This window comes from Erinaceus europaeus, chromosome 15 (genome assembly GCF_950295315.1).
Source record: "Erinaceus europaeus chromosome 15, mEriEur2.1, whole genome shotgun sequence".
NCBI lineage: Eukaryota > Metazoa > Chordata > Mammalia > Eulipotyphla > Erinaceidae > Erinaceus > Erinaceus europaeus.
In genome coordinates, this window is record NC_080176.1 from 5,868,301 (window position 1) to 5,970,741 (window position 102,441).

Here is a 102,441-nt window from a genome sequence, read left to right on the forward strand (position 1 = left end):
GGCGGCCATTCTGTAGCGCCTAGGGCCCTCTGCCCACCCTCGAGCACCACGAACGCGCAGCTGCTCGCTTGACTCGGAAAACCCAAGGTCCCAGCTCACCAGAAGACCCATCAGGGTAGCCAGTCTTAAGCAATGGGTTGAGGACGAGAGCCGTGAAGCACTGTCACACCCTTCTCACCAGATAAACTTCCAAAGGAAAACCCCAAATAGACTAGGAAACCTCTCCCCCGGTGGAAGGTGGAAGGGACCGAGCATGTGGAAGAAGGCACACAGGCAGAGAGCATGACTGCAAAGTTTAATTCAACAACTACACCCACATCTGCCTCCTAAAAAGCCAACTCCTGTGAGACGCGAAAATAAACAAATGTTCCTATAAAATCACTGCTGATGTCCAGCACCCGTTGGCTGGTTGCTACAGCTCCAGGAGAGAGTTGGCACCAGACATGTTTTAAGGCGCGACAGACGGACGGGGCGTGTATCTGCAGCAGGGCTCAAACATTCCCCTGCCTTCCCCGCACCCGCAGGCGCCCCCAGAATGGAGGATGCCGGCCCAGCACAAGCCTCCCCGGGCTCCTGAGAGGCCTCCCCCAGCTAACAGACCACTGGCTCCCATGGCAGGACTGTGGTTCCAGCTCATCTTTCACTCACTCCCCACCCCAGGAATCACTGCCAGTGGAGGACAGAACCAGAAAGCGTTTCAAGTGGCTGAGGGGAGGTCGAGGCCACAGAGGCCGCCCGCGTCACGGCTCATCTTACCAACCCAACCCAATTTGGAGCAGACAAATCATTGCTCTGTACGTTGCAAAAAGTTTCAAGTGTGTTTGGTCCTAACCAGCTGACCATACTTTGGACACTCCTTATGGGGGGAAAAATGCCCTGAACCCCAAGCTTCCTGACCTGAGCTGCAAGCCACCAGCCACTGGGAGGAAACAGGTAAAGCTGGCCAGGCACAAGCAACCCTAGGGAAAGGGTCTTTGGCTGAAAAAGCCCCAGGCTGCCACCCCTGACTCCATGAGCTGTGGAGCCTGGAGGGTGGTCTTGGAGGCACTTCGGTGGTTAGGCCAGTGTCACTGAGGGGTTGTTTTCCTAATCTTTAATAGTGACGAGGAGTCTCTATTATGCCAACAGCTCTACCACCCAGGCCTCCTGAGTCCAATGCCACGGGGCAGAACAGGAGCCTGTGTGCCAGACTTCTCATCTGGAAAATGTGGGATCAGCCAGGGGAGACTTTCTATGACTCAATCTCTTAGCTAAGGGGATTAATCTCTAAGTGTCTCTTGAAGCTGTGACTGGCCCAGAGGAAGGATGGCCTGAGCAGCTGACTCCTGGGGGTGGGTGTGTCTGTGTGTATGTCAGAACCCCACCAGAATTGCTTTTGCAAAGCTGGCACTTCAGAGAAGCTCTTAAGATTTTATGAAAGGATTCAAGTCCTTAAGTTTCAGGCAGAGGACTTAATAATCGAGCTATTAAAGCTGCTAAGTCTTACAGAAGTCCCTAGCCTGGAGAGAAGTGAACAGGGTGGAGAGCAGAGAGCTGGACTTCAGGCAGGTAAGAAGAGGGAGTAAGTCATAGACAACAACCTGTGAGGAAGGGGGAGTTCTGCATGAGAGCTGGTCGCGGCTGTGATGGTAGGTGGGCGCCAGGCACCTCAGAGGGCACAAACTTCAGACTGACTGAGAAAGCCTTTGTGGTTTGCTGACGGCTGCTGAGATGAAGCAGGCAGTGTGCCAGGGCTGCAGTGACCAGGCTGGGCCTTAGCAGCAGTGTCAGGAACGAAGCATGAAGGCAGAGGCATTAGGTCAGAGGGACGAGGTGATGTATCACCCTGGGCACTAGTGTTTGGCCTGTGCCTCATTCCTCCAGCCCAGCGCCCCGAAGGATACTTAGGTTTGCCGTGTGTGTGTCCCTGATGCCCTGTGAATGGGGAGATAGACAGGAAGACACCCCCCCCCAGTCCCAGAGTCCTTTGCACACGTGGAGTTGAGGACGAGCATAGATGCTGGGGGTCCCATCGGCCTGTGGACGGCCAGGAGTGGAGCACCTGCCTGGGCCAAGGGCTGGAGAGACCCTCTCCTGGCGCTGCAGCTCTGGGTGCAGGAGGCTGAGAGCGGGAAGTCCTGTCGGGTGGGGGTGTGGGCGGCCGAGGCTCAGTAGAAGGAGAGGCTGGACTTGCCGCCGGGCGGGTTCAGGACCTTGTTGTGTGAGCGCGGCCGTGGCCCCAGCCGGGGCTCATGACGGTCCACATCAGGTGGGGCCACATCTCTGGAGCCTCCCTTCTCGGCCGGCCCTTCTCCAGGCACGGTACTCGGTGTAGCTGTGGAGAAAGACAGGATGTGAGAGCCACTGGGCTCTAAGTCAAAGCAGCAGGGAAGGAGGGAGGGCTGCTGGCAGGTGACACACAGAGCCGCTGTTTCTGTGCTTCGTAGCCTGCACGCTAGGGCTCCTGCCACCCTAACTAGAAAGGTGTCTAAAAGGAAGGCTGAACTCACAGGCCAGGCTTCCTGCAGGCCCAATAAGGACGGGTCCCCCTGAGGGACAGGGTGGCTCAGAGGCAGAACCAGAGGAGCTGGGAGTGGGAGTCTCACAGTGACTCCTCCAGAGGACAGAGGACACCCCCGCCCCACCCCCTTGGTCTTTCTCCCTTCCTTTCTTTCTTTTCCCAAGCACTGCTCAGCTCTGGTTTATGGTGATGCAGAGACTTGAACCTGGAATTTGGGAGCTTCAGGCATGAGTCTCTTTGAATAACCATTAGGCTATGTACCCTGCCCCCTCCTCCCTTCTCAGCACCTCCTTCTCCTCAAGCTCAGCACAGGCCAGCTTCAGAAGCCAAGGCAAGTGAGGAGTGTCTCGGTAACAGGGTGGGTTTCCCAGACAGGAGCTTCCTGAACTTGGGTGTGTGTGTGTGGGGGTGAGAACAAGCTCACCTCTGAGGTTGGCTTTTGGGTCTTCTCCTTCACACATGAACACGTGGTCCTGCAAGGGAGAGGCTGGGTCAATACCCACTCCACCCTCCCGCGCCCGAGCAAGAATGGCCGGAGTGCCCCAGATCAGGAAAAAAACAGACAAACAAAAAACACTCCACCCACTAAAACATGTCTTAAAAAAAGGAGGGGCGGCATAATCGGCTAACAGAATCGCTACAACTAGCAGCCCGTGAAGGTTCACGCACGCCACGCAGTGTGCGCCAGAAAGCATTTCTGCCAGCGGCTAGAGTGCTGGGCGCAAGCAGGAAGACCCAAATTCACCCGCGGCTCAAGAAGTGCCTGAGTGCTGCTTCGACTCTAGCTCTAGCTAGCTCTCTCACGTTAATAAAGGTCAGATGTGTTAAATCACTAATAAAATATTTACAAATAAAAATAAAATAAAGAACACTTTTTTTTTTTGGTCTCCAGGGTTATCGATGCGGCTCAGTGCCTGCACTATGAATCCACTGCTCCTGGAGGCCATGTTGCCCCTGTTGTTGGATAGGACAGAAATGGAGAGAGAAGGGGAAGACAGAGAGAGGGAGAGAAAGACAGACACCTGCAGACCTGCTTCACTGCCTGTGAAGTGACTCCCCTGCAGGTGGGGAGCCGGAGGCTCAAATTGGGATCCTTGTGTACCATGTGCGCTTAACCCACTGTGCTACTCCTTTGCTTTTTTTTTTTAATATTTATTTATTCCTTTTTGTTGCCCTTGTTTTATTATTGTTGTTATTGATGCCATTGTTGTTGGATAGGACAGAGAGAAATGGAGAGAGAAGGGGAAGACAGAGAGGGGGAGAGAAAGATAAGACACCTGCAGACCTGCTTCACCACCTGTGAAGCGATTCCCCTGCAGGTGGGGAGCTGGGGGCTTGAACCGGGATCCTTATGCGGGTCCTTGCGCTTTGCGCCACGTGCACTTAACCCGCTGCGCTACCGCCCGACTCCCTGTTTTGATTTTTTAAACTATATCCCTGCTCAGCTCTGGCTAATGGTGGTGTAGGGATTGGACCTGGGACCTTGGAGCCTCAGGCATGAAAGTCTTTTTGCATAACCATTATGCTAGCTTTCCCCACTCCCCCCTTTTTAAGGATTTACTTGTGAGGTACCAAGTTCAACCCCCTGGCCCATGGGGGTGGCACCCTCTGTGGTGGTGTGGTGGGCACTCAGGCTGCTATGTGTTCTTGGGTGACTCAGGACCATGAGACACAATGACTAGAGACTGCCATCGTCTCCAGCATCACACCACTCCTGCCTCAGAGCCCTCCAGAGCTCTCAGCTCAGCTTCACTCTTTCCTGCTCCCTCTCTGTTGTCTGACTTGGCCTGTACCTTGGGTTTGTTCGGGTGTGCTGAGGGCGCTGTGGCAGTGACTGGGGACCCGAAGATGTCACTGGTCTTCCCACCAGGCGGGTTCAGACGATGGCGAGTCTGCACCGGTGTGGACTCATCGAAGATGCCACTTCCTTTGCCCCCTGTGGGGAGGAGTAGAGACTGTGAGCAGCAGCCCACCTGCCCTGCCCTGCCAGGCAAGCTTAAGCCCTGTCCTTACCGGGCCAGCTGGCAGGCCCAGAATCCGCTGGGGGAGAGGGGTGGGTGCCGCAGGAGAGGTGGGAGCTGGGAACAGGCATGTGAATCCCGAGTCCCTCTAGAATTTCACCCCGAACGTCTCCCACTTGCCTTGCCTGACCTCTTCCCTGAACCCAGACTACATTCTGCAGCGGACCAAGAGCAAACCATGGCTACACTTGCCAGTCAGGACTGAATTTCCTTTGGGCCTCATCAGAGACAAACCGTACCCTGGAAAGTGACATTTTTAAAGTCATTTTTTGACCTCATTCTAGCTGGAACTGCCAGCAACGACTCGAGGAGTCAGCCAGTCACAGACGGCTGCCAGCTTTGTTGCCAATGGGCAGGGAGATGTCAAAGTGTGGGGTGAGGAACCCCAACACCCAAGGACTAGCACTCTCCTAGGACAGTGCCCCTAGCATCCCAGCTGCCCACCACAAGCACCGTGCCCTGTACAGACCGACAAGGAAATGGTCCCAGTGGACAGCCAAGTGAACTCGGGAGAGTCCCAGGTGGACAATGGCGTCAAGTGCTTGTATCGGACATGGGAACTCCACACCCTACCCACAGAAAGGCGTCAGTGACGGAGGCCAAGGTCGTAGTGCAAGAAATGTGAAAGATGGAGTGCCAGGGTTCAAGACAGTGTAATGTGCTTTTATTAAAAGAAGTTTTGGGGAGTCGGGCGGTGGCGCAGTGGGTTAAGCGCACGTGGCGCAAAGCGCAGGGACCGGCGTAAGGATCCCGGTTCAAGCCCCTGGCTCCCCACCTTCAGGGGAGTCGCTTCACAGGCGGTGAAGCAGGTGTCTATCTTTCTCTCCCCCTCTCTGTCTTCCCCTCCTCTCTCCATTTCTCTCTGTCCTATCCAACAACAAAGCAACGTCAACAATGGCAATAATAACCGCAACGAGGCTGCAACAACTAGGGCAACAAAAGGGGAAAAATGGCCTCCAGGAGCGGTGGATTCATGGTGCAGGCACTGAGCCCAGCAATAACCCTGGAGGAAAAAAAAAAAAAAGAAGTTTTGGGGAGTCGGTGGTAGCTCAGTGGGTTAAGCGCACGTGGCGCAAAACACAAGGACCGGCATAAAGATCCCAGTTCAAGCCCCCGGCTTTCCACCTGCAGGGGAGTCGCTTCATAGGCGGTGAAGCAGGTCTGCAGGTGTCTATCTTTCTCTCCCCTCCTCTCTCCATTTCTCTCTGTCCTATCTAACAATGACGACATCAATAACAACAATAACTACAGCAATAAAACGAGGGCAGCAAAAGGGAATATATATATATATATATATACATATATATATATATATAAAGTTTTGAGGTGGCTGAGCAATAGCACAGCGGGTTAAGCGCACATGGAGCGTAGCGCAAGGACTGGCATAAGGATCCTGGTTTGAGCCCCCGGCTCCCCACCTGCAGGGGGGTTCCTTTACAAGTGGTGAAGCAGGTCTGCAGGTGTCTGTCTTTCATTCTTCCCCCCTGGCTTCCCCTCCTCTCTTGATTTCTCTCTGTCCTGTACAACAACAATAACAATAAGGACAACAAAATGGAAAAAATGACCTTCAGGAGCGGCGTATTCATAGTGCAGACACTGAGCCCTAGCAAGAACCCTGAAGGCAAAAGAAAAACAAACAAACAAAAACCGGCAGCCCACAAGGTGGTGCAAGTGGGTAAAGCACCAGATTCTGGAGCATGAGGTCCTGAATTCAAGTCCTCAGCGGTGCATGAACCAGAGTGATGCTCTCTCCCTCCCCGCTACAACCTATTTCCCTCTCATGAAACTCGATTTTTTTTTAAAAAAAATATTTATTTATTTATTTATTTTTACCAGAGCACTGCTCAGCTCTACTTTATGGTGGGGTGGGGGACTGAACCTGGAACATTAGAGGCTCAGGCATGAGACTCTATTTGTGTAACCATTATGCTGCCTCCCACACACTGAAAAAATTTTAAATAAAGGAGTTTTGAACTCTGGGGGGAGGGAGATAGCTCTTGTGGTGGAGGTTGGGACAGGGACAGGGGGAGTGGGGGCTCCCAGGATGGTGGACGGTGTTGTGGTGTCTCTCTGTTCCTGTGTCTGGTCTGTCTGGCCCTCACTCCTCTTTTTCCAAAAATAAAGAATAAAAAATTGGGCCAGGGAGGAGATTCAGCGTCTTCATGCACAGGGCCCTTCCGGGGCTGATCCCTAGCACTGGATTTCAAACCCAGTGGGCTGGGTCTTGGGCACAAGCCAGGTTTGAGGCCAGCCCCTGACACACTATGTTGGTACTGAGTTCTTTCTCTGTGTCTACCTGAATAAAAAGAGTCAGCCCAGTGGTTTTTTGAACTGAGCACTTTTGTTTTAAGCTGGGAAGTTCAAATCAGAGACGTTCCTAAGAACCTAACACCTGCAACATGGAAGCTGCCCAGGCTGTGCAGACCTCCACCAGTGCTTCTCCTCAGGCCCCAGGCCGCTCCCCACAGGAATGCGCTGGAAACCCACACCTGCACTTCACCTTCGCCTGACTACACAGCGTGGGCCTGACTCACAGCATTCTGCCTGGGGACTCAGTTCTCAAGAGGAGGTGCTCTGTTCCCTTCCAGGGCACTGGGCACCCAGCTATGCCGGCAGAGTGTGACTTTGGCTCGGGCACTTTGTGTGCCTCACACCCACCCCAGAGTGTCCCAAATGGGCACACCAATCCTTGGCTTCCTTGAAACTCAGTTTCCCCCTGCACCTGGGGTTAGGAGAGGGGCCATATGTTCTGCCAGGCTGGAGCCTCAGCACCACACAGGTTAGTAAGGCACCTGAGAAAGCTCTTGTGGTGTGGTGTCTCACTCTACCACCTGGAGCAGTGCAACTGTACACACTCAAGGTCCTGGCTAGGAGAACAAAAAAAGGGGCTGGCAAGAAAGGCTGCCTGCTCTGCCAAGCCTGTGGCCAGGGCCGAGCCCAGCCCGCACCGCACCGCACTGCACTGGAGGGAAATTGGGTGCGGTGGTCTTTCCCTCTTCTCCTACTTTTCTTTTCTATTTATTTATTTTTTGCCTCCAGGATTATCACTAGGACTTGGTGCCTTCACTATAAATCCATTGCTCCTGGAGGCTATTTTTCCCTTCTGTTGCTCTTATTGTTTATCATTGTTGTTATTGGTGTTGGATAGGACAGAGAGAAATCGAGAGAGGAGGGAAGACAGAGGTGGGAGAGAAAGATAGACACCTGCAGACCTGCTTCACTGTTTGTGAAGCAACTCCCCTGCAGGTGGGGAACTGGGGGCTCGAACTGGGATCCTTACGCCAGTCCTTGTGCTTTGTGCCACATATGCTTAACCCACTGTGCTACCGCCTGGCCCCCTTCTTTTTTCTTTTTATTTAATTATTATTTTTTTAACCAGAGCACTGTTCAGCTCTGGTTTATGGTGGTGTGGGGGACTCTGGAGCCTCAGGTATAAGAGTCTGTTTGCATAACCATTATGGTATCTACCCTCCGCCCTCTTTTTTATTTTAATGAGACTCAGAGAGAAACCAGAGCAGGCTGCTCAGAGTTAAACCTGGGACCTAGGAGCCTCAGGCATGAAAGTACTTTGTAGAGCCATCATACTGTCTCCCCAGACCTGTTCTTCTTATTTATTTATCAATGAGAGAGAGGGAGAGAAAAGCAGAACATCACTATGTCACCTCCAGGGCTACCATGTCCTTTTTTAGACAGACACAGTAAAGCATCGAGAGAGAGAGAGAGAGAGAGAGAGAGAGAGAGAGAGGGGGGGGGGGGGGAACTTTAAAGGGACCACAGTACTGAAGTTTCCTTCAGTGTGGTAGGGGCCAGGCTCAAACATGGCTCAAGTACATACCAACGCAGCACCCTAACCAGTGAGCTATTTTACCAGCCTGTGATGTCGAGTTTTTTTTTTTCTTTCTGAAAAAGCCCAAAGCAGTGCTACTTCAGTGACTAAAATAAAACCCAGGGGAGAGAACCCGTGGGGTCCACGTAACAATCCTGGGGACATGTCAGCGTGGTTCTGTGCTGCTCTCACTCAGGTCCTCCAAGGCTGAACACAGCAGGGCTGAGCACAGGCCCCACGGTGGCCACAGCGCCAGCCTTCCCTCAGGAGCTCCTCATAGATGGTTTTCAAAGAGCACTGAGGGAAAATGAGTAAGACAACAAAAAATCAAAAGCCAAGAGCACTCTGTAGGACCAAAACCAAGGCCTTGAGATGCGGGGAAGTGACACCGGGAGTCACAGGGCTGCCATGTGACTGTACCATGTGACTTAGCACAGCACAGCAGCTTTCCGGGGCAAGAACAGACTGGTGGCTGCTAGAGATCTGTGGGGTGCCAGACCTGCTCCTCCTGGTCATGCCCCTGGATCTGAGAGACAAAGGCCACTGGCGCCAGGCCCCTGCTTCTGCACTGTAACAAGCGCCAGGCCCTGCTTCTGCACTGTAACAAGCGCCAGGCCCTGCTTCTGCACTGTAACAAGCGCCAGGCCCCTGCTTCTGCACTGTAACAAGCGCCAGGCCTCTGCTTCTGCACTGTAACAAGCGCCAGGCCTCTGCTTCTGCACTGTAACAAGCACCAGGCCCCTGCTTCTGCACTGTAACAAGCGCCAGGCCTCTGCTTCTGCACTGTAACAAGCGCCAGGCCCCTGCTTCTGCACTGTAACAAGCACCAGGCCTCTGCTTCTGCACTGTAACAAGCGCCAGGCCTCTGCTTCTGCACTGTAACAAGCGCCAGGCCCCTGCTTCTGCACTGTAACAAGCACCAGGCCTCTGCTTCTGCACTGTAACAAGCGCCAGGCCCCTGCTTCTGCACTGTAACAAGCGCCAAGCCCTGCTTCTGCACTGTAACAAGCGCCAGGCCCTGCTTCTGCACTGTAACAAGCGCCAGGCCTCTGCTTCTGCACTGTAACAAGCGCCAGGCCTCTGCTTCTGCACTGTAACAAGCGCCAGGCCCTGCTTCTGCACTGTAACAAGCGCCAGGCCCTGCTTCTGCACTGTAACAAGCGCCAGGCCTCTGCTTCTGCACTGTAACAAGCGCCAGGCCCCTGCTTCTGCACTGTAACAAGCGCCAATATGTCCCAAAGCACTCTGGCCGCATGCCTTGGGCAGGCCGAAGGGTGCCGAGCTCTCTCCAGCTGTAGCCCCGGAGAGAAGCTAAGGCCTCAGCTGCAGCCTTCGCTCCACTCTAGAGCTTCAGCCCCGCGGACAAGCCCACCAGGGCGCCAGACACATGCACTTGGAGTCTGGGAGGCGCGGGGGAGAGTCCTCAAAGCTCGGTTGACAGAAGGGAGTATTCTCGAGTGTTCTCGCATATCACAACAGGAGAAGGAGATTAGGACAAAGTTTCCTTCCAGCTCAGAAAGGCGCCCCCATTCGACCTAAGGCAGACAGGGGGACGAGGACCACAGCTGGGTGTGTGCAGTGGGGCCATACCTGGGGGGTTGGTCCTTTTGGGGATGCTCTGAGGTTCATCTGTTGGCCCGAAGATGTTAGACGCCATCCTATTGGGCCTGCAGGAAGGAGCAGCTTCTTCTGGCCCTCCAAAGAGGTCACTGGACTCTCCACCTGGGGGCTTCATGGCCCTGCAAGCAAAGCAGATGTGAGTCCCTCGGGCCCTGTGCTGTTTGTACCAAAGCCGACATGGGGCTACTTGTCCACCTCCCCTACCCTCCAACACAGGCGTGCTTCCCTGAAAAGCCACAGCCTGCAAAGCGACTGCTCGAAGACTGGTGAGCAGCATGCCACTCCAGGGAGAGACGTCTCCCAGAGGAAGGAGAGACAGAGAACCAAACACCCTGCCCTGGGTCATGAAGGAAGCAGCAGCTGGCGGGGCACTCAGAGGGCGCCCTGGTCCAGGCCAGGGTGGTGGGGAAGGCGGGCACCGAGCTGGCTTCTGCTGCTGCCCAGCTGCTGAGCCTGGCTCTGGCGGGCAGCTGGCCAAGCTCGAGGCCCTGCCCACTCACATGTGGAGGGAATGGTGGGTCTCAGCCTGAGCAAACCTCTGTGGGAGAGGGCAGCTGCCATTAGCAACCCAAGGAAGGGAAACTCAGATACCCCGTGGGTTCTTGAGTTCTGTTTTCCTTAGGAAGCCAACAGAGGGGAGCAACAGGGTCGGGCAGCAGTGCACCTGGTAGAGCGTGTAGAGCACCAAGTGCAAGGAACTAGGTTCAAGCCCCTGGGCCCCAGCTTCAGGGGGGAAGCTTCATGAGCAGTGAAGCAGCACTGCAGGTCTCTCTCTCCCCCCGTTTCCGCCTTCCCTTTAATTTCAATCAACAGAAAGGGAAAAGTGGCTGCCAGGAGCAATGGACTCACTGTGCAGGCACCAAGCCCCAGTGATAACTCTGGTGGCAAAAAAGTAAACAAACAAACAAAGCAGAGCCCAGGAGTAGCTCCTCCGAGACAACTTCCTCCAAGAAGGCAGCAGAGTTGGCAGAGCAGACTGCCCGACAGGGTCTTGGGCAACAGGGCTGAGCGTTCACCTCAGCAACAAGGATGGTCACAGCCACAGCCACAGCTCACAGCCACAGGCACAACTCACAGCCACAGTCACAGCTCACAGCCACAGCTCACAGCCACAGCTCACGGCCACAGCCCACGGCCACAGCTCACGGCCACAGCTCACGGCCATAGCTCACAGCCACAGCTCACAGCCACAGCTCACAGCCACAGCTCACAGCCACAGCTCACAGCTCACAGCCACAGCCACAGCTCACAGTCACAGCTCACAGCCACAGCTCATAGCTCACAGCTCATAGCTCACAGCCACAGCTCACAGCCACAGCTCACAGCTCACAGCTCACAGCCACAGCTCACAGCCACAGCTCATAGCTCACAGCTCACAGCCACAGCCCACGCGGCCCTTACAGTCAGGAGCAGCTGCACTGGGACACAGAGGGGTGGGACAGTGGCCGAGAGCTGACCTTCCAGGCAGGTCAGTGTCTACTCTCCTTATAACTCTCCATGCCAGACTGCTTCACTGACAAAAGTGGGCAAGTGCGCTCAGGGTAAGGTGACAAGAAAGGTCACAGGAACCAGGTGGGGTGATGCTGCCCTCCCCAGGAGCCAGCCCAACCCTCAGCAAGAAGAGGTGGAAGGGCACTCAGGGAAGCAGCCCCCTGCCCAACACTCCCAAGCCCTGAATGTCAGGTGGGTGCCTGGGCACAGAGCTCCTGGGCAAGTTCCTAGAGATGAACTGTCAACTGGAGACTGCCTCTTTCTCCTTTCCTTTTGCAGAGACTGGTTTCTGTCTGTTACAGATGAGTTTCACCCAAGATGGAGGAGAGGCCACAGCACTCCTCTGGTACCTGCAGGGGCCTCAGGCATGCAAGTCAGATGCTCGCAGCAGTGGAGAGACTCCCTGACTCACCTTCTACTTTTATTCCGTCTTTTAAGAACACCTCTCATCAAACCCCCGGCTCCCACCTGCAGGGGGAAAGCTTCATAAACAGTGAAGCAGAGCTGCACGAGTATCTCTCTCTCTCTCTTCCCCTCCCCTTATTATCATTTTTAATAAGTAAGCAAATAAAAGCATCCCCAGAAAGGCCAGCTCTGCAGTTAGGAGGCAGCAGGACGTCTGTCCCTTACCCGGTGCCAGGCGGCGCAGGCAAGGAGGGAGCAAGCCTGGTGGCTGGTACAGCGTTGCCCAGCGAGGTGGGGGTGCAGAGCAGCGCAACCAGGCCCCAGGCCCCTCTGCATCACTAGGGAGGCAGGGACAAGGGTCCAAGGGTGAATGACCATCACTGGACACTGAGCCTGTTTCCCAATTCACCACGGTCTTGCGCAGCGCTGAGGGGCTCCCCTCAGGGTGCGGCTGGGCTGCGGGCTCCGGAAGCGCTCTCCTGGCCACCTCCCGAGGCCCGACCGGCTCCTGGGGCCAAGGCACGGGGCAACCGCCCCTGGCATCGCCCACCTGGCGGCCACGCCCACAAGGCCCACAAAGCCCCCAGCCTCGCCCACCTCCGCCCACCTGGCGCCCCTGGTCCGCACCCACGCTCACCTGGCGCCCCAAGCCTCCAGTCTGACTCACCTGGCGCCCCAAGCCTCCAGTCTGGCTCACCTGGAGCTCCAAGTCCCCCCTCTTGTTCACCTGGCTCTCCAGGCCCCTAGTCCCACTCACGTGGCGGCCCAAGCCACCAGTCTGCTCACCTGGAGCCCCCGGCCCCCAGCTCGCTCACTTAGAACCCCAGGCCTCCGGCTACACTCACCTGGAGCCCGCCGGCCCTGCGCCTCCGGCGTCCTGGAACATGTCGCCCGTTCTGCCGCCGGTGCCGCCGCACCTCCCGCCGGCCCGCGCAGCCCGAGGCCCGCCCACCTGTGCTCATTGGACATCGCCGCAGCCAGTCACGTGTCCCCACCTATTGCGGCGCCGACATCGGCTCCGCCCTCAAGGAGAAAAGAGCTGCGAAGGTGCCGTGCTCACAAGTGATTGGAGGCAACAGCCGCCGCTCACGGCGTCGGGCGTCCCCATTGGGCAGAAGTCCCGCAGGGGGCAGTCGTCTCTGAAAGAGAGGAGGCGCGGGCAGTCTGCGGAACACGTGTGGACCCCGCCCCCCGGGGCGCTTCCGGGAGCGCCTGGGACCGGAAAGGGGAACCAGAGCACTTAGGGTGCTACCGGAAGGGGGCAGGGACCAGGCAGTGGGGGGGGAGGGACATAGGGTGGCTACTGGACAGCGGAGGGAAGAGAGAGGGGCACGCCGGGGGGCGGCACCGGGGAACAAAGGCTGGCAGGCACTGCTCTTTTGTGCAGCAGACCCGCGTGGGGGCCTGATTCTGAGCGACAGTTGGATCCCAGGAGAGGCCGGAGTTGCGGCCGATCTGCAGGACAGGCTGCCAGAGCTCCAGTCCGTGGATCCGGGTCCCCTCTGACCCTCCTTCCTGCCTCTGCCGTAACCTGGGACAGAAACGAACTCCAGAAAGGCAGACTCAGGGGTCACACAAGGTGAAGTGCCAACATCCAGCAGTGCTAGATGCTTAATGGACCGCAGTGGACAGCCAGTCTCCAGCATGAGCTCTCACCAGACCAGGGCCTCAGGGCTGTCTCCAGGAACATGGGGGGGGGGAAAGAGGCAAAACCAAGCATCATTAGATCAAGTATTAGTATGTATTTATGCACAATAATAAAAACAGATTTACAAGTTTAACTGGAAATTTAAACATAAGAAGTTTAACAGTTTTTATTATATTAAATAACCAAAACACCTTTTATTCCCAAAATTGGTAAAGAATAAATAATATAATTTACAATATGGTACAAAAAATAATCAGGAGGGACAGGCATTCTGCTTTATACAGACACTGTATATGTATATTTATAACCTATAAAACAAATTCACATCTCCAACAGACTGAAAACCTCAGATGATATGGCTTCACGATTAGAACAGCATCAGCCCTGCTGTCCAACTGTAGTTTTCAGAGCCAGTTATCCTGTTACAGAGCAAAGGTACAGACAGGTGCTGTAGTGCTTCCAAGACTTAACTTACTTGACTTAGAAATAACCATGGGGCTGGGAGAGTTCCGGCAGGAAGGTATGCTGGGGTCATTTATATTTTTTAAGGTAACTGCCCAATTTCCTATTTCCTCTCATCAAATGTACCTGATGGATTTCGATGTCTTAAAACAAACAAAAAGCAATTGTCTTCCTTTTTTCATTCCATGACTTCCCTCTGTGCCAAACAGGTCAGATTCAAGGGTGTAACCTAGTAAATGAAGCCCTGACACAGCAGCCGGCAAGGGGTGGGGTCCTGGTGCTGATAAACAACGTTTTCAGACCCCCCCCAACCCCCCCCGTTCCTTCACAAGTCCTCTGTGTCCAGAACAGAGCTGTCACAAACTTGAACTAGTCCCTGCAAGCTCAAGACTGGGGTGCACCTGTGGTGCTCTCAGAGACAAGGCCAAACACCAACACCCTGAGGACTGTCTCCAACTTTAGGAAAGACGATGAGCAGGAAGATCCCAGACATGAGCAAAGCCATCCCCGTGGAACTGTTGCCGTCACCAGGCAAGCTGAGGGCACGACGGGAGCCACTTCCTCGGGGACACAGGGAAGGGTGCAAGAGGGGATGGCTTCCTGGCTAGGGTCTCCTTAAAACTCTAAGCTCTAGCAGCTGCTTGTTGTTATGCCCAAGTACTCATTTTAGTTGGAAAAGGTGCACCTAGCAGCTCAGTGCCGCAAGCGACACCTTCCCTGGCGGCTAGAAACACATCTGCCTGGCTCTGTGAGCAGCGGCGGCGTCTGGCATCACTGGCTTTCTCAACTTCATGGGCTGGCTCAACCCCTTGTGAAGCCCACACCATAGCCTCTGCAGCGGCTGCTGAGCTAAGCCTCCAGAGTTCACCTTCATCCAGATGTCACTAGGTAACTGGTGCCAACCTACACACTAGAGTGCCCTGGGGATACCTGGCAGACAGCTGGGACTCCTATGCCCACCACTAGGCATGGCTGCCAGTACTGGTGTGGGAAGGATGACTGGCATCTGACTAGGGAAGTGTGAGCAGTGGCCTGACCCAACCCAGCATACTGCTAACTTGGGCAGGCCAGACACTGAGATGCTGACCCTATTCAGGAAGCTGCTATGATCCATCACAGGACACAGTGAGGACCCTGTCCCACATGGAGTGGCCATCACAGGAACTGGCGGTGGTGTTTGTGCCTGCACTCAGGCCTGACAGGGAGCAGCCTTACAGACGAGCTCTGGGAAGCTAGACAAGAGGCAGGTTGCCTGGCGTCACTGCTCCCTGCAGTCTGGTACGGCTGAAGAGACCACTCGAGGCTGCCCTAGTCATGTTACTGGCCCTTCGCTGGGGACCTGGACAGAAGCTAGGAGAGGGCTGGAAGGAGAGTGAAGATAAGAGCAGGTAAACTGGGTGGCCCAGTCTGACTGCCAGGTGGAGGCACAGCAGCGGGACCTGACAGTGCCAGCTCCCATGCACATGCTAGATACGAGGGCGGGGGAGCACGCAGGCCACACTGGGGGGCTGCACTGGGGACAGCAGGTCAGCTCAGCTGGGGAGGTCCAAGGTGACATGGGATGTGGTTCCAGTGCTAAGAGAGCACTTGGAGTCCCTGCACAGGGGGCCATGGGGCACAGGAAGAGGGGATGGATGAGGCTGGCACCAGGAACACTACATGCTGGCCAGCAGGAGGGGACTGCCCTGCATAAGACTGGTCGCAGAGGTTGAAGAGTCCCTGTCAGAGGAGTACAAAGGTCAGGGAAGTCTCATCCAGTCAGGCGAGCATGTAGGCCTCCCTCGGGAGGAGAGGCAGGATGGCTGCCAGCTCCACAGGGAGCTGCTGCTCCTCTCCAATGGCTTCTGCTGCATCGACTCACACAGCTGGACAGGGCTGCTCACAGTCCACACAAGTGCCAAGTCAGGGAAAACCTCGGGGTGAGGGGACGGACCACTGGTCAACGGGCAGTTTTCTATCCAGTGGTCCTGGTGCCCACTGTGCCATGATGGACACCACCAGGCAGAGCCCGGCCACCCAACTGTCCTCACGCTCCTCACTGCAGAGCAAGCGGCTGACGTGAGGTGGGGGCTGCTGGAAGGCCATCGTGGCAGCTAGGGATCCTGACAGGGAAAGCCCCTACTCCCGGGGACACAGTGCCACACAGGGGAGACGCACTGCAATGTTTTACACGAGGCAGATGTGGGTAGCCTCTCACAGACCCTGGCCCCTGGCCAATCCTGCAGTGCTCCATGGCCCCGCCTGTGGAGACACAGCCTGTTCAGACTGCTGCTGGGCCCGGCCTCCTTCAGGTTTTCTCTGGTCTGGAGTGGAGAACAGCAGCCGCTGCAGCCTTTCTCTAGAGCTGCCAGGGGCCATCACTGGGACAGGTCACCGATTGGGGGGCCTCCTCCACTGCCATCAAACAGAACTTCACGGCGGCCAGGCTCGGAGATGGAAAGCTCCTGGGCCAGGTCGTTGAAGCGCGATATGTAGTCTACGCTGTTCTCGTTCATCATGCAGGCCAGCTGGGAATCCACCACCTGGGATGGGCATGGGACACGTTCACCACTGGGGACAGGGACTGGGGAAGCCACACTGGGCGGTTCTGCAGAACACAGCCTGCTGCCCCTGGGGTGCAGAGCTCGGGAAGCTCCTGGTGCTCTAAAGGCAAGGCTCACGCTGTCAGCAGTGCCAAGAGCCTGACTAGCAAGCGCACCACCACCTAGCTTCAGCCATCTGGCTTCGGAGATGAGGCCTCGTGACAGCCTGTCAGCTGCCGTCTGTGGTACCAGGGCACGCTTCTCCCCACGTGGGAAGCAGCTCTGAGTACCCTGCCAGGCCAGGGGGCACCGGGTGCCCATTGTGAGCTGAGGCGGGGCACTTACCTCAGCCACATCAGCCAGGGACCTGGACACGAAGGAGTCCCGGGAGCTCCCGTCCAGCAGGCTGGGGCCCAGCAAGGAGGTGCCACTGGGGTTCCCCGCCGAGGTTGGCAACATCTTTCGGCTCTTCTCCGGGGAGATGAAACTGGCTGCAGGTGGGAAGGTGCAGCTGAGCCCCCAGCCACACTGGGTGTGTCTGTGCTGCCCACCCCCCAGTCAAGCTACAGGTGCCCAGGCTGCCTCTGTGTGATCTGCTCTGCAGGGGGCAAGCAGGGCCTGGGGGATGCTCCTGGGGGCTCAGGGCCCAGTCAGTGCCCTTGCTCTCACGGCAGTTGACACTGAGCATCTGGTGTCAGAACATGCTGGACACATGGGGGTGGGGGCACCCAGGGCCAAGTCATGTCCGAGGTTCAGCACAGCAGTCCAGTGGGGTGGGGGCACCTGACCGAGTGGGCTGGGCTCCCGGAGCCACTGTTTGCCCTGTTCGGGGATGAGCAGCTGAAGGAGTGGGTGCATTTCCAAGAATGAGAAAGGCAGCACCCAGAGCTCCAAGCTGGGAGCCCTGCCCGTCCCCACCTCGGGCTAGCTGGCACCCTCGGGGCCACCCACCGAACAAGCTGCTGAGTGAGGAGTCTGTGGGGTCACTGGGGCACCACTGGGGGTCGTGGGTTGGGGAGGCGATCCAGTCTGGCTGAGGGCTGCTGGCCGGGGAGGGAAGACTCTTGGAACTGTCACTGCCGTTGAGCTTCGCTGGAGAAAGAGGGACTCCTTCCCCTGTGGACCAGACCTCAGGTCACGGGGTGCAGAGCGTGCATGTGTGGGACCCGGCTCCTCAGCCTGTCCTCACAAAGATGCACGCGAGCCAGGTGAGGCCTAGACCCCGAGGCCCTCCAGAGCCCTCCGCCCTGTCCCCCAGTTAGCTGAGGGGCCACACCTCAACCACTGGTGCTGCACCCAGGCGGCACAGCTGATGAAGAGCTGGGCACCTCCCCGTGTGCTCCAAGTTCTACCCTGGCCCAACATGTGCCAGAGTGATGCCATCCCTTCCCCTACAAATAAACCTTAAAAGCACTGGGAGAAGGGGCACTGCAGCATAGCTAGCAGGTACTCAGGTGAGGGCTCCTCACCATACTGGCCCGAGCTGATGGCGATCTCAATGATGGAGTCACTGATGTGTGTGGCGGGCTCGCCCTGTGACAGCACGTCTTCTGGCGGGCCTGGCAGGGAGATGTCCAGCAGGGCGGAGACATTGGGTGGGGAGAGGCGGGTGCTGGCGCCCTCGGAGGGCAGAGGCGTGGAGAGGCCATTGTGCAGAGCAGCCTTGGGCAGCTCAGAGAGAGAGAGCACAGAGGGGCCCTGTGGGGAGACGGGGCGCTCAGACAGCCGAGGTCCTTGCCCCTCTGCCCCTCCCCCCATGGAGAACCACATTCCCCTGCTCCTGCCCAGGAACAGACACTGCGGGAGCTCTGACACTCAAAGATACTCAGGCAGGGCGTTGGTGGCACACAAAGAGGGGACAGCAGGCAGGGGCACTGCCAGCTCACACCTCGTCCTGCTGGGCATGCGGACCACCAGCATTGGAACTGAGGAGAGCATGAGGGCAACTGGGGCCCCTGCAGGACCCTGGCATCGGGGGCCTGGGCGGCTCCTCTGCTCAGCAGATGACAGACAACTCTACCTGGAAACCATCATCCAGTGGCTCCTGCTCAGGTCTCGGAGGAACGCTGACAAATGGGTCACCTGTGCCCTGTGACACCAGGAAGGCTACCTATGAGCGGCTGGCCACATACCTGGCTGCCCACACTGTGTCCCAGGCATAGGAGGCCCCAACCCAGTGGTCCCCCCCCCCCCCGCCACACACACACACACAAACCCTAGGACGCTTGTGCAAATAGGTCTCAAGTCCTGAAGGAAAGCAGCCGCCTGCCTTGTAAGCTGACTCGACTACAATGTTCACACACGTCTCAGTGACAGCCTGGGACACAGCTCCCCTGTGGGCTCCTGGCTCCAGACCCCAAGCTTGCTCTAGAAGGCCCTGGGGCCCAGCCTCTATCCTGCAGTCTTGCACCCCTCCCGCCACTGCACCCCGGAGTGACTGTCCCTGGCCAGAAATTGTGACCACAGAGAAGTCTATACACACTTACTGATATGGGGGGGATGGGGTCTCCATTCTGGGCGGCCCCGTTGGTGTCCTGGCCTGTGACAGCAGTGGCTGCCTCATCTGAGGACAGAGGGGAGATGCCAGACAAGCCCTCAGTGTCCAGGACCCGGAGTGGGCTCCCTGGTATGATCCCAGCACTTTTGGCAGCTAAGTCGATAGCACCTGATGGGCGACAAGAGAGGTCCATGAGTCTGAGCTCCATGGACACCCCAAATACACCCGACGAGAAGGGGAAGCCACACAGCTTACTGGACAGGTGGTTGGTGGAAGGTGGTGGGAGGACCTTGGGCACGATGGGGCGGGACAGAGCAGCTTTGGTCAGGGCAGACTGGATGGGCCGGAAGGAGCCTCTCCCTGGAGGACGAGGACAAGGCACCTGTCAGCCCCCGCCCTTTAGAAGCCCTGCGTGTTCGCAGCACTGGCTAATGTGACAAAGCTGGAGGTCACACTGGCCCCATCTAGGGACGAGCTCTGGCCCCCTTGCTGATAGCAGCCCATGACTCTCAGAGGCTACCACAGTTTCAGTCACCACTGTCGTCCCGTGGGAATGGCTGGCAGGAGCGGTGGCAGACAGAGCCCCTGGCAGAAGGCACATGTTCCCGAAGTACATACGCCAGACGCAAATATTAAGACCAGCAGTGAGGAGGTGGTGGGGAGTTTCACTACAGGGCTCTCGCTGAACTAGATTGACCTAGAAAGGCTCGAGCCTGTGAGTGTGACCTGTACATAGAGGACACATCTCTGCCACGGATGCCTGCAGGTGACTAAGCGAACACAGGAGGGTGGGCAGGAGCGCCACCAGACTATACTCAGAACACCCTGGGGCAGGGCCCTGAGCCAGGAAGCACCAGCTGTCCGGTGCCCAGAGATGGAGCAGAGAGGCAGGAAGGGCCACTTGGAAGGGGGGGGGGGGCAGAGACCCTCACTCTCAGGCAGGATGGAGGAGGGAGAGCAGACCTGGGCCCAGAACTCACCCGTGATGGGAGAGTTAGACAGGATGGAGAAGGAGCAGACGTTGTGGGCCTGGTGCTCAGATGGTCTAGGAAGCAGTGTCCTCTGCAGGAGGAAAATAAGGCAGTTAGAGAACAGATAAGTCTAATACCCCAAATCATGCCACGGCACTAGGTTGGGAAGGAACATGCCAGATGAGAGGGACCCAAGGGTCACAGAGCATCCAGGGTCCAGAGTGATGACCCCGGGCCCATAGATTCGAGGTCTTCTCTGAGCAGCCTCCGGGACTCGGCCTTCCCAGGGACAGCTCAAGAAGGGGCACTGGCCATGCAGGCCAGTCTGCTGCCTCTGCAGGGAGCGCGGTGGCCAAAGAAGCCAGGAGACCAACTGGCACAAGACCCTCTCATTCTGGGCTTCCTCACGTGGGGGTAGGGCAGAGTGGCTGCTTGAAGCATGGCTGGGGACAGAGGACACTCACCCCGACCGCATTTCCCCCGCCCCAGGTGCCCAGGGCTCCAGTGTGCTCAGGACTCCTTCACAGTGACAACTATCGAAGAGCGGGGCACGAGGTCAAGTCTGGCCCCAGCACTGCACACTCAGTGAGGCTCTGGTTCTCTCGCTCACCGTGGTACACCTTTCTAACCGCAGTGCTAGAGCCTCGCTGCATTTGCATGAAGTGCTCAGGGCAGGGCTGGGGGGTAAAGCACTTCACTGGAGGGAGATATCTGGGGGCCGGTCAGCAGTGACGGCTCACAACTGTGAGTGCTCTAAAAACAGCCTGAACAGGAGTCCTCTCCAAGCCATCGTGCAACAAGACCATAAAAAGAGACGATGACCCCACCTGCAGGGGAGTCGCTTCACAGGCGGTGAAGCAGGTCTGCAGGTGTCTGTCTTTCTCTCCCCTCTCTCCTTGTCAAACTTTCCCTCCTCTCTCCATTTCTCTCTGTCCTATCCAGCGATGATGCCATCAATATCAACAATAATAACCACAACAATGAAACAACAAGGGCAACAAAAGGGAATCAATAAATAAATAAAAAACAAAACAACCAAAAAACAGACGGCGACTGCTGGGCGCGCTCAGCAACAGCTCGCCCCTCCCGCCAGGAGCGACCTCGGGGTCTGCGCCCACGGGGCCGCCCTGTGCCGTCACACACACGCTCCGTGCACACGTGGGGCCCAGCAGCCAGGCACCCACCACACCCAAAAGCTGTCCGAGAGGACCCCCACACAGCCAGGCCGGGCACCCCAGCACTTCAGCATGCCATGGGTAGACACAAAGGCTCGGAGGGGAAGGGGCCAGTTCTGACCTGGACCACCAGCGGCTTCCGCAGGTGCCGGTTCCGCAGCTTCCTGGGCTTTGGCAAGAAGAAGTCGGACGGCATCTGCGGGAGAGCGAGCAGCGACCTCAGTGCCGCAGCCCCGCACGCAGCGGGCTCGGGGCAGGCTGCAGGCCCCCCACTCACACTGATGGAGTTGAGGTGCTGGCGGAATGTCAGCTCCGGCTCTTTGCTGGGAGAGAAAAGCTTCCCGTGGCGGCTATTGGGTGGCAGAATTGTCGGGACGGCAAAGAGACCGCCATCGGAGTCCCCGCTACCTGTGCTGGCAGGACCAGCCACCAAGAGGGGGCACGGAGCGTTTCTGGAGCCTGTGGGGTCGGGAGAGAGTGAGCCAGGGCGCTGGGCTGCATCACCTTAGGGGATGGAGCTTGGGGACCAAGTCACAGGCATGCTGGGCACCGAGCTGGATCCCCGGGAGGCGCTTCCTGAGCCCAGCCCAACGGTGCCCGCCTCCCCTCCAGGGGAGCAGCTCAGGGTGGTTCCTGTGTGGTCCTGGGGGGAGGCAGATATGCCCTTAGACTTGTCTGCCAGGTCTGCGAGGACACTAGAGGTCAGTCAAGCTCATACCACGGCTAGAGAACATGTGCCAGCTCTGGGGAGCCCCGGGCCCTCTGCTGGACGTGTGTGGCTGTGTGCCAAGAGAACCTGCTTCGGGCAAAGCAAGCTGATGCTGGCCTGCGCTCCACTGCACAGAGCAGAGCCCGTGTCAGAGACAGAAACAGGTGACTCGAGAGCCGCCATTTCCAGGCTCCGCTCACTGAGCTCCCTGTGGCTGTGCTGCACCCTCACTCTCCCTGAACCCTAGGTGTTTCCAGCCTGCGAACACATTCAATTCAGAGAGGGCAGGAGCAGGCAGGTGGGCAGGATGAGCCCAGCGCCCTCCCAGCAAGGCCCAAGCCTCCACAGGGACAAGCCCTCCCACCGAAGCTGCTCTGTTTGTCCTGGGAAGGAAGAGAGGAAACGGGGGAACCTGCCACCCTAGTGGCTTGCTTATCCCCACGGACCTCAGGAATCCCCTCCAGGACGACGACGTCACCAGGCAGGAACAGTGTGGGGGCACAGTGTGCTCTGGGGACAGTGGGAACTGTACCAGGACAGAAGCAGCCTGGGAGAAGCCAGACCCCCAGCACTCAGCTGGCAGCTGCTGCGGGCACTGCAGGCCCTTTGCAGCCCTGTCAGCGGGGGCCTGTGGGGGGAGCCAGAGCTCAGGTGCTCCCGCAGCTGGGCCCCGCACATCAGGCACGCCTATAGGAGCACTCCCACAAGGAGAAGTAAAACAATCAAACCCAGGGGGCACGACACGGTGAACACCCCCACGGGGAGCACACCAGCACAAGGCAGCCTGGAGACAACCTTGCTCTGCCTCTCAAACAGGCCATGAGTCCAGGTCCCTAGTCACGACTGCCAGTCTCACTGTGACAGCAGCGTGCCTGGCACCTCAGGGGAAGGGCCATGTCTCTGCTGGGCTTCTGTGTGCCAGGTCTGTCTGTGAAGGACCTTGAGACGGAGTAGCTCCCTGGACACAGGACAGAGGGACACAGGCTGGCGGACTAGTCCAGCGTTCCTTTCAGGAGAAGCTGCGGGGACCCGTGACCTGGGCTGAAAGTTCCCTCGGCCTCACCTGAGGGGCAGGGTGCAGACGTAGGTGAGAAGGTCTTGCCACTGCGCAGGGCGGGCTGGCTCCGAGGGCAGCGGGGGCTCCTCGAACTGATGGCCACCACCTTCCCGGGGGGCGTGGTTGACTGTTCTTCCTGGGCTGGCCTCAGGGATGCCGTGGGTCCTGTGGTCACTTCCGGAGCCTGAGAAGAAAATGGGAAATGTGGTCTGACTCAGCACCTCAAGGAGACCTGGAGTGAGTGCCCAGAGCGGGACTGGGCACAGCAGCTGAGAGTGACCTGTCTCCAGCAGGACAAAGGTCAGAGCCCCAGTGGGGAAGACCAGCCTTCTCCCCTCACAATCTGGTGCCCACTGCCAAAACTGGGCACAGGTAGGTTGGTCCCTCAGTGACAGGGCAGTGTGTGGGGCAGGTTCTCCAGCAGTGAGAGAAGCCTAGAGCAGCCACGAGGGCTGCTAATTGGCAAGAGACAACAGTCAGAATCTACGCGCGGGCCGAGAGGACTTCAGCAGACTCTACTGACTAAGTCAGAGAAAGGAAACAGACTTAATTTCTAGAACGAAAGGCATTCACAGCCAGCGACGGCCTCTGCTGAGTCAGAGCTGCAACCTCAAGGGGTCTCACAAACCCGGCCCCTGCCCACTCTGGTCTGCGTGTGTGGCCTGCGGCTCTTAAGCCAGCTGAGCCTCCCAGAGGGTTCTGAGGAGTGCCTCTCCCCTTGCTCCTACCCTGATGCCTCTAAAAACCACACTTGCAAAGGACACCAAAACCACAACCAACCCAGAAACGCAGGATACCACCCTCCCGCCTCTGCAGCTTGGCCCCACAGCAGCGCCCGGCGCCCCGACGTGCTCCACACCAGCACAGGGTGCGGGGCCTGGACAAGGAGGCTCGGCCGCACTCACCAGCCGGGGGTTGACCTCGGTGGAGATGAGCTTCAGCAGGCAGCTGAGGAGGCGCTGTGTGTGGCGGGGGCCGGGGGCCTGGCTGTCGGGGCCCAGCACAGCCAGCCAGTCGTATTCGAGCTGCAGCTTGCTTGGCTTGCCCATCATGAGGTAGACCTCGGCTAGTGTCAGGCTCTCGGACGTCTGCAGACTCCAGCCCTCCTCCCGCAGCTGCTGGGCCAGCCGGCCGGCCGGCATGTCCCTGGGGGGCTTGGTGGCTGGCTGTCCCTGAGGTGGCGGGGGGCCCAGAGGGCTCCCCTTCTCCTGGGGCTCCTCTACAGGTGCATCCACTGCATCTTTAGTGCCAACATCAGGTGGGGGCCGGAGGCCAGGCGGGGAGCCCACAGCGTCGGGGGAGCAGCGGTCTGAGGGCTGGGTGTCCCGGCAGCGGCAGCGCTCGGGGATGATGAGGTCCTGGCAGGACTTCATGTATCTTGGGAAGGGGTCCAGGAAGGACAGCTCGTCCTCCAGCTCGGGCAATGGCCCACAGGCACAGGCACCGGGCTCTGGGGTAAGCTCCGCAGGCTCCGAGGGAGGTGGCGGTGCCAATGGGGTCTTCTCCTGGAGTCCGAGAAGCAGTCGGTCTCGGGTGTCTGGGCTGCTGAGGCTGGGGCCGGCCCCTTCCCCTGCGCCGTTCTCGGGGGAGCTCTCTCCAGAGCTCTGGGAGGCGTCGGTAGGAGGGGGCCGCCCGGTGGCAGCCCGTACACACCGCACCTGGCCCCTGGCGGTGCCCTGGCCACTCTGGATGCCCAGGATCTGGGCCGGGGGCAGAGGGTGGGCATCCCTGGTGCTCTGCTTGCAGCGGCCGCCCTCCTGCCAGTGCACGGTGCAGAAGGCCTTGGAGTGTACAACCCGGGCCACGCCTGGCAGGGGCGTCAGCCTGCAGTTCTCACCGGGGAACAGGTGCAACGCCACCTTCTCTGGTGCCGGCTCAGCGCCAGTGTCCTGCAGCTGCCGCGCCTCCAGTGTCTTCCGCTGAGCACGTTAGTTAAGGAGGCAGCCAACGAGGCTCAGGCACGCCTTCCTGACTCCCCACACCCTCCTAGCTGGGGCGGTCTCACCACCTGATGCCATGGCTGCTCTGGCCACACGCATGGCTAGGGGGGCAGTGGGGGACAGGCGCTACACCGCAGGGCAGAGAGTGGGTGTCTACAGGAAAAAGGATACAATTCGCACTTCATGGAGCGTCCACTTCTGCTTCAAGAACTCAATGAGGCTGGAGACCTTTCGATGAAGTTCCACGATCATCCTGCAGAGGACGAGGGGACAGAGGTGCTGTCACATGGGGACCCACCCTGTCCAAGTATGGAATGCATCCGGGCGTGTCCAGAGCCTGAAGCCAAGAGACAGAGGACCCCCTTCCCTCCTGTGATGCCAGAGAATGAGGGTGAGCCTGCCGCCCGGCCGGGGTGGCCCTCCAAACTCAAGCTGCGTCACCTGAGCCTTGGGTTCTGGGCCAGGCTCTGCACCCGAGCCCAGGCATGGTTGTTGCGTGGCTGCAGCTCCACAGGGACGCGCAGGGGCAGGCGCACGGGCTTCTGATCCTCCTCGTCACTCAGACCTGCCATGGAGAGTGGCTGTGAGCGTCTGGTGGGCGACCACGGGCAGAGGCCAGACCCAGCTGACACCAAAGCAGAGCACACACGGCAGGGGGCGCAGGGCCACAAGCTTCCCCAGCCTTCTACGCACCGTCTGGGTCACACAGCTTCTTCAGGGCGCGACACATGGGAGCTTTGATGCGCAGGTTCCTCCCCTTGTAGCGCACTGTAGTGGCCCTGGGGAGACAGTGTGAGGGGTCACTGAGGTCTCGGGAGAAGGTCTGGGGTGGGCTGGCCCTGGCTGAGGGTCCACACACATCCTAACAGGGGGTCCTGGGCACCCAGGACTTGACAAGTCAGACAACGCTGACTCCTTGTACCATGGCTTTTCCCAGCCTTTACCTCACACCCTCCTGCTGGTGACAGGAACCACACTCAGCCTCCTGCCTGGTGTCTGGAGTGTTCCCGTGAAGGAAAAGCCCCGAGCAGGCCCCCTCCACCATCCTCACATCCCACCAGGAGGTGAGCTCCTGCCCCAGGTGACTGCACCAGTGTACCATGTGTCCCTCTCCCCCCCGCAGCCATGCAGAAGTGTCAGGCCAGGCCAGAGGTCAGTGTTTTGTCCTCACATGCACAGGGAGAGGACCATCCCCTTTGGCTCTGGGTCTGAGCTGTGCTCACAGCCCCACTTACCCGACCTGGATGAGCTCATTCAGCTTGCTAGCGTTCTTGTCATCCATACCTTCAAAGGGAGAAGAGACAGTGTGATAACAGGCAGTGACAGTGAGGCTGCCGAGGGTCCCAGAGACGGCTTGCAACGCAGAGGCCCCTCCAGCCCCGCAGGATGTCCCAGGGCTACAAGACAAAGCCTCTACAGCTCCCACCTGCAGGGACCAGCTCGCCATTCGTCCCAAAGCCCTCTCCAAACCCCTGCTTTGTCCTCAGATGCCTAGTCTGACCCACGCCCGCTGGATGCTGTTCCCAGAGGCTATGGCTATCAAGCTCACTTGGGACCCATCCCACAAGGGTGCTGAGCAACACAACCAGATCCCAGGGTTATGGCCAATGTCCTAGTCGAGGACAAAGCAAGCACAGTGATAAAGTAGTGGGAGACTCTGGGGACTCACCAACAAATTCTCAACACTTGAGAGAAACACACAAATGCCCACATAGGACAACACCCCAGACAGACAGAAGGGCAAAACAGAGGACTGAGGTGTCCCTCACAGAGGAGCACAGGTCAGAACTGTGGAATCATGTCCCTAAGTGATGGACAACTGATTCAACCCCCAACAGGTCTTTCAGACAAGCCCGAGCAGCAAGCCAACACACAGCCAGGGCAGGTGGAGGGGAACCCGGCAGGGCGCACTCACTCAGGAGAGCCAGGCAGCGGCCTAAGGACACAGAGCCCGGCCTGTTAGGAGGTTGAAGAACTTGGGAGCAGAGACCACAGATAGCAAAAGTTAATCGAGCAGAGGGTGAACCATGCGTGGCGCCATGTGAGCAGAGCCACCACAACCTCAGGACTTGGAGGGCTGCAGGCACAGGCAGGGTCTCTTCACGTGACCCAGGTGAGACTATCACTTGGCCTATGGTCTCTGGGCCCAGGAACCTGTTACCTGCCTCGGACAGACCTTCATGCAGCCAAAGGCTCATTCACACCTGCCTGGAGGCCTCACCTTGTTGAGTGCTTGACTGTCTGAATACCAAGCACTGTGGGGTGCTACGTGGCTCCCCCGTGACCCTGTGGGTCACTGGCTGGCCCTTGAGGTGGGGTGCCTGCAACTCACAGACAAGTGCTGGGAAGAGGGCTCAGCAGAGGGGAGGGAGAGAGGGAGCCAATGGGCTCTCCCCGTTCTCTCTATGATAGCTGCAAGGCAACGTCAAGGGGACAGGAGACACCCCAGGGCCACACACCCAGCCAGAGACCCCCGGTCACACTCACAGCCCCCGATCTTCTTCCGCAGCTCGCCATAGCAGATCAGACCGTACAGCTCCTGGGACGACTTCTTCAGGCCCCGGGAGAACACTGCAAACAGGGACAGCACTTCAGCAGGCACCCTGGGCTACAGGCTCGGGCACACCCCACCTGGGCACTAGCATGTGAAAGCCTGGAGGGCACGACTCTGTGTAAGAAACAGCTCGGTTAAACAACACCCCCAAGGGGAGAAGCAACCAGTTTCCAGGTAGGTGTGAGAGTCACCGGCCCAGTCCACACACAGAATACGAGAGGCCCTGAGGGAGGCCATCCATCTGGAGCCAGGGACCCAGGCTTGTCTGTCTGCTTGCTCTGACCACTGAGCTACTGCCCCACAGACATTGGATGCGAGAAGGTAGCAAGGCCTAGACCCTCGGCACGGCAGCCACGCCCCTCACTGCTCAGCACGCTACATGCCATTCAGGAAGCACCACATCCAGCAAAGGTCACCTGGGTCCCAGCCTGCCTCACGGTTGGATGAGGAGACACCACAATGTCCTAACTATGCAGAGCGGAGTGTGGGAGACTTCTGAAGGCTCCTTAGAAACCGACCGGTGGTGGGAGAGACAGCTTAATGGTTATGCAAAGAGACTCTCCTGACTAACTCTGGCAGCCTTCTACCTGCAGAGCTGCTGCTGGGGGCTTGAACAGAAGCCAGGTGCTGAGGCCCACAGAGCAAAGACAGGAGGGCCTGGGGCACCTGCTCTGCCTGTACTCTGGCCTCCCTGGGCCTCACCCAGACAGCCCCTCTCAGAGGCCCAACTCACTGTAGGAGACGGAGAAGTGTGTTAGCAGAGCAGCGCCTGGAAAGAATGGGTCAAGGGGCCACAGCTCACATTTAAAGATCCACAAGGCAGTAGGCCAGCCAAGACGGCACCCATCCAGACCGGCACAGAGCTCAGGGACTCAGCTACGATGGGCACAAACCCTGAAACATCACAGTCTATACCACATCACAGGGCGGGTGCAGTCAGCCGAGGGCTAGAGCAGGAGGAGGGTCACACCGGGGCAGGGCCTGATGGCAATGGCCCCAGAGGTAGCTGCCAAGGGACCATCGGCAGAAGGCACCCCTCGACGGGTCACAGCAGGACAGGCCTGCTGAGCCTGTGGAATCAACAGGCCATCCCCAAAGCAGCCGGTGACAGAACAGAACTGACTCAGTGACATGCCCCCTCCCTGAGGCATGCCCTCTCCAGGGGCTGGAGAGCGAGGGTGTCTCTGGGACAGGGGGTAGGGCTGTCTCCAAGGAGATGCCTGCAGCTCTGAGGAAGAAGCACTCATCTGAGGTGCTTTCTGGGGCCTCTTCAGGAGAAGGCCCACAGCAGCCCCCTGGCCCATACAGCACGCACACACGCACACACGCACACACTCACTCACTCACTCACCGTTGTCGAAGTCGATGTACTTGGTGATCTTGTGCCAGGTGCGGTAATAGAAGTGCCGCACCTGCTCCTTATTCTTCACCATGCTGGCGGGCTTGCCTTTCTTCTTGTACTTGAGGGCGATGTTGTTCTGAATGGCCTCGAAGTCCTTCCCGTGCTAGGAAGAGAGCGCAGAGGTGAGCACAGGCCACGTGTAAGCCAGCGCTCCTGCCCTGAGCACAGCTCCTGATCCTGGAGTTGTGCTAGGCCCGGGACAAAGCAGGCATGGAAAGCTGGGGCCAGAAACATCAGAGGCTTGGGAGCAGGAAGCGAGGCCCAGGCAGGAAGGACACAGAGCTCAACCGCGACAGATGGCAGCATCCCCAGACTCTCCCCAGTCATCAACGACTTAAGGGGGCTGGGCGGCAGTGCATCTCTTTAGTGCATGTTGCCAGGTTCAAGCCCCAGTCCCCACCTACGGGGAGAGCTTCACAAGCAGTGAAACAAGCGCTGCGGGTGTTTCTATCTCCCTTCCTCTCTCTGTCCTACCCAATGGCCCAGAAGACTGAGCAGAGGGGCCCGGAGCACCAGCTTCAGGCATCTCGTTAAGAAGCAGCACGTCCACCGCACAGAAACACACTCACTGCTTGCTCCACAAAAACAGACAGCACTCGTGGGCAGTGGAGAGCCCTGGAGAGCCTGCTCTGTACCTGAACATCTGGAGAGCTTCAGAACGATGTTCCACTCCAGATAAGACAGTCCCAGCACTGCCTGAGCGCTGCCACCACGTTTGAGACTCGGCAGCGACAGGGCCTCATGGTGCCGCAGGGTCAGCAGCCCAGCACCCAGACACTGCTTTCTCAGCCCCACCCCGTGAAGACAGGACCAGGCGGGGCAGCAGCGGGGAGCCAGAGGCTGGTCCAGAAGGCAGCACAGCACAGGCAGCGAGCACAGAGGCCGTGGGCTGGATCTGGAAGCACCCACCCCTGGAGGGCAGTTCCCAGCGAGCAATGAAAGGGCCAGAGAGGGGCTGGGCGGTGGCGCACTTGGTTGAGCACACGTTACAATGCTCAAGGACCAGGGTTCGAGCCCCCAGTCCCCACCTGCAGGGGGAAAGCTTTGTGAGTGATGAAGCAATGATGCAGGTGTGTCTCTGTCCCTTTCCCTGTTTTCCCCAGACCCTCTTGATTTTTCTGTCTCTATTCAATAAATAAAAACAGTAAAATAAAAGGTCTAAAAAGCAAAGAAGGGCTAGCAAGCACACGCCAGCTCCTAACCACCAGGATGGGCATGGGCATGCAGCCACAGGCAGGCCAGCCAGACTGAAGGAGGCCACTAGGGCCCTGGGAATCCAGAGGGGAGCAGCTGCGGCAGCGAGCAATAGCCTGGCACTCCGGCAGCGCGCCTGCACTAGGTCGTGGAGAGCTGGCAGTGCTGGCTCCCTAGGCATGGAAGCACCTTGGTCCTATTTTTAGGACTCTCCACTCCGGCCAGGCCAGCAGTGACATCCCTCAGCTCTGGGCTGGACACTCAAGGGCCCCGCACTGGGGCTGGGGTGGGAGAGCGGGAAGCAGCTTAGCCGGATGGCAAGTGGGGGGGGGGGGGCTCAGAGGCGGTGCTGCCTAGACTCACCTCGTACAGACCCTCAAAGAAGGTGTTCTTGTCCTCCGTGCTCCACGACTCCCACTGCCGCCGCACCTTCTTGCCCTCCTCCTTCTCGCCACCCGAGGACCCTAGGTTGCGCGAGGAAGAGCGCGAGCCCCCTGCAGGGGCGGTGGGGGCAACCCCGGGCCCATTTCCAGATGAAGATCCGCCTCCGTCAGCTCCTTCAAGACAGAACTCAATGGTCACTTTCGGTCGGCAGAGGGCTGTCTAGGCGCAGCTGGCCCCACTGAGGAGAGAAAGGCACTGCCGCCCGCTAGAAGCTCACGGCTCGGCCTGGGAAGCAAGAGAGCACACAGTCCTCCCCGCAGGCCAGGCGGAGGCGACTCTGATCACCCAAGAAAACAAACATGTGGCACGCAGAGTTCTCTGAAACAGAACCTGTGCTTCAGACTTACAGGGGTCAGGGGCTCACAGTAGACAGACCCGTCCCGCCAAGCCCGAAGCCCTGGGTTTGAGCCCAGCCCCCATGTGGAGGCGCCACGGTGGCAGGTGGGAGCTCACGGCTGGCAGAGTGGCACCACGGCGCTTCCCCCCCACTACACACTCAGACCAGGAATAGGCCAGGCTGCCCTCAGCGCTGTGTGAGAACAGAGGCGAACGCACAGGCTAGCAGCAGCGCCTGTCACCCTCCCCTGGTTCACCCTGATTCCAACTCCAGCCAACACCCAGAGGTGAGGCTCCAACAGATGCGGGACAGAGAAGGTGACAGTGACCCAGGTGGGCTTAGCGTGGGCTCCCTGCGGGGTCTGACTGGGACGACAAGGATGCAGTACGAGCCGAAGGTGGCGAGCTGGCGGGGGGCACTCCACAGCAAAGCGTGGTCCACCCAGAGTCCCTACCACACCGCCAGTGCGCAAACAGCTCTCCCAGCCACGCGCTCTGCCGAGTCCAAGCACACGAGGCACCTCGCTCAGCTGTGCCCTGTGGTCAGTGGCCACCCACATTTTGACGCCAGCAGACACTCCTGCTGGCCTGTGCAGGTGAGCCCTGGCCCCCGAAGTTGAGGGGTGCTGCTCTCAGGCCCGCTATGAAAGCGATGAGCCCGCCGTTCAGGATCAGCCCTCACGCGGGCCAGTCTCCGCTGGACTGCCTCTGGTCGCGGCGGGAAAACCTCCCCAGGCACCTTCTGACAACACATGGGAGCCACAGGGCCCCCGATCCCACCAGGCTGGAAGGCAGGTATGTGCAGGATCCTCTGGCCCCGACAGACACGGATGAGGGGGTCTGAGCACCCACCTCAGTGCCGACCCTCCACCACCCCGGCAGTCGCTGGGGCCACACTTTCTTAACGTGAGGAGTTCCCTAATTACCCAAGGCGGGGCAGCAGCCCCATCACAAACAAAATCTGTGGTGCGGGACAGGCTGGGGCTGCGCCCCGCTCAAGTGCGGCCCAGCGCACGGCGCTATCCCTCAGCCGTTGGCCCTTATCAACTAGAGAACCTTCCTTCAGAAGTGTACCAAGAAAAGCCATTTTCTGTGGCCTGGGAGGTCACATGGAGGCAGGAGCACGGTGTGGTGGGTACCGGGTACGAGGTCCAAGTTCAATCCCCAGCACCACACGCACTAGGGTGACGCTCCTTCCTCTCCTCTCTAGAGCAAGCGGGATCACCAGGGTTAAACCTCTGCTCGTAGAGACGGCTGTGTGGAGGCGTCTAAACTCGCCCCAGGGTCTTTGTCCCTCAGGGAGAGCGAGGGCGGGTGGCCGGAGGAGAGGGCTCAGGGGTCGGGCCAGAAGTCTGCTCTGAAGCAGCCCGGACACCCCGCCCGCCGCACCGCCCAGGCCCTCCTTCTGCTCTGCCAGACAAAGTGCCGAGTGAGCAGGAGGCCGGCCGGCGAGGAGGCTCACCACAGTTCACACGAAGCCAAGGACACGCGCTGGGAACCCTCAGAACAGTTCCTCTGGCTAGTGTGCGGCTTGGCCGTGTGCACAACCCAGCTTCCAGCCCGGTCCCCCCCCACGCCAGAGGTGCTGTGTTTGGCGGTGTTTCTTTCGCTCCCTCTGCCTCTCTTTCAGAAAGAAGACACCCTGGATGCTGGCGACCACAAGCAAATAAGCAAAGAAGGAGAAAGCGACGCCAGCAGCAATGTCTACCTAAAGAAACAGCTTCTGCGACAGCAGGACCCCAGAAGTCACGGAAGCACGGCCCCCAGAGCCCACGTGGGGGCAGGAATCGGGACCAGGCCAGTGACAAGCTGATGCAAATCCAGAGGCACCAGCGGTGCAGACCAAGCAGCGAGTGTGGGTGAGGCCCCGACACGGCCTTCCCAGCCACACTGTCCCGTTTCACAGGAAGACACTGCTGCTGGGGCCAGGCGGTGGCGAGGCAGGGTAGCAGGGCGGGGAGCATGACTCCAGGCCCCACTATGGCTCTGGCGTCACTAAACGAAAGCTGCTTTCAGAGTAGGTTCGCCACGGCTGCGTCCACAGAAGCGTCCGCCCGATCCGAGCTCTAACTCCCAGACGTGCCAAATCCTCCGTGCTTACACCTCCTGGCAGTGAGGGCAACAGCTTTATGGGAAGCTGAGCCAGCCAGGGCTGCCGTGGTGGCGGGCACGTTTAAGGGGCACGTCCAGCTAGGGCCTCCCTCCCGCGTGGGTTCCCCACGCAGCTCCGGAAATACGCCCCGTTCCGTGGGGCCAGGCCCCAGGAACACTAAAAACAATCACTTCCCAGAAACTGAAGGAGGGTTCTGAACATTCGGTTTTACTTGGCTGGGAGCATCGAGGACTGAGAGGAACCGTGCACCCCACGGAGGGACAGCAGCGCTGGGGACCCAGCCTGGAGTCCCAGGGCCTCCGGGAGCACCCACCCCACCGCGGGGTGGTGGTGACACCCTCCAGACCCTGAGGTAGCAGGACAGAGCCCACTTCACTCACGGTGGGGGAGCCTCTCTGTGGCCGCAGGCAAGGCTGGGCCCTAGCCCCAGGGGCCACACGGCGGGCACCAGAGAGCCCAGAACACTCGGGGCGAGACAGCGCAGCCCGAGACAGCGCAGCCCGGGACTAGGAGACACCGTTGGTTCTCCTCCACCGCTCAGACACGCCCGCTGCCCAGTGGTGTTTCCACGCCTCAGATCTCGGGGTGCGCCCTGCAGACCCTGCGTGTGCGGCTATGGCCATCAGAGGGGACCCCCCCTCAGCGTCCCGGCCCCGCCCCGCAGCCCCCAGTCCTCGTACCTTTCCCGCGGACTCCCGGGCTGGCGCCGCTGGCCCCCGCGCACGCCGAGTCCTTCCGGAGCCGCTTGCTCTGCGGCCGCACGCTGGACCGCAGGAAGTGGTGCTGGTCCTGCGGGCCGGCGGGCGGCGGGGACGGGGCCGGGGGGCCGGGGGGCGCGGGGGGCCCGTCCCCGCCGTCCCGGGGACTCTGCGCCTCCCTCTTTGTGCCGCCGTCCTCCGCCGCCTCGCCCGCACCCGCCGCCTCTCCCTCCAGCGAGTCCTCCTCGGCCGGCCGCTTGCCCAGCTTCTTGAGCCCTTCCTGCCCGCCGCCGTCCCCCAACTTCACTGTCATCCTGCGGGGAAGCGGGGCCGCGATCAGCCGGGCGGGCCGCAAGTTTGGCCGCCTGCGCCCCGCGCAACATGGCCGCCGTTGTTTGTTCCAGTCCCCGCCCGCCGCCCGCCGCCCGCCCCCGGGACCCGCTCGCTCGCCCGCCGGCGCGGGGACACCCCAGACCCGCACCCGCCGCCAACACCGCCCGGCCACCCCCGGCCCACGGGCGCCACACCCGCAGCAGCCGCGCCGGGCCCGGGGTCCAGGCGGAGGCCGCGTCGCGGTCCGACCCGGGTCCGAGTGCGGGCGGGACGCGCTGTGCGGGCGGCGGGGCCTCCCGCCAAGTGACAGCAGCCGCGCGGGGGCCCTGGGGCCGCCCCACACCCGCCCCGGGCCCGCCGCGCGGGGGGAGCCGCCGCGCCAACACCGAGCCGCCAACAGGTGCGGGGCGAGGCCGGCGGGGGGCACGGAGCGGGCGGCCACGGCGGGGAAGCGGGGAAGCGGGCAGGAGCCGCGGGCGGAGAGCCTCCCCCGGCTGAGGGGGCGGCGTTCTCCTCAGCACGCGCCCGGGGCCGGGCCACACTCCTGAGCCGCGGCCGCCCGGACAGCCCTCCGGCACCTCCGGCACCTCCGCCCCGAGCCCCGACCGGGATGCGGCTCGAGCGCCCAGGACCCGGGGTCGCGGGGACCGCTCCGTCTCCCGCTGGGCCGAGGCACGGGAGGGCCCGGGAGAAGCCGGGGGGGTCGCGCCCAGCGGCGGCGCTCGCCAGCCCGGCCTGGACCCCCTCCCTGGCGCGGCCCGCACCCCGACCGGCCGCGGTCACCTTCTTCATCCACGCCGCGCGGCAGCCTGGCTCCCCGGGCCCGCGGGGCCTCCCGGGTGCCCGCGCCGCCGGAGCGCTCCCCGCCGGTCTGGGGGCGGCGTCGGGGCGACTCGGCCAGCCCTGGGCGGCGGACGCACGGGGCACCGCAGCGACCGCTCAGCCTCGGAGGCCCGGGCGCGGCGCTCGGCGGCAGTTCCGGCTACGGAGGCCGGCGGAGACCGCGGCGACGGCGCGGGCGCGAGCACGCACGGACTCTCCGGCGCGCGCGCCCCCGCACGCAGCTGCCATTGGCTGACGGGCGGTGCGCGCACTCGCACGCACGAGCGCCGGGAGGGGCCGGGGGGCGGGCCCGGGGCGCGGGGCTTGTTGTCACGCCGGGGGCGCCGACGTGCGGACCTCTGCGTGTCTTCGGATTGGCTAAACGGCAGCCAATGGCGCGGGCCCGCGGGCTGCGATTGGCCGGCGCCGTGTTGACGGATGCGTGAGAAGAGCGGTCTCCTTTGCGCCGCTCGGGCAACGGCGCGACGCCTGAGTCTGAGGCAGCGCTTTGGGTCTCCCGCAGCAGCCGGGCCCCCGGGAGCTCTGCGCGCGCCGTGATAACCCTGCCGCCCGCAGCGTGCGCCCGCAGCCCCCAGGGCCCCGCCCTCAGCTCCCCAATAACGTTGGGCCCCCACGCCGGAGTCCGGGAGCCGCCTCCCCTCCCGAGCTGCGGGCGGGTCCTGATAGCGACCTCGGGGCGGGACCGCCCGGCCCGAGGTCCTGGGAGCCCCCGGTTCGGCACAACTCCCGACTCTTCGGCCATTTCCGGTTCTTTCCGGGAGGCTTCGGGCAGCCTCGGGGCCTCGTAACGCAGCCTCGGGTGTTTCCGTGTTCCACTCGCGGCTGTTGTCACGGCAACAAGTGGCGGCGACATTGTGGGCCCGACTAGGTGAGTGTGGCCCCGGCCGCCCGCTGCCTGGGGACCAGGAAGTGGGGGGGGGGGACCGAGGGATGGAGACGAGGATCCGGTCGGGGAGAGGGTGTTGTGAGGAACTGAAAGATGGAGACTGCGGGGGTCTCGTGGTGGGGACAAGGGGTGTCGGGATGGGGAGGTGGTGACCGGGTGAGGACCAGGAGGCTGAGAAGTGGGGAGCCACGGAGCAAAGGGCCGAGGTGTCGAGAGTCCTGGGAGCTGGGTGTTGGCGGTTCCCCTCAAGGCTCTGAGTCCCAGACCTACACCGTCTGGTGGTTGTCTACTCGCAGCCCCTCACGGGACATCTGCAGATGAGGGTCCCTGCGAGGTGTTGACCTGGGCCCCAGAGCATCCCTGCCACCAAACCATCAACGCTGGGCCTGCTGACCCTGCCTGCCCAGCCTGGGAGCCGGGCCGCTGTGCCTGGTGGTCACTGCTCAGTGCCGGTCGCATGACCCCTTGCAGCAGGCTCTCCACGGGGTGTTTAGATCCCCGCAACCCGCTGAGCCTCCACCAAACTCCAACCAGAGGAGCAGAGCAGACTGGCAGGAGCTGGCACAACTCGGGCACTTTTAGAGCTGGCAGGACCAAGAGGTGTGGAGCTGAGGGGAGCAGCTCCAACACATGCAAGCTTCCTTCTTTACGGAGGAGCTGGCACGGTGGCCCACTTGTCTGTTCTGGAGACCTTGAGTATGCCTGGAAGGGACACATTTGCTTTTGAGCTGACACTAACAGATCAGTAGCTTAGGAAAGTTGTAGTGCTGCCCTGTCCCTGGTGTTTACTCAGGTAACTTGGATAAAGATTCAGCTAGTGCTCATTCTTGAAAATACAGATGAAAGGCTGGGTTGAGTGCACATGTTACAATGCACAAGAACCCAGGTTCGAGCCCTGGGTCCCCACCTGCAAGGGGAAAGCTTTGTGAGTGGTGAAGCAGTGTTGCAAGTGTCTGTCTCTCTTCCTCTCTGCTTCTCCCACTCCCTCTTGATCTTTGACGGTCTTTACCCAATAAATAAATAAAGATAATAACGAAAAAGAAAAGATGAAGAGAGTCATCTCACACCGCACAAAAGTGGGCTCTGCCACTCTCCATTCCCCACACTGCCTTGTGGCCCTTTCTCCACACTGACCACAGAAGAACTCCTGGGGGTCGGGTCAGGGCGGTAGTGCGGTAGGTTAAAGCGCACATAGTGCCTAGCGCAAGGACCTTCATAAGGATCCCGGTTTGAGCCCCGGCTCCCCACCTGCAGGGGAGTCGCTTCACAAGTGGTGAAGCAGGTCTGCAGGTGTCTGTCTTTCTCTCCTCCTCTCTGTCTCCCCATCTCTATCGATTTTCCTCTGTTCTTTCCAACAACAACAACTTCAATGGCAACAATAACAATAACGACAACAACAAGAGCAACAAAATGGGAAAAAATGGCCTCCAGGAGCAGTGGATTCATAGTGCAGGCACTGAGCCCCAGCAATAACCCTGGAGGCAAAAGAAGAAGAAGGTGGGGGGGAGGAGGAGGAGGAGAAGAAGAAGAAGAACTCCTGCCCTTGCTAAGAAATACCTTGAGAGCAGACTTCAGGAAGTTGGAATGCAGGGGTGCTGGGGTGAAGCACATGACAACCTGGCTGTCACCTCTGCCTGTTGAGTGATACAGCACCCCCCCTCCCCCCATACCTCTTCTCTGCCAGTGAGCTTGGCAGCACTGACTGCAGGGAGTGAGGAGGTGGGCAGAAAAGGCTGTTGGAGGACTTTCTGCTTTTTCATGGGAATATATTGTCTGTGGGTTTGTGTGTGTGTGTTTGTTCGTTTAATAGAGACCAATCAAGATGGGGTGGGGAGATAGAGAGGCAGAGAAACACCAGCAGCACTGCTTCAATGCTTGCGAAGCTTTCCCCATGCAGGTTGGGGGCCAGGAGCTTGAACCCAGATCCTTGTGCATTGGAGCATGATGTGCACTGCTCAACCAAGTGCACTACCACTTGGCCCCTGGGGGATTGTTTTTGCCACCAGGGTTTTGTTGAAGCATGCATGACCTCACCACCATCTGCCAGCAGCCGTTGGTTGTTTTTTGTTGGTTTTTGTTTGCTTTTAATGGTGAGAGACAGAAAAAGAGATAAGAGAGGAGAAACACCACTTGTGAAACTTTCCTCCTGAAAGTGGGGGCTGGGGCCTTGTGTTCTGTTCCCTCGTGCTCTGGATTGTTCCAGGTCGGGTCCCTCGCTGTGACTGTGTGGTCCTGCGTATGAGCGTCTGTCAGCTGCCAGAGTGTAAGCCTATATGATTATAGGCTCGTGGTGCATCTCGAGTGTGTTAGGTTTTTTCTTTGTTATTGTATCTGAAAGTGAGAGAGATTCACTTGATGCAGAGAAGACAGAGAGACAAGGCAGATCGCCACTCTGGCATGTGCAGTGTTGGGGATCGCACCAGGAAGCTGAGGAGTGAAAGTCTAGTGCTGTCCCAGTCAAGCCATTTCTCCAAGCATGGAAAGCATCTCTGAATCCCACATACGGTCCTCTGTCTTGTTCAAAGTCGACAAGAGTGGCAGGGGAAATAGCCCAACTGCTAAAGCATTTGACTGACATACCTGAGGGTCCTGGCTTCATCTGTATCAGAGTGGTGCTTTGGTATCTCTCTCTCTCTCTGCTGCATGTGAAACTTTTATTTATTTATTTATTTATTTATTCCCTTTTGTTGCCCTTGCTTTATTGTTGTAGTTTTTGATGTCGTCGTCATTGGATAGGACAGAGAGAAATGGAGAGAGGAGGGGAAGACAGAGAGGGGGAGAGAAAGACAGACACCTGCAGACCTGCTTCACCGCCTGTGAAGCGACGCCCCTGCAGGTGGGGAGCCGGGGGCTCGAACCAGGATCCTTACGCCGGTCCTTGTGCTTTGTGCCACCTGCGCTTAACCCGCTATGCTACCACCCCACTCCCCTCCCCCCTCTCTCCCTATATTATATATTTTCCCTTCTGTTGCCCTTGGTTTTTATTGTTGTAGTTATTGTTGTTATTGATGCTGTCGTTGTTGGATAGGACAAAGCGAAATGGAGAGAGGAGGGGAAGACAGAGGGGGAGAGAAAGAAGAGACACCTGCAGACCTGCTTCACTGCCTGTGAAGCAACTTCCCTGCAGGTGGGGAGCCGGGGGCTAGAACCGGGATCCGTATGCCGGTCCTTGTGCTTTGCGCCACGTGCGCTTAATCTGCTGTGCTACCGCCCGACAACCGTGAAACGCTCTTGTATGTTATCAGATGAGCCTAAAGGAATAACAGGTCTTGGCCAATTTCTCTCTCCCACAGGTTTCAAACCTGACAGGGTCTGACTGTCATCATGGCGCTCTATTTTGACCATCGCATAGAAGCCCCAGACCCAGAGGGGTCTCCTACCCATGTCAGCTGGCACTCTGTCCACCCATTCCTAGCGGTGGCCTCACTCAACACAAACTCGGGAGGCACCGTGGACATTTATCTGGAGCAAGTGAGTCCTGGGAGAATGAAGCTGACATCACAGTGATGGACTCTTCTCTCATGTGCTGGGGGTGGTGTGTGTGTGCGCGTTGCAAGTGTTTGTGCCCCTGACTCCCCACTTTACCCTGAAGTAAACAGCACCCACTGTCAGTTTTCAGCGAGGTTCAAATGAGAAAGACCAAAACCAGAATGCTATAAATGATAGAGCGATGCTCTAGTCTCTCTCACACATGAAAAGAACAAGAGGCTTGGGGAGCGGGTGGTAGCACAGCGGGTTAAGTGCACATGGTGCGAAGCACAAGGACTGGCGTAAGGGTCCCAGTTCAAGCCCCCGGCTCCCCACCTGCAGGGGCGTCGCTTCATAAGCGGTGAAGCAGGTCTGCAGGTGTCTGTCTTTCTCTCCCCCTCTCTTGTCTTCCCCTCCTCTCTCCATTTCTCTCTGTCCTGTCCAACAAAGACAACATCAGTATTGTTGTCAACAAAGACAACAATAAAAACAACCACAACAATGATAAAATACAACAAGGGCAACAAAAGGAAAAACAAAAAAATAAATAAATAAATCAGTTAATCTGAAACAATATGTAAATAGAACTTGGGGCAGCAGCCTGGGGGGTGGCACAGTGGTTAAAACACTGGATTCCCGAGCATGAAACCCCGACTTTGATCTCTGGCATTGCATGTGTGCCAGAATGATGCTCTAGTTCTTTCTCCCTCTCATTCTCATTAGTAGTAAATAAATAAATCTTTCTTTATTTTTCTTTTTTTTGAAGAGCACTGTTCAGCTCTGGCTTATGGTGGTGCAGGGGACTGAACCTGGGACTTTGGGGCCTGAGGCATGAGAGTCTGTTTGCATAACCATTATGCTATCTACTCTCTCTCTCCCAATAAGTAAATCTTTAAAAAACAAAAGTCCAGTCTGGGGAGATAGCTCAATATGTTAGAGCATGGGACTTTGACGCCTGACTCTCTAAACGTCTCCTATGCATCCCTGCACCACCTTATGCCGGAGCTGAGCTGTGCTCTGATGTCTCTGGTCTCCGTCTCGTGAAAAGTCACCTAAAACATGTCAGGCTGGGTCAGGGAGATGGCTCAACATCTTAAAGCACATAGTATCCCTATGCATGAGAGTCCAACGTCCCAGGTTCTATCCCCAGCACCTCCATAAGCCAGAGCTGAGTGGAACTCTGGTGAAAAAAGTTTGTTGTTTTTTTTTTTTTTTTTTGGTCAACACTACTCTAAGACCAAATGTACTTCCTGTGTTTCCGGTGAGACACTAGGATTGAAAACCCCTGATTTATTGGGTGCCCTGAGGTAATGGACAGCAGTTGCCACTGGGAGGGCGAGCCGTAGCCAGAGCAGGTGCAAGGCCATCTTGGAGTGTACAGCTCTGCACCCCAGGACTGCTGCTTTGGGGGCCCCCAGAAGCACAGGCTCCTCAGCACTGCCTGTGAGCTGTCGTGAAGGCCTGGCAGCAGAGCTGAGCTGCTAGGGAACTGCCCACACATGAGAGGCCACAGAAACTGCCAGTGGACACTGGTCTCACGGACCCAGCAGGAGCCCTTGGTGTGGCTGGCCCACTTAGAGAACATGGGGCTAGCAGTCGCCACCTGCTGGCCGTTTGTGAAGGTTGTTTTTGTGGGCTCTAGAAGCAGCCATGGTGCGAAGCTCAACTTGAGCCACTGGCCAGCTGGCCGCTTGAGGACTGACCTGCCTCCCCGCTCTGTCTGGGGGAGGGTGGTGCCTCCGTGAGTTGTGTGCACGCTCCTATCACACACACTTCCTGCCTCCCGCTGGCCCCCATTAGATGAGCAGTCAGGACTCCTCAGCAGAGCTGCTACGCTCCATAACTCGAGCTCTGCCTCTTGTCTCTGCAGGGTGAGCGTGTGCCCGACACACACATAGAGAGGCCGTTCTGGGTCACCTGCCTGTGCTGGCACCCGACACGGCCCCTCCTGGCCATTGGCTGGGAGACGGGAGAGGTCCTGGTGTTTAACAAGCGGGACAAGGATCAGCACACTGTGCCCCCCACACACTCGACCACCATCAGCGTCCTCTGCTGGACCACCAACGGGAACTGCTTGGTATCAGGGGACAGGGTCAGTGCTGCCCAGCTCTGTCCTGCTCTTGGGGGTGATGCAAGGAGGGGTCAGAGGTCAGATGCCTTTAGCACGGCCACCAGCCTCAAGTGTGGTTGCCAGACCTCCCTCCCCACTGGGAGGTTTGGGGAGTTTGCTCAAAGATGGCTGCCCAGGCCCCCAGACAGTAAAGCTAGTCAACACAGGAGCACCTGAACCCTTCCCCGGCTTAGGAGCCCACAGAGATGTGACCCCATGTCTTGGGGGTCCTGGTGAGGGGGCCCCAGCACAAAGAGGGCGTCAAGGAGGCACCAGCTGGAGCTAGTCGTAAGGAGGTCTCGTTCATCCTGAGCTGGGTGTGCGGCCTAGCCCCTGCGGCTTCTCTGAGTCTGTCTAGAGCCCAGCGTGCTTCTGGAAACTGCTCACAGAACAGCGGCCATCCACGTGGACGAGGCTGGGGAGGGTGTACAGATCCTGCTCCCCCCTGGAGCCCCGATCTCCAAGACCCTCAGTGCATGGGTTGGGGGGCTGCGTCCTGCACCCTGGGGCCCCCGCACGAGAATGCACATCCACTTGGGTCTTTAAACCTTGCAGTTCGGTCTCGTGATTCTGTGGAGGCTGGACCAGCGGGGCCGAGTGCAGGGGACGCCGCTGCTGAAGCAGGACTTCGGGCAGACCCTCACACACTGTATCTTCTGGCTGCCCCCACCCCGAGAGTGAGTGCAACTGGCTGGGCTGCCGGTGGAGCCACGGTGCCCCAGACCCTTGGGTCAGCGTGTGAGCGTGCCACCCCAGGCTGGACTTCGGGACCTCACCTCCCACAGGGCATGGTGGGGCCTCACTCCCGCCGCTGCCTCCTGCCCTCTCACAGGGACCTTGTGCAGTTGGCCAAGGCGGCCGTGAGCGGCGACGAGAAGGCCCTGGACATGTTTAACTGGAGGAAAAATGACTTCGGAAGTTTCCTGAAAATGAGCTCCCAGGAGGCACTGTCGTTCTTTGTCAGCCTGGCGGATGGTGAGCTCTTCCCTGTCTCGAGGTGGGGTCTGGTGGGCACCCTGGCCGTGGAGCTTGTACATAGAGCAGCTGGCTTCGTGGACCGGGGTCTGCGTGCCAGTGTGGGTGCGTAGTTATTCCACTCTGCTGAGAGACAGTGCTCACGGGGAGGCATGGCCACCGGAAGGAGCTGTGTGCCCACTCTCCACTGGAGAGAGTGCCATGGGCAGGACTGGGAGGGGGAGCAGGGGGTACAAAGACCTACTGAGGAAGCATGGGAGGGGGCCGGGTGGTAGTGCACTTGGTGGACTGCATACATATATATCATGAGCAAGTTCCCGGGATCAAGCCCCCAGTCCCCACCTGCATACCGGAAGCTTCACACTGCTGCAGCATGCTCACACGTGTGCTTTCTCTTCCACTCCTTCCCCACCCCAGTTTCTTTCTCTAAAAATGAAAATAGCCTCCAGGAGTTGCCACCGTCTCATCTTCTGGAGACAGAGGCCACTGTGGGCAGCAGAAAGGGGAGAGACCTGCAGCCTGACTAGAGCCTGGGCTTTGGGGTGGGGACATGGGCAGGGCCTCAGGAAACACTTGTCATAGGGGAGCTCAGGGCCAGGGCTGTGGTCTCTGGCCCTGTGCCCCAGTCCCACATTGTGCATTGTGTCCACAGGGACAGTGCATTATGTGGATGAGAAGGGCAAGAGTGTGCAGGTGGCGGCGGCCGAGAGCACGGTGCACACGATGCTCTACATGGACAAGCGGGAGGCCCTGCTGGTGGTCACCCAGAACCTGCTGCTGTCACTGTACATGGTCACTCCCGAGGGCCAGGTGCAGGAAGTGATGAAGGTAAGGTGGGGGCAGGCTGACATCCTGTCGGTGTTCCCGCAGGTCCCCAGGTGAGACCTCGACAGCTGTCACCTCCACCAGATTCCTACATAAGCACTCACTTCAGGAGACGTGCTGTGCATGGATGGTGTCAGGGTCCCCCCACCCCACCCCGAGTGACCTTGCAGACTGCAGGGGTGGCTCCTTCACCCTCAGGTGGGGTGTGGGCAGGGCAGCTCACAGCACCTCAGAGCCTCAGTGTCTGTCCTGAGACTCAGGGTCACAGTGTGCACTGGTGTGTCCAGTGAGGATGTTACACTTTTTTATTTATCTATTTGTTTTTATTATCTATTTTTATGGGATAGAAACAGCCAGAAATTGAAAGGGAAGTGGGTGATAGAGAGGGAGAGAGCCAGAGAGACACCTGCAGCCCTGCTTCACCACTTGTGAAGTTTTCCCCCTGCAGGTGGGGACCAGCCTCTTGAACCTGGGTCCTTGTGCATTGCAGTGTGCCCTCAAGCAGGTCACCACCACCCGGCCCCAGGATGTTACACTCTTCATGCTGGGTAATGGTCAGCGGCTGCTGAGCTCAGGGCAGATCCCAGGGTGGGGCTTCCCGAGTCACTGTCAGTGAGCGCTTGGCTCCCAGAGACTCAGCCCTCTGTGGCTGACTGCCAGGCCACTCACCCACGCAATCAGCGTGGTGGCGCCCAGCCAGAAGGGGGCACTGCTGGCTTGACCAGTGTCATGGGAAGCTGAGGCCACTGTTCAGTATCTGTCACTTGCCCCATCCTCTCCTGCCAGTGAGCCCGCCTGGGTCTTTGGGGACCATCCCCAGCCGTGAGCAGGGACCTGCCACCCCATTGAGGGCTGCCTGCTGCCTCTTCTCTTTTTTTTTTTTTTTTAAAATTTTATTTATTTATTTTCCCTTTTGTTGCCCTTGTTGTTTTTATTGTTGTTGTAGTTATTTTTGTCGTCGTTGTTAGGACAGAGAGAAATGGAGAGAGGAGGGGAAGACAGAGGGGGAGAGAAAGACAGACACCTGCAAACCTGCTTCACCGCCTGTGAAGCGACTTCCCTGCAAGTGGGGAGCTGGGGCTCAAACCGGGATCCTTGTGCTGGTCCTTGCACTTCGTGCCTGTCTCTTCTGATGCCATTGTGTCCCACAGGTGAAGCTGAGTGGGAAGACGGGGTGTCGAGCAGACATGACTCTGATTGAAGACAGCCTCCTGGTGACTGCTGTCGGAGAGCCGGTCCTTAGGTGAGAGCCCCCAGCAGTGCCCAGACGGTGACAACCAACAGAGAAGTACAGGAATGGGGGCCAGTCGAGTCCACATGACCATGTCAGAGCTGAAAACAGAGAAGAAGGCCAGGGACCCAGGCCCTTCCTCCAGGCCCCCCCCTTCCCACAGGGCAACCCCACCATTCTGCCTGTGGGGTCTCTCCCCACCTGCCTCTTTGTGCTAGGCCACAGGTCCCCCACATTCTGCTCCTTTGTGTCAGGTGTGTCAACACCACATGAACTGTGGTGCCCCTCACATCCAGACACCGTGTCCACACGGCAGTCTGATGACAAGCGCAGTGAGATCTTTCTAAAGACACTGTGGCATTCTGTTCACATCGGAGTCCACGCTGTAGTGTCCCCTCCCTGAGTTTTGAAACATCTCCTGCTGGTCTTGCCACTCACACACCCCTTCACGGGCTCTCTCCTTCCCTTGCAGATTCTGGGATTTGGAACGAGGAGAGAATTACGTGCTGAGTCTGGAAGAGAAGTTTGGCTTTGAGAAAGGAGAGAATATAACTTGTGTCTCTTACTGTAATGCCAAAGGTGAGCCCCCCTGGCCTGCACTGAGCTTGGCCGTGGGTGCAGGTAACCTCACAGGTTCAGCACGTGACCGGACTAGGCCCACAGGAGGCCTACGACTTTGTTGAAAGTCAGGCCCACGTAGCTGTGCACAGCTGGTCTCCGACTCCCCCTCTCCTGAAACCCAAGGGAAAGACAATGTGGTAGACGTGAACTATACACACGGGACTGAGACAGGTGGGCCGGAGCATCTGCGGCCACATGCTTGCCATGTGTGGTCCCTTTCTGGCACTGGAGACGCGCAGACACATGTCCCTGCGCGTGTACACACAGCACAGAGTCCCCGGGAAAGAGACACAACTGGGAAAGCGCACTGTGTGGGAGACAGCAGGGGTGCCGACTACAGTCTTCCTTCCTAACGTGAGCTCCATCTGGCCTCAGGTCTCCTGGTGGCAGGCACTGACAGAGGACGGGTCGCCATGTGGAGCAAAGTGCCCATTTTCCAAGGCAGCACAGGACTGGAGGGCAAGGACCAGTGGAGCCTGCAGACCCCCACGGAGCTGGACGGGAACATCGTGCAGATCCAGGTAGTGTGCCACCCATGGGGCTTCCTGAGCTCTGGGGAGCCCGGGGCAGTCTCCATGTTCCTCTGCAGCTCTGCTGTCCCAAGCGGGGCCTCAAGACAATTTGTTTTTTCTTTTTTGACCAGAGCACTGCTCAGCTCTGGTTTATGGTGGCGCGGGGTATGGAACCTGGGACTTCCAAGCCTCAGGCACAAGAGTCTTCTTGCATAACCATTATGCTATCTACCCCTGCCCAAGACAACACCCTTTAATCCAGTACCTATCAGAAAGGGGAACACGGCTAGGAAAGAGCTCTGGCTTGGCTTCCTTGGAATAGTTTATAGAGTTTCTTCTAGATCTTCAGTGTGGGCTGTATATAAACAGTTTCCAGATGATGTCAGCAGTTAAATATTTTCAAAACTAGGTCAGACTGACTGGCCAAAACAACAGTGACTGTTGGAGCTCTGTGGAGAGACCTTGCCTTTCCTGGGTCTGAGGTAGTGAAAGCAGTTGCAGATGCAGAGCCTGACAGGTACGAGCCCAGGAAGGCTCCTCCCACACTGGCCAGGTGGAGCGTTTCTTAAAGCAGGTGCAGGGCCCTCTCCTGCCTCCAGTGCCTATTTATTTGCCACCAGGGTTTTCCATGGGGCTTCACATCTACATAAGTCCACCGTTGATGCCAGTTGTTTTATTTTTTTTTATTTTTTTTTTTTGGGGGGGGGCTTGTTTACTAGAGGGTGAGAAGCAGGGAGCAGAAGGGAGCTACCAGCCACAGCTCTGCTGCCCTGCTCATGGTGCTTCCCCTCAGCACAGTGCTCCCACGCGGTGCCTGGAGGCTCAGATTCAGGTCCTCGGGCCTGGGGAGATGTGCACTCCGCTAGGTGAGCTGTCTCCTAGTGAATATTGGAGGCGGTGACGGGAAGGACTCTTTACGGTCTCTAAGTTGGCGGCTCGTCTCACCCTGGGCCACTGTGGCGTCCTGAGCACAGAGGACGCTCAGGTGTGTGAGGCAGACATCAAGAGCGCTAGTGGGGAAATGCAGTTTCCGGGAGAGGAGCCACTGAGACGGGGCCAGTCACAGCAGGCTCATGGGTCGGGGAAATGCCGGCTGTAGATGTGCGGGAACCTTTCCCGCAGGGCAAGGGCAGCGGCCGGCACGCTCACCTGCATCTTAATCTCATTTGAACGAGAAGGCGTAGTGTCTGGAAGTGATTTCTGAGTCTAAAGCACTGTCTCTGCCCCTCGCTTCCCACCCAGTGGGGCTCCCGGAGGAACCTCCTGGCCGTGAGCAGTGACAGCTCGGTGGTGATCCTCAGCGAGCAGGCCATGTGCTCACACTGCCACCAGCACGTGGCCGCGGTGCAGCTGTCCCCCAGCCTGGTCAGCGTGGTCTTTCTGGCCACGGGCGTCACGCACAGCCTGCGCACTGACATGCACATCAGCGGCGTGTTTGCCACCAAGGTGACCGGGGCTTCCTGGGGTGAGGGGGATCTTCCACGTGGACAAACGTTACTGTGGGTGTTCAGAGCAAGGGGGCCCAGGTAGGGTCACGGCCACTCTCTTCCTCCTCCTAGGACGCTGTTGCTGTCTGGAATGGGAAACAAGTGATGATCTTTGAGTCTTCTGGGACCATCTTACGGAACGCAGGTGGGCATCTTTTCAGCCCCAGCCAAGGCAGTTCCAGCACCCTGCCTTGCTTTGGTCCATCTGTTCCCTGCTCCGGCGTCTGTGGTGCAGGGAATCGAACCCAAAGTCTCCCATATGCCAGGAATATGCTTCACTTGCTGTGCCACCTTGCGGCCGTGAGGCTGCACCATGCTCCAGTCTGGAGCCCTGAGCTCTGGGCTCCACCCTAGGTGAGCAGACCCCGTGGCCCAGGCTGTCCACCAACATGGAATCAGGCAGGCGCCTCACTTGACTCCTCTGTGGCCGCAGAAAAGGCATCTCTCTCAGCTGATGGGGCTGCACAGGAACCTCTTGAGCCCGGGCAAGTCTGTGAGCCTGGCACTGCCGTCCAATGTTCCCATCCCTTTCAGGCAGCTTCCTGTGTGAATCTCCGGTGCTGGCCATGCACGAGGAAAGTGTCTACACTGTGGAGCCCAACCGAGTTCAAGTGCGAACCTGGCAGGTGAGTCACTGCTCACTCCAGAGGAGAGGGCTGGGGCCCTGGCCACGGCAAGGAGTCTGTTTCTCCTACTTGTGGACACTGCAGGCCCAACACCCAGGTGTCAGATGCCAGTGGAGATGGAGGTGCCCGGGGGGCTACCTGCGGTACTGAAGACACAGCCCCTTCCCTCCCCTCCCCTCCCCTCCCCTCCCCTCCCCTCCCGTTCTCTCCCCCGCAGGGGACCGTGAAGCAGCTCCTGCTCTTCTCTGAGGCCGAGGGGAACCCGTGCTGCCTGGATGTCTGTGGAAATTTCCTGGTTGTGGGGACCGACTCGGCTCACTTTAAAAGCTTTGATCTTTCCCGAAGGTACTGCTTTTGTCCAGGTGGTCGTATCATGGTGTAGGGCTGAGAAGGTAGCTCAGTGGCTATTCGTAAAGATTTTCATGCCGGAGACAGCAATGGTCCCAGGTTCAGTCTCCAGCGCCACCATACGCTAGAGCTGAGCAGTGCTCTAGTAAAATAACACTAACAGCAGTACTACTACTAAGTCACGGTGTAAACTGGAGAAGACCTCCAGGTGGGCGGATGGCACTTCCTGGGTCGCTCACCCTCTGCCTGGGCTCCTGGTTGCCCCACAGGGAAGCGAAGGCACACAGCGACTGCAAGAACCTGGCAGGGCTGGTTCCCGGCATGGGCGGCCTGGCATCGCTTCGCTGTAACGCCAGCGGCAGCAAGATCAGCATCCTCCTCCACAAGGTGGGTGTGGGGACCCTGCTCCGCCAGCTGCTCCAGGTGTGCCGGCAGGGCTCCCAAGGGAGATGCATGGCATGAGCGTCGTCTGCGTTTTAAAGAGACTTTTAATTATTTATGTGCTGAGAGAAATTGAGAAGGAAGGGGGAGACGGAGAGAGGGACACCTGCAGCCCTGCTTCACCACTCGTGAAGCTTCCCCCCTGCAGGTGGGGACTAGGGGCTTGAACCCAGGTCCTTGTGGATCGTAACATGTGCTGAACCAGTTACGCCATCAGCGAGGCCCCCAGCTTCAGACTTTATATATCCTGCCCTCTGCCAGCTCCTTTGTCCTCTGATCTGAGATGCAAAGGTGCGACCTGACTGAGGCTGCAGTGACGGGGAGACTGGTGCTCAGTCACAAGGGCTGGACTGTCCTTGCACAGTGACTGGGGTCACGGGAGACAGTCCCCTGAGTGTGCTGGCTTCTCCCCCAGACTGACAACAGCCCTGACTCCAGAATCTGCTTCTATGACGTTGAAATGGACACAGTAGCCATCCTGGACTTGAAGACGGGCCAGGTGGACCAGAGACAGACCTTGTCCCGCAGTGGGCAGGAAACAAAGAGGTGAAGTGGTGGTTTGGGAGGCTTTTGTTGGAAGGAAACTCAGCTTCCTGTCAATTTCCGGCTCCTTGGCATCCTCTGACTCTGCTCAGCTCCACCCTATTTCCTCAGAAGGAGTCCTGGGGTTCCGGCCACCTCCGTCCCACAGCCCTTGGTCAGGCCCACCCTCAGAGGCCTCACTTGGCACCTGGTCTGCCACTTCCACTTGCCCTCCACTTGCCCTCCTGCACACCACCGTGGCTTCTCCCAACTCCCCTTCACAAGTGTCTACATTCACTCTGCCCTGGTCGCCACTGCCCTGCCAGGGCTGTGGCCTCCAGCTCACGTGTCCCCAATGCTCCAGCCAGGTTCTGACAGTGGTCCCAGTGTTCTGCAAGGCACCCAGCTGCTGGGGCTCCTGCCAGGGGTGCAGAGAGCTGGATTGGCCTGCCGCCTTTGGCATCACCCATGGGGCCTGCCTCCCACAGCACTAAGGGCTTTGAGAAAAGCAGCTGCTCAGCCAGACGGGGTCTCAGACTGGCCCTGGCCCTGGTACCCAGCAGGCCCTCTGGTCTGCCCCTGAGTCCTGGGAAGCGTCTGATACTGGGACTCTGGGCACCCCCATGTCTCTGGAACCTCCCCACCAAAGCTTTCTGTTACATGTCTCAGGCTGGACCAAGGCTCTCTCCTCCCACCACTCTGCAGCTTGGGAGACCGGGAGGCATTGCTGACGTCCCGGCTGAAGTCAGAAATGTGCTTCTTGGGACCTGGCCCACTTCCTCTCTCTCTTTTTAATTTTTTAAAAATTTTTTTGCTTCCAGGGTTATTGCTGGGGCTCAGTGCCTGCACTGAAGCACTGAGCACTGACTGCTCCTGAAGCTATTTTTTCCCGTTTGTTGCCCTTGTTTATCGTCGTCATTATTGCTGTCGTTGTTGTTGGATAGGACAGAGAGAATTGGACAGAGGACTGGAAGACGGGGGAGAGAAAGACAGACACCTGCAGACCTGCTTCACTGCTTGTGAAGCGACCCCCCTGCAGATGGGGAGCCGGGGGCTCGAACCTGGATCCCTCCACCGGTCCTTGTGCTTGGCACCATGTGCACTTAACTTGCTGCGCTACCACTCACCCCCCCCCCGCCCACTTTCTCTTTCAGGATTCACACCTTCGGAGATGGGGACAGGGGCAAGAGGTTGACACACTTGGTGCCTGTAAACCACTTCTGGGACCAGAGCGAGCCCCGGCTGTTTGTGTGTGAAGCTGTGCGGGATGTGCCTGGGGTGCCGCTGCAGCCCGAGGATGGGAAGCCGCCGCTGCAGGATGGCGCAGACCCTGTGGTACTGTAACTGCCTTCCCGTTAGCCACCAGGGTCCCTGTGTGACTCGGAGTGTGGTGGTTGTGGCATGTAGAGCAGGGAACTATGGGAAAGTCATATACATGACTGATGTGTCTCAGTGACTTCAAAGCATGTGTGAGTTCAGGCCAGAGAAGGAGTCCAGTCCTAGACGCCGTTCTGGAGTGCTGTCCCTGGGCTCCCCAGGGCTGCCCAGCCATCGACCTAGCCTGTCTGTGCCATGCAGCTCTTTCCCAGGGGGACAGAGCTCTTTATTGGAATGGTTGACAGGAGCTCCCTTCCCATCATTTCATGAGTTCCTGTGGCCCAGGAACAGGCTGGAAGCCCCCACCTCAGCCACTGCCCACTACCCGGGCCCTCTGCTCCTTCCTGGGCTCTGCAGCAACACCCTCGACCCCCATGCTGGCTCCTGGGCTTATAAGGGACCCAGACTCTGAGCTCTTCGAGTCTGCCAAGTGGTGTCCAGGCCTCCGGGAAACACTGGACCAGGCCTGAGGCTCCAGGGACCTATGTCCTGTCAGGATCCTGTCAGGAAAGAGCCCCGCAGCCGCCACTGTTCCTCCCCTGACCTGGAATCGCTGAATGCAGGTGGCAGGCCATTGGGGCAGGGGACAACTCCAGGCAGGTGACAAGCACCCAGTGAGCAGTGAGGACTCAGGAGGGCACTCTCAGGCCTTTTGTCCACACTGATCCTCAGCAGAATAGAAAGCAAAGAGGCGCAGGGAGCACAGCTTGTGGCTGTCCAGTTGCCAGCTCGGCTGTGAGTGATTAGTCTCTGCTACACCACAGCAAGCTGCTCAGGCCTGAGTAACCCCCATTGGGGCCTAGGAGGGAAGTGGGATCTGGCCCTCTTTCTTTTTTAAGAGCGTTCGTTAACGTGAAAGAGAAAACCAGAGCATCACTCTGGCACATGTGATGCTGGGCATAGACCTCAGGACCTCGTGTTTTCAAGTCCACAGCTCTAACTACTGCACCACTTTCCAAGCCTCCTGACTCTCTCTCGTGTGACCGCCCTAATGGACAGGTGGGGTTTGGATGCAGTCTAGACGGTGGCACTTCCCTGTTGAAAGCATAACTCCCCACCATACTGAAGGAAGCTTGGATGCTGTGGTATCTTCCAGTCTTTATATCTGAAAAGAAGGAAAGAAGAGAAAGAAAGAAGGGAGGGCAGATGAGGCAAAGCATGACTGTCTCCTCTCTCCCAGGCAGATGTGTGGATTCTGTCCTTCTTCATTTCTGAAGAGCACGGCTTCTTGCTCCACGACAGCTTCCCTCGGCCTCCCGCTTTCCTGAACCTTCTGGGACTCGAAGTGCCCCATTATTATTTCACAAGACAGGTGCGAGCACAAGACCGGGCTCCCTGCAATGTTGGGCGAGGCCCCATGGCTTCCCTCTCCTCAGACAAGAAGCCGTCTGCTCCAAACTATCCCCAGGAATTCTGGTAGACGTGGTTCTCCCCCCATGCCAGGACAGCTGTATGACATGGCTTTGCTCTTAGGGCCAGATATCTGGCCCAGGCTTTCTCCCCATCTCACCTGGAGGCCCTGCACCCCTGCAACTTTCTGTCTTGTCTGCTCTGCTCCAGTAACTTTTGTGGATGACACGGCCCTGTCTCTGCGGCAGGGCAGTGAGGAAGGAGAGGCAGCCGGTGGGCGGCACGTGGCAGCCGGGGCTTCCTGTGTGTGTGTGAAATGCTTGGAAGGAGGAATCACTTTCTGCCACGTGTGTACACACCTGACTATAGATTTTAGAGAGATTTATCTATGTACTTATTACGAGGGAGAAAGAATGAAAGGAGAGAGACCAGAGCCCTGCTCAGGTCTGGCACAGGTGGTGCCGGGGATTGAACGTGGGACCTCTGGAGCCTCAGACAGGCAGGTTGGTGCTATAACAGGCTAAGTTCTGTCCCTGACCTTTCCTCCCCACTCTTCCTCCCCCTCCTGCCTTCTCCCTCCTCCCTGTTTCTTCTTCCAGCACAGCAGTCATCTCTGGCTACAAGTGCTATGGGGGTGGGGGGGTGGGGGTCCCTTGCATGCAAGTCCTGTGCACTGCCGCCGGCCGCTGTCCTGTCTCCCCCAGCCTCTCACAAGGTGGTTCTGAACCTTATTGGCGTGCCCCTCCTGGCCTCCTGCTCCATGTCCCCACCCTCCACCCCACCCCAGAGCTGAGACAGCAGCTGTCCTTCCTGGTCCTAGAGCTCTGTGCATAAAGGCTTAGTCCCCAGTACCTCTGTGCGCCGTGAGTGGCAGATCATGTGTTTCCAGGGTGGCCCGAATGGGCCTCCCGCAGGTCAGCTCTCTAAAAGTCAGAGCTGTGTCTTGGTGGCTACAGGCAGCTGAGTGTGGCAGGACCGTGGTGGACTCCCCATGGGGGTCACACAGGCAGAGGGCTCAGGGCTGGACTCCCCATCCTTTTTTTTTTTTTCTTTATTGGAGGATTAATGGTTTACAGTTGACAGTAAAATACAATAGTTTGTACATGCATAACATTTCCACATAATAATACCATACCCACTTGGTTCTCTGCTAGCATGTTTCAGGTTCTGAACCCCCCACCCCCACCCCAGAGTCTTTTACTTTGGTATAATACACCAGCTCCAGTCCAAGTTTTGCTTAGAGTTTTCCCTTCTGATCTTGTTTTTCTTTTTTTAAAAAAATTAATTAATTAATTAATTAATTTCCCCTTTTGTTGCCCTTGTTGTTTTATTGTTGTAGTTATTATTGTTGTTGTTATTGGTGTCGTTGTTGGATAGGTCAGACAGAAATGGAGAGAGGAGGGGAAGACAGAGGGGGAGAGAAAGACAGACACCTGCAGACCTGCTTCACTGCCTGTGAAGGGACTCCCCTGCAAGTGGGAAGCCGGGGGCTCGAACTGGGATCTTTACGCCAGTCCTTGCGCTTTGCGCCACGTTCGCTTAATCAACATTTTTTTTAAAAGATTTCTTTCTTTTTCTTTCTTTTTTTTTTCCCCCCTCCAGGACTATTGCTGGGGCTAGGTGCACTACAAATCCACTGCTCCTGGAGGCTATTTTTTCCCCGTTTGTTGCCCTTGTTGTTTATCATTATTGTTGTTATTGCTGTCGTTGTTAGACAGGACAGAGAGAAATCGAGAGAGGACGGGAAGATGGGGGAGAGAAAGGCAGACACCTGGAGACCTGCTTCACCGCTTCTGATGCTACCCTCCTGCAGGTGGGGAGCCGGGGGGCTCAAACTGGCATCTTTACATTGGTTCTTGTGCTTTGCGGCCATGTGCCCGCCTGCCTCCCTCCTTTTTTAACTGGATTCATTCCACTGAAGGTGCCTTTAAAATTTAGATGGAAAAGAGTTCTGTCAATATTTTCCTCTAGGTATTTGATAGTTTCTGGTCTAACATCCAAGGGGTGTTGAAGTCCACTCCCATTACGGTGTTGCTGTTAATATATTGCTGTAGTCCTGTCAGTAGATGTTTGATGTATTTAAATGGCCTGGGACTCCCCATTCTGCTTGAACTGATTCATGTTCCCTTTGTGGCTCAGCCGGGCGAGGCAGAGGGAGAGCAGCAGGAGGCAGGGCAGCCGCACACCCCCCAGGTGGTGGGCCGGAGACCCATGCGAGACTTCGTGGGGCTGGAGGATTGTGACAAGCCCACCCAGGACGCCATGCTCAACTTCAGTTTCTTCCTCACTGTTGGGGACATGGACGAAGCCTTCAGGTCCATCAAGCTCATCAAAAAGTGAGTCTGGTCGGCTCAAATGCCCACTCCTCTGAGGGAAAGCCTGGGGTGGCGGGCACACGGTGGCCCCGTAGTGGTGGCCTCTGTGGGCTCTTCACCCAGGAAAGCCCCAAGCCTGTGGGACCCGGGGTGCACCTGTTGTTACCTGTCAGCTGGTGGTGCTAGTGTTACAGTCTCATTGTCTCGTTCATCTGAAGGGTTCTGGGCACTTCCTGTGGGCCGTCCTGCAGGTCTGGGCACCTGGAAGCTAGTAGCTGCACACAGCAGTGTTGACATGCTGTGGAGAGTGCGTTTCAGCTTGGGGAGCATGCCCACGATTCTGCTCACAGCAGCCCTCAGGCTGGTGGCATCATGGGGGCAAGTCCTGTCTGGTTGCAGGTGCCTGTGCCCTGAGATGCAGCCTGAGAGTTCCAGCTCTTTGACTCATCCAGACTGGGCTTGGGTGTTGGGATCAGGGTCATGATCCCACCGTTTGGAGAGAGGTCTGAAGATTTTCGGGGGGGGGGGGGGGCAATCTCTCTAAAAAAAGATTAAAAGAGAAAAAATTGTTTATCTCCCCCACCCCCCAAAACAGTTTACTTATTTTCACAAGAGACAGAGGGGGATAGATAGATAGAGGGAGGGAGAGCCAGAACACTGTCCTGGACATGCCAGGCAGGGAGAGAGCCTGGAGTCTTGTGTCTGCAAGTCCTGTGATCTGGGCTCTAAACTGCCCCCACCCATCCCCACTGCCACACTTTATCAGCCTGTCTTTTGCTGTCCGACAGATTTATTTTGTCAGAGAGAAGTCAGCACTGCTGGGCTCTGCTTGCGTAGCGCTGGGGCTCCAGCCCAAGGCTTGGTGCGTGCAGCCCTGCACTCCACTGCCGCGTTTCCTGCCTCTCGAAACTATTCATGCCCCTGGGACTCCCACTTGGTTTTTTGTTTGTTTCTTTTCTTTTTCCTTCCATTTCATTTTCTGCTAGAATTCTTATTCTACTGAGAGAGGCGAAACATGGAAGCCCCACTCTGCCGTTTGTGGAGCTTCCCTGATGCCGTGCACGGTGGTCCCATGTGGTGTCAAGGTTCAGAGCTGAACCTTTGAGCACGATGAGCCGTCTCCAAGGCCCTCTCTGCGCTTGCCCTCTGCCTCGTAGCTGCTGTCCTGTCTTCGTGCGTCCAGTAAGAACTGGAGCCTGGGATGTTGTTCAGGGAAGAACAGTGAAGGGTAGGAGCCAGGGCCAGGGCCCAGAGATCCACAACTGAACCTACTATATTTTTTTTCCCTTGATTTTTAGAAGGGATAGAAATTGAGAGGGAAGGGGAAGATCAAGATGGAGACAGAGAGATACCTGCCACACTGCTTCACTGCCTGTGAAGCTTCTCCCCTGAAGGTGAGGGTTGGGGTCCTTGTGCACGGTAACATGTCCCTCTACCAGGCGTGCCACTGCCCAGCTCCACCCTGCATCCCTTCTACCAGCCCAAAACGATCACAGACAGGCCACATTTTGTTCACCCATGTGGCAGCCAAGTGGCTGGCCAAAGTACAAGTTGTAGGCAGTCAGGCAGCCAGGCAGCCGGGAGGTTTGCATTTTATTTAACTTAGAAAAATAATCAGGAGCAGAACAGACATTACACAAGCTTGTTGTGAAGCCATCACCATCCAGGGAGAGAGCCTGTGAGACCCCAGTGCCTGCATCCCTCCCAGCAGATCCCGAGAGATCCACCCAACCTCGCCATCTCAGCCGTGGAGCATGTGAAGCGGGTGACAGGGGTGGCAGAAGGGCACATATCTGCAGAACGCGGGGGACAGCACAGGAAACCGCTGCACCGCCGTGTACTCAGGCAGGGTGCAAGCCCTGGCTTTCTAGACGGTTCCGTCACACTGGAGAAGTGGGGAGGGGCTGGCCGGCCCCACTCTCAGCACGGGGACTCCACGTAGTCGTTGTCCAGGCCCCGGCGGAAGCGCGCCGTCAGGGAGCGACTGATGACGATGACGCGGGGTGCCATGCAGTCCTCCCTTCTGTGCAGAATGTTCCAGATGAGCATGGCTGCGGCCAGGGTGGCCGCGAGGCAGGCACCGATGTTCAGGTAGCAGGACCAGGACAGGTTGGTGTAGGGGCCGATTCTATAGAATGTCACCAGCCCGATGACCAGGACAAAACCTGTGAGCAAGAGACAAGTGTCGGCCGAGGTCCCAAAGCCCCTCTGCCCTCCCCACAGTGGGCTCTGGGGCTCAGACAACTGGGGGTGCAAGGGGTGGCATTGTGCCCTGGTCCCGGCATAGTGCCCTGCCAAGCCACTTGCTGAGACCCCATCCCCACCTAAAATCCAGTGGTAACCTTGCTTCCTCCCTCCATGGTGATGGGGCCCAGAGATGCTCTGAACAACCTCGAGGATATTTCACCAAGTCCTGTTCAGTTCACCTTCCTCACTCTCAGAAGAGACAGGTTGGTTTTTGCTGGCAGCACATGATGCCCAGCTCCACCATTCCCAGTAGCTGCCCTCAATTTTTTTTTGTTTGCCTCCAGGGTTATCACTGGGGCTTACTGCCAGCACTACAAATCCATCACTCCTGGTGGCCATTTTCTTCCGTTTTATGTGATAGGATAGAGAGAATTTGAGAGAGGAGAGGAAGATAGGGACAGAGAAAGATAGACACTTGCAGACCTGCTTCACTGCTTGTGAAATGACCCCCCTGCAGGTGGGGAACCTGGGGCTTGAACCTGGGTCCTTATGCTCATTACTGTGTGTGCTTAACCTGGTGTGCCACCACCCAGTCTCCTTTTTCTCTCTCTCTCTCTATTTTTATTATTATTACTTTTTATATTTTTTAAAATTTTATTTTATTTTTGAGAGAGATGCAGAGAGAGAAGCCCCAGAGCACTGCTCAGCTCTGGCTGATGGTGGTGCAGGGGACTGAACCTGGGACTTAGGAGCCTCAGGCATGAGAGTCTGTTTGCACAACCATTATGCTGTCTCCCCCGCCCTTTTTCTCTTTTTATAAGAGGTTTTCCTTCACTTGGTCATAGGACAAACACACCTGGTTGTTGCTGGGGTTCAGTGCCTCTACAGCTCGACTATTATTGGCTGCTCTCTTTTTTATTTTTATTTTTTTATAGAGGATGAGAGACTTGAAACATTGCTTCAGTTGCTTGTAAAGCTTCCCTCTAAGTGGGAACTAGGGGCTTGAACCCTGGTCCTGTGCATGTGCATTCTAAAGGGTGAGCTACTATCAGACCCTAGAAACAGGTTTCCTTTCAGCTTACTGCACCTCCACATTAGTCCCATGGCCCCCTTCCTTCTGCTCCTTCCCTCTGCACCCCCTGCTCTCCAGGGGTCTCCCAGGCTGAGCAGCTCACAGACAGCACATGGCAGACTGTTCCTGAGAAAGCCAAGTGTGCCTGCCATCAACTGTGGGGGAGAACAGGTCCTTGTCCCAGCTACACTCCAGTGAAGCTGCTTCACACATCCCCCATCCCCGCAAGGTTGACTTGGGGAGGCAGCATACAGCCGGAACGGTCCCCAGCCCACCTCACACTGTGACAACCTGCGTGTCTCCGCTTCTTTGAAGGCAGTGTGTCTGATACAGGGACACAGGCTTCTCTCTCCCTGAGCCCCAGAGGGACTCTCGGCCCTGCTCAGCCCTGTCACTGACCCCGGACTATGGCCCTCTGGTCTGCTCACAGCCCCACAGCGTCACTGCTTTCCTCAGGAAGCCAGGTCTCGCGCCAGCCCGAGTGGCTCCTAGCCCGGGTGTGGCTGCATAGCAGGCAAGGGCAGCATATGCATGCGGAACCTGGGGTCCCACACCACCACCCCTCCCTCACTGAGCACCTTACAGCAGCTGGTCCTGAGCAGTGCTGACAGTGACAGGCTCTCCTCCCCACGGTCCCATGACTAAAGTCCTCAGGTGGCCTTCTGACAGGACACTACTCTCACCCCTGACCTGGAAGGACTAAGATTCACACCAGACCAACCTCCCATAGAGAAGTCCCTACAGACCACCTTCAGCAGACCAGCGGGAACCAGTGGGACAGTGCCCTGCGTCTCTGGCTCCGGAGCTCCCCGCCCAGGCAGCACCTCAGCGTCTCCACTGAGCCTCCAACCAGGGCGCCCGACATCCACAGGCAGCTGCTCCTGTGTTCACAGATGGGCTCTGCAGATGTTCTGTGCTGCCTGCTGGTGTGAAGCCACCTGGCTGGGCTGAAGTGGGGTAGAACCCCAGCAGCCAGCTAAAAACAAACCAAACAACTGATGCAAGGAGTCTGAATTCACCTGCAGACACGGGGAGACACCCAGGCGGCAGAGCAGACCTGACCTCAGGCCTGGCCACGGGACCTCCAGCTGCTCGCCATACAGGACTGCGTTCCCGGGAGAGGGGAGAGGCTGGCTGACCTCTGAACCCTGAGGCGTCATCCAGGTTCTGCTGCTCCACTGGGAAACGTGCCCAAGGTGGTGCTTCCCCAACTCAAAAGATGGACTGAGCCTCCCCCCCCCAAAAAAAAAAAAAAAAAAAAAAGATGGTCTGAAAAAGCTCTCTCCTGGAGCCAAAAGACATAAGGATGCTTCTGGAACAGTGGGCACAGAGGCTGTGCCTCAGAGGAAGCCCCAGCACAAAGGACTGGCCACCAGAACCAGGGAGCCTTCCGAGGGACTCCTCACCCTCCAGCTGGGGACCTCAGCTCCGCTGTCTGTCCCAGCCTTGGTGCTGAGCGCCCTTTCTTGGTATTGTGGCACAGCTCAGCGAGATCTTCACCCCGGCCCGAGCCCTTTAGTGGGAGACCGAATCCCACCTGTGGGTGGGCATCCATGTGGACAGTGTCTCCACAGCAAACAGCCCTTTCTTGCCAGCAGCCCATGCGGCCCTGAGTCACAGCCCTGCCTGTGGCTCGGCCTTCCACCCCCTGCTTCCTGCCCGCTCCCTTGGGCCTCAGCCTGTCACAGGCCTTCCTCTCCACTGGCAGGTGTGGGAGCCTGTGCCAGACAGATCTTCAGGGTGTGTGTGTGGGGGGGCAGCAGAGGGGTGCCTAGATGCTAGGTGTGTGGAAATCAGTAGGTCTGGTGGGAGAAGCCTCGCTGCCGCATACCCCGCAGTCTGAGAGCCTCAGGTCCACCAGCCCTTGGCAGCTGGTCTCCAGCTGCCTGCCCTCAGCTCTGGCTGCCTGGCGGTAGGAGTGGAAGCACCAGGGCCAGGGCCTGTCACTTATCAGAGAACACAAGCCTCTCCACAGCCTGAGGGCTCAGGGCCTTGGGTCTGCTCCAAGAAAGGAGGTGAAGACTCTGGAGAGCTTGGACTGACCCTGCAACCATGCCATCCCTCCAGCTGCTGCACTACAAGGAGAGCACTCAGGCCGGGCTCCCTGCAGCAGTCAGTACAAGGCCTGGGGCTTCTCACTGGTGGAGCCCAAGCACCGCCAGCCAGTCTCAACTGGAGCAAGGCCAGCACACGTCAGAATCAAAAGGACAGTCGTTGTGTGAACACAAAGCACCACATAACTTTCTCTCTATTCCTGGTGTGACAGACCCAAGTGGCATGACCTCCACCCCTGAAGACAGTGGCAGCCTGACCATACCGCCAGATGCATGCAGCCAGTGCCTTCAGCTGTCTCTTGAAAGCGACTGAGAAACTGATTATCAGAAATGTCAGCCTCAGCCCCGAGCCGGGGCCAACCGCCAGAGACCCACTGAGGCTCACGGGCATTCCGAGCTGCCTGCCCTCTGCCCTGGGTGAGGCTTCTGCTCGGAGGAGCCCTGAGCCCCAACCCAGGAGCTTGAAGAGTGTGGGCCTTCCCAGTGGGTGTCACCCGGGGCAGCCCAGCAGGCCTTGCCTTAAGACCCTGGGATGAGGTGGCTGCATGACCTGTGACCTGTGGCCCTGCTCCCTCACTCCCATCCCCACTAAAAGCCATGGCGGGGTGGGGGGCACTGTAAAATTTTTGGACAGCCCTGCCACACCCAGGGGGCAGGGGCACTGGAGGGCCTCCATGACCAGCAGCACAGCAGCGTCCAGGGCCCATGGCCACCCCGCAGGGAGGGGGGCGGCAGGGAGGAGAAGGGCAGTTGGGGTGCCCTCACCTCCAGGCCTTCCCAGCTCATGGGCTGTGTGAGCAGAGGAGCACAATGGTGCGTCTTCAGCTTTAAACTGGCATTATACCTGGAAGATTCTGCGGTGGCCCTTTGGAGCTGGACTGAGTCAGCACAGGTGGCCTACAGCTTCCCGGCCCCCCGCTGCTCCACGGACGGACTTTCCCCTTCCTCCTCTCCCTCCTTTCGGAGCATCCTCCCTCCTGGCTCCCTTGCATAACAGGTAACAGCAGGCATTTCCTCCGCCTGGGGCAGGATTTCCTGGCGCCCTCCTGTCTCTGCCGAAGGTTTAAAGCAGACGGAGCACAGGAAAGAAACCTCCATCTAAAATTAGCAGCAGATAGAAGAAAGGCCCGTCCCGAGCTCTGGACTGTTTGTCAATGAAGCGAGTCTAAACAGGGCTGAGTGCATTTCCTTTTTGGGCAAAACAGACCTTTGGAAGGGGAGAGAGGCCACCATAGCTGCTGGCTTTTTCCGAGGCCACGCTAGTCTTGAGAGCTGGGGAGAAAAGGTCCCACCACCACCACCAGACCCCCAACTGCAAGACAGCCTGACTAGCGCCTGCGCCCTCCCACCAGCTCCAGCACAGAAAGCGCTGCTGGGAAACCGTGCTCCGCTGGGGCTCTGAAACCGCCCTGCCAGGCCCTCCCTCTCCTGGCGCTGCTCCTGGTGCCGCAGAAAGCGGACGTCAGCTGCCCCTGGGGAGGCGGCCACTCTCACTTCACCAGACCGCTCAGACATTCTGGTTTTCATCCAGTATCTAAGCCCTCCCCTTCCTCCCTGACAAGGACCGGGCCACACTTCAGTCAGCGCCTCAGCTGGGCCGCGGAAACCACTTGCATCTCATGTGCAGGGGTCAGCAGAGGGCAAGAGGGGCTCTGTCCCTAATTGCGTCCCCTACCTGTTATCTGTGCCTGTCACCTTGATGCTCGGGCGGGCCAGACGCACCCCACCCTCCTGCGATGTATGAGGTCAGACACTTGACAAGTTCCTGTTGAAGGCTGTGAGGAAGATCTGCCACAGACCTAGTTTCCTCGAGACCCCCCCCCCCTCCAGTAAGTGCCGGACCAGGACAGAGCAGCAAATGGACTCCAGTGGAGCTGCAGTAAGCGGCTGAGTGAGAGTCCTCTGGGAGGAGACGTGCCTGCCCAGGAGCGCGCTTGCAGGGTCACCTAGCCTCTGACCCGGGGCTCGGGCATGTCCCCTGCCGCCCGGTCACTCCCAGCCCAGCCCTCCCCACGTCTCCATGCCTGGTGGCTGCTCTTGTCCACTGCTGGCCCCACAGGCCTAGCCCCAGGCTGCACAGGAACAGGAGCTCAGGGGACTGGCAAGCAGGATGCACACACTCCCTCCCCAGGGTGGCTGCCCATGACACCCACAGTTCCCACAGCCCGCAAAGTGGGGACTGCTCCCTGGTGTCACTCTGTGGGCCACTCCTTCCCCAGGGCCTGGTACTCACTTGCCAGCTGGAACGCGGCAGCCATAGCCTCCTCCCAGCACTGGGACTCGGGGGACATCAGGGACAGGCCCGTCAGCCCCAGGACGAAGGTGAGCTGGCCTGCGGCCAGCGCCGCCGTGGCCACCAGGTTGCAGGCACGCATCATGTCGAACTGCACTGAGGGGGGAGAGGGCTGTCAGATGGGGTGCTTCCTGAGACTGTGCAAGACCCATGTGGGGCTCAGCCCCTCCCAGCTGTAGTCACAATCTTCAGGCTTTGTGCTCTTGCATCGCAGGCGCAGCTCCCAAACATGAGCACAGAGAGCAAAGTGAGCAGGCTCCACAGTGATGGTGTGATTCCCACAGTGGAACAGGGTCTGTGCCGTGACCTACCAGGAGGGGCGCCTGCCTCCCAACCCCACCCATGCTGTCCCTTGAGCTTGGGGACCTTGCCAGCAGTGGCCCCCAGCAAGTGCTCCTGGAAACATTGTGGCAGGAGGTGGTCTCAGTTTGCTCTCTGGAGGCCCCTCCAGGGGTTCACTGGTGACACCCTGCACTCCTTTGACCTCAAGAGACCACGGGACAGTGTGGGGGCTTGAGGACTGAGAGGCCTTCCCAACACAGGAGGCAGCAACAGAAGGCTTCCCTTAGGTGCAGCTCCGCGGCGTGGAGGCCCCGCTTGCAGCCCAGCACCATCCTCCCTGTACCCAGCCTGACGGGGTGGTGCTGGACCCCACACACCAGCCACCATAGCACAGAACCCCATGTTGGCATCTCCAAGGAACTCAGCTCTGGCACTGAGCAGGCTGTCTGGGATGCTGTGCCACCCCCTTGTGCCCCTGGACAGCCTGGAGTGGAACTGGGCTCAAGAACAGGTGGCACAGAGGCGCCCCCACAGTGCTGCTGGTGGTGTGGAGTCCTCCAACACAAGGCCCCGTGGTGGCAGGAACTCTAGTGCCCCGTGGAGGTGGTGCCCATATGCCATCAAGGTAGCAGGGCCTCTACCAGCCCCTCTCCCAGAATGCTCATGTCCACATGCAGTCTTCACGCAGCAGCTGAGCACCAGCCTTCATGTGGGCCTCATGTTGACTCTCTCTCCTCTCCAGTCTCACTTCCAGAAGTTTCTGTGGATGTTCTGAGCAGATGTTTGCTGCTCAGACCATCCTGCAGCACCATGGGCTAGTGACTGCAGGGCTCGTTGGGCAGCGGGCAGTGGGCAGGGGCCATCTTGATACATCAGGCTGTGCGGTGACAAGCCCCCTCGTGCCTCAACCCTTCCACAAGCCACATGCACAGCAGACCTGGAGCCATCAGGCCAGGGGCCACTGCTGGGGGTCACAGGAGCTTCTTCCTGATGGCCGTTGCCTCTCAGCCACCTTCCCCACATCCCTCAGTGGCAGCGTGACTTCGTACCCAGAGCCACCACTGCCTGGCTCCAGAGTGAGGAGTGAAGGTTTGCCTCAGAGGGAGGGGTTCCCAGGACTGGCCTCTCTGCCACTACACACTGTCCCTGTGACTCCAGTGCTACCCAGGGGACAGACCTGCCAACTTACATTTGACGGTGCCCCGTGACTCCTGGAAGCCGGCCGACTCAGAGCCCCAGCCCACGGCCTCACAGTCTCTCGTGTCGGGCCCAGCCCGGGCCCCAGGGCCCCCACGGGTCCTGTCCGCCAGCCAGCAGGCCCTCCACAGCCCCACGCTGCGCCGGCGCCCGTCTTCCAGCGTCTGATACACCCAGTTAGGGGTGAAGGCTGCTGCGTTGTTGAGGACCAGTGAGATGAAGGCCACCAGCACGGCTGTGGCCACCAGTTTCTGTACGGTCATGCTGAGTGCCAGCCCCCTGTCCTGCAGAGTCCAGGTCCCGTGGGCGTTGTTGTGGGGAGGAGTGCAGCTAGGGCCAGCTAGAGGACATCGCCACTCATCCCCGCGCAGCTGGGGCCCGAGACAGGTGCGGGCAGGCCTCGGGACCCCCCTCCCCTCGCCCCTGCCCCTGGAACAGGGCCAGGCCTGAGCTGAAGCCGGCAGCCTCGGTGGTGGCGCAGCCCATCCCGGGAGGAACCTCCAGCAGGGCCCGGAGGCCGTCTTCCCGCCGAAGCGAGGGAGCAGTGAGCGGCCCCTTCTCCCCTCGGGCGAGTGGACACAGGCCACGTGGGGCAGCGCCTGCCTCCTGGGAGCCCGGGCCGGGAGCAGAGTGATGGCGGCACAGCAGAGTGGGCTTCTTCAGGCTGGTGGTGGAGTGGGCAGTGGGCGCGGGCTGTAGGGGCCTGGGTCTGGGTGCCAGGAGCAGAGCTGCTGCGGGGAAGTGCGTGCTCTGACTGACTGCCCGTCTCCAAGAGGAAGCGGTTGTTTTCCAGGCTGTTTTTGGAGAGCTGGAGGGCGTAGCCGCTGTGGCTAATAGCTGCCAGACACTAACAGGATGTGTTTCCTGGTGGGCGAGGCAGGGGGGCCTTCGGAAGTCCTGCCCTGGCCCTTGGCTCCACCCCGCCCTCGTTCCCCATGGGCTGACCGGGGACACAGCACACCCACCTGTCTAGTGATAAGTGCACCTGGGACGGGACCTGCCCCCCCCCAGACACACAGTACAGGGCGGGGAGAGGGTCCCAGGGCACAGCCCCTCCCAAGCTGCCCAGACCCAGCACACACTTGGAGAGGTCCCAGTAGGGCTCTGTGGGCATAAGAGGGCTGTGGCTTGCAAGTCCATGGTGGTGGTACCTGCTGGCAGGCAGGCAGTTTGAGAGGATTGCCTCCTCTCACCCCACACCAGGCACAGCGGCTCCGCTCTCCAGCTTGGCAAATGCCACACCTCATATCTACCTGGGTCAGAGGAACTGGTCCCAGCTTTGAAGTCTGGGTCCTAGATCCCTGGCAGAGACTCTTGCAGATGGCCTAGGAGAGGAAGTTTCCTTGCAGTTTTCACTGAGAAGATCAATTTCCATCCTGGTTTATTTAAGTCTCCTCTTTCCAGTAGCTTTCAGCTGGTGTCCATGGAAAGCAAGCCTAGGCGTCAAAGCCCAGAGAGCATTCTAGAGGCAGCCTCGGCAGCTGCCCAGGGACAGCCTGGGGTCCTCACACTACTGGGCACCAGCACCCTCACTGCCCTCTGTTTCCAGCCCACCCTAGTGCAGGACTTGGTGGGATGGCAGCACTGGAGCCAGGAGTGACCTCTCTCTCCCTTGGTGCCCCATCCTTGGGCCATGGACCACTGACCACCGGAAGACCCCTTCCCATCTGGGCCCATGGGTGGGGGGGTCAGTAGCACATTGGGAGTCCACCGCGGGAGGCATGGCTGACAGTCTGGGACCCTACTGGGCTCACAGAGAGTCCAGAGGGGGCCTGGACCTGAGCTGTTCAGAGGAAGGATCTTTCCAGAAGGCCCTCGTGCCAGGCCGCCTCCCCTGTAGATGAGGCTACAGGCTGGCTCCAGAGACAGGAAATTCTCAGGACTTGGACCCAGAGGCTGTTTACTTCTTGGACTCTTGTCAGTGTACAACCACTGCCTCCTCTCAGGAGAGGGAGACCTGCCCCCATGAGCAGCCCTGTGGGCGTGGGAACGGGCGGGCTGGAGTCCCAGCTGCAGCTGCCAGAGCCAGGCCACTCAGGCTCACTCCCAGAGTTCTGAGCTCAGCTGTGGTGGGGCTTGGCTAGGGAGGCCCAGGAGAGGGTGCAGTGGCCATGCGTTTGGCCTGGTCCTGACCGGGCCTGGGGTGATGAGGTTTGCAGAGGGCCTTAGAGAGGCCCAAGCTTGGCTCAGCGCCTGCTGGCCACCAGGAATGTGACTTGAGGGAGAAGAGAGTGGCTTCAGGCTGTGGGGGTTGGGGGATGCAGAGGCTTTGCAGAAGGCTCTAGAAGCTGGCTGAGGACAATTTCTTTGGGGATTCCATGTCTGACCTCAAGCTCTGTGTGCTGTCACTGCTGGAGTTCCTGGTGACAGTGCAGGGTGGCTGGCTTGGGGTGAAAGCCTGTGGGGGGTGGAGGGCAGACAGAAAGGGTCCTCGTGTCCATATGCAGTATCTATACCAGGTGGGTAGAAAGGGGTGAGCTTTCCCTGAGGGGGCCGTCCTAGGACCTACCTTAGGTGGATGTGCTGCGTCAGGGCACTTGTGGGCCCAGTCCCTGTAGGCTTTGTCCTTTCAGTGCCCTCTCCCACTGGACATAGGACCCAGGACATGGCCCCGGAAGGGACCCTGTGCAGTGGGGGTGGGGTGGCCAGTGTTGGCCAAGCAGACATGAGGCTCTGGGGTCACCCTCCCAAGTCTGTCTCAGGCCATCCATCATGTCTCCTGGGGCCATCACACACCCCCACCCCACTCCAAGCCTTCTGGTGACTCTCTGTGTCCCCACAGCAAGGCTGTCTGGGAGAACATGGCCCGCATGTGTGTGAAGACCCAGCGGCTAGACGTGGCCAAAGTGTGTCTGGGGAACATGGGCCATGCCCGGGGCGCCCGTGCCCTGCGCCAGGCCGAGGAGGAGCCCGAGCTGGAGGCCCGGGTGGCCATGCTAGCCATCCAGCTGGGCATGCTGGTGAGTGGACAGGGCAGGCTGGGGCCACCTGGCGTCAAAAGGAAACCATGGAGTGCGCTGGCTGGGCTGGTCAGGCACAAGGAGTGCAAGTCCCTCGAGCCAGTTTGCCAGAGACAGGCCAGGGGCCACAGCACAGGTGGCCCAAGGTGAAGCTGGCTTTCCCCAGCAAGGGAGTGACCTCCTCCCTGACACGTCTGTCTGGCTGCCTGCCTGCCTGCATGACTTGCCACATCTACTCTGGCGTTACTCTGGGCCTCTTCTGCTGTGGCAAACATGGCGCCTTTGTCTCCCTCTCACCAGGAGGAAGCCGAGCAGCTATACAGGAAGTGCCAGCGCTACGACCTTCTCAATAAGCTGTACCAGGCCTCTGGCCAGTGGCAGAAGGCAGTGGAGGTGGCGGAGCAGCATGACCGCGTGCACCTGCGCACCACATGCCACAGCTACGCTCGGCACCTGGAAGCCAGCTCCAACTGCCGCCTGGCACTCAGCTAGTGAGCTGGGGCGGGCGGCACGTGTCGGCTCTGTGACTTTCCCCGGGGGCGGCTGGGTGCTGAAGCTCCATGGGGGCCTCAGGCCTGGGGCTGCCTCCTGGTCTGCAGATGGACACGGTGCTGGAGCTTCCCCACCCCCAGATGCTGATCACAGCATGGGCAGCTCGGGCCCCCCTTGCTCTAAGGGCGACAGAGCTTGTGTCTATCGGCTCTCCATCCCTCTCGCAGCTACGAGAAGGCGGACACCCATCGCTTTGAGGTGCCCAGGATGCTGTCGGAAGACCTGCCGTCGTTGGAGACGTACATCAACAAGATGAAGGACAAGTGAGACCGGGCGTGGGCATCCCCCTGTCCCTGTCTGAGGGTGGCAGCGGGGCCTCCAGCCGGGGACTGAGGGGCTCGCCCGCAGGACGCTGTGGCGCTGGTGGGCGCAGTACATGGAGAGTCAGGCGGAGCTGAGCAAAGCACTGCAGTACTACGAGCTGGCGCAGGACCACTTCTCCCTGGTTCGCATCTACTGCTTCCAGGGCGACGTCCAGAAGGTAGCAGCCTACGCAGGGGTGTGTGTGGGGTGGGGAGGGCTTCCACCCAGCTGACACTGAGCCTGTGCTCACCTCTCTCCAGGCCGCTGAGATCGCCAATGAGACAGGGAACTGGGCCGCCTCCTACCACCTCGCCCGCCAGTACGAGAGCCAGGAGGATGTGCGGCAGGCCGTGCACTTCTACACGCGCGCCCAGGCCTTCAACAACGCCATCCGCCTGTGCAAGGTGGGCGTGCCCCCACCCCCACGGCTGTGCCCTCGGCCTGTGGCTGGAGCAAGTGGCGAGGCAGCAGGGAGCCTCCTCAGAGGGGTCTTCTTGGTTCTTGGGGTCTTCCACGACCGTCAGGAGGTTCCAGCCGGGCCTCACTGCCAGGAAGGCCTGCAGGTCACACCTGGTGTCTCCTGCAGCATCCGCCATGACGGGGAGGGGAGACCTGGCCGTGTCCACCAGCCTGGGGTCGTGGGCAGTGGTCAGCACGTGTGCCCTAGGCGGGGCCGTGCAGAGGGGTGATGCAGCGCCCCGCTCACCCCACAGGAGAATGGCCTGGACGACCAGCTCATGAACTTGGCGCTGCTCAGCTCCCCTGAAGACATGATCGACGTGGCGCGCTACTACGAGGAGAAGGGAGACCAGATGGACAGGGCAGTCATGCTGTACCACAAGGTGAGGCTGGCGTCCACGAGGGTGGGCTGGGGGGGGGCAGCGTACTGGGCACAAGGCCTCGGGCAGTCGCTCAGGACCCCCATCCGCAGGCCGGCCACTTCTCCAAGGCCTTGGAGCTGGCCTTCGCCTCGCAGCAGTTCTCGGCACTGCAGCTTGTGGCGGAAGACCTGGATGAGAACTCAGACCCTGCACTGCTGGCCCGCTGCTCAGACTTCTTCCTGGAGCACAATCAGTATGAGAAGGCGGTGGAGCTGCTACTGGCTGCCAAGAAGGTGCGGGGTGCTGAGGATGGGCTCTGCAGGCCAGAGTGGGTTTGGGGGCAGCCTGCTTGTCACGGCCTCTGCTTGTGGCCAGCCTGGCACTTTGGGCACACAGCACAGGACATGGTGGCTTCTTGGGGCTTTTCCCTCTTTAGATGTCATGAAGATTATCAGTGAGAAAGATGAGAGCCTCACTCAGGCATCCACAGTGCTGGGCCCCCAACTCAGGACCTCAGCTTGCAAGTCCTGCACTCTACCGATGTGCCACCTCCCAGACAACTTAGCTGGGTCTTCCACAGCATTTTATTTTATTTATTTTAAAATGTTTGTTTACTTATTTCCTTTTGTTGCCCTTGCTGCGTTATTATTGTAGTTGTTGTTATTGGTATCATCATTGTTGGATAGGACAGAGAAAAATGGAGAGAGGGGGAGAGAAAGACAGACACCTGCAGACCTGCTTCACCACCTGTGAAGCGACCCCCCTGCAGGTCCTTCTGCTTTGCACCACTTGCACTTAACCCGCTGCGCTACCGCCCTACTCCCATTCTTTTATTTATTTTTACCAGAGCACTGTTCAGCTCTGGCTTATGGTGGTGTGGGGGACTGAACCTGGGACTTTGGAGCCTCAGGCTTGAGAATCTGTTTGCATAACCATTATGCTATGTACCCTCTGCCCTAGCATTTTCTTTTATGAGAACCCCCCCACACACACACACAGCACTGCCCCACTGTCCATGGAGCTCCCCTACTGCCTCCCACGGTTGCGTGATGCGAGGACTCAAACCTTACCTACAGTAAGGCAAGTCCTTTAATGGGTGGCTTCACATCTTTAAGAGTCTTAGGGGTGGGGGTAGATAGCATAATGGCTATGCAATCTGACTCTCGTGCCTGAGGCTCCGAAGAAGTCCCAGGTTCAATCTCCCACACCACCATAAACCATAGCTGAGTATTGGTCTGGTTTAAATAAAAAAGTTAATTAGGGATCTGGTCCAGGCTCTGCTCCCCACTACAGGGGAGATGCTTCACAGTGAAGCAGGTCTACAGGTGGCTTTCTCTCCCTACCCCTGCTGAATCTCTCTGTCCTTTCAAATAAAGATAGAAAGAAAAAAGAAAAAGAAAAAAATGACCACCGAGAGCATCCAGCACCAAGGCCCAGAATGAGCCTGGTGGCGATTAAAAAAGGAAAAGATTCCATTAAGTTCACAAAACCTCTTAATGAAAGTTTGGGAAGGGCTACTATATTCCTGTATGCGCTGAACGCTCTTGAGCCCCTGGGGTCCTTGGTGATGGTCCTGACCTCATGGTGGAAAGGTGGTGGCGGGCACCTGGCATGCCCACTGACAGCCCTGGTCCTGGTGGCCCCACAGTACCACGAGGCTCTGCAGCTGTGCCTGGAGCAGAACATGACCATCACTGAGGAGATGGCGGAGAAGATGACCGTGGCCAAGGACTCCAAGGACCTGTCTGAGGCAGCGCGGCGTGAGCTGCTGGAGCAGGTGGCTCACTGCTGCATGCGGCAGGGCAGCTACCACCTGGCCACCAAGAAGTACACACAGGCTGGGGACAAGCTCCAGGTGAGTGTCCTGGCCGAGTCTGGGGGGCACAGGACAGACTGCAATAGGTGAGCCCCCAGGTCAGACTCCAGCAAATGCTCCAGGCACTAGAGCCCCCAGCCCACCTTGCCTCACGTGGGCACTGGGTGAGCAAGGCGGGGAGTCAGGCCATCACCCGGCTCCTCGGCCCCCCCCCCTCGTCCAGGCCATGAGAGCCCTGCTCAAGTCGGGGGACACAGAGAAGATCGTGTTCTTCGCGGGCGTGTCCAGGCAGAAGGAAATCTACGTCATGGCGGCCAATTACCTGCAGTCCCTGGACTGGCGCAAGGACCCTGAGATCATGAAGAACATCATCAGCTTCTACACCAAGGGCCGCGCCCTGGACCTTCTGGCCGGCTTCTATGACGCCTGCGCCCAGGTGCTCACCCTGCCCAGTCCTGGTACCCCAGGGAGAGGTGGGCTCCCAGCCTGACGGTTCCCGCGGCCCCTTCTGCAGGTGGAGATAGATGAGTATCAGAACTACGACAAAGCCCACGGGGCGCTGACCGAGGCCTACAAGTGCATGTCCAAGGCCAAGGCCAAAAGTCCCCTGGACCAGGAGGCCAAGCTGGCACAGCTGCAGGGCAAGATGACACTGGTGAAGCGATTCATCCAGGCCCGAAGGTGCATCCCATGGGGAGCAGGCAGGGCCCAGGGAGCAAACCCCCGCTCAGCCCCCACCGCCACAAGGGACAAAGCTGGGCCTCATTTCCCACAAGAACCGCCAGCAGACTACAGGGTGCATGAAGGGTGCCGAGCCCCAAAAGGAAGTCCTCCAAACTAGGTTACTGGGAAGGTTATTCTAGAAACAATGACTGATTCTGGTGAAGACAGTGTTGGGAGCAGGGAGACCTGGTAGGCCTCCCCTCATGTGACAGCCTCAGGCAGGGTGACTCCTCTCCCCTGCCCCTGGATTGGGGACTGGGTGACCTTTCCTGGCGAGTGGCGCCTCAAGTCAGCCTATACAACTTCCCATGGCCCTTCCCCATGAAGTCCCACCAGCCAGAAGCCTGGGCTGAGTCGAGCTGTGCCCCCACAGGTCATATGCTGAGGACCCCAAGGAGGCAGTCAGGCAGTGTGAGCTGCTGCTGGAGGAGCCGGACCTGGACAGCACCGTGCGCACGGGGGACGTGTGCAGCGTCCTGGTGGAGCACTACCTGCAGGTGGAGGACTTCCAGACGGTGAGGCGGGACCTGGGGTGAGGAAGCTGAGGGTTCCTTTTCAGAGCTTATTGACAAGATAGAGAGCCAGGGTATCGCTCTGGCACGAGATGCCAGGGACTGAACTCACCACCTCGTGCCTCCAAGCCCAGAGCCCTGCTCATTGCACCACCCCCATAACAAGGTCTGAGTTTTTGTTTTTTATTTTGTTAAAATATTTATGAGTGGGAGTTGGGTGGTAGCATAGCAGGTTAAGCGCAGGTGGCGCAAAGCGCAAGGAGCAGCTTAAGGATCCCGGTTCGAGCCCCCGGCTCCCCACCTGCAGGGGAATTGCTTCACAGGTGGTGAAGCAGGTCTGCAGATGTCTTTCTCTCCCCGTCTTCCCCTCCTCTCCATTTCTCTCTGTCCTATCCAACGACGACAACAACTACAACAATAAAACAAGGGCAACGAAAAGGAATAAATATTAAAAATAATTTATTTATGAGCAAGATAGGAGGAGGTAAAGAGGCAGACATCACTCAGGTCCATGTGCTGCCAGGGACTGAACTCAGGACCTCATGCTTGAGAGTCCCAGTGCCTCATCCACTGCGCCACCTCCCGAACCACAGGGTCGAGTCTTCTTAGACTTGAAGGAACAGCAGGCGAGGCTCAGGGAGGGGCCAGCTGTAGAGGGTCTTGTGAGCACTGGGGGCAGACAGGCTGCAACTGGAGGCTAACAGTGGTGCCGCCCTGACCCGTGACCCAGGCGTACAGGTACCTTGAGGAGCTACGCAGGAGGCTGCCCGCTGCCAACGTGTCCTACTACGTGAGCCAGCGGACCATGGATGCTGTGTACCAGGGCCTGGGCCTCCCACCAGCACGGCCCCTGCCTGAGCGCGCTCGCCACAGCAGCCTGGACGACCCCCGGGAGCTGGCCGAAGAGGTGCTGGAGGAGGTGGACGACTCCTGAGGTACAGCCTTCTGGAAGTGTCTGACTCTGCCGCACCCAGGTGTCTTAGGCAGGGTTAGCTAGAGCCTGCCTACTGGGGTATGCCTTCCCAGCATCGATGGTGACCGCACGGTGTGTACACAAGGGGGTTTCAGGAGAGTGCAGACCTGGCCCCCCGCCGCCACGAGACTTTTAATAAAGCTTATTTTCTCAGAGGCTGTGTCTCTCTCCTGCCGTCATGACCCCCGAGGGGAGGGCCAAGGTCCCTGCTATCAGCCACCAGGGTGGGGTTTGAGCACCGGCTTCTGGGGGGGGGGTCACTCCTTTATTTTCACATTCACCTGCCTCCAGGTGAGAAAATGGGGAGGGGGCACATGTGAGGCTCCATAGTCTCTCCCCGGCAGTCCCCATCACCCCACGTTCCAGAGGGGTCCAGAGGCCTCGTGTGGCTCTGCTGAGTGCTCAGAGATGGTGGGGCCTGACATTGCTCCTTGGCTGCCTCCTCAAGGAGCCTGGTGCTGCTTGGCCCTGGGACCAAGAGTCAGGGACTAAGGGGCAGTGAGAGGAAGGAGCTTGTCCGAGAGTTTCTGGAGAAGTAGCAGCGCCTTCACAGCCAGCGCCCTGCAGTCCTCGTCCGGGTCCTGCTCAGCCACATCTGCTAAGAAGCTCAGTGTGGGCACAACTGGCCTGGCTGGGCCTGCTCACTCCCTCTGCACCTGCAGCGGCTGGGGTGCCACCAGCTCAGGACCCAACCACTAGGCAGCGCCTCAGACACCAGCTAAGGGTTCTCCCCACCCAGACCCCACACCCAGGCCAGCAGGGGGAATGTCCTGAGTGCTCGAGGCCTGCTGGGAACTCACAGGGGCCCATACCCCAGCCCCAGGATGCGCACATGGGGGTGCCACATGCAAGATGGCTAAGGGTCATGGGGCCCAGGACCTCCAAGTGGAGTCCAGAGACAAGACAGTGCTGTCCCTCTTGAGCCCAAAGGTGACAGGCTGCTCAGGTGCCTGTGAATGGATGCATAGCACAGGGAACTTCATCCGAAAACCATGCAGAACATGATTCTTTTTTTTTTTATATTTGTTACTGGATAGAGACAGAAATTGAGAAGGGGGAGATAGAGAGGAAGAGAGACAGAGAGACACCTGCAGACCTACTTCACCGCCTGTGAAGCGACTCCCCTGCAGGTGGGGAGCCGGGGGCTCAAACCAGGATCCTAACCAGTCCTTGCGCTTTGCACCACGTGCACTTAATCCACTGCGCTACCGCCCGACTCCCCGCAGAACACGATTCTGAGCCTGCTGGTACAGGGCACTCACTGTACCTTCCACAAGACTCAGACTTTACAGGAGGCGCACATATGCCGTCCTCATACTAGGGTGACAGTCCGTTCCCAGCTGGCTTGCCCCCCACCCTCCACCCCCTCTCACCTGCCAGCCATGACCTGACCTCCAGCAGCTCGTCAGGCAGGTCCTCCAGCAGACGCTGGGCCGGCATGCTTAGCAGCACGGCAGACACAGCAGTGAGCAGCCCCTGGCGCACGTAGCTGTGGACAAGGCAGGCTGAGCACGAGACGCATCCCCAGCTAGGAATCCCCATTATTCAGAGCTCCCGCCACAAGCTGGTCCAGCCCTCACATACCCAGGGAGTGTCCCCACCCCCCTCCCCAGGATTCCAGCCTGGGGACCCTGCCCAGAGACCACTCACGCATCACTGTGGAAGCGCAGGGCCCACACGAACTCCAGCAGCGCCTTGCCCATGGCCACAGCCGCCTGAAACAGCAGTGTGTGGACCTAGCCTAGGCCTTAAACCCCCCACAGCCCCAGGTGCCCAGCAGCCAGCCACATCGATGGGGCACATCCCATACAGGGGGGCGGGAGGCAGTGACTGTCATGCTCACCCCGGTGTTCACAGCCAGGTACATCAGGGCCCCAAGGGTGTGGGCCAGTCTCCCCAGAACCAAGTGGTCATCTCCCAAAAGATCAAAGGTCACTAGGGGCCTGCAACACAGGACCCAGCACATAGTGTGTGTGTGGGGGGTGGCAGTGGCCCTTCCTCTGGGCAGCTCCCACAGAGCCTTGAGCTACAGGAGAGGGAGTGGGTGCAGACACCCAATGCCAAGGGTACCACACCCCAGTCATGTCTTGACCAGCCTGAGATCCCCACCCTGACCCAAATCCCACCCACAGGGTGTTCAGGCCTCCCCCACCCGAAACGCCAGACTCCACAAATTGGCTAACCTGTCGAAACGCTGAATGAGGGGGAAGAAGAAGTAGCCAGCCACTGCGCTGAAGCTGTTGGGGTCACCAGCCGGAATGCTCCGGGCAGAGCCCTGCCAACAAGGGGCTGGGATGCTCAGGGCTGCTGACTGCTGCCCCCTGAGGGGAGCCCTGGCCCAGCCCCACCCCACCAGGAAGGGGGAGGGAGGGCACCAAGTGATACCAACAGCTCCAGAGGTGACACCCCACAGTGCAGCAGCAGACTGTGCTACCCCCTCCACCCACAAACCAATCACGTGTCCTGTGGTCTGAGCCAGGAGACTGCCCTCAGACTGCTGCTGTCCCCTAAAACTGGCCACCCCATGTCCCCCCAAAGTCTGGCCCCGCGTCCCGGATCACCCTGGAGAACCGCCGGGTCTTGCCACGGATCCGCTCCTCTACCACTGCCCGCCAGGCCGGGGCTGGGGCATTATCTGGCCAGGAAGGGGGGCCTGGGGAGCTGGGCTGGGGTGCCTTCCTGAGGCGCCCCGGCCGAGACAGCTCCTGGGCAGCCAGTGTCAGCACCTAAGGGAAGAGGCACCACACTGAGCCTCGCCCTGCTGGCAACCTGGTGCCTCTCAGACCTCAGGTCCCCGCCTACTGGGCCTCACTTGCCCTGGGCTAAGAGGAACAGAGGGCCTCGCTGCAGGGGGTGGGAGGGCCTGCACTGGAGGGGGTCCTGAGCCCTCACTCACGTCCAGGATGTCCATCCGCTGGCGCAGACTGTAGTTGAGGGTGTAGAACTGGGAGGTCAGGTACTCAGCCACCTGCACGGCAAGTGAGGTCGCTGTGACCACGACCCCCAGGCTGGATGGGCACACACTACCCCGGGTCCAGGGCTCCTCACAGCCACCCAGCACACAGGGTCCCGCGGGGACTCACGGGGGCCGGGTCTGTGACGGTGACGGCAACCAGAGCCCTCTGGCGCAGCCCATCAAAGCCCACCACGCTTGTTCGCTCCTCCAGGTGCAGCAGTGCCCGGGTCAGCTCCACGCTCACCTGCACACAGGGGTACCTCAGACCCGCCCCGCCCCGCCCCCAGGCCATGACCCATTTCCGGGCCCCACAGCTCACCTCCCGAGTGGCAGCCGGGCTCCGGAGCACCAGCGCCTCAAGAGCCCGCAGGGCAGCTTCCCAGCGCTCCCAGTCTTCACAGGCCGACAGGGCTGCAGGGGAGCAGACGGGGGACGTCAGGAACCTCCCACCCGCAGGCTGGCAGCCTGGGGGTCCTGGGCCCAGCTCCCCAGCCCACCTTCCAAGCAGTCCCGCACGTAAGTGGGCGCCTTGCTGCTCTTCAGTTCCTTGTCCCCTGACATGTCGTAGGGGACAAACTCATCGTCACTGTGGCAGAAACATAAATGAGGCTTGTCTGTTACCTGGGACAGATGATGGGCAGGGGTCCCCATATTCTGGAACCTCCCAACCCCTACAGACTCATTCCCTCAGTGATACCCATCCCGACTCCCTCACCCATAGGCCCTCCTGGGCCCACCTGTCAGGCTCAGAGTCGGAACCCTGTGGTTGAGTCTGGGGGGCGCCGTCACCTAGTGCTCCCTTCTCGGGGGTCTCAGCAGGGGCTGAAGCAGCCTGCAGGCTTTGGGGGAACAGGAAGGAGGCCTCAGGGATGGCCCTCATCTCCCAGGTGGTCTAAGCTCCTCTAGGACCAGCCCCGACTGGGACACCAGACGCCTGCTCACCTCGTCCTCGAGGGGCTGTCACCCACAGGCTGGGGAGTGGCCAGGGCCAGCAACTCACGGCTGAGCTCATCGTCCTGGTACTACAGGTGCACACGGAATCAGGCAGCCAGCCCACGGCAAACGTGGAGGCTGAAGGCAGGGGCCGCGTCCCTCCTGAGGGCCCCCACAGCCTGGGAGTCCCATCTGGAGAGAACGCTTGAAGACGCAGACACACCAGGGGGTGACACAGGCACCAGGCCTGGCTCACCTGGAACTTGAGGGGGGGTCCCTCAGGCTGGATGCGGGCACTGGCCACCTCGGCCACCACCATGCCTAGTCGGCGTGCGGCAGGCAGGCTGCTGTCCAGACGACAGCTCACCCCCGCCATCAGGCTGGCCAGCAGCTCTGCATGAACACAGAGGTCGGGGTGCAGGGAATGGGCAATGGGGGAGAGTGGAGGGACCCCTTCCCCCGCCCCACACCCTGCACTGCTCACCTTCCCGGCTGGCACGGAGCTCTACCTCATCCAGGAGGCCCAGGCCCAGCAGCACAGCCTTGCTGACGTAGCACTGCTGCTCCAGGGGCGTGTGGCGAATGGCGCTGCTGCTGCCCCACGTTTCCAGAAGTTCCTTGAGCACCTGTGAGGCACGTGCCACTGGTCTAACTGCCCAGGAGCCCTGGCTGCACTCTGTACCCTCCCCGCCCACTCACCTGCACGAGCATCGGGCGCCGCTGGCTGTCTAAGGCCAGGTACCCCAGCAGGCTCCGCAGCTCCTGTGTCTGCAAGGAAACCAGCACACGGACAGTCACTGTCACCTGCCCACCTGGGGTCCTGGGGAGCAGCGGGGCAGAGTGGGAAGAAGCCACAGCATGTGGCCACATCTCCTGGACAACCAGTCACCACCCTGCACCTGCTGACCCCGGGCACTCACCTTGTGTCGATACTGGAGGAACAGAAGCTTCCGGGTCATCACAAACTGGGCCTTCTTGTTTTTCACCACCAGGTTTCCCAAAAGCCGAGAGAGGACCTCAGGCCTGCAGGGACCGGCACAGACTCGACGTCATTGAGGCAGCAGCGGTCTCAACCCACCGCATGGGAGAGCAGCTGCAGAGGGATCCCCCGCTTACCCAGGGACGGCTTCCACCAGCCCAGTAAGCACGGCCTCCGTTGCCCGGTCGGGCACCTGCTCCAGCAGGCGCCAGCACACACGCTGCCACAGACAGCTGCCCTCCGTGAGCACCGTCAGCTGGGGCACCAGCACACCCAGGACTTCCTCTGGGGACAACACAGGCCTGAGTCCAGTAGGGCTCTACCCACTGCCCACCACAGGGAGCCCAGATCAGGGCCCAGTGCTCCCATGCCCACTGTTCTCCCACCACCCCACCCCCACTTCTCCAGGGACAGAGACTCACTATGTCGCCTCTGGACACAGGCCTTCCCCAGCACCTGGGACACGAAGGACACGGAGCAGTCTGAGCCACCTGTGAGGGGCGGGTAGGTGGCTGGAGCACTGGTGGTGTGAGCAGGCCAGGGACACAGTGCACGCATCCCGCTTCAGCGTGCCGCACACAGCTCGCCTGGTGGCCACAGCAACCCCAGGTGGGGACAGGACAGTGACTCTGGGGAGGTCTGAGTCCCACCACCCCTGGACACCCCTAGCAGAGACTCACCCCGGAGGGAGTCCACCACGGTACCCAGTGCCCTTGCGGTCTCCTTGGCCAGCAGAGGGAAGTAGTTCTGGGGCAGGAAGATTGTCAGGTTCTCTCGCTGCAACTGGTTGCCCAGGAGGTCGGGCAGGCCCACCAGCCGGGCCAGCAGAGTCTCCTGGAACAGCGGGAAGGCCGGTTCCTGCGGCTGCCTGCACTGTCCTTCTAGCACAGCCGTCAGCCGGCCAGCGCCCAAGAAACGGGCCAGCAGCTCCGCCACCTTCATCAGCCGGAAGCTGGGGCTAGAAGAGAGCAGGTGTGATGGGCAGGACCCCGCCGACAGCAGTGGAAAGGGCCACCACGGGAAGGTCTCCACAGCCACCACACGCGCATCGCGTGGAAGATGGTTACATCCTGGCACGGTGCGGCCTCCCACCCCCACTGGCCATGCCCCCCACTCTGGCCCTCGCTGGCTTGCATTTATGCTTGGGGGTAATAGTCCCCGGCTCCCCACCTGCAGGCAGTGAAGCAGGTCTGCAGGTGTCTGTCTTCCCCTCCTCTCTCCATCTCTCTCTGTCCTATCCAACAACGATGACATCAATAACAACAACAATAATAACTACAACAAGGGTAACAAAAGGGAATAAACAAATATTTTTTAAAAACAGTCCCCACGAGCCCTGGCCTATGCTCTCCTGTCAGCCTGGCACCGCTCCTGGGGACAGGGCCCTGGTGCTGGCCCTCAGCCAAGGCAAGACAGACAGAGCCCACCCACTACGAGGACAAGGACACGCCCCCCTCTTCACCCTCAGGACCCCAGGCAGGCGGCACTCACCCCTCGGTGGCCTCGATGGACTCCATGAGCACCAGGAAGGCCTGGTCGGCAGGGCCCTTCAGGAAGAAACTGGCCCACAGCTCCTCCAGCTGGCCAGCGGGCAGCAGCTCCAGCCAGGCCGGGCTCAGCCGGCTCACCAGACAGCGGAGAACGGTGGCCAAGTGCAGCCTGGCGAACTCCTGCTGCTCGTCGGGGAGCGCCGGGGCGTCTGTGCCACCCAGGAAGCGCTGCAGGCGGCCCAGGGCGGAGAGGACCGTGCCCCCATCCTCGGAGGAGCGCAGAGTGCGGACGGCCTCTTGGACGGCGAGGCGCACGGCGGCGGCCACGGCCGCAGGCTCCATCTTGCGGCCACAGGAGCAGCTGAATGCTGTGGAGACCCTCCCTCGGCCCCCTGCAGACTCCCCCCCCACCTCGTCCCACCAGGACGCTGGTCTTCGCGGGGGTCACACTGGGGGTACCGGCACCTCAGCACAGCCCACAGGGTCCTGCCGAGCCGCAGTGCCTGCCCGGGACGAAAGCGCCGCTAACGCTGGGTGGGCCTGTCAGCCCGCCTCACCCCAACCGAGTGCAGCTGCCCCAATGGCCTGAAGTGGGGTCCCCGGAGGAAGATCGCACCCTTCGGTCCTGGAGTCGCTCAGGCCCACCCGCCGCCAGTTCTTCACGGCAGCCACGTGTTGGCCCAGGTCCGCTCGCGACGCAGCTCACAAACCTCTAGGACCCCGGCCGTACTGCCCCGAGCCGCGGGTACCCCAGCGCGCCGAGAATCTGCAGCGAAACCCGGAACCGGAAGAGCTGCGGCGCCGTGTGATTGCGTCAGCACCTTGAGGGGGGGGCCGTGGTCGCTAAGGGGCGTGACTCAAAGGGGGCGGAGCGTGGTTCGGGGGCGGGGCGTGGTCGCCAGGGGCGTGGTTACTAGGGGGCGGAGCGTGGTTCGGGGGCGGGGCGTGGTCGCCAGGGGCGTGGTTACTAGGGGCGGAGCGTGGTCGCTAGGGGGCGTGGTTCAGGGGCGGAGCGTGGTCGCCAGGGGCGTGGTTCCGGGGGTGGAGCGTGGTCACCAGGGGCGTGGTTCCTAGGGGGCGGAGCGTGATCGCTAGGGGCGTGGTTACTGGGCGGGGCGTGGTTTCCGCGGGGGCGGGGCGGGCACTGCCCCAGCTGCTAGGTGCAATCACAGGTCAGCAGTCTGGTGCCCTGGCGAAGGGTACGTACGCATTGTACACGATTCACTTTTCTCTGGCAGGCGGCAGCCTGGACGAAAAAAATGAGGCCCAATCAGGCATTCTCCCACTGGGAGTCCGCGCTGGGTGCTGAGAGTACCTGCTCTGCACAGGAGGGGCAGCTAGGGGTGTGTCGTTCCTCCCCCCCTCATTTTCCCCGGACCGACAGAGCTAGGTCGTTCTTGCAACAGAACTGATACCCCACAACAACAACGATAAACAACAAGGGCAACAAGAAAAAAAAGAGCTTCTGGGAGCAGTGGATTCTTAGTGCAGGAACTGAGCCTCAGCAATAACCCTGGAGGCAGAAAAAAAAAATGGAGGGCAGAGGGTAGATAGTATAGTGGTTATGCAAAAAGCCTCTCATGCCTGAGGCTCCAAAGTCCCAGGTTCAATCCCCCACACCACCATAAGCCAGAGTTGAGCAACGCTCTGGTAAAAAAAGAAAAATAAAAAGATGCCCCAGAGGCAGAGGACCCTTCCTGGGACTCCAGTTCCTTCCACTTTGCTCCAGTGCCCTCTGCAACTTTATCCTTTATCCCCTATCATTTTTTTTTTTTTTTTTGGAGAAAGCATGCAGGAAGTTATTTCTGAAAAGACCTGTGTTCTTGGCTCCCAATCCGGTCACATTTTAGTGACCTGTGTATTTCTTCTTTAAATTTATTTTTATGGGGGCTGGGCAGTAGCGCAGTGGGTTAAGCACACATGGCACGAGTCGCAAGGAGTCTTCATATATTGCTCTCAGTCTCAGCTACACACACTTTTGGACTCGAACTATTATCTGTACGGATGTAAGCAGGTTCTGATCATTAATATCAGCGAGCAAGTCTGATCTCAAGGCTGGGATTATGAGAGGGGGTCGACCGAACATGATCTCAAATGGGGTCAGCTTTGCAGTATAGGGGTTATTTCTTACTCTATAAAGGGCAAAGGGAAGGAGAGTCACCCAGTCTATGCCAGTCTCCACAGTTAATTTTGTTAAGGTCTCGTTTAGAGTTCTATTCATCCTTTCTACCTGTCCTGAGCTTTGGGGCCTGTAGGTGCAATGTAATTTACATTTTGCCCTAATGACACCTACCAAGTTCTGGGTTACTTGAGAAGCGAAGGCTGGACCACCATCTGAACTTAATTGAAGGGGCATACCAAACCTGGGAAAAATCTTTTGGAGTACTTTCTTCACCACTGTCTGGGCCATCTCTCTCTTAGTCTGGAATGCTTCAGTCCATCCTGAGAAAGTATCTACAAACACTAACATATTTGTACCCATATTTTCCCGGTTTTACCTCAGTGAAGTCCATCTCCCAGTAGGCACCTGCTCTGGTTCCTTTCTCATGCACCCTGGGAGTTCTAGGCTGGTTGGTAGCATTTGCAAGTCTGCAGGCTTTGCATTCTGCAACTATTTCCTTAATCAGTTGGTTCTTGCTGTGGATTCTCAGGCTGGCTTTTTGCAAAAGTTCGGCCATTTTTCTTCATCCCAGGTGGGTGGTTCTGTGTATAGGCTGCAGCAGGTGTTTGGCCACGGCTTGGGGTAAGATGAGTTTACCATCAGCTGTTACCCACCGGTCACCGCGCTTATCAGCGAGAGGTAGCTTTTTTTTTCTGGAGCTCATTATCTGGTGTATATTTTGGCTCATCAGGTAGGGTGGGTTTTCCAGGGTCTGGCAGACAAAGAGCTAATTCGTCAGTTCTTTCCAATGCGACTCGTCTGGCTGTGGCATCCGCTAGGCGGTTGCCCTGTGCCACAGGACTTTCTCACTTTTGGTGTCTAGGGCAGTGTATCATGGTCACCTCATCTGGCATCCAGATAGCCTCTAATAGGTCTAACACTTCCCGTTGGTTTTTTATAGCTTTACCTTCAGCTGTGAGCAGTCCCCTTTCTCGATATATAGCCCCATGGATGTGGGTTGTGGCAAAGGCATAGCGGCTATTGGTGTAGATATTAAGTCTTTTCCCTCTCCCCAGATTGAGGGCTTCTCTGGGGGCAATTAATTCAGCTTTTTGGGCTGAGGTCCCTGCGGGCAGGGCGGCTTCCCCCACAGTCTCACGCTCAGTAGCCACCGCAGCCCCAGCACACCTCACGCCATCTCCAATGAAGCTGTTCCCGCCAGTACACTAGTTCACCCCTGCTCCCTCCAAAGGCTGTTCCCTCAGGTCTTCCCGGAGGCCAGATGCGCAGCCCAGAATCCCAGAGCAGCCATGCAAGGGAGCCTCCAATTCAGGGTCAGGGAGCAAGGCAGCTGCGCTCAAGGAAGCTTCATCAGCCAAATTCAAGGCAAGGATAGGAACTGGCATGGAGCTGGTGGTCACAACCACTGGTCCTTGGGGTTGGAAAGTAATGGTGCTCCCACCTTAGAAAGCAGGTCTCTCCCAAGAAGGGGGCAGGGGCATTCGGGAACAAGCATGAAAGAATGAGATGCCTGTCCCTTCCCCAAGTCCACAGTCCTCCGAGAAGTCCAGGAATATTGCGTCATGCCAATCGCTCCTTGTACCCAGGTCTTTTGTTTGGATAGTTTTCCCATGGACTGGGTTAACACTGAATGTTGAGCCCCCATATCTACTAAAAAGCTAACAGGTTTCCCCTCTATTGTTAAAGTTACCCTGGTTTTGGGGAGGGACCCGAACCCCGTCGGCCCTAGTCACCGAGCTCACCCAGTTCCAGGATTTTGGTCCCAGTGTCTTTTTGTCTCCCTTTCTTCTCGGACACTCTGTGGCCCAGTGACCCTTCTCCCTGCAATATGCACACTGATCTTTAAGGAGCTTCTTTTTTCCCTCCCCATATGGACCTCTGCTCTTTTCAAATCTTCGTGGAGGATGGGCCTCTCGGCCTTTCCACCAAGGGCCTTCAGCTGTAGCTGCCAACGGACACCTTGGTGAGGCTGCGCGTCTGTCGCTCATTAGCTGCTGTCATTGTCCCTAATTGGCGTCTTCAGGGGTTTCTTGATTGCTAAAGACTTTCTCCGCTCCTGCCAGTAGTTCCTGTAAAGACTTATCTGCTATGTCAGGGGTAGCTTGGTTTACAAAGGCCATAATTACTGCTGACTTATTTTCTGGAGCTTCTGGATCTAGGGGAGTGAACATTCAATATGCCTCCATAGTTCTTTCTAAGAAAGCAGCTGGGGTTTCTATCTTTTCCTGTTGCACACTACTAATCTCGGCCAAATTAGTGAGCTTCTTACCTTCAGGTGAATTAAATCCCAGGTGGGCCTTATCAGAGAGAAACTGGCATCTCTCAGGGCCGGGTTAAGGTGGGTCCCGTCTGCCCCAGGCACAAGTTTTTGGGATTCCGAGAGGATCCTTTCCCTTTCCTCTGTGGTAAAAAGAATCTGTAAAAGCTGCTGGCAGTCATCCCAGGCCGGCTGATGGGTAAAAACAACAGAATCTAACAGATCAATGAGTGCGGCTGGTTTTCCTGAAAACCTAGGGTTCTGCATTTCCCAGTCATAAAGGTCACTAGTGGAAAACGGCCAATACTGCATCCGGTGTTCGCCATTCTTATTCGGGGGTCCTGGGGCTCGGAGGGGCAGGGCCACCGAGTCAGGGGTCCTCCGGGCTGTACGGGCTCTCATACGAGGAGGGCTCCGTAAGTCCTGGCCTGCTGCCGGGGGTTCCTGTGGGACTGGGGGAGGCTGAGGTTGGCAGGGAGGAGGGTACTCTAGGAGGTCTTCTTTGGGACCACCTTGGAGAATAGGGTTGGAGGGGGAGTGAGAGGAATGAGAGGGGGCGCAGAAGGGGCAGTAGGTTGACGACGAAAATGCTTTAAAGCAAGAACGGCGGGTCTTGAACCCTGTGGAGGAAGAAAAAGTTTTAGCCAAGAGGGGGGTTTCTCTACCAGATCCTGCCAAGTAAGGATATAAGAAATCGGGTCTGGGGGTCCTGGATGTCCTGAGATGACGTCTTTGGTGGCATAGATAGTAGGCAGGTCCCAGGTTCCTTCTGGGGGCCAATTGGTAGAGAAGGCTGGCCACTCATTTTGGCAGTAAGTGATCCTCTGGCCTTGTTTTACCTCTAGACCCAAATTGTGACCTCTATGTTTAAATTTTCTAAAATGATTCAGGACCATAGTCAGAGGAGTCGAAGTAGCCTGACTCCTGACTTTGGACTCAGAGACAACACACACAAGGAAAATACAGAGACAATACACAGAGAATACAGAGACCACAATATATTCAAAGAAAATTCCAGCGGCCCAGCCGCCAACACTCTGAACCAACAGATGGGAGGACAGCCTCTCGCCGACGCTTCTCTCGCCGACCCACTCTCCCCTTCCAAATTTGCGGGGGGGATCCAACCCCCTACTGCAGGATCTGGGACGTCTTCCAGGACCCTGGACTCAGAGCCGCCCAGCACGTCCGCCTTTGACTCCAAGGGTCTCTCGCTACAGATACCTGACCTGAAGGCTCAGTGAAGCTGGTGTTCTTTTAGTGAGATGGGGATCCCAGACGAGGCCCCATATGTTATGCCCAGAAGTTCGAGTCCTGATCTCACGCAAAGAAGACCGGAATCACATGCAATAGCAAGAGCCTTTATTATCAAGCTTAAGCTTGGGCCGCTGACACCCTTCCAAGCAAAGGGAGATTCTGCGACCCCAATCACTTCTCGTCCCACCTTTTTATAGTTATCACAGGGTGGGCACAGGTGGAATCCACACAGAACAAGGAACAACTGGTTTTGGGCCAACAGCCGTTCTCAATATTCGGGGCCCCTCCCCAACCCCACATCCCCCCTGTCTTTTTGTAACTTTTAGGGCCCAATCTTGGGCCAGTCTCGGTTTCTGACTACTGTCCCGGTATCAATGGGGCGTGAGGACCAGTAGTAGCAGGAACAAAGATTAGAGTCACCAGGAGAGAAAGAGTCTACAGAGTCACGAGCAGAACAGTCGGAGCTTGAGCGGGTGTTTGGGAACAGACTTGAGTTGCCATCTGGTCTTGAACTCTTCTGTCTCTGCTGTATGGACGTGGGAGTGGTGGATCCACAAGCCGATACCATCCAGACGAGCCCCCGTATGTTATGCCCAGAAGTTTGAGTCCCAGTCTCACGCAAAGAAGACCAGAATCACATGCACTAGCAAGAGCCTTTATTATCAAGCTTCAGCTTGGGCCGCTGACACCCTTCCAAGCAAAGGGAGATTCTGCGACCCCGATCACTTCTCGTCCCACCTTTTCATAGTTACCACAGGGTGGGCACAGGTCGAATCCACACAGAACAAGGAACAGTTGGCTTCAGGCCAACAGCTGCTCTCAGTATTCGGGGCCCCTCTCCAACCCCACAGTTATGCAAAAAGCCTCTCATGCCTGAGGCTCTGAAGTCCCAGGTTCAATCCCCCACACCACCATAAGCCAGAGTTGAGCAATGCTCTGGTAAAAAAAATGATGCCCCAGAGGCAGAGGACCCTTCCTGGGACTCCAGTTCCTCCCACTTTGCTCCAGTGCCCTCTGAGACTTTATCCTTTATCCCCTATCATTTTTTTTTGGAGAAAGTATGCAGGAAGTTGTATTTCTGAAAAGTCCTGTGTTCTTGGCTCCCAATCCAGTCACATTTTAGTGACCTGTGTATTTCTTCTTTAAATTTACTTTTATGGGGGCTGGGCAGTAGCGCAGTGGGTTAAGTGCACATGGCACGAATCGCAAGGACCGGCGTAAGGATCTCTGTTCGAGCCTCTGGCTCCTCACCTGCAGGAGGAGTTGCTTCACAAGCAGTGAAGCAGGTCTGCAGGTGTCTATCTTTCCCTCTTTCTGTCTTCCCTTCCTCTTATGCTTTCTCTCTGTCTTATGCAACAACAATGACAGCAGCAACAACAATAATAATAACAAATGATAAACGACAAGGGCAACAAAAAGGAAAAAAGTAGTCTCCAGGAGCAGTGGATTCCTAGTGCAGGCACCAAGGCCCAGCGATAACCCTGGAGGCAAATATATACATATATATATATATATATTCTTTCTATTAGTGATTTGATAATGGTTTAAAAGGTCATAAGATTACAGGGGTGGGGGTCCAGCAGTAGCACAGTGCAAAGCGCAAGGAGAAGCTGTAAGGATCTCGATTCCAGCCCCCATCTCCCCACCTGCAGGGGAGTCCCTTCACAGGTGGTGAAGCAGGTCTGCAGGTGTCTTTCTCTCCCCCTCTCTGTCTTCCCCACCTCTCTCCATTTCTCTCTGTCCTATCCAATAACGATGACATCAATAACAATAACAATAGCTACAACAATAAAACAACTAGGGCAACAAGAGGGAAAATAAATAAATATTAAAAAAGAAAAAATATCGTATCGCACCAAAGTAAAAGATTCTGGGGTGGGTGGGTGAGGAGAATACAGGTCCAAGAAGGATGACAGAGGACCTAGTGGGGGTTGTATTGTTATATGGGAAACTGGGGAATGTTATGCATGTACAAACTATTGTATTTACTGTTGAATATAAATCATTAATTCCCCAATAGAGAAATAAAAAAATGAAAAAAATATTACAGGGCTATAGTGCAGCTCCCACCACTGCTCCCACCACTGCAGCCCTGTGCCCCTCACCGCCACCATAGTATTCTGCACAAAGTCTTAGCAACAGTTTGACTGCTTTCCCCTGCCCCAAGTTCATGTGTTTTGGGCAGGGGTAGTATAATGGTTATGCAAAGAGACTCTCATGCCTGAGGCTCCAAAGTCCTAGGTTCAATCCCCATCACCACCATAAGCCAGAGATGAACAGTGCTCTGGTAAAAAAAAAAAAAAATCAACACAACGAGTACCACCTCAGCATGCTTCACTTCAGACTGTGTCCAGAGACTCCAGGTGTGGAATGACAACCCTTCACCTTCATTACTCGAGTGAGACCTTTCCTTTCATAGTATTCTCTAATTCCATTCCAGGCAGTTCACTTCCTAACAAAGTCCCAAAACCTAGATAGAGACCAGGTCCGGTCCCATGAGAGAGAGCATATGTCCACACGTATCCATAAACTAGGGCAAAACATATACTTGAAAGCAAAAGTATGCAAGAGTCTGCACTGAGTACCCCCCAACACTTCATCTGCACTATTCCAGCCTGTAGGCCCATAATTGTTCATCACTTTGTTTGGCTTTGTATGTTAACTCTCTTTTCAGCCACCAGGTTCCACATGCCAGCAGGATGCCGACCAGACTTCCCTGGACAGACAACCCCACCAATGTGTCCTAGAGCTCTGCTTCCCCAGAGACCCACCCTACAAGGGAAAGAGAGAGGCAGACTGGGAGTATGGATCAACCAGTCACACCCAGGTTTAGTGGGAAGCAATTACAGAAGCCAGACCTTCCACCTTCTGCAACTGGCCATGACCTTGGGTCCATACTCCCAGAGGGATAAAGAATGGGAAAGCTATCAGGGGAGGAGATGGGATATGGAGATCTGGTGGTGGGAATTGTGTGGAGTTGTACCCCTCTTATCCTATGGCTTTGTTAATGTCTCCTTTTTTAAAATAAATAAATAAAATTTTTTAAAAGTTTATGGCCTGGGAGGTGGTGCAGTGGATAAAGTATTGGACACTCAAATCCTGAATCCCATCCCCAGCAGCACATGTATGAGAGTGATGCCAGGTTCTTCCTCGCTAGGGTTACTCATTAATAAATATTTTAAAAGTTCATGTGTTTTAATTCTTTGTACATATGCAGAAAACTGTCTGGTAGTTGTCTTTCAGAGAAATGTAGATCCTTGGTAAGAGATGTAAAATAGAGCAATGAGAGGGAGCCAGGCATTGGCGCAGCAGGTTAAGCGCACGTGGCAGAAAGCATTCGGATCTGCATCAGAATCCCTGGTTTGAGCCCCTGGCTCCCCACCTGCAGGGGAGTCGCTTCACAGGCAGTGAAGCAGGTCTGCAGATGTCTGTCTTTCTCTCCCCTCTCTGTCTTCCCCTCGTCTCTCCATTTCTCTATCCAATAACAATAATAACAACAATGATGACAAACAACAAAGGCAACAAAAGGGAAAAATGAACAAATAAAGTTTATTTAAAAAAAATATATATATGTAGGGAGTCAGGCAGTGGTGCAGCGGGTTAAGCACATGTGGCACAAAGCGCAAGGACTGGTGTAAGGGATCCGGGTTCAAGCCCCTGGCTCCCCACCTGCAAGGGAGTCGCTTCACAGGCGGTGAAGCAGGTCTGCAGGTGTCTATCTTTCTCTCCCCCTCTCGGTCTTCCCCTCCTCTCTCCATTTCTCTCTGTCCTATCCAACCGCAACGAAATCAATTACCACAACAATGTTAAACAACAAGGGCAACAAAAGGGAAAAAAATGTATGTATACATATACATATACATATACATATACATATACATATACATATACATATACATATACATATACATATATATATATATATAGCAATGAGAGTCCTTGAACACAGAACTGAAATATACAACCTCTTGAATTTAGATACGTGCACTTTTACTTTCTTCCTTTCGCTCTCTAATTTTATTTATTTATTTAGTCTCCGGGGCTATCTCTAGGACTCGGTGCCTGCACTATGAATCTACTGCTCCTGGAGGCTATTTTTCCCCCTTTAGTTGTCCTTGTTGTTTTTCATTGTTTTTTTTTTAATATTTATTTATTTCCTTTTTTATTAATTTTATTTTTGAGAGAGAGAGAGAGAAACACCAGAGCACTGCTCAGCTCAGGCTTATGGTAGTGCGGGGGATTGAACATGAGACTTAGGAGTCTCAGCCATGAGAAGTTTTTCATTGTTGTTATTGTTGTTTTGGCTGTCGTTGGAGATAAATTGATAAATCGATAGAGGAAGGGAAGACAGAGAGGGGGAGAGAAAGATAGACATCTGTAAACTAGCTTATGGCCTGTGAAGCAACCCCCCTGCAGGTGGGGAGCCAGGGGCTCGAACCAGGATCCTTCCGACGGTCCTTACACTTCATGCCACAAGAGCTTAACCAGCTGTGTTACTGCCTGGCCCCCTCTTTCTAATATATATATATATATATATAATTTTTTGCCTACAGGGTTATTGCTGGGGCTCAGTGCCTGCACTATGAATCCACTGCTATCTTTCCCATTTTTGTTGCCCTGGTTGTTATTATTATTGTTGTTGGATAGGACAGAAATCGAGAGAGGGAGAGAGAAAGATAGACACTTGCTTCACTGCTTGTGTAGCGACCCCTCTGCAGGTGGGCAGCAGAGGCTTGAGCCTGGGTCCTTGCACATTGTAACATGTGCGCTTAGCCAGGTAAGCCACCACTTGGTCCCGGTAAAATAAACTTAAAAAAAACTCTTTCTTTACCAGAGCACTGCTTGGTTCTGGCTGATCATGCTATTAAGATGGACCCTGAGACCTCAGAGGCTCAGGCATGAATATTGTTCATATAGCCATTGTACAGTGTCCCCAGCCCTAAGATTTATTTACTAACAGAGTAAATAAACAAGAGAGTGGAGAGGGGGAGAGAGACCAGAGCACATAAGTACTGGGGATTGAACCTGGGACTTCTGAGGCCTTAGCCTGAGCTACCTCTCTGGCCCCATCATTCTGTTTAATTTTATTGTTATTATTTTGTTATTGTTTTTTAAAAGAAAATTTTATGGGGTGGCATGGTGGCACACCCGGTTGAGCACAAGGACCCAGGTCCCCAACTGCAGGGAGAAACTTTGCAAGTGGTGAAGCAGGGCTGCAGGGATCTCTCTGTCTCTCTCCCTCTCTATCACCCCTTTCCCTCTTGATTTCTGACTGTCTCTATCCAATAAACAAAGATAATAAAAAAGTAAAAGAAAGATTTGTGAGAGGTGGGGGGTGTGGAGAGAGGTGGGGGGAGGGAGGGAACCAGAGCATCACTCTGGCACATGCAATGTGGGGGATCCAGCTCAGGACTCCTGATACATTATCCACTCAACAGGTCCCAGACTGTTGAAGATTTATTAACAAGAGAGCAACAGAGGGAATCAGAGCATCACTCTGGCACACACAATGCTGGGGATCAAACTCAGGACCACAGCACAGGTTTCTAAGTCCTGCTCTACCCTGCTGCCCACTTTCAAGTGGCAGCCGTCCCGCTCATGCATCTCAGGATCGAGTTCCCAGCCTTTGGCAGCCAGTCACTGCTGAGGGTGCAGGTCCCCTGTGGGGTCAGGGCACATGGTCTCAGACCAAAGGAGGCCGTGCCTCAATTGCCCGGAGTCTCAGCTGGATCCCTCTGCCAGGGTGCTTGACACTCACCATCCTCAATGGCTCAGGTCCCTCTTTTCTTCTCATTACTTTTGGTGTGAGGGACAAGAACCATCTTTTCTCTCTATATGGGACAGTAAGAGGTCTGAGCAGTGTTGCACCTGGTTAAATGCACATATCACCATGCGCAAGGATCTGGGTTTAGCCCCCAACCCCGAGACCTGCAGCTGTGAAGCAGTTCTGCAGGTGTTGATGGATGCAGACTGCAGTGACTCCACGACAGGCTCCAAAAACTGCAGAAATGACATAGGCCCCAGTTGCAGAAAAACAGGTCCTGGAATTCAGGACCATTACTGGAAGTTGAACCCATGGCCCTGAGTCAACAGGAACAGAGACAGCGACCATTAAGCATTAAGAAAGGCATCTCCGGAGAGATAGAGACCATTAAACATTTCCAAGGCATCTCCGGAGAGATAGAGAGAGACTGATAAACAATTCCCCACATTTCCCCAGATCTGTAAAGAAGATAACCACAGGCTAAGCTTGTCATGTGTGCTATGTAACCCATACCCTACATGTCTCCTCGTGTGCTGGGGTTCGTGCACTTCTTTCTTCCTTTCTCTCTCTAACTTATTTTTTCGTTTTATTTTATTTTATTTTATTTTATTTTATTTTATTTTATTTTGCCTCCAGGGCTATCACTGGGGCTCGATGCCTGCACTATGAATTCCCCGCTCCTGGAGGCTATTTTTTCCTCCTTTAGTTGTCCTTGTTGTTTTTCCTTGTTGTTGTTGTTGTTTTGGCTGTTGTTGTTGGATAGCACAGAGATAAATCGATAGAGGAAGGGAAGACAGAGAAGAGGAGAGAAAGACAGACACCTGCAGACCTGCTTACAGCCTGTGAAACGACCCCCCTGCATGTGAGGAGCCCGGGGCTCGAACCGGGATACCTAGGCTGGTCCTTGTGCTTTGTACCACCTGCACTTAACTTGTTTAGATACAGCCCAACTCCCTTATTCATTCATTTTTTTTAGTTAATTAATTAATTAATTTTGTTGCCCTTGTTGTTTTTTATTTTGTTGTAGTTATTATTGTAGTTGTTATTGATGTTGTCATTGTTAGATAGGACAGAGAGAAATGGAGAGAAGAGGGGAAGACAGAGGGGGTGAGTTTTTTTTTTTTTTTTAACCGGAGCCCTGATCAACTCTGGCTTAAGGTGATGTGAGGGACTGAAGCTGAGACTTTAGAGTCTCAGGCAGGAGAGTCTGTTTGCATAACCATTATGACATATACCCCCTTTTATTTTACTTCATTTTTTAATAGAAGTAGAAAGAGGGAGAGACCACAGCGCTAAAGCTTCTTTCAATGGGGTGGGAGCCGGCCTTGAACCTGTGTCTTGCACATGGCAGAGCAGCAGAATACCCAAGTCAGCAATCTGGCTGGCCTGGTGCTATGGTTCTTCTCTCTGTCTCTGTCTCGAACTGAAAAAGCCATTCCAGAGCAGTGTAGTCCTGGAGATGACAAAATATAAATAATAAAAAAATAAAGACATGGTAAATTTGGGGACTTCTAGATAAACATCACCCTAAATGAACTGCAAGAGCCCAAACCTCATGGCTGATGGCTGATGTCTGCACAGAGACACAGAGGAGGAACAGTCTAGCCACTCCTAGGACACTGTTTTCTTCTTTTCTGTTCTTTAAAAAATACCGATTTATTTATTCCTTTTGTTGCCCTTGTTATTTTTATTGTTGTAGTTACTATTGTTGTTATAGGTGTTGTGATTGTTGGATAGGACAGAGAGAAATGGAGAGAGGAGGGGAAGACAGAGGGGGAGAGAAAGACAGACACCTGCAGCCCTGTTTCACCGCCTATGAAGTGACTCCCCTGCAGGTGGGGAATAAACTCTTTTTCAAAAGAAAGTTGGGAGTGAGAGTGGGGGGATCATCAGCTTGTGTAGGGGGAGGAAAGAGCCTTATTTCTTATTTGAGGTGATGGGAACTAGTGGGACCATGCCAGGCTCAGGCTATTGTGTTCCAACGCTAGCCAGGCCCTCGATCCAAATGGAGTTGCACTCACAAAGGACAAGGTGGGGAGTGGGCCTCTCTTTAGGGGACACCCTTCAATTCCATCTGCACACCCCAGAAGAAGTGAAGATGGCTCCCTCCATGTGCCACACCTCCTTTCAGGGTGAATCAGGTTTCCCTGTGTACAGACAGGAGCTGGGTTCCAGGGGTGAACTGGCTTCTACCAGTGCCCTGCTTGGTGGTGACATGTGCCTGAGGCTTCTGGAAGAGCTTCCACTACCCTGATCAGGTCACCCAGATTGAACCCTGTTGGGTTTCCAGAGACACTGTCTTGCCTCAGCTAGTCTCCTGAGGAATCTGTGACTCTGTAGAGCCCCGGGGCTTGAAGGGATAATGCAGAGCCTGGGGGCTCCAGGCCCAGCCTTCTTTAAGGACTCCCAGCCTGACAGCCACAGAAGCGAGGCTGCCTCTGCACGGGAAGACAGGACCAGGGAGAGTTCCAGAAGGAGTATCACCTAGCCGACTCCCACTTCACTGCTGCTAGGATGAGCTGCCAGGCCAGGCTGTGGGCCTCGCTCTTGGTCGCCGTGGTCCTGTGTCTTCATGGGGCCCTGTCGCAGGAATCCAAGCCTGCTGGGACCCAGAAGCCCTTCTTGGAGGGCCTGCGCAGACTTGAGGAGAAAGTGCTGAAGGTCAGTCCCTCAGCGGGCAAGTGAGGGTCTGGCGGCAGATTCCGTGGAGGCACCACTGGGCATGGATGTAGGCACCACTTGAGCACCTGGACTTAGGCTGGGTGGCTCAGAGACTGGAGGGGCTGTGGGACAGTGGGATGTGAGGGCCTGGAGCTGGAACTCCTGTGTGGGTCATGATGATTTCCCCAGGACCCTGCTGCATGAGGCCTAAGGGGTGCCCCACAAGAGGCGCCCAGCTGTGTGTCTACAGTCCAGGGACAGCTGGGCCTCAGTGTGGGGAGGACAGCCGGTAGCCTGGGGTGCTGGTGGCTGTGTGAGCTTGGTGCCCTCTCACGGGGTCTGGTCAGCTGGGTGGTGGCAGGTTCCTACCTACTGTGACCCTGCTGTGTTTCCCCCCCCCCCAACCGGACAGTTCCGCAGACTGCAGGAGTCAGCCATCTCCCGCCTGCAAAATGTCAGCCGCCTCCGAAACCAGTCCTCCAGCCCCGACCCTCGTCTCCACAGCCTGATCCAGGAGGGCCAGGCCCTGGTTCATGCTCTCAGCCAGTCTCAGACCACCCTGCACAGCCTCCTGGAGTCCCACCAGAGTCGGCAGGGAGCCCAGGAGCCCCAGGAGCCCCAGGAGCCCCAGGAGGCCACTGTCTCCACTCTGGCCCTGGAAGTGCAGGCCATGCTCGACACACTTTGGGGCCTGACGCGCCTGGCCCACAGCCTGGAGGCCAGGGTGAATGCACTCCAGGGCCAGCACCAGGGGCCAGGCCCTTGCATTCCAGGCCTGGGGACTGCCCCGCCCCCCCACTCAGCCTAGGCTGCCAAGCCCTGGGGAAACCCAACCCAAGCCCCCTGGAAATCCAGGCCAGAGGTGGGGGGTCAGGAGCTTCCTACAGATAAAGAGATGAGCTCCCACTTCCAGTCCTGGTCTTTCTTTTTAAGAGTCATGGGAAGCAGCAAGGTTGGGGAATTTAGGCCCTTCCTGCCCGTGCCCAATGGAGCCCCTGGTCTTCCTGGGACCCTCTCCCACCTGCACAAAGAGGGGACGTGCCTGTGTGATTCCAATCATGCCCCTCCCTTCTCCTGTGATGCTCCTCCTTTTATCTGTGGACACCAAGAAAACCAATAAAGCCGACTTCTTTTCATGCCAAGTTGTGTGACAGTGAATTCCTGGGCCTCGTCAGCATGGACTAGTTCCATGAAGCTGGGTGGGGGACGGTGGAGCAGACAGGTGCTAAGAGCTTTCTCGGAGCCCAGCACAGAGGCCTCTGCACAGCTGCTCTGTGGATGGGGCTGGGGAGACCTGCCAGTCCCTGTCTCGGGTCTCTTGGCAGCCCCCAGGCCTACAGAGCTGTCTGGGGCTCCCGAGTACCAGCCCTGGCTGAGTCACGGTCACTGAGGGCGTTCTGGAGCTGGAAAGCCCAGTCCTCGTGAGGCCCCTGAGTCAACAAGTGGCTCCCAGCAGCCCCTGCTGTCCTAAGCCACCCACCTTCCACCTGCCTCAGCTATCAGGGTCCTCCACATTCTCTGGGAGCTTTGATGCACTGCTGAGGAGAGAGGGCCCACATCCTCCTCCCAGGAAGGTCAGAAGCTGACTGGAGGCATTTCTGCAGGAACTGGTGGTTCGCAGTGCACAACCACTGCAGGGCAGGCAGGGAGGCTCATGTCATGGGGCCACACACCCTCCATGAGTGTCCATGGGGTTCGTGGGGAGGGGGCATTGGGGTGGCAGGACAATGGAGTCAGTCAGGGCTGGGGGCTCAGGGCTAGGGAGTTGAAGGACACCCAATTGCCACCCAGGGATGAGGGGCTGTTTGCTGTGGGAGCTAAAGATTGACAAGGATGGGCAGTCAGCCTGGCCAGAAGCCCTGAGTTCACAGTCTGGTCTCTCTGCTAGGCCTCTCTGGGACTGACCTGGCCAGAGAGAAGGCCCAGCCTCCCCAGCACAGTCTGCTGCCTGCACAGGGGCACCCCTGAGGGAGCTGCCAGCACCCTGTCTCCAAGTCCTCCCTCCACAGTGGCCCCATCACTCTCAGCACAGGGCAGAGCCAGGTCACACTCACAAGAATGCTCTGGAATCCTAGGCTCCATCTCTAAGCCCAGCAGCTGGCTCGCCGGCTGGAGTGTATACCTCACCACGCAGGAGGATTCGGCTGTGAGCTCCTGGCCAGCACACGGGGGCACCACACAATGGGGCAGCTTCATAAGCAGTGCTGCCAGACATATCTTTCTGTCTCTCTCGCTGTGGCAAAACAATGTCTGCCAGGAGTGCTAGAGGTAGAGTCACACACCCTCAGTAACTCTCTGGTGGAAATAAATTTTATATTTAAAATTTATTTCGGAGGCAGAGCTAGGACTAACGGAGGCAGAGCTACGAGCAGCAGATCTCTTTCTCTCCTCTCCTCTCCTCTCCTCTCCTCTCCTCTCCTCTCCTCTCCTCTTCTCTCCTCTCCTCTCCCGGATCAACTAGGAATACCAAAGGAGACCACCCGGACCGAAACAAGACAGGACTAGAATGACCACAGGAACCCAGTAAATCACCCGTGAGTACAAACACGCGTGGCTGGTGACAGAGAGGAGAGAGGGGCCTAAGGAGAGATTAAGTGACTGCTAACAGTTCAACAGTTTATCAGTGGAGACACCACCTCCAGTCTGCTCCACAACAAGGGGACAGCTGAAGGGAGGAGAGGACTCCCCAGAGACTCACCAAGTGCAACTCTGAGTCTCCATTGCTACTACCCTCAGAATCTGGAGCAGCAACAGGGAGGGACACCAGGGGACAGAGATCTAACCGGGAAACTCAGGAGAAGATCTATACCTCGGTGGCATAGCTGAGGAGCTGTGAAAGTCTCTTTGCATAACCACTGGATTATCTCTGCCACACCCTGCTTTATCTCTTGGTCAGGAGTCAGTGATTAAGCTAAGAAGCCTATTGATAGTTTAAAAGCCCTCAGGCTCCCATAGCCTACAGGGAAGAAAAAAAAAAAAAGAGGCTTTTACACCACTGAGCTCCAACTCAGGGATTGAAAAAACTGTTAACTTCCACCACGGTAAACCCTTTAATTAAATTACTTAGACACAAGTCAATCCAGGCAATAGTGATCAATAATTTGAAAAGTACTGATAAAGGGAACTCATAACATAATATATAAAATGGTTAAAACAACAAGAAAAAATATTGGAGAATTGAACCAGGACAAGAGTCCAGCTAGAAGTCCTCCAGAGGGTGAAGCACAAAACAACATCCAAACTTAGCTAAGGAAATAATAATCGGAGTTCAACATCCAAACATTAGCTAAGGAAATAATAATGGAGTGAGTAAAGAATTTGAAAAAATTGTAATCAGAAATGCAGGAACAACAAATGAGAATATGGAAGAAAATTCTAATAATCTCATGGTTATTAGAGAGCTGAAAGCTGAAATCGCTGAGCTAAGAATGCAACTAGCTGAACAAGCTAAAACAGTATCAGAGCAGGGCAACAAAATAGATGAACTCCAGAAAGCAGTAGAGGGCAGAGAGAATAGAATCTATGAGGCTGAAGACAGAATTAGCAAGATTGAGGATGAATTAGAGACAACTAAAAAAGAAGTAAGAGATCTCAAAAAGAGATTAAGAGATGCTGAAAACAACAACAGAGTCCTATGGGATGACTTCAAAAGAAACAATATACGCATTATTGGCTTACCAGAGGAAGAAAGAGAAGGAGAGGAAGAAAGCATTCTTCAGGACATAATAGCTGAAAATTTCTCTAGTCTAGACAACACCAAAGACATAAAGATTCAAGAAGCCCAGAGGGTCCCAAACAGAATTAACCCAGACCTAAAGACACCAAGACATGTCATACTTAGAATGGAAAGGAATAAGGATAAAGAAAGGATCCTCAAGGCTGCAAGAGAAAAACAAAGAGTCACCTACAAAGGAAAACCCATAAGATTAGCAGCAGACTTCTCCATACAAACACTACAGGCCAGAAGAGAATGGCAAGATATCTATCGAGTGCTCAATGAGAAAGGCTTTCAGCCAAGAATACTATATCCTGCTAGACTGTCATTCAGACTAGATGGAAGCATCAAAACCTTCTCAGACAAGCAACAGTTGAAGGAAGCAACCATCACCAAGCCTGCCCTGAAAGAAGTTCTGAAAGGTCTCCTATAAACAACCAGACCACCACAAATAGGACATATATCAAAACACTCTAAAACTCTACAAGAATGGCTTTAAAATATCTTCAATCTTTGATATCAATAAATGTCAGTGGCCTGAATTCACCTATTAAAAGACACAGAGTAGGAAGATGGATCAGAAAACACAACCCAACAATATGTTGTCTACAGAAAACTCACCTAACCCAACAAGACAAACACAGACTTAAAGTGAAAGGATGGAAAACTATCATACAAGCCAATGGCCCACAAAAAAGGGCAGGAACAGCTATTCTCATATCTGACATGATAGACTTTAAAATAGATAAGATTAAAAAAGATAAGAATGGACACTACTTAATGCTCAGAGGATCAGTCAATCAAGAGGACTTAACAATTATTAACATCTATGCACCCAATGAGAAGCCATCTAAATACATCAAACTTGTACTGAAAGAGCTACAGAAATATATTAACAGTTACACAATCATAGTAGGGGACTTCAACACCCCACTATCTCAACTTGACAGATCATCCAGGAAGAAAATCAGTAAAGACATAAGGGAGCTAAATGAAGAGATAGATAAACTAGAACTATTGGACATTTTCAGAGTCATTCATCCCAAGAAACTGGAATACACATTTTACTCAAATACACATGGATCATTCTCAAGGATAGACCATATGTTAGGCCACAAAGACAGCATCAGCCAATTCAAGAGCACTGAAATCATCCCAAGCATCTTCTCAGACCACAGTGGAATTAAACTAACACTTAACAATCAACAAAAGATTAGTAACAGTCCCAAAATGTGGAAGCTCAACAGTACACTTCTTAACAACTTCTGGGTCAAAGAGGAAATCAAGGAAGAAATCAAAATGTTTTGAGAGTTCAATGAAAATGAAGAAACAAGCTATCAAAATATTTGGGACACAGCTAAAGCAGTCCTAAGAGGGAAGTTCATAGCTATACAAGCACACATTAGGAAACAAGAAAAGGCACAAATAAACAGCCTGATTGCACATCTTAAAGACCTAGAAGAACAACAACAAAGGAATCCTAAAGCAACCAGAAGGACAGAAATCACTAAAGTTAGGGCAGAAATAAATAACATTGAGAATAGGGAAACCATACAAAAGATCAATGAAAGTAAATGTTGGTTCTTCGAAAGAGTAAACAAAATCGACAAACCTTTAGCTAGACTCACAAAACAAAAAAGGGAGAAGACCCAAATAAATCAGATAGTAAATGAAAGAGGAGATATCACAACAGACATTGCAGAAATTCAACATATCATGCGAGGCTTCTATGAACAACTATATGCCACCAAGCTAGAGAACCTGGAAGAAATGAATGATTTCCTAGATATCTACCAACTTCCAAAACTAAGTAAAGAGGAAGTGGATAACATGAACAGGCCCATCACAGCTAATGAAATTGAAACAGTTATCAAAAATCTCCCCAAAAATAAAAGGCCTGGACCAGATGGTTTTACAAATGAATTCTACAAAACTTTCAAAGAAGAACTAATACCTCTACTTTTAAAAGTCTTCCAGAAGATTGAAGACACTGGAATACTCCCTGCCAGCTTCTATGAAGCCAACATCACCCTGATACCAAAAGCAGACAGGGACACAACCAAAAAAGAAAACTACAGACCAATATCTCTGATGAACATAGATGCGAAAATATTGAACAAAATTCTAGCCAACCGGATACAGCAGTATATCAAAAAGATTGTTCATCATGACCAAGTGGGGTTTATCCCAGGCATGCAAGGTTGCTTTAATATACGTAAATCAATCAATGTGATCCACCACATCAACAAAAGCAAGACCAAAAACCACATGGTCATATCAATAGATGCAGAGAAAGCCTTTGACAAAATACAACATCCCTTTATGATCAAAACACTACAAAAAATGAGAATAGATGGAAAACTCCTGAAGATAGTGGAGTCTATATATAGCAAACCTACAGCCAACATCATACTCAATGGTTAAAAACTGGAAGCATTTCCCCTCAGATCAGGTACTAGACAGGGCTGCCCACTATCACCATTACTATTCAACATAGTGTTGGAAGTTCTTGCCATAGCAATCAGGCAGGAGCAAGGAATTCAAGGCATACAGATTGGAAGAGAAGAAGTCAAACTCTCCTTATTTGCAGATGACATGATAGCATACATGGAAAAACCTAAGGAATCCAGCAAGAAGCTTTTGGAAATCATCAGGCAATACAGTAATGTGTCAGGCTATAAAATTAACATTCAAAAGGCAGTGGCATTCCTCTATGCAAACACTAAGTTAGAAGAAACTGAAATCCAGAAATCAGTTCCTTTTTCTACAGCAACAAAAAACAATAAAATATCTAGGAGTAAACCTAGCCAAAGAAGTGAAAGACTTGTATACTGAAAATTATGAGTCACTACTCAAAGAAATTGAAAAAGACACAAAGAAGTGGAAAGATATTCCATGTTCATGGGTTGGAAGAATTAACATCATCAAAATGAATATATTACCCAGAGCCATCTACAAATTTAATGCTATCCTCATCAAGATCCCAAGCACATTTTTTAGGAGAATAGAAAAAATGCTACAAATGTTTATCTGGAACCAGAAAAGACCTAGAATTGCCAAAACAATCTTGAGAAAAAAGAACAGAACCAGAGGCATCACACTCCCAGATCTCAAACTATATTATAGGGCCATTGTCATCAAAACTGCTTGGTACTGGAACATGAACAGACACACTGACCAGTGGAATAGAATTGAGAGCCCAGAAATGAGGCCCCACACGTATGGACATCTAATCTTTGACAAAGGGGCCCAGAATATTACATGGGGAAAGCAGAGTCTCTTCAACAAATGGTGTTGGAAACAATGGGTTGAAACATGCAGAAGAATGAAACTGAATCACTGTATTTCACCAAATACAAAAGTAAATTCCAAGTGTATCAAGGACTTGGATGTTAGACCAAAAACTATCAGATACTTAGAAGAAAATATTGGCAGAACTTTTTTCCGCATAAATTTTAAAGACATTATCAATGAAACAAATCCAATTACAAGGAAGACTAAGGCAAGTATAAACCTATGGGACTACATCAAATTAAAAAGCTTCTTCACAGCAAAAGAAACCACTACCCAAACCAAGAGACCCCTCAAGGAATGGAAGAAGATCTTTACATGCCATACATCAGATAAGAGTTTAATAACCAACATATATAAAGAGCTTGCCAGACTCAACAACAAGACAACAAATAACCCCATCCAAAAATGGGGGAGGACTTGGACAGAATATTCACCACAGAAGAGATCCAAAAGGCCGAGAAACACATGAAAAAATGCTCCAAGTCTCTGTCAGAGAAATGCAAATCAAGACAGCAATGAGATATCACTTCACTCCTGTGAGAATGTCATACAACAGAAAAGGTAACATCAGCAAATGCTGGAGAGGGTGTGGGGTCAAAGGAACCCCCCTGCACTGCTGGTGGGAATGTAAATTGGTCCAACCTCTGTGGAGAACAGTCTGGAGAACTCTCAGAAGGCTAGAAATGGACTTACGCTATGACCCTGCAATTCCCCTCCTAGGGATATATCCTAAGGAACCCAACACATCCATCCAAAAAGATCTGTGTACACATATGTTCTTGGCAGCACAATTTGTAATAGCCAAAACCTGGAAGCAACCCAGGTGTCCAACAACAGATGAGTGGCTGAGCAAGTTGTGGTCTATATACACAATGGAATACTACTCAGCTGTAAAAAATGGTGACTTCACCGTTTTCAGCCGATCTTGGATGGACCTTGAAAAAATCATGTTGAGTGAAATAAGTCAGAAACAGAAGGATGAATATGGGATGATCTCACTCTCAGGCCGAAGTTGAAAAACAAGATTAGAAAAGAAAACACAAGTCGAACCTGAAATAGAATTGGTGTATTACACCAAAGTAAAAGACTCTGGGGTGGGTGGGTGGGTGGGGAGAATACAGGTCCATGAAAGATGATGAATGACATAGTGACAGCCTTCTGCTTCCTTCCTGGCTGGATCAGTCCGTTAGCTATCGATTTTGCCACTGCCCGTGGCGCTGCAGACCCACCTGGCCAAAAGAGGCATCCTCAAACATCTGGAACCTGAACCAGAGGAGGAGATCATAGTGAAGACTATGATGATGACCCTGTGGATTACAAGGCCACCCGGCTGGAGGGCCTGCCACCAAGCTGGTACAAGGTGTTTGACCCTTCCTGTGGTCTCCCCTATTACTGGAATGTGGACACAGACCATGTGTCCTGGCTCTCACCACACAACCCCAACTCTGTTGTGACTAAATCTTCCAAGAAGCTCAGGAGCAGGGAGTCCGGCGGTAGCACAGCGGGTTAAGCGCACATGGCACAAAGCGCAAGGACTGGCATAAGGATCCTGGTTTGAGCCCCCGGCTCCCCACCTGCAAGGGAGTCGCTTCACAGGTGGTGAAGCAGGTCTGCAGGTGTCTATCTTTCTCTCATCCTCTCTGTCTTCCTCTCCTCTCTCCATTTCTCTGTCCTATCCAACAACGACAACATCAACAACAACTACAACAATAAAACAACAAGGGCAACAGAAAAGGAATAAATTAAATAAATTAATTTTTTTAAAAAACTTTAAAAAAAAAGAATCTCAGGAGCAGTAACACAGATGCTGAGGAGACATTGGACAGGAGCCACGAAATTCAGAGAAGAGCCCTGACAAGTCAGAGAGAAGCCATGAGAAGTCAGATCGGAGCCATGAGAAATCAGAGCAAGACAGAGAGCGTAGCTATGATAAAGTGGAGAGAGAGAGGGAACAGGAGCGGGATCGGGACTAGGACTGAGGCTATGACAAGGCTGACCGAGAGGACAGCTAGGAAAGGCGCCACAACTGCCGGGAGGAAGAGCTAGCTCCCTACCCCAAAAGCAAGAAGGCAAGCCAGAAGGATGAGGAGCTAGACCCCATGGACCTCAGCTCATACTCAGATGCACCCCGGGGCACATGGTCAACAGGACTCCACAAGAGGAATGAGGCCAAGACTGGGGTGGACACACTACGGCCGCCGGACCCCTGTTCCAGCAGCGGCCTTACCTGTCCCCTGGGGCTGGGTTCCGTGCCAACACTGAGGCCTCGAGGACCTGCAGCAGGACTGACCCTCTAGCATAGTTTCCACACACACATTGTCACCCAGCAGTTTTGAATAATAAAATCTTGGTCAGTGGAAAAAAAATTATTTCAGGGATCAGGTGGTAGCACAGCGGGTTAAGCACACGGGGTACAAAACATAAGGATTGGCGAAAGGATCCCATTTCGAGCCCCTGGTTCCCCACCTGCAGGGGAGTCCCTTCACAAGTGGTGAAGCAGGTCTGCAGGTGTCTGTCTTTCTCTCCCCTTCTCTGTCTTCCCCTCCTCTCTCTACTTCTCTCTGTCCTATCCAACAACAACGACATCAACAACAACAATAACTACAACAATAAAACAACAAGGGCAACAAGAGGGAAAATAAACAAATATTAAAAAAGAAAAAATATTACAGGGCTATACTGCTGCTCCCACCACTGCAGCTCTGTTCCCCTCACCGCCGCCATAGTATTCTGCACAAAGTCTTAGCAACAGTTTGACTGCTTTCCCCTGCCCCCAGTTCATGTGTTTTGGGCAGGGGTAGTATAATGGTTATGCAAAGAGACTCTCATGCCTGAGGCTCCAAGTCCCAGGTTCAGTCCCCATCACCACCATAAGCCAGAGCTGAATCGTGCTCTGGAAAAAAAAAATCAACACAACGAGTACCACCTCAGCATGCTTCACTTCAGACTGTGTCCAGAGACTCCAGGTGTAGAATGACAACCCTTCAGCTTCATTACTCGGGTGAGACCGTTCCTTTCATAGTATTCTCTAATTCCATTCCAGGCAGTTCACTTCCTAACAAAGTCCCAAAATCTAGATAGAGACCAGGTCCGGTCCCATGAGATAGAGCATATGTCCACACATATCCATAAACTAGGGCAAAACATATACCTGAAAGCAAAAGTATGCAAGACTCTGCACTGAGTACGCCCCAACACTTCATCTGCACTATTCCAGCCTGTAGGCCCATAATTGTTCATCACTTTGTTTGGCTTTGTAACTCTCTTTGTTAACTCTCTTTTCAGCCACCAGGTTCCACATGCCAGCAGGATGGCGACCAAACTTCCCTGGACAGACAACCCCACCAATGTGTCCTGGAGCTCTGCTTCTCCAGAGACCCACACTACTAGGGAAAGAGAGAGGCAGGCTGGGAGTA

The 102,441-nt window shown here is 56.4% G+C and overlaps 6 protein-coding genes and 1 pseudogene across 13 annotated transcripts; 3 read left to right on the top strand and 4 right to left on the bottom strand.

Moving 5' to 3' along the window:
- Positions 1 to 1,624: 1,624 nt before the first annotated feature.
- Positions 1,625 to 12,837, bottom strand: JPT2 (Jupiter microtubule associated homolog 2). Its single transcript, XM_007528009.3, has 5 exons — positions 12,709 to 12,837; positions 9,938 to 10,086; positions 4,294 to 4,436; positions 2,925 to 2,973; positions 1,625 to 2,314 (listed from the first exon to the last, which is right to left on the bottom strand). The coding sequence occupies exons 1-5, from the start codon at positions 12,747 to 12,749 to the stop codon at positions 2,148 to 2,150; spliced, it is 549 nt and encodes a 182-aa protein (XP_007528071.1). The 5' UTR covers positions 12,750 to 12,837; the 3' UTR covers positions 1,625 to 2,147.
- Positions 12,838 to 13,585: 748 nt separating this feature from the next.
- On the bottom strand, positions 13,586 to 34,901 carry CRAMP1 (cramped chromatin regulator homolog 1). Of its 2 annotated transcripts, XM_060172643.1 has the most exons (21): positions 34,702 to 34,901; positions 33,568 to 33,899; positions 30,358 to 30,551; positions 28,750 to 28,903; positions 27,332 to 27,415; positions 26,080 to 26,128; positions 25,538 to 25,623; positions 25,286 to 25,409; positions 25,016 to 25,097; positions 23,810 to 24,823; positions 22,911 to 23,088; positions 21,416 to 21,597; positions 21,260 to 21,334; positions 19,973 to 20,054; positions 19,248 to 19,352; positions 18,982 to 19,160; positions 18,516 to 18,584; positions 17,965 to 18,193; positions 17,447 to 17,611; positions 16,841 to 16,986; positions 13,586 to 16,495 (listed from the first exon to the last, which is right to left on the bottom strand). In XM_060172643.1, exons 2-21 carry the CDS (start codon positions 33,896 to 33,898, stop codon positions 16,331 to 16,333), a joined length of 3,693 nt encoding a protein of 1,230 aa, XP_060028626.1. In that variant the 5' UTR covers position 33,899; positions 34,702 to 34,901; the 3' UTR covers positions 13,586 to 16,330. The 2 variants fall into 2 exon arrangements, with proteins under 2 accessions (XP_060028626.1, XP_007528070.2); XM_007528008.3 differs by lacking the exon at positions 34,702 to 34,901 and having other exon boundaries at positions 33,568 to 33,913.
- Positions 34,902 to 35,550: 649 nt separating this feature from the next.
- IFT140 (intraflagellar transport 140) lies at positions 35,551 to 71,756 on the top strand. Of its 2 annotated transcripts, none has more exons than XM_007528078.3 (30): positions 35,551 to 35,629; positions 38,941 to 39,118; positions 40,986 to 41,207; positions 41,781 to 41,902; positions 42,058 to 42,200; positions 42,853 to 43,028; positions 44,177 to 44,268; positions 44,729 to 44,835; positions 45,253 to 45,398; positions 46,632 to 46,835; positions 46,949 to 47,021; positions 47,411 to 47,502; positions 47,720 to 47,847; positions 48,120 to 48,237; positions 48,707 to 48,837; positions 49,968 to 50,148; positions 51,371 to 51,502; positions 53,680 to 53,876; positions 65,723 to 65,900; positions 66,201 to 66,391; positions 66,620 to 66,715; positions 66,801 to 66,933; positions 67,016 to 67,159; positions 67,469 to 67,597; positions 67,687 to 67,869; positions 69,225 to 69,431; positions 69,616 to 69,828; positions 69,907 to 70,073; positions 70,489 to 70,630; positions 71,358 to 71,756. In XM_007528078.3, exons 2-30 carry the CDS (start codon positions 38,972 to 38,974, stop codon positions 71,559 to 71,561), a joined length of 4,398 nt encoding a protein of 1,465 aa, XP_007528140.1. In that variant the 5' UTR covers positions 35,551 to 35,629; positions 38,941 to 38,971; the 3' UTR covers positions 71,562 to 71,756. The 2 variants fall into 2 exon arrangements, with proteins under 2 accessions (XP_007528140.1, XP_060028617.1); XM_060172634.1 differs by having other exon boundaries at positions 42,859 to 43,028.
- TMEM204 (transmembrane protein 204) lies at positions 55,432 to 63,754 on the bottom strand. The gene is made up of 3 exons (XM_007528007.3): positions 62,933 to 63,754; positions 61,402 to 61,557; positions 55,432 to 56,020 (listed from the first exon to the last, which is right to left on the bottom strand). Exons 1-3 carry the CDS (start codon positions 63,201 to 63,203, stop codon positions 55,776 to 55,778), a joined length of 672 nt encoding a protein of 223 aa, XP_007528069.1. The 5' UTR covers positions 63,204 to 63,754; the 3' UTR covers positions 55,432 to 55,775.
- Positions 71,757 to 71,852: 96 nt separating the features above from the next.
- Positions 71,853 to 78,754, bottom strand: TELO2 (telomere maintenance 2). 6 transcript variants are annotated; one of them, XM_060172635.1, is made up of 21 exons: positions 78,575 to 78,753; positions 77,960 to 78,461; positions 77,149 to 77,426; positions 76,891 to 76,959; positions 76,606 to 76,753; positions 76,410 to 76,512; positions 76,189 to 76,257; positions 75,974 to 76,115; positions 75,746 to 75,882; positions 75,499 to 75,578; positions 75,294 to 75,395; positions 75,054 to 75,142; positions 74,876 to 74,967; positions 74,684 to 74,800; positions 74,497 to 74,568; positions 74,162 to 74,326; positions 73,784 to 73,875; positions 73,444 to 73,543; positions 73,251 to 73,315; positions 72,974 to 73,089; positions 71,853 to 72,195 (listed from the first exon to the last, which is right to left on the bottom strand). In XM_060172635.1, the coding sequence occupies exons 2-21, from the start codon at positions 78,298 to 78,300 to the stop codon at positions 72,089 to 72,091; spliced, it is 2,484 nt and encodes an 827-aa protein (XP_060028618.1). In that variant the 5' UTR covers positions 78,301 to 78,461; positions 78,575 to 78,753; the 3' UTR covers positions 71,853 to 72,088. The 6 variants fall into 6 exon arrangements, 4 of the variants coding, with proteins under 4 accessions (XP_060028618.1, XP_060028620.1, XP_060028622.1 ...); XM_060172637.1 differs by having other exon boundaries at positions 78,669 to 78,743; XM_060172639.1 differs by lacking the exon at positions 78,575 to 78,753 and having other exon boundaries at positions 77,149 to 77,302; positions 77,960 to 78,088.
- Positions 78,755 to 91,786: 13,032 nt separating this feature from the next.
- Positions 91,787 to 92,824, top strand: PTX4 (pentraxin 4). The gene is made up of 2 exons (XM_060174076.1): positions 91,787 to 92,016; positions 92,429 to 92,824. Exons 1-2 carry the CDS (start codon positions 91,870 to 91,872, stop codon positions 92,822 to 92,824), a joined length of 543 nt encoding a protein of 180 aa, XP_060030059.1. The 5' UTR covers positions 91,787 to 91,869.
- Positions 92,825 to 100,227: 7,403 nt separating this feature from the next.
- Positions 100,228 to 101,355, top strand: LOC132533198 (polyglutamine-binding protein 1-like; annotated as a pseudogene).
- Positions 101,356 to 102,441: the final 1,086 nt, after the last annotated feature.

What these genes read in the sequence shown, in the direction of transcription:
- JPT2 (XM_007528009.3), bottom strand. Translation starts at nt 12,749, where the DNA reads ATGTTCCAGGACGCCGGAGGCGCAGGGCCGGCGGGCTCCAG. An exon ending in GCAGGGCCGGCGGGCTCCAG is followed by an intron (nt 10,087 to 12,708) that starts GTGAGTGTAGCC and finishes CTTTGCTTGCAG; the next exon opens with GGCCATGAAGCCCCCAGGTG. An exon ending in CAAAAGGACCAACCCCCCAG is followed by an intron (nt 4,437 to 9,937) that starts GTATGGCCCCAC and finishes TCCTCCCCACAG; the next exon opens with GGGGCAAAGGAAGTGGCATC.
- CRAMP1 (XM_060172643.1), bottom strand. Translation starts at nt 33,898, where the DNA reads ATGACAGTGAAGTTGGGGGACGGCGGCGGGCAGGAAGGGCTCAAGAAG. An exon ending in CCGAGGTCAACCCCCGGCTG is followed by an intron (nt 23,089 to 23,809) that starts GTGAGTGCGGCC and finishes TTTTCTTCTCAG; the next exon opens with GCTCCGGAAGTGACCACAGG. An exon ending in TTCCACCAACCACCTGTCCA is followed by an intron (nt 19,161 to 19,247) that starts GTAAGCTGTGTG and finishes GTCGCCCATCAG; the next exon opens with GTGCTATCGACTTAGCTGCC.
- IFT140 (XM_007528078.3), top strand. Translation starts at nt 38,972, where the DNA reads ATGGCGCTCTATTTTGACCATCGCATAGAAGCCCCAGACCCAGAGGGG. An exon ending in AGGATGGCGCAGACCCTGTG is followed by an intron (nt 50,149 to 51,370) that starts GTACTGTAACTG and finishes CCTCTCTCCCAG; the next exon opens with GCAGATGTGTGGATTCTGTC. An exon ending in TGCCGCCTGGCACTCAGCTA is followed by an intron (nt 66,392 to 66,619) that starts GTGAGCTGGGGC and finishes TCCCTCTCGCAG; the next exon opens with CTACGAGAAGGCGGACACCC.
- TMEM204 (XM_007528007.3), bottom strand. Translation starts at nt 63,203, where the DNA reads ATGACCGTACAGAAACTGGTGGCCACAGCCGTGCTGGTGGCCTTCATC. An exon ending in GTCACGGGGCACCGTCAAAT is followed by an intron (nt 61,558 to 62,932) that starts GTAAGTTGGCAG and finishes CTCCCCCCTCAG; the next exon opens with TGCAGTTCGACATGATGCGT. An exon ending in TGCCGCGTTCCAGCTGGCAA is followed by an intron (nt 56,021 to 61,401) that starts GTGAGTACCAGG and finishes TCTTGCTCACAG; the next exon opens with GTTTTGTCCTGGTCATCGGG.
- TELO2 (XM_060172635.1), bottom strand. Translation starts at nt 78,300, where the DNA reads ATGGAGCCTGCGGCCGTGGCCGCCGCCGTGCGCCTCGCCGTCCAAGAG. An exon ending in CTGGTGGAAGCCGTCCCTGG is followed by an intron (nt 76,513 to 76,605) that starts GTAAGCGGGGGA and finishes CGGTCCCTGCAG; the next exon opens with GCCTGAGGTCCTCTCTCGGC. An exon ending in GACCCCCCCTCAAGTTCCAG is followed by an intron (nt 75,579 to 75,745) that starts GTGAGCCAGGCC and finishes GTGCACCTGTAG; the next exon opens with TACCAGGACGATGAGCTCAG.
- PTX4 (XM_060174076.1), top strand. Translation starts at nt 91,870, where the DNA reads ATGAGCTGCCAGGCCAGGCTGTGGGCCTCGCTCTTGGTCGCCGTGGTC. An exon ending in TTGAGGAGAAAGTGCTGAAG is followed by an intron (nt 92,017 to 92,428) that starts GTCAGTCCCTCA and finishes CCAACCGGACAG; the next exon opens with TTCCGCAGACTGCAGGAGTC.